The following is a 144,179-nucleotide window of genomic DNA, read 5'->3' on the forward strand; positions in this document are numbered from 1 at the left end:
AACCGCCTAGTGAACAGAGTAGAGATTTCCACTCATTTAGAATTAAAACAGTTGAAAAATTTCCAAATAACTGTGGATAAATACTCTAAAAGGAACATTAACTCTGAGTTCCATCTCCTGCAGGAAGTGTAGAGAATGAGATCCCAGCTGAAGTAAACAGAAATTCAGCACTTGTGGGTTTTCCAGGACATGTTTGTAAACCCACAATGAAGAAGTTATTTTAAGATGGTGTCCCATCCCACCAAGTGAGATTAGAGGTAGTTAACTCTGAATGTGCTGCACATCTGGTCCCATCTTGGTAGCAGAGGGATGACAATCACCCAAGAGGTCTAATTCATTTGCGAATAGTGACTTGACAAAAGTTTGTAACTATATCCTAAAACTTAGCAAGACTTAGCAGAACCCACAACAATATTACTCATATATGCCCAGAAATAAGGCTAGGAAGAGAGAAAGAGAGAGAGAGGAAAAGAAAAGAAGTAGATTAAGATATCAGAAGGAAAGTAAGATATCATTCCACAGGTTGATCGATTCTGTGGCGTCCTCTGCAGTGGGGTGGATTCACTCAAGACTTTGGTAACGCTGTGTAGCACACACACCTGAGTCCCAGGTGAGATGGTTTTATAACCTAGTCCATTGGCATGTGAGGTCCATTGGCTGTTGGTTCGTGGTTTATTCTAGTGGTTGGCTGCCCCCCAGGGTGGTCCATCTTTGATCATCCCAATCAGGCCAGGAGGTTTGACAGCGACACTGTTGATTGTCTATATCTAAAAAATGTATGCCTTCATTTCACAGGACCTTGAAAAAGAAAAGACAGACTGTCTACCTAAACAGCCACCTATCTTTTCTGTCCAAAGTAGTAAAAAACAGATGTTTAAGGCATAACATACACTGTTAATGAGGCTTTTGTTTTGCAAAGGATGGGACAGGTACTTCAAGGCTGTCACAGATGGAAAAAGATGAAGTGATGTTTTGAGGAAATCTGAAATAAAAAGCCATTCCTCTAACTTGATTTATATTTTGAAGAGATCTTTTTAGAAACTTCACTCGTTTAAACACAAATATAAATTAATATTCTAGCAACCAAATCAACTGCATAGTGGTCAAAATATTAGGAATGAAGGCAAGCACAAAAACTATCAAACCACTTACTAAGTTTATAATGGACTGAGTCATTCTACCTATAAGTTTTTTGAGAAAATAATCTCAGCTAAATGAAAACCAGGTCTTATGTAAGAATGTATATAATCACTTGGACTTTTCTTCAAGATGAATATATGAGGAAAGCAGTACAGGCATAGGTACTTTTCTTTTTTTGACGATGAAAGAGTTTTGAAGAAAAGAGCTGTCTTATGCATATATAACTTACGAATTACTACTATGGTTTTATGGAAAACATTCAGTTTGGAGATAGGATAATGGCACATAGGTGAAAAATATCTGTGTTTACATGAACATATTTACAATCCTAAGATGGATTCATAGTAATAATATGCAGTTTCACTCAGTTGTCAGGTGTGTGATTGCAGAGTTTTTCCTTCACAGATTATTCTGTTTTTCATGTTGTACTGAAAGATTAATAACATTGCTTTGTGCTTGTGATGAAAAGTTGACCTACTTTTTAAGCCTACTCTGTGTTATAGTCACATATGTAGAAAGAACTCAACTGTAATCTTTCATAATTAAGAATCATGCTTATGCACAAGATCCAGATTGCCTACAGGACTTAAAAATCAATTATTCTCTTATTAGTTGCACTATACTGATTAAATCTATTAAACAGAAAACAAAATAAACTGCTGAACTGAGCTTTGTGAAATAAACCCAACTTGAGTTAATAATTAATTCTTTGTCTCTGATTTAGTTATGTGTGATCCTATAAACCATTCTCTAAGTTGGAAGTGGAGAAAAAGTTTTATTTAATCTTACCTGATGGTGTAATCAGGATAATAAAATATCTACAGTGGTGTAAAGCTGGCTAACAACTTAAACTATACCTAAGTATGTTACACTTCTAAAATTTATTTGTGTGTATATACATGTAATATATCACAAGAATGCTAAGTTTTTGATTTGAAAACGTATCAAACTTATATGGAAGTATAAATAAAAAATGTGATGCTATGTTTGATCTTCTAAGTTATAAACCCCAATTATATTCTGTAGAGACACCTTGCTACATAGTCACTTCCGGGAACTTACCAAACATTGACTTAAAACTGTTTTAATTTGCTGCTCTGTCAGGTTTTGCTCATACAAAGTTATCAGACATGGTTAGAAAGAGAGATATTTATGTCATCACCTTTGGCACAATAGGTTCTCACACAAACATGTACACTTTCAATCCAGTTACCAGCTTACTACCTCACTGCTCCAGAGGTAGTAAAACTTGTAATTTCAGGTGACATTTAAGTCTCATGTTTATACAACCATTTCTTCATAAGCCAAAATAACATTTTTTTTGTTCAAATATGTTTGCCTGGAATGATGATTCTCTTCTTGATACATTTATGAAAGACACATCCCCTTGAAACAACTAATCTGACTGAAAATGCTGAGCCTTCCTGCTCTGGGACTGCCTTTCACTAAGAACACTTTTCTCTTCATTTGTTAGTTTCAGTACATTTTTCCTGTTGTCACCATTTACTGCAGGGCGACAATAAACCATGGCAAGCTCCTGCCCTCCCCACTAAGGAAAGGGAATAGGAGGAAAATGGAGAGAGACTTGCAAGTTGGAAAAAGTTAAAAATACTTTACTAATGCTAGTAATAAATAGAGAAAATAATACAAAATATACAAAACCAATATTGAATTTCCCGGGGCAGCGCAGCACTGCCCACGGTGGAGCTGGCACTGTTCTGACAGCTGCAGGGCAGGCACCTGGAACTCCTGGGCTGGACTCTGCAACAAACTGGAACTGGATTCAGGGATGCAGGGTCTGGAACCAGGCCTTGGATCTCAGGGATGACAGACAGGGTCCTCTTCAGATGCTGGCCATTGTCAAAGAGAGCGAGACCCTCGTGATCTCCCACTTTTATAGGATGTATGACATATATGGGGTGGAATACTTAGTTGGTCAATTTTAGTCACCTCTTCTGTTTGCCCCTCCTTGCAAATATGTCCCTCTCACTTATGGGATGTGCAAAATTTATCAATAACCATGGCTACCATAGCATTAAGTCTAAACCTGGGTCCCTTCTGCATATAATTGTTACTGCTATTAGCTCCGGAACAAGCAGTGTCTGAAAAAACATGCAGCCAAATTCAGAAAATATATATATACCCAGTTACTTTGAAGAATTTAGCGGAAAGGAAAATTCACTAAAAGAGAAACTGGTCTTGTTTTTAACAAAACCAGGACACCTGTGCATCTGTGACCAGAATTGTATCATAGTTATTTTGTTCAATACCTGCATTACTTACCTACTCTCATTATTTCTTTCTTCATTTATGATGTTTCCTGATGGAAAAACCTTCCTGTTTGTGATCTAGGACCACAGTCACCATTTACTAATTTGCTTTGTTATTGAAACTCAATGATCCACCAAGCTCTCTATAGTCTTCCAGCCTCCTCAGATTATTGCAAAAGCTTTGAAATGTTTAAATGCACAATCTTGCACTTTCCCATTAAGTTTCATCCTTCTTCCTTTTATGTATGTCCTAAAATCAACAGTCTGTCAGTATAGTATCTTGATTTTTCCTTGTGTTGACATTAATTTTCAGTTTCGTGCCAGCAGAAAATGTCCTATGCACAGTCCTAAGTATTACTTCAAGGCTGTGAATAAAACACAAAGTAAGAATAGTTCCATTAGCACTCCTGAAAGAAAATTATATATCCTTTTTGAGTAGGATATTTTCCTGCTCACTTCTGTTGGTTTTGTGAGTCCCTTACCCAGCATTTCCTTTAGGAATTTCCATCATTTGCAGATTTTTGAAGAACTTTCTACAAAACACACCATCAAATGCTTCACTGAAAAAAAGTGCATATTTATCATATTTATTTTGCTTAAAAAAATCACTTTTCTCATAACCCTACCTTTTCTCTTTTAAGAACATGTATTATAATGAAATGGTAATTACGTGACCTCAGAATGGCAGTGGTTCAGAAATCTGCCTCTTTCTTTGCAGAGTAGACAGTATACGAACAATAAGGAAACAACTTAGCTTTAATGTAATTATGAAAAAAAAGCCCTGCATACAGCACATCTTCTGTGAGTTTATGCCTACATTCATTTACCAGACTGCATGATGGTAAAACTCAGTTCAGAGTATAGTTCCAAATACAGACTGCCAACTGCTTCTACATTAGCCCTAGTAGCACTACTCATATGATTTGATCAAGGCTGAATCAGGTATTTGATGTCTATTGTCTTACTTTTTTCACTGCAAGTTGTTAGAACAGTATAGTGATGAAACAGATTCATAAAACAGCTTGAAATGTGTCTAATTTCTACTGTAAGAGCTACTGTATTCAAGTCATTGACTTCATGGTATTACTGCTACGGTTGCCATGTGCCATTACATACTGAACTTTTTTTTATATTTACATGCTGAAATGATCCAGGTCATTATTATGTGGGCAGAATTAACCTAAACATTTCCAAATTTTCACTGAGACTGTTGTCTTAATTTAAATGTTTGTAGGTAGGCAGATATATAGTTCAGTGGTATACTTTCAGGCCTAAAGAAAAGACAATACCTAAGAATTAATAGCACTTGTTCAAATAATTAAAACCTTCTTATAATGCATATCCTCCCTTGTTATTAAAGCTTGCGTTGTTGGTGGCTGAGTTTGGAATTTCTTATTATTATTTTGAAAAGAGTGACAAAACATACCTAAGAAATGTATCTGTGAAAAATGGAGTTGTGATTCGTGCTAAGATGTTTAATGTTTACAGATATAACCAAATGAGGCATGGGCTCTGAACCTGGAAAAAGGTGGTTAAGTTCTATGTAAAAAGTTATGAAACTTGCTTATGAAGTGATATTGACAGAGGGAACTAACATTTTAAGGGTTAACTAAACATATAATGGGTGCCTACTAACAAACTAACACTTTAAGGCTTAGCCACACAATAAATGCTTAGTTTAGAGCTTTATGTTGAGAAGAACAGAACCCCATTGAATGCCAAGATAAGAAGTTTTACTGCACCTAGCTGTAAACTTGAGGAGACAAGATAACGAAGATTTACAGCAAAAGGGGGCGCCAGTCTGGTTTCATTCAACTTGGCAGCTTGGGTGCCAGTCAATTCAACATAATGAGCCAAAGGTAAAAAGTTCACTGTGAGGAAGCTGAAGGAGCCTTCATCCAAAGACCCCCAAAGACCCCTCCTCAAATTCACCAAGTGGCACTGAGCAGGCGCAACAGGGGAGGGTCTATGGAAATGGTTATCCGGAACTCATTTAATCAGAAGCGGGGAAAGGTTATGAATATGTATAGGCATTCCTGCGGTCATTATGAATATGTAACACCTTACTGTATTTAAGCACACTTCTTATTGTTTAAAGGTGTGCGTGTTGGGCGGAGCGAATCCCCCGCGCACCCAGCGTTGTTTTGCTTATGCTCTAATGAACACGTGTTTAAGGAATACAAGGAATTGGATTAAATGTTGTTTATCCATAGGAAAAGCGTAAGTTATTTATTTCATATCTAAGGATTATTTTATGGAGTTACTTAGGTTTTTCATCCTTATAGTTTGGCATTCAGAATGGTGGAATACAAACAATGCAATACAAGAGAAGGCGAGGGTGCTATCTCATCATGCTAGATGCAGCATGTCTCTTGTTCCAGTCAAATAGAGAACAAACATTTAAATATGGAATAGGGTTGACAAAAATTGTCACCTTACCTCCCTGTCAGATACTGAAAAGAATAATGTCTCAAGCATTGTGGCAAAACAAGTTACTCCAGCTGCAGGAGATGGGACATTGTCAGAGACTGAAAAGAATCACACCTCAAACATTGTGGCCTAGTAGCAGGAGATGGGATACTCAGGATAAAATGAATTGCTATTTACATACCAAGAACAAGCTAAGGAGCCACAGACAAAGGCGGGCTTACTGACAATAGGAGGTAGGGGGCATGCCAGAGGGCACATAGCTCCATCTTCTCCCCCAGCATGGCACAAAGGGAAGAACCAGCATGGCACAAAGGGAAGAACTGAGACCCTTCAGGATGGTCTGAAACTTTTCTACCTTTTTGCAATTACACCTCCACAAAAGACAAAAGAAAAAATTATGGAAGCAGGCAACCCAGAGGGCTATAAAAAGGCAGGAACTGGACCAGACACCTGAAGATGCTGCACTGCAGACCACAAACCCCGGCAGACTTCGCACAGGACACCGGAGGCCACACATCCCTGGACCCAGACTGCAAATCCCATAACTGATGCTGTGGAGCTGTAAGGGTGGTGGAATCCCTTCCTTCCTTCCTTCCTTCCTTCCTTCCTTCCTTCCTTCCTTCCTTCCTTCCTTCCTTCCTTCCTTCCTTCCTTCCTTCCTTCCTTCCTTCCTTCCTTCCTTCCTTCCTTCCTTCCTTCCTTCCTTCCTTCCTTCCTTCCTTCCTTCCTTCCTTCCTTCCTTCCTTCCTTCCTTCCTTCCTTCCTTCCTTCCTTCCTTCCTTCCTTCCTTCCTTCCTTCCCTCCCTTCCTTCCCTCCTTCCCTCCTTCCCTCCTTCCCTCCTTCCCTCCTTCCCTCCTTCCCTTCCCTCCTTCCTTCCTTCCTTCCTTCCCTCCTTCCTTCCCTCCTTCCTTCCCTCCTTCCTCCCTCCTTCCTTCCCTCCTTCCTTCCCTCCCTTCCTTCCCTCCCTCCTTCCCTTCCCTCCTTCCTTCCTTCCTTCCTTCCTTCCCTCCTTCCTCTCCTTCCCTCCTTCCTTCCTTCCCCTTCCCTTCCTTCCTTCCTTCCCTTCCCTTCCTTTCTTCCTTCCCTTCCCTTCCCTTCCCTTCCCTTCCCTTCCCTTCCCTTCCCTTCCCTTCCCTTCCCTTCCTTCCCTTCCTTCCTTCCTTCCCTTCCCTTCCCTTCCCTTTCCCTTCCCTTCCCTTCCCTTCCCCTCCCTCCCTTCGTTTCTTTCCTGTATCACTGTTTCTTTTTTTCTCCTTCTGTGAGTAGTGTAATAACATAAAGCTTACAACCCCACATGTGCCGCTAACTCCTTTAGGTAAATCCTTTTGCTGTTAAACTGTTCACCAATTAGGCTTAAGTAATGTAAATCTTCCTGCCACTGAATCATCTGTTAATTGGGCAAGCTGTAAAATAAAAGGTGTTGCTTTTCTTGTTTATGGACCTTAAGTGTTGTGTGTACTGTTTTCCAACCAAGGGAACCCACAAACCTTAGTCACCTCTCCCCCACTCATACCCTCTGGGTGGAATGTGACACTCCTCTAAAGGATAACTATCCAGTTGTGGGTGAAGGGTTTTGTATGTCCAGAAATCTTTCCTACTGCATGACCTTAATATGTTCTGGTGCATTCACCCTCTTTTGTTTTCTTGCTTTAGGATGGCTTTTATTACATGCCCATCTAAGTGTGTGTGCATAAAGAGAAATAAATGTTCATATACAGTGGGTGATATTCTTACCTCTTTGAAGTTGCTACTAATATACTTTTACTTAAATATTGTCATAGTGCCACATGCAGTTGCATTGTGAAACCAGTCACTTCACTAAAAGATTAAAATTTTCTGTCACTGTAAAATGACTTTTTCAGACAGTCACTTTGTGGAATGATGCAAATGTTTAGGCATTTAGTGAAACGACTGGATAACAAGTGCTTTGTTACCTGATTGGACTGCTCCACTCGGTCATTGCATGAAATGCCTAAATATTTTGAGTATTTCATAAAAGTGTTCACATTAGTGAAATCTAGCATGTCGCCTGTATGATGTTCTGCTGCAATACTGCTAAAGAAAGTTAAATATTCCATCAAAAAGGGTACTCTCAGAAGCTTCTTGCAATCAGGATATTAGTTAACAAATGCAACCGTTGCACAAGAAATCTTTTATTACTTTGCTTATCAGTTCTTTTCAGCTCTATTAGACTTAGGATGCTGCTTCTTTTAAGGGATTTTCTTCAATTTTTTTGTCTTCTATGGCAATTTATTTTAGTCTTTTTATCAAGCAATTAAGGAAAATCTTCAGTCCTTCTGGTGGGAGTCTCATCAGCTCGAATGAACTTCAGGCCTCCGTGACACACATAAACCATGGGTACGTTACTCTAAATATCTCTATCAATATTTTAACTTTAGAAATACATTAATGTGAAAGTATGTGCACACATGCCAATAGAAGGGGCAACTCTAACAAGATTTTCTTAGGCTTTAGATGGTAAGATGGTTCCTTTGTCAGTAATGTTTTACAGGTCCAAGAAAGTAAAGATAGAGTTTACACATTCAGCTACGGCTGGTCACAAAATTCTTCTTTTAGCTCTCTGTCGTCAGTAATTTGGGAGAATTTGTCTTTTGTAAACTACCAACTGCAGCTGAATTTAAAACAGAAAATGAAATATTTCAGCTATTTGTCTTTTAAACACTGCTAAGTAATGAAGCAATTGCTATTATCCCAGGTGAATAATGCTGTATCATGTAACACCACTGATGTAATTTCTGTGTGCTACATACTGTATAAGAAAACACGAAAGTATGTCAAATGTCTCTGAGCAATGTGTGACTCTCCACCTATAGCATACAAGCTCTATAGGTATTCCTTTGTCTTATCCCTCTTGGGCTAGAAGATTAATGATATATAGTGTCTTTATAATCCCTGAAAAAGGCTTCCTAAAAGCTCTGCTACATTTTTCTGGCCATTTCTAAAATCTGGCAAACTATTCCACAGACCTTTACATTTATGACTGTAAGATTGCTTTGCAGCAATATTGGTTCTTACTAGCAAAGTAAATTAACAAGAGTGCCTTCTAAAGGTCTTGCAGAGATCCTTTCAGTATACTATCAGAATTGTATGACTATTCATTTTATCTAACTTACTTTGCAAGTAACTGGATTTCACAGAATTTTCCTTTTGTGATTCAGCTCACTATGAAAATTAGAATGATTCGAACTAATTACTGTTTCTTTTATCAAGATAGTTTAAAGAATGGCTTCTTTGGGCAGTTTTAGCTTGATACTACTTTTCTCCTTCAGTTCATTTGCAATCCATTTCGAATTAGATTTCAGATTATGTCTCCAGCTGTATGTATTGTAGGAGAGAGGTCACTGACACTGAAGGGTGGAAGTTGGATTTTTTGTTTTCTAGAAGTGAGACTCATGACAACCAGTGTTACTTTTTAAAAAGCAAGCATAAGTGCATTAGGTCATTGACGGACTTAGTACTTTAGGAAAAGGCAATAAACTGTTCTTAGCACAGTGCTTTTCCTTCTAAAGTGAAAGCACATTAATTGAACAGGCTTGTGTTCTCGCAGGAGCATAAAAGAAAGTCTCCTTCATTGGACACACTCTGCTGCATTTTTAGTGTCTTTCCAAACATTTTAAAAGTATTTCTGTTTTTATTTTTTACAAAATGTACACTTCTTCATAATAACCAACACCAATATTTATATGTACTCTATAGTTCTTTCACATTTCTGTTGCTTTGCAAGCGCTACCCAATTGCATTGAATGAACTTGCGCAGAAAAAAGTAAAGGCATACCTGATAAAGAATGCTTTGTCAGTTGTGTGAGGTCAGTTCCCTTGGTATAAGTTGTTTGAAAACAGAACCCAACTATTTCATAATGGTTGTTAGAAACACAGGGTTTTCCAGTCAGTAAGTCAAACAATAACAGTGTTTCACATTAAGAATAATATACACTAGCCAGAGTGGCTACATGCTGCACCTAGGTGCCACTAGGTACTACTTGGTACACTACTGCTTTAGAATGAGTAAAGAAACTATGTATGTATGTATGTATGTATGTATGTATGTATGTATCTATCTATCTATCTATCTATCTATCTATCTATCTATCTCTATGTATGTATGTATGTATCTATTTATCTCTCTATATAAAATACACTAGAATATAGATACATTCTAATGATTGGATAACTGCTGAGAATCAATTGCTATAGGGACCAACAGTGAAAAAGGTTGCTTATTATCATAGTTCGTAAACAAACAGAATGTTCTTTTCTGATACATTAATAACTGAGTGTAGTGTATACTCCTAATGTTTAAAACATGTTTCTAGCAGCTACTCCCAATTCAGAATTGTAATGCAAGATGACCATAAAATTCCTCCCCAAACTCTAATTAATAAATTAGTTTTTTTATTTCATTATGCCTGTACCATTAACACCATAAAATTGCCATTAAAAAATATTTTTGACTCCAGGGAAATACACTTAAAGAAGCTACTTTAGACTGGAAGCAGAAATTTTGAATACCAAACCTTTTTGCAGGATATTTGTTCATTTGTTTATTTTTTGCATACTTTAAGCATAGCACATACAGAGGAGGAAAGTAAAGTCCACTTACCTTGAGAAGCACTTGAGAAAGGAAAAGGAAATGGATCTTTCTAATTTTTTATGTTTTTCTTTTATACAGTTTCACTTAATCTCTTTTCCTGTAGATAGAACAGCTTCAGTAGACAACATGACTGTATATGTTTATTTTTTTTCTATTTCAGTGTTAAAAATCACTTTTAGAAACACATTTTGAAAGAAAAAGTTCTGTTTCCTGTGTCTATACAAGGGAACAAGTCGCAGAAGATCTGAACACAGCCCTATTTTAAAGCAACACTGTAGCTTTTCTCATTTTGATTGAAATTCCTTAAAGTTTGTCCTCTTCTGTGTGATGATGAAGCTGGAAAAGGTAACAATCCAAATTCATGGGGACGCCTAATACGGTTGCTTCAGCCTGATTTTCCACAAAGAAGCAGCAGCCTTAGTGTTTGTCCTTTGTTTATCCTGAGCTACCCTTATAGCTCTCAGTTAAGAGTTTTTAAATTATTAGTGTAAACTATTAGTGTAAACAGCTTATGCTGACTACATTTTTTGAGGATTTAGCAGTGTGATTAAACTTGTAATTTGTATCTTAGTAGAACAAGAGGAACTAGCTTTTTTGTTACATGCCTATCGAATGGAGTTTAGTTTCCTTGTCCTTACATTTTATACAGTTTTATTTTCTCATCAAAGCTTGTTCTTTATCTCATTCTATTTTCTTGCCAAATACAAACAGTTAAAAGAATATAAATGAGTAAGTTATGCTCTTTTTCTCTGTAGCAAGCTCTACTAGCTGAATTTACCAGTGATGAAAAAGCTATAATTTAAGATACTTCTTCCTGAGAATGAGTCTAGACCATGTATAAAATAGAGAAAAATATGAATATTAATTAACCGCTTAGTCAAGAAGAATTATAGGGAAGCTTTTTACAATTTCTTCAAATCAGATTGCAATGTGCGAGTAAGAAATTACTGACTGGAACAATATAAAACCGGAACCCAAAACATGTAAAAACAGTGTATGAATGCAACATCTTTCTACACAGCTGCCAGGCCAAACATCTTAACCTGGCATATAGGTGTTATTTTTGTTACCAATTGTGGAAGAAAATATGAAGTTGCCTTCATGAATAAAGTCCACTCTTCTTATTTGCAGTAATTTGTACCAGTTTCTAAACAGGAAGTTAAAAGAGCAGTTGAGGGTAAAACACTGAAGCAGCACTAGATCTGAGGCTTTCTACTAGACAGCAATAATGGATCAGAACCAGGTAAATTTTTTGTCTGGATTATTTCAGACAAAATTTCGCACATCCAGGTTCTTGAGAAAACACTTTGCAAATATGGATAGAAGAGATTGGGAAATGCATTTCATGTATTTTGTTATTTATTTGCCCTTTCTCCCAATTTTTACTTTTAGTCTCAAATATTTTCTTGTCTAGGTGGTTAATGAGGTAACACCAAGAACCTTGAGTCAAAGTCAGGTTTTCTGTTGGATATCATCTAGTCTATATTGTTCTTGTTTTTTTTCCCCTGACCAATTTCTATGAGTGATTGCAATTTTAATGAGGTGACATCTGAAGTTTTCTCTGATTTTTACTATAATTCATTATTAAAAACTGCATGCCTGATAGATAAAATAAATAAATAAAATACATTAATGTTGCATCCAGCCTACTCACAAAACATGAATTTGTGTCTTCTTCACATCTATCATTTGCCTTCTGCAGCCAAGCAAGACGTGAAAAATCTGAGATTCTGACACTCCTGATCTGACAGTACCAAGTTGAAAGACAGCAAAGATTTTGGAGAGTCACTATAATATTGATACTATGAAAATTTCCACTGAAATTCACAGATAGCAATTTTATGCAATGCATTAAATTTCTTTCTAATGTGTTAACATAGTCCTATACGTAATGATGTGTCATAACACAGAGGAGGGAACAATTAATTAATTACTGCAAAAAGGATTTTAAGCAATAGGTATAATCACAGATAGGAGAAAGAACAGCTACAGGCAACTCATCACCCATTGCACTGACAAAAGTTATACCAATTTCCTCAAGCACAGAAACTGGTGAGAGCTTTTCCTCTGATTGCTTCTTCTACAGAGATTCCTTCCATTTGTAAGACAATTGAAGAAAAAAAAGATACGGAGTTTACTATCATCTAACCCATGGATCTTCTAATACTGTGCTACACCCATGTGGCTCTGAGACTTGTGCTCAAATACAGATATACATACTGCTCTGATTGCTTTCTAGTCATCATTCTTGTGCAAGTAGAATCCCGTAATTTTTCCCTCCTCGTGTCTTGAATTATAATCTATTTACCTTCCCAGAAACTCAGCACATCTCTTTGAATAAGTCCAGTAAACATGTACTTTGGGTTTATGGTCAGTGTTAAAGCAGACACCTGAAATTATCTTCAGAACTCAGTGTTAGGAATGCATAAGGCATTATGTCCCCACCTCATCCAGTTTACGTGCACAAGCAAACTGTACATATCTTTGTCTTACTAAAATGTGCCACATCTGAAACATTAGGAAGATCTTAAGGTTTCAAATGACTGAGGCCTGTGTTTCAATCACAGTGTTCCTTGAAAGATGCTTGGTCTTTTTGCTGCCAGCTGAACTACTGGTGTTGTCTCTCTGGACTTCTGTAAGGCCTTTGACATAGTGTGCCACAACATTCTTCTCTCTAACTTGTAGAGATATGGATTTGAAGAATGGACGATTTGGTGGATAAGGAAGTGACTGGATGGTTGCATCCAGACAGTAGTGGTTAAAGGCTCTATGTCTGGATGGAGATCAGTGACAAGTGCTGTCTCTTGGGGTCTGTATTGGGACAAATAGTGCTTAATATCTTCATCAATGACATAGACAGTGGAATTGAGTGAGCCCTCAGAAAAATTGCAGGTGACGCCAAGCTGAGTGGTACAGTTAACACTGTGAGGAACAGAATGCTGTCCAGAGGCACCTGGACAAGTTAGAGAAGTGGGTGCATGTGAACCTTATGAGGTTAAACAAGGCCAAGTGGAAGATCCTTCACCTGGGTCAGGGCAACCTCCAGTATCAATACAGGCTGGGGGATGAAGGGATTGAGAGCAGCCCTGCTGAGAAGGACTTGGGGGTACTGGTGCATGAAAAGCTGGACATGAGCTGACAATGTGTACTCACAGCCCAGGAAGCCAACCATATCCTGGGCTGCATCAGGAGAAGTGTGGCCAGCAGGTCACGGGAGGTGATTTAGCCCCTCTACTCTGCTCTGGTGAGACCCCACCTAGAGTACTGTGTCCATCTCTGGATCCCTCACTACAGAAAAGACACAGACTTGTTGGAGTGGGTCCAGAGGAGTGCCACAAAAATGATTGGAGTGCTGGAACACCTATTCTAGTGCTGGAACACCTATTCTATGAGGACAGGCTAAGAGAGTTTGGGTTGTTCAGCCTGGAGAAGATTAAGCTCCAGAGAGAACTGGCCTTCCAGTACTTACAGGGGACTTAAAAAAATGTGGAAAAACCTTTTAATAGGGCCTGTAGTGCTAGGACATAGGGAAATTATAAAACTAAAAGAGGGGAGATTCATACTAGATATAGGGAAGAGCTCTTTCACAATGAAGGTGGTGTAACACTCAAACAGGTTGCCCAGAGAGGTGGTAGATGTCACATCTGTGGAAACATTCAAGGTGAGGCTTGATGGAGCACTGAGCAACCTGATCTGGTAGAAGATGTGTTTGGTCACTGCATGGGGTTTGGACTAGATGATCTTTAAAGGTCCTTTCCAACTTAAACCATTCTGTGATTCTATGACTGATTTCATGAATCTATGATTCTAGGAACTCACTTAAAAGTGAGATTCCTTTCATATTTTCATTTTCTAGAATGGAAAATACAGGCATGTGACTTGAAAGTATCTACTTTGCAGCTACATAACAGCATTATTTTTGTCTATATTGGAAATCACTTATCAAAAGACATTGTGTTGCATTTCTGCTGTCTCCTGAAGCAGCTCTGCTGTTGGAATACATCAACATATACCTATAGCAGTCATTTCAAGAATCCAGTCTCACTGTGCAGCAACAGTTTTAACATGGAGGGCATAAGCAGTACTCAAATTATTCCGATTATTTCACTACTGCATACCTGCCTTCTCTCTCACATTTTCCCAACAACAATGATGTGGAAAAGCTGAATAAAATGCTAGTGGGAAAAATTCAATTTAATTAACTGTCTGTTAGAACTGTGAGATGAGGTGAAATACAATTAAAATTTCAAATTGTGATTCTGATCTAAATCTATGGCTAATAAATAATTTGGAGCAAATAACTCAAATATAGTCAATTCCTTTGGCTTTTAGCTCATAGTATACACTATATTTTATTTTCACTCCAGACTTAGAGCCACTGTAATGACTCTGGAATATTTCTTCATACTTGTCACTACTATAAGGCAATTTCACACTTTCCTGACTCTCTAAGACATGTAATACTTGGAACCGTTAATTGACCAAATCATCAGTAAGAGGGAGAGAAAAAGGGGAACATGAAGTATAATTCTGTCCATGAGTTTGACTTGGAAATGTAGAAATGGTCATTACACAACAGATATTTAGAGGGAACAAAGCTTAAGCCCTTTTCCATTTCAGTAAACTCTTTTAAACTTTCAAACAGACTGCCTAGATTAAGCAATATACAAGCATATTGTTGAAGATTACACATACACTAGGGAAGCTGGTTGGGCCAGACACTGACTTTAATTTGAAGATAAGCCTTTCTTCCCTCATCCAAATGCTTGGTTAAGAAAAGTCAGACACGGCTGTGAAGTACGTTGCCTGTAAAAATCCCAGACCTTTTCCTGGATTTGCCAAGCATAGGCTTCCATCTTCGTTTCTGATGCTGGTGAAAGCTGAAGATGCCCAGTCTTAGATATATATGCTAGATATATAACTAGATATATATGCTAGAAACAAGATCTTAATGATGCATATATTAAAAAAAAAAAATAGACAGAATTTACTGTCTGAAATATGAAACAGGTTACAAAAATAAAAATTCAAATTCTTAGCTGGTGTCACCTGATGGTTAACCCAGATACTTTATGGTGTACGGTGCTAAGTTAATGGGAATTATTTGCTCTACCTTGTAGTATTATGATTGACCCAGTGCATTCTTTGATTAATTTTTTACATTTGTAAAAGTCACCAAGAGTCAGGAAAATCTGTTAGTAAAATCTGTCAGGAAAATCAGTCCTGTTAGTAGACAGACTGTTAAAACTTTTGATGGATTTACTTCATATCACAACCTCCAGTTTCCTCCACTCCAGTTCAAGGGACTGGAGAAAATACATATCTTAAATCTGACTTTCTTTCCAGAATACCAGAAGATCCCCTTCACAGAGAGAAGTGAATCCTTTCCAGTGAAGTCTATGGAAAACAAGGGCATCATGCAGCAAAAGGGACACTTTGCTTAAATAGACAGCTTACGGCTATTTCTATTGATTCTGACAGTTCTTTGTCTTATTACTACTGTAAAACAGAAAAATGGCTATTTTTCACTCAATTTAAAAGAAAACATAAATCCTAATTGTTGTCCTTTTCACAATAATTGTCCTCTTCCTCACTTGATGGAGATAATAAAAAAGAAGAGACCAACACTGAGATCAACTTCTTCCTAGCAACGAAGTTGAAAATGACAGTTATTTTTCAATTTACATGTAGCATCAGAACTTTAGGTGAATGAAGATGGGAAGAAAGAAAACAAATAGAACAGCCAGCCAAAATCAACTCCCAGTTCTTCTCTTAAAACATGTCTTTGAATCCTTCTTCTGATTTTTGCTGAATTGTTAGGAACCGCACAGGGCTACACATGCACAGGGTATGAGTGGTCTCATTAACAACAGTGTTTACAGAAAAAGAGCTCCTTTTATATTGTTTTATGGGTGATCCACAGTATGTTTCATTTTAAAAATGTCTGAAACTACCTAGGATTTGGAGAAAAAAGAGAAAGTGGAAAATTAATATCACAGATTTAATTTGAATAAAACTTGCATTTTACCTTTGGCTCCTGAGATGACTTAGAGTGATTTGCATTCTTCCCTGCCCTTCCTGCCCAAAAGTGTAAAACAATACATCAAAACTTAAAAATATGTCTCCTATTACTTTAAATGAAACTTAATACCACCTTCTCTTGTCATAACAAATGAGGCTTATACTCCAATGGCGGCTACATGGTAATTTTTACTGGAACAGTGGAATTATGATGGGTTATTTTTAACTTTGGTTTCAGCTCTTTGAATTTCATTCTTGATTGTATTGATGGGAAAACTAGATGAAACAACTGTTTTAAGGGAAAACTAGCCAATGGAGCTGATAAAGCTCTCTTACAGGCCCTGTAAAAGTTATAAAAGGCTCAGTTCGGGCATGTTCTGAACCAGCTCAGGTTCATTGTAAGGAAAATAGGTGAGAGCTGAGGTTAGGCATCATATGGTAAGACTGACTTGGAAAGTTTCTAAAGTTTTTAATTTAATTGGAGGTAAGGGAGGTAAGGGAGTAGAGTTGAGCTTAAAATCAGTTATATACCTCACCCTTTTTCTGGAAAATCCTAGTCACAAAAATACGTTTAATCTAATTGCATCGTTGGCACCTTTATATATCTAGTGGTAGTGTGGGAGATGCACAAGGTGAAAGAGTCTAAAAAGGAGAAGCAAAAGATGAAAGAATATACATAAAGAAAAGAAACAGAATCAGAATAAACTGGAAAATGAACAGAGGAAGGATAATACCAAGATAGGAATACAGGTAGCATGGATTCTATTATCTCCACCCTTTAACCTGTATGAAACTAATTTCATACCTAAACATACTTGTCAGAGTTTATGACAAAATCATTTAAAATTGTAAAGCAATCATTCTTCATTCAATCTCTTTTACATGGATCGGTTATTTGAAAACACAATGAGGACCTGTAATTGTGCAGATAATGAAAGTATCTGATCTTTTTTTCTTCTTTGTCTATTTTGGAATTGTTAACATTTTGTACTTTCCACTGCATCACAGACACACCTTTCTTAAAAAATTTCTTCAGAAAATCTAAACCCTTTCAGAGGGGAATAATCCTCTGTTCCCTCCTGGAGAATCCTGGAATGATGTGGTGTTAAACCTGCCTGTGTCTCTTTCCTCTTACTGTGATAGAAACGTTATAATACAAGCAATGAATGAGAAAAACAACATATCAGAAAGAGAATCAGAAGAAAAGAGGGAAACATTGTGTATGCTGGGGTCAAAACACTTAGACAGTTCTGCCCTTCAGGGTTGGGTTAAGAAGTAAAATGCATCCATGTGTTGCTAGCCATTTAAAACAGCCCATCTGAAGCTTAAATATAAGCAGGCAAATAAAATTGTTTATAGTTAATTATTCTGTTTTTATTGGCTTCTCTGGCTGGAGATTAACAAGAGAAAAACATTTCTGAGTTGGCTTAATATAATTACTTGATGGAGCAGGGTTTCAGGGTCTAAAGATTAGAAGATTAACACAAGTAATTTTACTCTCGTAATTAGTTTTGGGTTACAGTCTATCTCTAACAGAGAGAAACTGAAGTGGTTTTGCTTCATATTTAGATCAGCTTGATGTGAATTTGAGTAGCTTTTATGAAAAGGATGGCTATCAGATTTAAATGCATCTATGATCTTGCATAGCTGTCAATCCTTTTAGCATCTCTTTAATTTACAGTCTACGTCTTCTCTTATGTCAACATGTCATCCCCACCAGGTAAGAGTTCTATAGGGTTAACTAATAATACACAAAAGGATTTTTTGAAATAATACTGCAGTGCATGAAAATCCAGCACTGTGTCAGTAGATTATATATTCACCGTGCACCAGTGCATAATTCATAATTGTAATTGGCAACCCAATGAAAGTAAATATCTTAAATTGGCAGTCAGGAACACGTCTGTGTTTCTGGGTAAAATAAATAAGAATCAAAATAGACAACACATTTCAATGTTAACATCCATCAAAATGGGTATTTTTTCCTAGAATAATTGAAATATTGAATTACTACAGGCAGCTACTCAATTTCTGAATACTTTTTGGGGAACTATGCAACCATCACCAGTTCTATGATATACTCTAAGCACTGTAAACAACAAACAGACAAATAAGTCTGACACCTTATTGCATTTTAGGTTTTGTAAATGTCCTCACAGGCTCACATGCAGCAGATTCAACATTTCTGTTTGCTTTGGGGCAATTACTTAGAATTGCTATGCCTAAAACCTTAATAAAATCATTACACTAAGTGGAGAAAATAAAATAAATCTCTACAGTCAAGCAGGGGAGTGTGGATGAGTGACAGACTGAGAAAGAGAAAATAATAAATGTCATTTTCTAGAGGATTAGGACAGGCCAATAAAGAAATAATTGCTCTTAGGCGTTCTTTTAGGGCCAAGGGTAGAGAAAATGTTATGTGCAAACCCTATATACAAAACTGATATGACTGAATGTGGCAGCTGCACTCCTCCCCGCTCTGAGAACTGCTGTGGCAGTTGTACATCCCAGTCTCCTTCAATGGGGCAGTTAATGGCTCTTTTGTGAGATCCCTGAGTCAGTTGGACAGGGTCATTAGGAGAGGAGGGGGGGCACAGAGAAGCCGAGAAGCTTCTGGAATGCCCACAGCCAGATCTGATCAGACTATAAAACGGGGTTCCTGACGAGGATTCCCTTTGTGTGGTCCTCTCAGAGCAGTGGGTCTGTGCCAGAGCCCTTCCCTTAGACTGGGATGCTGTCTAAGGAAACTTCCTAGGACTGGGAGCACCTCACCTCCTTGTTTGGGTGAGTGATACTTTAAGTCCTTGCCGGATCAGGCAAGTGTAAGACCTTGCTGAGCAGGCAAGTGTAGCATTCTGGAGTCAGAGGGCTCTGGCTTTGTTTCTTGTGAGTGCATGCATGCACGCTGTGGATCATCATTATTCTCACTTGCTGCACCCAAATAATTTCCTCAACTGATATTTGAACCTTTATCTTATGTTATTGGAGTGCTAACTAGTTGTATAAACCCTGTTTTGGTTGGTTCATTGGCTGTACTTTTCTAGCCAGAATAAAGTCTGTTTTGGACCTTGTTGTCCACCTAAAACTGACTTTGGGGTCCCTCCATGACACTGGAAAAGTTGCAAATATATCATTAGGAAAACTACCCATTCCACTTATTCTGATAAAACAAATGAACAGTTTGTGCTATATAGCCAGTAGGAGAGTATTAGGCATTCTAGGATATGATTCATGCCGAGTTGATGTAGACACCAAGAAAAGGTCAGATGAATTCCAACTATAAATATGTATTTCTTAATTCATTAAAGCACTTATTTTCTGCCAAACATCCAAAGCTTTCCACTTACATTGCCCACTGCTCTCTTTTTCAAACATGGAAGTCAATGGAATTTATTAACCAGAACCATATTTGGGATCTTAGAGCAAAATGAAGAAGCCTTTCTTAAGGTTTTGCAACATAGGACTCAAAAAATAATTTCATTTGTAGAATCACATATTCCCATAATGACTGAGGAAGGAAGGCACCTCTGGAGATCCTCTGGTCCAATGGGTTCATGAGAGCGGATTGCTTAGGGCCATGCCCAGTTAATTTTTAAATATTTCCAAGAACTGAGAACCTACCACATTTCTGGGCAACCTCTTCCAGTGTTTGATCATCCTCACACTAAGAAAATTCTTTCTTACCTTTACATAGAATTTGCTGTGTTGCAGTTTGTGCCCTCAGCCTCTTGTCCTGTCACAGAGCGCCACTGAGAAGTGTCTAACTGCCTTTTTTACTTCCCTTCTGTCAGGGTTTTATACACATGGATAAGATCTCCCTGAGACTACTCTTCTCCAAGCTGAGCAGTCCCAGCTCTCTCAGCCTCTCACCATATGACAGATCCAGTTTGTTGATGATCTTTATGGCCCTGCACTGGACGTCCTCTAGTATGTCCATGCCTGTCTCATAATCATGAGTACAGAACTGGACACATCATTCCAGATGTGTCTCACCAGTGCTGAGCAGAGGGCAAGGACCATCTACCTTGGCCTGCTGGCAACACTGCCTAAGGAGTCCTTTTCCGTCAAACTTCTTTTCAGCTGGTTAGTCCCCAGGTTATACTGGTGCCTGGGTTTATTTCTTCCAAGGGGGCAGGACTTGACATTTCCCTTTCTTAAGCTTCATAATGTTCTTGTCATCCCATTTCTCCAGCTTGTTGAGGTCCTTCTAGTTGACTGTGCAGTCACCTGGTGTATCAGCTGCTCCTCCTTGTTTTATTTTGTCAATCCTCCTCACTTTCCATGTATCTAGTCTGTACTTAATGAGTTTGTCTGTGAGAATGGTATGGAAGACAGTGTCTAAAGCATTATCAAAGTCAACACAAACAGCATTCACTGCTCTCTCTTCATCTGTCAGTCATCCAGTTGTAGAAAGCTGTCAAGCTGGTCAAGTATGATTTCCCCTTCATAAATCCATGCTGACTGTTCCAAATCACCCTATTGTCCTTCATGTATTTGGTAAGGCTTTACAGAAGGATTTTCTCCACCTGATTCTTAGGGACTGAAGTGTGGTTGACCAGCCTCTATTCTCCCAAGTATTCCTTCTGTCTTCTTGAAAATAGGAATGTAATTTGCTGTCTTTCAGTTCCCACAAACCTCCCACAATCACCATGACATTTCAAAGGTAATTGAGAGTGACCTTGCATTGACACTGGCCAGCTCCCTCTGCAGTTTTGAGTGCATCCCATCAGGTCCAACAGACTTGTGTCTGTCTATTCTGTTCAAATGTTCCCTAAACTTATTCTGCTCTACTGAGGGCAAATCTTTACCTTTGGTCTCTGTGACAACCTTGAAGCGCACTCCCCATCCTTAGCAGAACAAAAGACCTTGTTATGCCTTAAATGTCTGTTTTTTGTTACTGTCCTGGTTTTGTTAAAAACAAGACCAGTTCTCTTTTAGTGATTTTTCTTTCAGCTGAGTTCTTCTAGGTGGCTGTACTTCTCTGAATTTTAGCCTGCATATTTTTCCTAGGATGCTGTACTCGGTGCTGATAAGAAGACCAATGGAATGCTGAAGAAGCTCATGTTTTCATTTATTACTATGGTAGCCAAGAAAGACTGATAAGTTTTCCCACGTTCCATTGTGAGAGGGGTGTGTTTGGGGAGGGGTGGATGGAACAGGTGACTAGAACTGACCAACTGAGGATTAACTGAGTATCCCATCACCATAATCGTCATACCCCCCTATATAAGAGGATGATCATGAGGGTCACTCTCTCTTCAATCATGGCCAGCATCCAGAGAGGACCCTGTCTGTCTGCCTGAGATCTACAGGCCTCAGGCCCTGTAATCCCTGCAACCAGGTTCCGGTTTGCTGTGATGTCCCAACCATGACTTCCAGGGGCCTGAGCTACACCTGCTGGAGCCGCCAGCTCCGCACACCCAGCTCCACCGCTGCTGGAGTGACATCAGCTCCATATTGAGCATTTGAGATTGGTTTTGTATAATTTGTATATATTATCTGTTTATTAGTAGCATTAGTAAAACCCTTTAAAACTCTCCAAGTTGAAGTCTAAGTCCCTCTTCCTTCTCCCTTATATTCCCTATCATCTTTCTGATCTAAAGGAAAGGGGTGGTGGGAAGTGAGGGGGTAACAGGAAGCGTCTGCCATGGTTTATTTCCACCTTGTCTTAAACTGTGACAGTTACTTTGGGAGGAAAATATACATGACACCTCGTCTTATCTTTCCCAAAGTTTTGTGGTCATGGATGTAGACATCTTGTAAGATAAGGGCAATTAACAGTGTTGCTGTAAAAGGTCGCATGGCCTGATTGGGATGATAGAGATGAACCATCTGTCCGACAACCAACTACCAGAAGAAACCACGAACTGACAGCTACCCCTGACGGGTAAACAACTCACTTCTGGCCAGTATCATGAACTTTCCCCTAGTTTGAAGACCCCAGACCCATTTCCAGAAGAGTCTTCCTAATTAGCATGAAGAGCGAGCAGAGGGAGGAGACGAACTGCCCTCTCCTATCTTGCATGTAGATGAACTAGGTTATAAAACAACCTCACGTATGATACAGCTTGGCAGTATGTAAATCTTCAACGCGTCCCCCACTCCAGAGGTTGTCGTGGGACCGATGTACCTGTGGAGTGGTGATATCTTTCTCTCTCTCTCTTTCACTTTCTCTTTCTTATATCTTAGTTTTCCTTCTCGCTCGCTCTCTGTCTTTCTTTTCCTTGAACATATAAAAGAAAGTTCTGCTGCTAAAGTCTTGTTAAGTTTTGCATTACAGTTACTAATTGTTGCCAATCCACTGTTTTTAGAAGGGCTTTTGCCGTCAATGTATTCAAAGTTTTGTGTTATTATAACATACTTTTGCCAGGTCACTAATCGCTGTAATTTGTATATCACCATGTATATCACCATGTGCTTTTAGTAAATTCATAGTTGGACCCCTGGAGTGATTGTCTGTCATTCACTTCGCATTTCTGCACAGAATTACCCGCAGTCAAGTCACACCTGATCTCATCTGTTGAGTCAGGGCACGTGTCACGTTCAAAGTTAACTCATCCCTCATCCCATCTTTTGGGACGGGACAGTCTCGGAGGCCTGGGACTGCTGAAAGCCAAAGGCAAAGAAGATATTCAGTCTTTTCTGTGCCTTTTGTCACCAGGTCTCCTGAGCCATTCAGCAGCAGGCCCGCATTTTCCCTGGCATGTCTTTTTCTGCTGATGTTCTTCTTGTTGATCTCCACATCCCTCGCCTGATTCAACTCCACATAGGTTTGGCCTTCTTAATTGTGTTCCTGAACCCTCTGACAATGCCTCTATTCTTCTCCTGGATCACCTGTCTCAACTTTTGCCTCTCGCACACTTACCCTTTACGTCTGAGTCTTGCCAGGAGTTCTTTGTTCATACATGCAGGACTCTTGCCACCTTTGCTTGACTTCCTACACACTGGAATGGAACCTTCTTGGAAAATGCCACACTTCTGTGTTAATTTTGGAGTTCAGCATACCAACATTTTGCTCTACTTTGGTGGCTCAACCCTTAGACATACTGAGCCTACTTTGTTTGCAACCTTAATTTTACTAGTCCATTGTTCCATCCCTAATTAGCTAAATAAAATTGTAATACTTTAGCTTGGTAATTAGCCTTCGTAAATGAATATTTGCTTGCTCATCTATTTTAATACAATCAATGAAGGCTATGCAGATTTGGTTTGCTGTAACAAATTATAGTATGGTTCAAGAACTATGAGGGCATGGCTAACCTCAAAGATATAATTCCTAAACCGCTCAGATAATTTCCAAATGAGTATTTGTATCTTTTTTGACTATTATGCTTAGGCCAGGCTATGTGAGTTAAGAAGATTTCCCTTGACTTCACTGACATGCAACAATAATAACTCAGACCAACACTTGCCACAGAACTGTAATGAAGGTAATCTATGAGATGGCAGAGCACCCTGCTGTCTATTCTTTCTGTACATCAGGAAGAATCACCTCTGCTTCTGTATGGCAAAGGGGATCACACTTGCCACTGAGACTTGGCAGAAGATCACTGTGGTTGTAAACCATTTTTCTTCACTAAGACATTGAGACTTCTTGGAAAGTATGAGTGAGAAAACTATGGAATATACACATTTGTATTGGTCAGACTAAGTTTGTCAGGCACTCTTGAACTAATTTTTAATCTTCCAGTGTATCATATAGCAATAAACTAATTATTTGGAAAGTGAGATTAGAAAGTGTAACAAAGAAGTCCTGGCCATCACATAGTCCTTAACATCATGACTTGTGTAAGCATACACCTAAATATCCTGATGGAAAGCTTGTCATGGTGGCTGCTGTTCACAAAGCATTTTCAGTGGGATTTTCAAAATGATTTAGCAATCTCAGAAATTATACCAGTATACTATGCTTTGGGAAATTCTTTCCCACATACTATAGTGCAGCTGATCAGGATACATTATCTACATTTTTGTCAAGATGCCAGAAAATAAATAAGTACCTCAGTCCTGGCTTAATAAAATAATAAATGCTCAGAATATATTCTGAGGGCAGATAAATGGAGAAAAAAAAATAAGGTAAGAAATCACCTTCATTTATAAGCATGTCACTACTCCTTTCATGAGGTAGTAAAATACCTTAACTGCCTTAACTCAGGTTAGGACACTAATCTGGCATAAATCCCAGAATTGAATCTGACATTTCTGTGCATATCTTACTGCATATCTAATAATGCACCATTTTAATGAATGCTGCTTTGGTTGTTGAATACAGTAACACAATTTCGGTAAAAACCACTAAATATCTTAATCATAAATGAAACTATAAGAAGTTAGAGTAGCTGCACTGAATGACTCTGGGAACCATTTTCTGAAGCTGAATTGGTGAGTGACATTTAGTTTACACACTGGATAATATAAAAGGTAATGTAATTTTGAAATACAATTGTTAATACAGGGAATAAATAATGTATTATAAATAGGTTAACAAGCCATTCCAGTAATATTTAATATATGCACACTTAAAAGCAGTTAATAATCAGATATTAACATTTAACGATATTGCTGTTTAATGGTGTTTCACTGCCAGAACCTGAAATTATGTCTCCAAACAATGTTACCAACTGTAATCACTACAGTGCTAACAATTAATATTTGAGATTGTCCATGATGGCAAGAAAAAGGCATACATAAATTACTTGCATAATCAAAATCTATCTTAATGTGAAGTTACCATATGAGGAATGTATTTTTTGTATGTGGATGTTTTGAGCGTTGGAGTTCAGCTTAGTAAGGTGGTAGCTGTCAGCAGGGGATTTAAAAAAAAAATCTTAAAATGTTTAATTTTAAAGCTAATCTTACAATGTTAGAATTTTTCTGAGAAGAATGTCAAAGGAAAAGGATTTATATAATCAGTTATTTTGCTGAAACACCTTCAACCTCTGAAACTTCTCAGTGAATAAGAATGAACCAAAAACCAGTACATATAATTATTCATCATGTGTGTGGAGTCATTGTTATTGAAATAATGACTAAAGATAAATAAGATTTTTTTAAATTGTATTTTTTCAAAGCATTGTAAAGATTTCATATCACTAGAGAAAATATTTCTGAGTACCTCTGTTCTGTGAGCAAAATATCCTTTGAATAAGGCTTTGGACAGATGCCCTCTTCCATACTACTGTGACTGTGGAAGAGGCACAGGTAGGAATAGGGGACTTCTTGCCTTGACATCCTGTCAGCTTAATAATTTTGACAATGGTTTCTGCCTCTTTGTCAGACAAAACGTACCAGATTAGCTCAGAACAGTTTAAACAGCAGATCTTTGCTACCTAGCTCATTCTGAAGAGGACAAGGGTAGTGTCAGATGTGTGGCTCTAAAGAGCCATGTGACAGGAATGGCCCAGAAGTAAGTCAGGGAGTCCCTAGGGAGTTTTCTTCTTTTTCATCATCATGACTGAGTCCAGAAATAAACATCTGTCTGCAGTCCAGTTGTGCAATATGGCCTTTGAGAAATGGGGTGGATCTGCTCCAGGTATAAGGGAACTCCAGCCTGGGAAAACCATAGTAGACCGACCCCTCCTTCACCACTTGCACCTGATGTGCAGAATGAGAAAGGAAAAAGGATATTTGAGGAGTGTAAAAGAGATAGTGCAGCAACCTTGTAGCAGTGGTGCCAACTGATCTAAATAGAAGGAAGGTTGAGTCGTTTTCATGCACACCTATTTTCCTCTCTCTACTTCCTTCTGCTCTCTTTCACCTTCAGAGACTATCAGTGCTGAAGGTCAGAAATTCCTATCACAGCAATATGCAGTATTTTTGTGCAGGATGAATTTTCCTATGTCCTGGAAACAGACATCCTTAAGATTCTGGCTTGCCTGCTCTGATTTATCATTGCCTTTCCCTTCAGTTCTGAGTTCATGAGTTACTTACTTTTGAGAATTAAGATCCTGGGCGTGATCTTCTGTCTTTTATTCAGAATTCTTTCACCATGGAGTACCTTTATGCTGCCAGCTTGGATTAACACACAGTGTATCCAAAGCTGTTAAATGTTTTGTGTGAGAGAGCTTAGACAAATGAGTTGTATTTAAAAGAAGGTTACCTTACCTGTACCCCTAAGAATCATCAAGCCAAGTGAGAGAGATAATAAGGATCATTTACTGTTATTTGGTGTCAACAACAAAATATAACAACAAAATATGCTCTGACAGGTCAAGCATGAATGTGAATCTTTGTTTGCAATTTGCATGGCTTTTCTGACATATGAGCAAAGCACAGATACAATCTCTTAGTATTATTTAAACTGCTATTGTATTTTCCAACCTGGTATCAGCAGTATGATGCAAGAAGGCAGGCCAAGACTAATTCCTGAATAATATCATGCTACATTGTTGTAAGCACATTGTAGATAAAGCAGTTAACATGAAACAGCCTGTAACTGTGTGTATGTATTGAAAGTCTACTTAAATCAATGGGAAGGAACTCAATAATCTCAAGGTTCCTGGAAGAGGGATGTTGTCTACAGAAGTACTTTAGTCCCACTTACTTCTAGAAAAGACTAGGGAGTGCTTTAGAAGATTTTACACAGTTCTTAAAACTTCCTTTTCTTCCCTTGATTTCAACTGCAATTTGGCCTTAGAAGCTTTAATCTCATTTTAAAATAAGATTTTCTAATATCACTTGCTTTTCACTCTGTAGTTGATGTTGATGCACTGCTGATTTTCTCTCTCATAGCCTTTTGTTTTTCTTTTCATGTAAATGCTTACATTTTAACGTTTTTCACACTATGTGATTGCAATAACTTAACAAAGTGGCCTATAAATCTCTCATTTTAAATAACATGACTTTTACAAGGTTTATTTGATATTTTAGAATCCTTGAATCAAAGAAGTGTTGGATTGGGAATGGATCTCAGGAAGTCCTAGTCCAACTGCTTGCTCAACACTGAAGTTAGCTCAGGATTTTCTAAAGTCAGACCTCAGAAATCTCCAAGATCCCATTGCATTTGGGTGCATATTGGGTGCATATTTTCTAGTGCTTAATTATTCTAAAAGGAAAAGTTTTCCCTTCATATCCTTTCATTATATAGCCCTTTGTAGGAAAAGAATAAGAGATTGGACAAATAAGATGATGAAATTAATGCAACAAAGATATTGGGTGGCTGTCCTAAAAATATTTGAAATAGTAGGAAGAGAACTTCAGTAGGTTGAATTAAAAACAAAACAAAACAAAACAAAACAAACAAAACATGAGCATAACCTTGTGTACTTGTGCCTGTCTGCATTGAGTCTCCATTTTATAGTGCATCTGGAACCTTTGCACTTTATTCCTCTCCAAACACTAATTTTCACATGCCATGTATTTACCAGCAAAGCTTTTATTGATTCTTTATATTTTATTCTAAGTGGCCTCAAGGTTTCTCCCCACTTACATTTAAAATAGAGGGATGTGTAAAAATTAACTTTTGTATTGATCTCTAAAATCCACCTGTGCCAGCATATTTTCAGACTCCTAGAGACAAATATTGAGTCAATCAGTTTTTGTGCCATAATTTCTGACTATTACATGAATGTCTTTCTGGGTATTCTTCTCCTTATCTTTGTGTCCATCAATTCTCTTTTGTCTTAAGATTGAGTTAGAAGCTTTTTGGGGTGGTGCAAGCTTCTCTTTAAATTTCTAGGCATTATGGAAAATAAGTCTCTGGTCAATGATTGGGTTCTTTAATGGTCAAATAAATAGCACAGAAATGTTCTGGAGAGTTAATTGTATATATTAGTCTAAAAATTAACTTTTTAAACCCAAATGAGAGGTTTCATAAGTCTAATCCATGAAAGTGTTAATGCATAAATATTTTTTTAAAATATTTTGCAACCAGAAAAATAATGCCTTGTCTTGCACCTAAAAGATCAGATTTTTTTTACTATCAGTAATTTTACAGCATGAAACTATAGCTTACTGATTATAAGAATTCTTAAAGATTAGCTTTGGAGTTATAAGGAAATGTTATTTGGAAGAAGCAGAGGATGGCACTGTTGGACTGCAATTATGAGGCAATATAGTCTGCAAATCTTGAATTACAACATTGCACAACCTTACAGAAATTATATCAGAAGTCTTACAAGAAGCACAAGCAGGAAAAAGGTTTACACTGGGTTTTTGATGACTGAAATTTTACTTGACATCTGACAGTCAGGTAGGAACAATGATTCTCTCTCTCTTTTTTTTTTTTTTTTTTTTTTCATGAGATGTGACTGTAAAATAGAGTATAGGAGAGAAGGTAGGTGTAGAAAAACAAACACCATTAAGTAAGTCATATATTTTTTGAAATAAATTACTAGTATAACTGTGAAGGGCCTTTCTGACACTAAGTCCTTAGCTGTGAAATATCTGAGGTACTGAGTATTTGCAAAGACATTGGCTCTCCAATGTAGGCATTACAGTATCCACAGGCTGTTTGGATGAATTTTTCTACAAAGGTTGTGATTCAAATAGGAACCGAGGGTAGACTTGCAAACAGGTAAACCACTTCAGAAAAAATGGACCTTCTTCTCGAAGACATGCCTCTATTCTGTATTTGTACAGGATGTTGCTAGCCTGTTCCTCCAGATTTCACAGAAAAGTCTTTATCTCAAAAAGATATTTAATGTAGTGAGAGGGAGAAGAATCACATTCCAGGAATGTTATTATAAGTCTTTAAAAATGTTGCGCAATTAAATAATTGAATTTTGTTATGCAAGATGCCATCAGTTGTGCAAGCTTCCAAATTTTTCATAAATGAAAGCAGTGTTCAACTTATTCATTTCCCTGTCATCCTAGTTAAGCTTATGAAACAAAAACACAATGGAACCGTTTAGTTAAATAAATGAATTTTCACATCTAATATGATTGCCACAGTGGTCATACCCACTGGTCCATGGAATTATGGGAGACCAGTCCTTTTTTTTTGGTGTGTGGTGGATATGTGCAAGCCATCTTGCAGTTCAACAAGATTTGTTTTCCAGGATTGCTTATGCTGCCAAGCATATTGAGATAAACTTGGAGCTACATGTTAGACTGCTAGTATAATTTGCAAGTAACTATCTGTTAAAAAGTGAAATTGTCAAAAATAAAATAAAAGAGAAGTGGAATTCAGTTGAGACCATGACTTTAATTCTGAGAAACTGGCATGATCATTTTACTGCAATTAGCTTGGCACTCAGAACCCAAACCAGTCCAAACTACTCTTATAATTTTGCATTATAACTACAAACCCCAATTAAATTCCATGTTTGCTTGGGAGCTTTACAAATCCACATGTTCTTTTCACTAAATTTCAGTTCAGTTTCATTGCAATGAAAACTTAGATCAAGTGAATTCTAGATGGTTTTAGTGTTCATAAAAAGTCATTTACTGAGTGTTGAAAGTACCCGTGATTTCTATATGTCAACATTGTATCATTGTTACCTTAGATATTTTTCTGTTTTGGCAGAGATTTTTTTTTTCTTTAGTTTAATCATTGGAAGAAAATGAAATGGGATTTTTACATTCTGAATGCAATCTTTTTCATAGTAGTAATCTCAGTAAGTCTCGCTTTTATCAGCTCCTTGTGAATGATGAATGTTGTGGTTTGCCCTGAAAGCTATTTTGTCAACAGTTGTGTTTTTTGTCTTTCCACAGTGAGAAAGACTGCTGTGATTGAGTTTTGAGGACTGTGTTTTTTTGGCAAATGAAAGTGATTTTACTTTTTACTGGGAATAACTCCTGTAAGAAGGATTTAAATTTTAGGAATCCTTTTTAAATTCTCCTTGGCAAGTGTGCTTTAGTGTTAAAAAACTATTTTAAACTGTTTTGAGTTCTCTATAGTCACATGATATATTGCCTGAAGGTATCTCAGGGATACCTTGCAATTAACTGTTTGCACCAGTTTTATATTAGCATTACCCTGGTGACATTTCTAGTTTCTCATGATTTTCACTTTTTTAAAGTACTTGTGGTGTAAGAAGTGTTAAATTAACTACAATCAAACATAAGAACAAACATGAAATTATTGTGGAAAATACAAAGTGTTTGAGAAGCTGAGCCACGGCAGTAAGAATGCTCAAACTTTTCCATGTGTGTTCCAAAGTTTAAACTTTATACACCTGCCATCTTTCCAGCAAAATCCTAGCAGATAAAATCAGCATAGCAAAAATAGATTCTGGGGTTATGGTGTCTGGAAGATATTGCCCACAGAAGGCTGTGGCAGCAGATAAGTATTTTGTTAGAAGAGTAAACAAATTCTTGGACTACTTTTCCATAAACAGATACAAAAAACACTAAGATGGCATATACCTTTAGCATCCCTAATACAAGTGTTGCTGAGGAGAAGGGATCCCAGGAACAGGCCAGGTTTGAGGGTTTTCTTTAAGCAAAATCTCCGCTGCCACTATCCTAGGCAGAAACTTAGGCTTCGATGGGTTCTTGGTCAGACATAATAGGGCATTATGTTCTTGCAGACTGAGAAGCAGGACAAACTTAGGTTTTCATACCATTAATTGTTTCAGTGAACTATTGGATGTGTTGATTTTAGCATTCAGAGTTTGTGTAGCCTTATAATGAAGCTGTAAGAATATTCAAGATTGCTCTCAAATCTTGTTTTAAGAATATTCAACATCCTCCTAAAGAAATGTTTTTAAATAACAAAATACCTGAAACTTTTTTTTTTTTTTTTAAATGAAGGTTTTCCTTGCTTTATTTTAATTTTTTAATAGAAACATTTGCCTCAGTAAATAGTAGACACACTAGGACAAGTTTGTACAGTTGCTTATTTGTAGGTCTTAAAGTTTCTTCTTCAGGTTAAATGGGTGAGCACAAGTTTTTAAAGTGTATTAGGAAAAACCTGTCTTTTTCAGACTGTTTGTAGTAATTTAAATTCATTACAATCATTACCTTTCTAGATTGCTACTTTTAAGATCAGAAGTGTTATGTCAGAAATGAAAAATTAGATGTTTTTGAAATAACATCCTACAGTCAACACACTTTTTTGATAATATTAAAAGAAACTTCTGGGAGGTATAATAGGCTAAAAGAACCGGAGTCTCTTAATTTGTGGGATTGAGTTCATTCACATCTTGCATTTGAAATTTTAAGCCAGAGAAGGACAGGAGTTCAATGCCAAAATGAAATATTCAGGATGAAACCCCAATTTTACTCTGGCCAGTGACAAAGCTTTTGTTAATTTCTGTGGGGTTTTCCCACTAAATGCACTGTCTGTACAGTATACATACTTGCTTTACTATAAATACTTAATATGTGTGTTTACCACGTATTAAGTCATGTCTGACAAAAGAAAACTTCAGAAAACTTCAGGAAAAAAACTAAAAATTAATTTCAAAAATTTGAAACAACCTCAGTTGACACTTAACATCTTAAAACCTTTCTCCTGCCTTTTGGCCTTTCTGAAAAAACAAGAGAGAAAAGGTGTGCAATGCTTGTGTAGAAACATGAGTGATGCGGAGCTTTCCACATGCACATAGAGAGCAGTGACAGTCCAGTTTTTCTTATGACTGGAGATAGTCAAATACTTCTAAAATAAAAGTTGAGAGCTTTGTCAAGATTTTGGTTTTTTTTCCTTTCCATTTTCCACCCATTTCTACCTCAACTACCACAAGGTTACCTTGTACCTGCTCCTTGCATCTTTCTATAATAGCTTTTGTAGCCTGATTTTGAAAATGTGTGTAGGCACTCACAGTAGTACTTTGGGGTAATTGGTCAATGTAAAAGGCCATCATGGTTTATGGGGCAGCAAATTAATTTTAGAGATAATTAAAGACTATTTTTATCCCATATTATTATTTTTCTTGCTCAAATACTTCACAGCAATAGAGTGGTCCAGGCACTGTTAATGATTTGTATAGTTGTCACCAAAGCAAAAGGAGAGTTATTTTTCTTAAACTATCTGTCTAGTGTTATTTATACAGTAGCACAGTAAGCAATTACTGTATTTTAAAGAGTTCATGTGAGAATAGTTAGACTAACAATAATGTGACAGGCAGTTCTGAATGCCTACGGGGATTAATATTTTTAATATTATTTAAATTGCTATATTTTCTCATGTACAGCTTGCACCTCAGATAACTTTAGTCCCTGTAAAAATCTTGTCACTATGATAGATCCTCAGAAAACTGAGGACATGAGGTCATTTCAACAGTGAGGCATGAGGAAAACAAGCAGCCTGTGAGGGACAGAAAATGGAAGCTATTTGAAAAAACATCATTTTCCTCTTCAGATATACCTGCACATATATAATCTGTACTGGTTTTGAGTCACAGGTTAGGATTTCTTGATTCCATTCCATTCCATTCCATTCCATTCCATTCCATTCCATTCCATTCCATTCCATTCCATTTTTGTTGTTGTTGTTGTTTTGTTATGATAGATGACCCAAAAGCTATGCACAGGAATTCCTGGTAAAACATCCAAAGATAACCCTCATAAAATATTCAGTGTAATATTGTTGAAGACGTACAGTGTGAAACAGTTTCTGAAAAAGTAGATTAAAGTTGCCCAACCCACCTGACCAAGTGACCAAAGTTCTCGTAGATTCTGCAAAAAGCTGAAAAGAGCACACCAAGAAATTTGGCATTTTGATTGCTGTTCCTTTTTCCCTAAACTGATCAAAATTTATACTGTGACTTCAGAATACATTACTTATTAATAGAGCTGGATAGGATTTTTCCATCAATATTAATTCTTCTTTAAAGATAAATTCAGATTTTGTTTTCTTACAGTAAAATGATAAATATCTGTTTTTTCTAAACTTGTTTGAAAATTATCATTAGAAAACTCAGATGAAATGTTCTGTTCCTAGACAAGTTCAATCCAAATCAAAGCAATCTCCATCACGGGAAATGTTATGGTGGTTATTCTTGCTTTACATTTGCTCAATCAATTTCTTTATGTAATTTCTGGTTTTTAGCATCTGAAGAACATTTATCTGGCTGTATGTAACATGAGAAAAAAAAACAAAAAGAAAGAGGTATTCCCATTTTCTTCCAATCTGATTTTAACTCATTAAATTTCTAGCATTGTCTAGCAGCCCTTTAGGTCTTATCACTTTATATGATGATGGCAAAGATGCAAAAATACTCTCCAGGTTGCTCAGTATTTCTTCCAACTAAGAATTTCTCAGAAGCAACATTTTAATGAATTATGTCTCCTAGCTCCCTACAAATAGATATTTTCAGTGGCTTTGCTAAAAGAAACTATTTTTCTTAGTGTTCCGCTGGGTCTTTCCTCATCACAATGACAAAGCAATTTACTGGACAAACAGTACATACTACTTGCTTGAAATATTATACATCAGAATTTTCTGTCCATGAAGACACTTCACTGCAGCTTTAATAAAATACCTGGTTACAGTAGTATTAAATCTGTATTCTGTTGCCATGACTTTGCATTCTTTGCCAAGGGCACTTCAGCTCATTGGTATGAAGACAAAGTAGGTAGGTAATTCTGCGTTCTCCAAGTTGCCTTTGATCTGCTGGCAAGAATGTGTAGTTTGTACATACGGAATATCTGTTTAGTGTTGCAGTCTTGGATAACAATGTATTTTCCACTATATCACATTCTGTCTCCATGCCATTTACTTGAGATACAAAGTATACACCTATTTTTCCCTTCAAAGGTTGCGTTTGCAGACAAGAGAGTCTGTTTCTTTGTGAGCTGTCGAGCTTTCTCTTATAACTTTAACTTATCAGATGAACATGATTGACTATCTTCAAGCCTTGCTGGCACTGAATAAACTGGTGAATGTTGGAATCATTTTTCTCCTAAAAATGGAAAAATCTAAATTATTCCCCTTTATTGAATGTCTAAAATTGCCAATGAGGTAAACAAATTTGTTTTGCAATATGAAATATTATTAATTTAACAAAAACATTCAATGAGATTGTTCTTGATAAACTGAGTATGTAACAAATTGAGTAGAACAAATTTATTTGAACATTTTTTATGGATCTCACTAATTAACTTCAGAACTTAGAACTGTTTTTGGCATGGTAACTTACCTGAATAAATTATATCATTCATTTCCTACCATGCCCATCAAAGTTAGATCTGAGATTTATTAAAATTAATGTAATAATATCTGTATCGGTCAGGAGTTTTTTAACAGATCATAGCATATTCAGCTGTTTAACAGTTAACAGCAATTACTAAAGAGAAACAGGTGTTGAATCATGGCACTTTGTGATTGTGCATGTATTTTAAGAGTTACACTCTTATGTATTTAGATATATTTATGTAAAACCATATAGATATATTTTTCTGTAGTATATAGTGTGTGTATACAGTATATTCTTGGTCTTATAATTACTGATCAAAGGTCTCTCAACATGATTTGCTGCTAAAGCCCTGAAAAACAGCATAGCTGTTTCTAATGTCTGTCAACAGTATTGCTGACACCTGAGACACAGTCCTGGTTGAAGATATTGGAGAGAAAGCTAAATGTTTGGTTGCAAATCCTAAAAACAATGTATATTTGTGGGACAACAGGTCTTTATAGTGATGATGACAGATATCAAATAAAGAATGTTCACTTCCACTTCAAACTCCACAGAACCATAGCTGACAGAGGAAGGATCACAGAATCACAGAATCACAGAATCACAGAATGTTAGGGCTTGGAAGGGACCTCTAAAGATCATCTAGTCCAATCCCCCTGCTGGAGTAGGAACATCTCGATGAGGTTACACAGGAAGGTGTCCAGGCTGGTTTTGAATGTCTCCAGAGTAGGAGACTCCACAACCTCCCTGGGCAGACTGTTCCACTTTTCTGTTATCCACACTGAGAAGAAGTTTCTTCTCAAATTTAACTGGAACCTCTTGAGTTCCAGTTTGAACCCACTACCCCTTGTCCTACCGTTGGTTGTCACCGAGGAGGGCCTGGCTCCATCCTTGTGACACTCACCCTTTATATATTTGTAAACATTAAAGAGGTCACCCCTCAGTCTTCTCTTCTCCAAGCTAAAGAGACCCAGCTCCCTCAGCCTTTCCTCATAAGGGAAATCCCTTAATCATCCTTGTTGCCCTGTGCTGGACTCTCTCCAGCAGTTCCCTGTCCTTCTTGAACTGAGGGGTCCAGAACTGGACACAATATTTCAGATGTGGCCTCACCAGGGCAGAGTAGAGGGGAAGGAGGACCTCTCTCGACCTACTAACCACCCCCCTTCTAATACACCCCAGGATGCCATTGGCCTTCCTGGCCACAAGGGCACAGTGCTGGCTCATGGTCATCCTGCTGTCCACCAGGACCCCCAGGTCCCTTTCCCCTACACTGCTCTCTAATAGGATGTTCCCCAACTTATACTGGAATCTGGTATTCTTCCTACCCAGATGCAATAGTCTACACTTTCCCTTGATATATTTAATGAAATTTTTCCCTGTCCAACTCTCCAGCCTGTCCAGGTCCCGGTGGATGGAAGCACAGCCTTCTGGAAGTTGTGAAAAACAATCAGCTCTTGTTTGCTTACTGGAAAGTCAGTGAGTCCTTCAGCTTTCCCATATAACTATTAGTTTTCAAGTCTTAGTGAGCCATTGGTGTCATGCAAGGTGTGAAGTGTGTCACAGGTGGATTTATAGTGGGCAGGTTCCTGTGGAAAACTGCTTTTATGGAAACAGAAATGTTCAATAACTTAAAGGAAGGTGTATTTGCTGGTCCATTGGCTCTGCTGTCTCCTGAAATGTGAGGCTCCTCTCTTGTACCCAGGCAAGTCATGAACCAGAATTTGGGTCATAAAGGAAAGCTAAGCTTGTATGTACTCTGCAATAAGGTTTTCCTTGTAAGAAGAGAGGAACACATCAGGTCCCTTTACCTAGTGTGTGCTTTACCCAGGTAGCCCCAATGCTGCTGACACTTCAGTACACTCTACCACGTGCTCAAACGTTTGCTTAACCAAGCAGAAATGAGACAGGTGGACAGTAAGTGTGAGTAACATATTTCAGACATAATATACTGGTTTTGACAGATAACTATGCCAGCGTTTTTCCTGGGCTGTGTCTTAGGTCTAATATGTCCCAGGCCTCAGAAATATAACCTATAAACAGTTATGAACAAACAAATACAGATGATAAAATGAAGATTCTGAAAGAGTTAAGTGATGAGGATTTAATTAAGTGATTTAGAAACTAAACATTATGTTTAGCTGGCTGAATGCTTTGAAAGGATCAGTAGTTAGCCAGAGGAAAACAGGTCACTCAGAGAAAATAAACAGATATATTCCCTGAAATCTTTAAGTGAGATTACTGTGGTTGCATAAATATGTGCTGTTCATTTTGTAACCATTTGCTGAAATAGTATGATAAGAAATGGAGAAATTTGGTGTGACCCAAAACCTTCATTCTTTTGGTAATAGTCATTATTGTGAGGAATTATCTGTGAAAGTTCTTGTGTCCTAGGAAATGATTATAGCCTGCAGAAAGATTAGGGATGAAATGGATGAGATACTTGTGGGTACTTGGAAATGCCTGTGGAACTGAGGAAAAGCCAAGAAGATTTTATTTTGGAAGCTGTGGGCTACATATCTGAAGAAGTGAGTTGAAGCCAATGGAGTGTACTCTGAGCTTCCCTGCACACTGAGAAAATAACAGCAGACTCTTCCCTGTGATGGAAGTCTGGCATGTCACTGCAACACTTTATTCTCTCTGGAAAAACAGGCATGATAGCGATGTTGCCTCAGCAGTGTGGATATGTATGCAGAGCTTAAGGCTTGAGTTTGGGAAACATACCGAGATAACAAATCTTTCCAGAACAAGACAGGGCAATATGGATGGAAACCCCTTTCTTGTCAACATCTATTTCTGATGTTTCTCTCCAGTTTCTGGTACCGTGGCTAAAATCAACTCTGTAAATGTCAGCGGAATCCAGCTGGATTCCCAGAAGTGTAACTAAGATTAGAATTAACAAATGTTGTCTACATCTATAGCTATCTGCACCTATATATCTGAAGCTTGATGGCATTTCCTAGATAAATTTATCTCTAAATTTATTTGTAATGGGACTATGTACCTAGAATCATGACTTCTTAAAGAATCCAATGAATTGCGGTGAGTCTTAGCTGCAGTTTATTTGGCTCATGCTGTTCACTAGTGATGGTGTTTAGTCAATGGCTAAGTAAAGCTGCTTCCTCAGGTGCTGTAAATCAGCCCAGCTTCACTGACATTAATAGATCTTTGCCAATTTACATCAGATAGGAGTGTTTCTTCCTCTTTCTTCCCAAAATTTATTAGGATTATGGAGATGATCTGTAGCCCCAGTGGAAAATGCATCATTTATATATGCTAGGTCTCATGCACAGTGTGATTACTGTGCTCTTCAAATCTTTACAGACATTTTATGATATATGTGATGACTAAGTAGTGGAAGTCAACAGAAAGAGGAGTAGGCATGGCATATGGAATTTGTTTTTTGGTACTTTATCTTCCTCCTGTCCACCCCTGCCCCCCAGCTTTAAGATGAGTGTTAAAATTATACTTAAAAATTATTTTATTGAGTTATTTATATTTTAACTCATCTTTACACCTAGGTTTCCTTCTTTTATGCTAATATTTGCATTGTCAAGCTACTTGTATAATTTTGAAGGTCTGAACGTTCTCTCCTCATAGCTTATACATATGCTGCCTACTGAGGACTGAGGAACTAAAGGCAACTACTGAGCCTACATTTCACACAAAGCTGCTGACCGTGGTCTGTAAAGGTTTTATGTCTGTGAATTAGAGTAAAAATAAAGTAAAAACTAACATTAAGAAAACCAGAGCCCTGTAAATCTAGAAAAAAAAGACATTTTTTGTGGCTGTAGTAAGCTCCAAAGACGACTTCTTCAAATAAATTCAGTATTTCTTATTTATTTCTCTGTGCTTTAGTATCAGAGAAATCAAATTCATGAAACAGAGACAAGGAATGCAAATAGCAAATAAAAACAAATTTAATTTAAAAGGCCACTAGATTACCCATGCCTAATTCTCTCTTTCCCCTCTGTGGCTTAAAAATAGAAAATCAACACAGTGGAAAAAATAATAAAAACTATGAGGTCTGTATCAGGTCTTTTTCACCTAGGTATCTTTGAGTTACTTTCTCTTGGTTTGCTATAGAGATTGAAATTTATAATAGTTATATTTACTTCGCTGTTTTCACATCATCACTAAGGATGTCAACTGTGGAAGTAGTACCTGCCATCTGACTACCAACACAGAATCAAATTTCAGATTTTACTATCAAACTTTCTAGAAGGCTGATGGCACAGATACCTTTCCAGAGACTTGTGATCATAAGGATATAACTTTTTAGAAGGATGTGGAGGTCTTGAAGGACTATGGTACTAGTACTGACCCTAAGAAGAGCGACAGACTGTGCCTTTGCCCTCTGGGAGACTTTGGCATATCCTCTTAGCACACCACTGATGGTCATAGCAGGAATGCAAAGTGGGCACAGGTATCTTAAATACCTGGGTGGTGGAGTGAATGCCAAGTGTGACTAAATATGATGAGCATGAATACTTTTAAATAGCTGGTTATGACAAAACAATGCTATACGAAACATCAGGAAATGACATGGGAGGAGATGAGAAGGTGCACTAGTGCCCGAGTCAATGCTGCTGTCGAGGAATAGCAAGACCCTCTTGGCATGCCAGCCCTGATACAGCTATACACTGGCCCATGGCTCTCCATGGGACAAGCAGATGTCAGAAAAAGGAGCATTACTATTCAAGCAAATAACATACTTGTCTTTTGGCAGCATTTAGCCTCAGCTAAAATCAAGAACCACAGTGCTGTGCACTTTACCAATACATACAGAGACAGTCCACCCCTGAAGACCTTGTAATACAAATAGACAGCTCAGCCAAACAGTAGGAGGAAGAACTCCTCCTGAGTTGTACACACCAGATTATATTGCTTGTTAATTACATTAAATTCTATTCTGGGGTTTGGAAATGGAAAACCACTTGCTTTGTTTCACCCAAGGTTCACCCCTCCTTTTGGAAATAATTTCATCCCACAATGGTAGACAGATGTTAATATGCTAAGTTGTTGAGCAACTCTGGTAACTCTGTGGGAGGAGAGCAGGACTCTGTTTCGTTGTTCATTAATAACAGAGACACATGCCTGACTTTTTAATGACCTCAGTGTTACTGTCTACTCCTCCCTATATACATGTCTCCTATCTGACCTTCACTGATATTGATTCCAGTTAGAACTCATGGTAAAGGTAATTTATATCACTGTAGATATATGCATTTTTCTATTAATTTTTTAGCTCAAATGCAAAAACAGATGACATCAAATGCAACAAAAAATGAGCCAGTCATTATAAATTAAGTTTTATTTTGATGCTCACAGAATTTGTCCTAATTCTAGAAAAAAAAGACAACAAAAATGATGAAAGTTTATCTGCATGCAGTGCATGTTCTCTTGCTAATCTCTGGTTTAGTAACTAGGCTATTTGCTTATGTATCATTATTACTGCTTCTCTGAATGCATTTATGGCTCAAGATTTGCTCTCTAAAAACCAAGACTTTATTGGAAAATTTAACATACAATCATAGATCCATTTTGGTGGGAAAAGACCCTGAAGATCATAAAGTCCAACTGTTAACCTAACACTGACAATAAACCATGTCCCTAGGAAACTCATCTATATGTTTTTTAAATAACTACAGTGATGGTGATTCAACCACTTCCCTGGGCAGCCTGTTCCAATGCATGACAAGCCTTTCAGTGAATAATTTTTTCCTAATATCCAATCGAAGCCTCCCCCGGTGCAACTTGAGGCCTTTTCCTCTCTTTCCTGGGAGAAGAAAACAACACCCTCCATGCTACAACCTCCTTTCAGGTAGTTGCAGAGAGCTATAAGATCTCCCCTCAGCCTCCTTTTCTCCAGGCTGAACAGCCCCAGTTTCCTCAGCTACTTCTCATAAGACTTGTGCTCCAGACCCTTCACCAGATTTGTTGCCCTTCTCTGAACTCTCTCCAGCACCTCAAAGTCTTATAATGAGGGGTACAAAACTGAACACAGTATTTGAGGTGTGGCCTCACCAGTGTCAAGTACAGGCAGACGATCACTTTCCTAGTCCTGCTGGCCATACTATTTCTGATACAAGTCAGGATGCTGTTGGCATTCTTGTTCACCTTGACACACTGGTAGCTCATATTCAGCCAGCTGTTGACCAACACCACCAGGCTTTTTTCCACCACACAGCTTTCTAGCCACTTGTCTCCCAGACTGTAGCATTGCATGGGGTTATAGTGACCCAAGTGCAGGACCTGGCACTTGGCCTTGTTGACCACCAAGCAGGTAGGCTGCCAGTGGAAGGAAAGCTCTTCTGAGATTTCCTGTGTACAGAGCAAACACAGTATAATGGCATGCACGGATTCATTCTTTGGGCCAATGCTCCTCACTGAGGTGTAGCAAAGAAGGCTGGTACAAGACAGCTGAATGTGTCCGTCAGAGTCTGAGGGTTTTGCAGACTTTCGGATCACATGAGGCAACAAACCCTGTGCATAGTACATGCCAGTAATGTGTTCAATTTTGACACATATGTATTAAAATCACTAAGCAGTTGCTGTCTTTTTGTGGCAGTAGTAACCAGAAACAATGGAGTGCCATATGTCAGCTTAATTTAAGAAATTACATTATGGTTTATCCCCAGTCTAGGGTGAGGTAAGTCACATAGAAAGAAAAATATCAAAGGAGTTTTGGCAGATGCTTCAAAGTCCTAAAGAACTGCTTTTTAAAATACTTTAAAAGGATAATGTAGTGGAGGGCACATTATTTTGACAGGACAGGGATGAGTGCTCATTTATCTCCTGCTGAGCTTATTGCCCTTACTTACCAGCTGTTCCTGAGTATGTCTCTATAGGAGATATACATATAATATATATACATACACACAAGCATGCACACACACACAGACACACGTATATATGGATATTATAGAACTGCTTGCACCAGTTATAAATGTTGACTGGAATTTCTAAAGCTGAATTCTGGTATGGTCTTTCTTAATTTACAGGCAAAAAATTCTGATGTTCAGAATAATTCTAAGCCCTGCGTGATACCACTTCAAACTCTACAAATTGCTCTATAACCTCTGTCATTAAAGAGGTGCAGGGTGATTGAAAACCATTTTGGCTGTTGTTGCTATTTATTCATAGAGTAATAGAAGCTAGAATACTACTGGAGCAGAACTTATGGTACAAGGTGCTGTATAGAGACAGGGCACAAAGATAGTTTTCTGTTTTGTACGTATCCACTGTACTTGATACACATTTTTCTTCCCTCTTTGCACCTTACCTACAGGTGAATGTGGGTCTAGCTTTTGCCTTACAGGGAAGTGAACACTGTCTTCTATCTCCTGAGGCCTGAGACTCAATAAAAAACAGATAGCCTCATGGATCTAGAAGACCCAATCACACTAACATAAATATATACTTATCAGTTCTGCTAATTAAATTCTTCATTGTAACAAAGGTGCTCCCAATGCAGATGAAAATTCTTATTCTACATATATATGTGTTTCTGAAAAGGCACAAATGTTCTAGGAAAAGTTTTTCTGAGAAAATAATATCGTTCATGTTTGCCTTCCTTGCATAGTACATATTTTCCTTTTTCCTCTTATTTTGGATAATGATTTTATCTTCCTCTTCCCATTTTGTTTTATGCTGTTAGAGAATCAGAATTTATTTCACCTGTATGATCACTGTGACAGATTATTTCTTTCTCTGTTTTATGATGTCCTTGTTTACTTCTGTGGCAATGTTCTAATAATACATATATAATAAGTACTTATAATAAATTTGAAATAGGTAAGTCCTTCTGGGCACTAACTAGGTCAAATAAAACAATGTTTCTGTGCAGGTGTCCACAATAATGTGCATGGAATAAGATGGACAAAATTTAGGAGGCCTGCCAGCTACATCCGTGGCTAGACATTTTTCTGTAACACTGTATTTCTCAAACTGTCACACCCCTAAGAAAGAATGATTCAGAAAGAAAAAAACTCCCACTCCTACACTAGTATACTGGTGAATTTGTCGGAAAGTTGCAGCATCTCTGCTGGTTGGAGGTGTTGGAATATAAAACCATTAAAAATGCTTTTCTCTTTTTACAATAGAACTGCTGTGACTGACCTTTCCCTGACCAGCTCTCAAGCTCAAAAAGATTAAGTCTGAAATGTGAAATTTAGCATGAAAAGAACTGTGGACCTCACTGAGAACTAAGTGGATGGCCTAATCATAATGGAAATCAGCTTTGATTTGACTGCGTTAAGGGTATCTGAAAAATCATCTTTCAAGGCAAAAATTCTTTTAAAGCTGTAGACTATGTACCTACAGATGACTGATTGCACATACTGTTCTAATATATTAGTTTTGCAGTAAACTGATCAGATCCTGGGGGAAACTGGATTTGGGCATGGATCCAACCAGACTGTATTGCATTTTCAGTTCAGTTCAGTTCAGTTCCTGCCCTCATGTTATTTTTCAGCTGAAATATAAGATCTCGTTTTTAAGCAATGTGTTTTCTCCTAGCCACCCCTTCCAAATTAGCCCTCTGAAGCTGCAGCTGGCCTGAGAGTAACAAAGGCTTCTGCCTACATCGACAGAGACCTTTGGATGGACAACTGTCCCATGTGTGTCTGGCTGTGGGATGCTCTAAAGCAGGTGCCACTCGTACAGTCAGAGCTCATCACAGCATGGAACTAAGCAAGAAAAGAATGACACGAAGCAGGAGGAGGAGGAGAAGGGTACTGGTCTTTGTTTTTGAGCGACCAAAGGATATGAGTTTTTTCCACACTCCTGTTGTCTTGGAGAGAGAAGTCCTTGCAACCACTTGTTGAAATAAAAAGTGCTTCACTTCATTGCCTTTCTACTAGTCCAATTAATGGGATGAGGGAAGGTGGTAAGAGTTTTACTTTGATGTATAAATACAAATTTTGCTTTGAGATTTTGTTGCCACCTCAGCAGAATTTCCCAGATGTGCCAAACATGTAGTTCACAAAAATAAGACATGTTAGTCATTATGGTTGATTGAAGAGCTAAGATCTTGTATTTTTTAAGAAACAGAATAATCTGGTATCAGGACAATCGTAACACATTTTTTTAAATGTAAACACCATGTACTGTTTTCAAGAGTCTGAAAGTTATACACTGAATCTTAAAGAGGGAATTTCTTGAAAGTTCAAAGCAAAATACTCTGTGAAAGATAGATATGCCTATACCTTAGCTAAATAGAATAGAATTAGATAAATATCAGTCTTGTGTATCTGTTATGCATGTGCCTACCTACACTACCATATCAAGATAACTTTGCATTGAATATGATGTGAAAGCAGAACTGTTTTGAAATACAAAGGTTTTCAAGGTTTTTCACAGAGAAAAACAGCTTTTCTTTTTTCCATTTATTTATTTATTTATTTATTTATTTATTTATTTATGAAGGAGATATCAAACTGCATTACTACAGGTTAAATATTTAATAAAACTGTATTTATGGCACTGAAGGAATATCTACTGGACTGAATTTGTGACTTTCCTTATATTCAGCAGCCCTATAATCACTCCAGTTAAACAGTTCCCTTGACTTGTTCAATTAGTTTTTCCCAGTGGACTGTCTCATATTTTTGTGGCTTCCTAATTAAACAGAAAAAGCTTTTGCTTGCATTTATCTAAAGGGTGTATTGCTATAAACTAACAAGGAAATCATGCATATGGAGTTCACAGAATTGGGCCATCTTTTGCTGAGGAAACAAACAAAGTTTAGTTAACAACTTTGGTCATCTCCAAAATAATCCTCAGGGGATACACAAAATCTGAAGGTTTCAATAGAAAATCTTTTGTACTTTTCTCTCTTGCTTATGTAAACAGATAAAACAAGGAGCAACAAAAAAAATCAACAGGGATTGAACAATGAAAACCAGCCCATACTTGTCATCATGGTACAGGATGGGATGGTCCAGAAAGAACATATTTATTTATTTATATTTAATGCCTTCTTAGTGAGGTAACATGATTTTTTTCACTGTGAGTGCATGGGTAAGAAAATAAATGAAAAATTGTTCCCATACTGGGTTGAAACTTCGTTTTTCCCACACTATCTCAGGAATTCTTCTAGCGCTCTGTCAGTAGTTTCATAGGTTTTCATTTTCTGATATACAAAGACTGATGGAGTCCCTGAAGGCGGAAAAGGAATAGAGACAGCTAATTTGATCTGGTTCTCTGGTGAACTTTGGAAGTCTTTGCAGCACTCATCTTGTTTGTGCAAAATGTATGAGTGAGGACTGAGTTATTATAGTTCACAGCCCGAGCTGAAACAGTTACTCCAAAAGAAAAAGAGCTTTCCTGGTTAGCTTCTACACTATATCTCCTCCACTGAGAAGAGGCAATTTAGGAGTGTATACAAAATTGTGTCTTCACTGCTTGTGTTGATTTTTTCCACATCAACACACACTGAAATCTAATTTAATGAGGTTTTATAAGGGTGTTGGGATTTTTTTTTTTTTTTTTGTAGTTAATCACAGCTAAATTTCAAGTCCAATTTCAAGTCTTTTTTTTTTTTTTTTTTTTTTTTTTTTGGTTCATGGCTTTACAATCCTTGTTTTCTCCAGCTATATCTGGTAGGTATAATCTGCTAGAAGTACACTGGACTTCCCATCTCCCAGTAGTAAATGAAAATAACAAAGAAAAATCTACTTGTGCTCCCCGCTCTTCAGTATTCATGCTCCATTGCTAACTACTAAGAGCTGACTGCACTGATTCCATCAGCCTGGTTCACAGCCTGTGAAGGGCAAAACTAGATAGTCCTCAAAATGCACATGAATGAGTAAAAGGAACATTTCTAAAGGAACAGAAATTAATTTCAGGTAGATTCAGGATACTTTAATGCCTGTCATCTGAATTTTTAATGAGCATTTTGAACTTGCTCATCTGAGTTTATTGTCTGCACACACCTTAAGAAGGCTTTAGCCTGCTGTCTATGCAAAATATGTGTGTATGTCTTGTAGGAAGCAAAGTACTCATAAGAACTTTGCTTAGACATTAGAATTGAATTATGTTCCCTGGAGGCATAACAAACAATATCTCTTTAAGTTCCCCAGAAGCAGAGGGAGCTTGGATCAAGACAGATTAGATTTCCCTTTTCCCATTAACTCATGCAAAGTCCCCTGTACCTTTACTTCAGTTACCCCTAATCAGAATGTCTCTTTTCATTTGAATAAGATGTTGCTTACCTATTATAAAAAAAGTACAGATCACTTCTTAATTATACTTTCCCACCTGTGATCTTGGGGAAAAAATGGAAGTTTGTTTTCCGACCTTGGTTATGAAACAGTCAATTGGATACTTTGATTTTTGGGAAATATGGTGACTAAACAGAGCAATGCAATCCTTTGTCAAGTTTTTGGAACAGATACAGAACACTGAAAGCCTGAAGTGTATGTTTATCCTAAGTAATTTCTATGATGACATCAGTTGATATTACATATTTAAACTCAACTTGAAACAAAAAAAGGAACAAACCAATTTTTTTTTCTAATTATGAACAGAAAAAGATGTCGCTTTACATGTTTGACATTATCAGAGAGAATATTATTTGTTATTGTATAACTAATGTGCACAGAACACATCATGACTAATAGACTAGTAGAAAAGGACATTGGGTCAGAAAAACAACAAAAGAAATCTGAGACGAATGCAGCCCACAAGAAATTGCGTATGGAAGCTCTGTACTTTCAAAATTTGAAGAATCACAAGACAAAGGTAATACAAAAATAAGGAGGTGAATTGTATGAGCTGGAATGACAGAGGCCAGAGTGATACCTGCAAGGATTAGGGGAAGGAAGATTGTGGAAGTGGCTTAGGTGAAAACTATGTAACATTGAGATAAGAATAAAAACACGGAGACACAGGACACAGAATTCTACCTATCTATTTATTATCCTGTATATTTATAGAAACTTTATTGAAGTTAGAAAGAAAGTCTCCTGATTTGCCACACAATCATTGTTTATTACTCTCTAAAAGATCAAAGTGACAAAGAAAGGAATTAATGTGGGCTTTTTTGTGGTTTCTGTCAAGTAACAGTTCCAAACCACTACAGAAAAGGGACACTTGGTATATGTTTAAAATAAGGTGCTCAGGCCATGGAGGTAAATGAGCTGCAACAGGATGGAAGTAAAATGACATCTACATTAGCTAGTAGTGCAGATTGACAGGACTGTATCTGCAGAGAAGCAGATGGCACTAAGGAGCTGACATTCACATCTAAGAACTTAGAAGGATTATTATTTCAGGTGATATCTAGACTGATCCCACAGATTCAATGCCGAGAACCGGTTAGAGAGCATGCAGTACATAGAATTCACATTAAGAAATAATTTGCATATATACACGGTCCTCCTAACAGGTCAGTATAAAACCCTGAGAAGACCCTTCTCTCCCTTTACCAGTCTTACAGTTTCATACAAGTGGGTTCTCTCATAAGATATACTCCAAGCTTCAGGCCTGCCACGGAGCTGGTCCATTAACAAGCAGTTTGTTGTTAAATATTTCATTGTTATGAGCTCATACTTAAACCTAAAGAACAATATGTGGAAGAATGGAGTGTTAAAGATTTTATTACCCATAAAACAACATGAAAGTAACTTTCAGAAAGCTGCAGAAGGATTCTGGAGAAGGATGACTTTGTTTGCATTTTATTACTTCTTGGTGAATATTTTCTGTTTACTGTCTCCCTACAGTAATGCACAGGATGACTGTTAAGTCTAATGTGCAAATAAATTGATTGGAAACTCTGAAGCTTGTTAGGCAACTGTCTCCATTACTTTTGGGGTGGTGTTTCTACAAATGTAAGCAGAGCATTACTGAAAAGATCCAGTTTGTGAACCTCTACTCAACCTTGGGTTATTTATTACTCAAGGAATAAAATTTTGCACAGGCAAAATAACCCACAATGACTATTGTGGTAATGCACTTTTATCCAGAAATCAACACAGCTCTACAGATGGATGTGTTTTCCAGGGAGAAGAAGCTAGGAAAGAAATAATGTAGTTTATTAATTTTACATCATTCTTCAGTTTGAAGTGCTGGTTTCAAGCTGGTCTTTCACAGAGGAAGTAGCTACAATTCAGTCACTTAAACATTTTCCCCTTTTGGCAAAACACATGGCATGGCCTGACTGCCTTTTAACAGGCTGAACTGAATGTACAAATTACTGCAGTTAATTATTTATGATGGCTTTATTCTGTCCTATATCTAATTACTATTCACCCTTTCTAAAGCTGAAACCTCTTTTTACATTCATCTGCTTCAACTCTTTATGTTGGACTTGAAAAGCATATCTATCAAACTACTAGATCATAGATATTATTAGTTATGTTATCTGCAATGAGAAGTAAACCACTCCGATAGATACAGTGTTCTAAGTATAAAAGAACAAGATTCTACCTTAGTTTGGACTGTATAGTATAATTTTTGAGATTTTGTCTTTGGTGATAAGTATTTTCTGACATTGCAAATACATGAAATCCTTTCCACTTGAGCGAATACTGCAGAAATACATCCAAACAATTATATTTAAAATGGCAGTATAATTTCACAAGAACTGAAGACCTTGGCAGAATTGGAGAGCAGCAACTAACTCAGGGCTTAAATGTACTTCACAGTCATTGTACTGTGGTTAGAATCACTAGGTAGTGATGTAAGCAATACTTTCCCTTCGTGACACGAAAATTGAATTTATTGTTGAGGCACATGTCATTCACACATTAGATACAGAGTTGCAGTCATAGGAACATGATATAGTCTGCTCTTCTAGCAATTAGTGCACTGCATTAGCACTTTCTTATGTTTCTGAGGTCTGGACACACTAATATTGGGCCTACAGATTTTCTGAATGATGAGCTCAACTGAGGAAAATACTAAAAGGATTTAAACAAAGTTGAAGATGAAGAATGTTGACAAGATGCTCAAAACGGAGGCAGGGACAATGGCAGTACTTCAGGAAGAGGTCTACTGATGTAATCTAAGAACTGAGAAAATGGAAACCAGTTAAAAAAGCCCTGTAACTAAAATGGGAAATGAATGGGCTAAAGCTTACATATTATAAATTAGGCCTAATTTTATTTTTTGAAAAAGTGAGCTCAGGAGTAATGTGGAAAAGGATTATGTTTCATTTGAAATGTGATTCTTTTTGCTTTTCTGTCTCTGTTCTTTATCTGTGTAAGATTTTTGACTGACAGTGAGACCAATAGTATCTTAAAATAGTTTGGGCTGGAAGCGATCTGAAAGACCATGTTGTTCTAATCCTCCTGCCATAGGCAGTGTCACCTTCCACTAGACCAGGTTGCTCAAAGCCCCATCCAAACTAACCTTGAACATGCCCAAGGATGGGGCACCCACAGCTTCTCTGGGCAGCCTGTTCCTGTGCCTCATCACCCTCATGCTGGAGAATTTCTTTCCTATATCCAATCCAAATCTACCTGCTTTCAGTTTAAAGCCATTACCCCTTGTCCTATTCCTACATGCCCTTAGAAAAAGTCCCTCTCCAGCTTTCTTGTAGGTCCCCTTTATGTACTGAAAGGCTGCTATAAGGCCTTCCTGGAGCCTTCTTTTCTGCAGGCTGAACAGCCTGAACTCTCTCAGCTTGCATTCACAGGAGAGGTCCTCCAGCTCTCTCATCATCTTCATGGCCCTCCTCTAGCCTTGTGTTAACAGACCCATGTCTTTCGTATGTTGTGGGCCCCAGAGCTGAATGCAGTATTCTAGGTGGAGTCTCACGAGAGCGGAGTAGAGGGGGAGAATCACCTCCCGTGACATACTGGTCACACTTATTTTGATGCAGCCCAGGATACAGTTGGCTTTCTGGGCCGGGAGTGCCCATTTCTGGCTCATGTTGAGCTTCTTGTCAACGAAGACCCACATGTCCTTCTCATCAGGACTGCTCTCGATCCATTCTCTGCCCAGCCTGTATTTATGCTTGGGATTGCTCTGACCCTTGTGCAGTAGCTACAGCTGATCTTGCTGAACTTCATGAGGTTTGCACAGGCCCACCTCTCCAGTCTGTCAAGGTAGCTCTGGCACCCCTTCCCTCCGGCGTGTTGACCACACACCACAGCCTGGTGTCATTGGCAAACTTGCTGAGAGTGCACTCAATGTCACTGTCCTTGTTGCTGACAAAGATGTTAAATGGCACCAGTTCCAATACTGACCCATGAGGAATGCCACCCATCACTGGTCTCTGCTTGGACATTGAGCTGTTGACTGAAACTGTTCTAGTGAGACCATCCAGCCAATTACTTATCCACTGAGTGGTTCATCTGTTGAATCCATGTTGCTCCAATTTAGAGACAAGGATGTCATATTGGACACTGTCAAATGCTTTGCACAAGTCCAGGTAGGTGACGTCAGTTGCTCTTCCATTGTCCACCAACATTGTAATCCTCTCATAGAAGGCCACCACATGATTCGCCCTTAGTAAACCCATGTTGGCTGTCACCAGTCACCTCCTTATTTTCCACGTGCCTTAGCATAGTTTCCAGGAGGATCTGATCCATGATTTTGCCAGGCACAGAGGTGAGACTGAATGGCCTGTAGTTCCCCAGGTCTTTCTTTTTTTCCCTTTTAGAAAATGGGGGTTATGGTTCTTTTTTTTCTAGTCATTGGCAACTTCACCAGATTGTCATGACTTTTCAAATATGATGGATAGTGGCTTAGCAGCTTCATTCACTGGTTCCCTTGGGGCCCTCAGATGCATTTGATCAGGTCCCATGACTTGTGCACCTTCAGGTTCCTTAGATAGTCTCAAAATTGATTTCCTCCTACAGTGGGTGGTTCTTCATTCTCTGAGTCCCTGACTTTGCCTTCTGTAACTTGGGTGGTGTGGCTAGAGCACTTGCCGTTGAAGACTGAGGCAAAAAAGTCATTGAGTACCTCACCCTTCTCCATATCTTGGGTAACTAGGTCTCCTGTGTCATTATGGAGACGACCCACATTTTCTCTAGTCTTCCTTTTACCACTCACATTGCTATAGAAGATTTTCTTATTGCCCTTGACATCCCTGGCCAGATTTAGCTCTCTCAGGACTCTAGTTTTCCTAACCTGATCCCTGGCTGCTTTAACAATTTCTCTGTATTTGTCCCAGGCTACCTGTCCTTGCTTCCACTCTCTGTAGGCTTCCTTTCTGTGTTTGAGTTTGTTCAGGAGCTCCTTGTTCATCTATGCAGGCCTACTGGAACTTTTGCCTGACTTGCTCTTTGTTGGGATTCATCACTCCTGAGCTTGGAGGAGGTGATCCTTGAATATTAACCAGCTTTGTTAACCCTTCTTCTCTCCAGAGCTTTATCCCATGGTACTCTACCAAACAGATAACTGAAGAGGCCAAAGTCTTCTGTCCTGTAGTCCAGGATAGTGAGCTTGCTCGGTGCCTTCCTTGCTGCCCTAAGGATCTTGAACTCCACCATTTCATGGTCCCTGCAACCAAGGCTGCCCTTGGGCTTCACATTCCCCAACAGCCCCTTGTTGTTGGTGAGAACAAAGTTCAGCATAGCACCTTTCCTCAGTGGCTCCTCTGTTACCTGGAGAAGAAAAATATCATTAATGCCTTCCACGAACCTCTTGGATTGCTTCTACCCTCTGTATTGTCCCTCCAGCAGATATTGAGGTGGTCGAAGTCCTCATGAGGACCAGGGTTTTTGAATGTGAGGCTGCTCCTCTCTGTCTATAGAGGGTCTCATCTTCTCAGTCTTCCCAGTTGGGTGGCCTGTAGCAGACCTCCACTATAATGTCACCTGTTCCTGCCCCTCCTTTAATCCTCAGTCAGCTCCTCATCCATCCTTATGCAGAGCTCCATGTATTCCAGCTGGTCATTGACATAGAGGGACACATGCCCCTTCCACCTTTTCTCCCCCTTAAAGAGCCAGTATCCTTCCATTCCAACACTCTAGTCACAGGAACCATCCCACCACGTCTCCATGATGCCCATAAGATCATAGCCCTGCAGGAGTTTACACTTCTCTCACTCCTTTTGTTTATTTCCCATGCTACGTGTGTTTGCATACAGGCATCTAAGTGGGGTGCCTGATGAAGTTGACTTACTGGCTGAAATTCCTTTGTGCTGCTGTTTAGGTGCTCTCCTTCTGACCTCTGATGTTTCTCCAGGCCCTTGGCATCTATTGCTGTCACTGGCATCAAACTGGTAGGAGTGGGACGGATTGAGGTTCCTCTCCCCTGGTAACTTGAGTTTGAAGCCCTCTTCAGCAGCTTGGCAAGCCTAGGACTGAAGATGCTTTTCCCCTTCTCTGACGATAGTTCTGTACAACATCAATGTGATGAGATGAAACTGTCCATCCAGCTCTGTCCAGTCTGAAATTGTACCTCAGCTATAAGCACTGCCACAAAGAGCTATAACAATGTCAAATCCTTGCCAGAAGCTTACTTATAATTACACAGGCCTATGCATTAACATGGACCAGTGCATAGACTTTCTCATCACTCAGTTGTGTGCACCATAAACTCTTAAATTGCTTGTTTTGCTGATAGCTGCAGCTATGGAGAATATTTTTTTTTTCTGATATATAAGGTTTTAGAGGGTTTTATTAGCATGTTGAAATGAAAACAAAGTTGGTGTGAATACCTTTGATTTGAAACCAGGACCTGAAAGTAGAAAGACTTCAGTGTCCTGTCAAATATATGTATTCAGATCAGGCTTGTCATGTGGTTACCATGCATGAAGGAGGCTTAATGTGTAGGTAGGAAGGTGTCAACACTGGAAAGACGATATGCCCTTTAAGAAGAAAGAAAGAAAGAAAAACTATCCATCATTATTCTGTCTCCCACATTAAAGAGCAGTACACTTGGCTTGTGACTTGTTTGATTTGGGCAAGTTGAGGAGCGACTGTTTTAATCACTGACATGAGGTATAAAATACTTACATCTTGTTATGTTCTGCTACAGTTGTGTACAAGGCATACTCACTAGCAAACACTTCTAAAGTCCTTGTGTTTGTCTTCTATTGTCACCTTGATTCCTTAAAACTAAAGTTCTTGTAATGGAAAGGAGAGACTATGACCACCCGGTGACATGCAATTCTCAGACTTGGGAAGATAGTCAGGATGCAGAGCAAAGGCTGTTGCTACAGACTTGTCAGCTCAAAGTATTTTTGTGACTGAATGCCTTCCTGTCTTCCACCTGAGAACTGTCAGAAAGGGCTGCACTTTTGCCAACTTTTATTTTCTAATGTCTTAAAATTTGTGTCAAAATCAGGAATATTTCTGCCAGTTTCTTACAGATCACTTCAAATTTCAACAGGTCTAACCTTCTTTATGATGAAGCAAGCTCTCTACAGAGTAAGAGATGGAAACTGAATGTAATGAGTCCAGAAAAAGTTGTTTATGACTGTCCTGAAAACATACTCTTTTTGAATTTAATAATCTTGTTTAATCATCTTTGCTTGTTTTTTTCTTGATACATATATTTTTTTCAATTTTTGTAATGGATTTTCTGACCTCGCAATCAAAGCCATGAAACACAGTTAACTTTGTTGTACGTGACAAGTTAATGTTAATATTTTGAAACCTATGGGCTTAATGTTTCCATTGAAATGAATACAGTCTGTTCTCTCTGAAAAAGATATATATATGTAATATCTGGAAAAAGATTCTGTGACTCTTACTGTACAGATCAAATTCTAACTTTCACATTTGATACTAAAATATACCGTAGAGAGTGCCCTTTTCTAATTTGTAGAAAAAAAATTCAATGTATTTATCTCAAGCTTAGCTACTTCAGTGAAGGAACAGATTGATTTGTGACAACACTAAGTACTGAACTGATATACCCCAAATCAACCACTGCAAACCTCTGGGAGGTTGCCAATGAAAGCCACATGTCTTTGCTTGTGGGAAGGATGACTGAATGTCATTGCCACACCAGTCAATATGTGTTAAGTAGAGCTACCAAATCATAATATTAAAAACATTCCATCCTGTTGGCATTCAGCACCTGGCTATACCATCAGAAAACTTTAGTATTCATACATGTGCAGGCACAATGGAATTTTTCTAAGTTACGTGAAATGTCTGACTCATTTATCACTTGTTCTTAAACGTAAATGAAAAAAAAAACATTGGAAGTATGGCTTAGGTTTTGGACAGTAACTGTAAGTACTTATAGATACATTGACCTGCTATGAATTCAACCTGCTGCTCTTTGTCATACAAAGGCTGATCAGTGAAAGCCTCAATGTATAATACCTCTTCAGGGCTGAAGATCTTTGAGAGATTCAGACAGATGAGTGAGACCATGGCAGTCTTCCCAGGGCCTGCTGTGTGTTTGTGGCCCCTTCTTGGTGAGCAGCAGAGAAAGGATGCAGAATACTCATTCTTTTTTTTTTTATGTCATGGAAACCAAAGAATCCTTGTCCCAGAGTGACCCTAAGTTGTAGTGCGGCATTGCAGAGCTCAGAAGCATAGGAATCTATATGACTTCCGTGCAGGGAAGCACAGAGAAAAGTAGTCAAAAATGACATCCAAATGGGCTCTCCTGATCTAGTTCTATGCATTAAAGACTTCATACCTCTGAAAGACAGAGTTATTTACTAAACAATTTTATTTGCTTTCTTAATGATACTGAATCATAAAAGATCCACAGGGATAAGGCACAAAAAGCTGGCATATTAGTGTCTTGAAAGTAAAGCAACCACAGGGAAAAGTATCTCAGAAAGAAAAGTCCTGCATTTCTCCTCCCTTCTTTACACTGAAAGTATAAAGAAATAAATAGAACACAACAGAATGGAGTACAACAAAACATATTTATTCTAAATATAGGAGAGGAAGCTAAGATATGTCAAAACCAATAGTATACTCTGTAATACTTGCAGAGCTACTGTCAGGAAACCTTCCAGAAAACCATTTTCAAAACTTCAGAAATGCACTTTGCGAGAACTGAAGGGTTACAACAACATTCACAAAGATTAAGATATGGAGACATCTGTGTTTTGAACTGATTATACCTAGGTAACTCAGCCTGTAATTTTCTACCTGCAAAAGACTGTGATAATAATTCATAGTTGGTCCTAAAATATCAGGACAAAACAAAAAAGAATTGGAGGTTGAGATAGAAAGATAACAGTAAATAGTAAGGCAGAACATAGATAAATAAAGGCAAAGAACATTGCAAGAATAACGGACAAAAAGGACAGTTAATTGCAAATAAAAGAGTGATCAGTCTTTTACAGGTTTTAGAGCATAAAAAATATGGAATGCAAAATTTGAATGTAGAGAAAATAACTACTTGTTCCATTGATGAATTATGAGAAACCGCAAAGACAAACAAAATCTTACTCTTTCTACAGACTAGTAATGGATCAGAATCCTTATTATATAATCCTTTAGATTTCATAAAGTAATGTGACTACAGGAAATATGAATACTACAGTCTGCGATTGTCATATATAGAATCTTGCAATCCTACATAAGTAAAAGTGAGGGAACAGAGGAACAGAGGAACCAACAACAGAGTTGTGTAAATTATGAAAGAAGAATATACAAAGGGATGTGAATGTATCCCAGATATTCAAGTGTGACTGTATCCTAGACAAAAACAGACAGCTTGCAAAGTCTGCAATTTACCACTATATTAGTATGGAGAAATCAGCAGAGAAAACACAATGGTAGTGACATTAGAAGTCTCCTCTGATGAGAAAAAGCAGGGCAGGCTGGTTTGGGAACATAGGACCTGCCATAGCAAATTAAATTGGTAAATAATTTGTTCTGTTATTCTGTCTTTGACAGGGTGCAGCTACCACTACTTCAGAGAATAAAGAAAAATATTCAAATGCATACAACTCTGGAATGAGCATCTCATTGGTGAAGTTTTTTCTCTATCTCTGTTGATCAGAGGTTGGTTTGTCACCCAGGGACCTAATCTTATGACAGCACTCCAGGAAACACTTCTAAATATAACAGCAAACACTGGAATTTACTCACATCCATATTTTTAACTGTGTGTATAGAAGTGCCCATCAAAATTAAAACAGTTACAGAGCTGAAAGGGAGAGATTGTACCCCAGGCATCAAAATGTTTTATTATGCCTTTAAGGAGGGCTGAGAAGTTGTGGTAACACTCCCTGTTCTTCAGTCTGTTGATTCATATGTGGAATTTCTATGTTGGACCAGAAATATGCACAGTTTAATTAGCTATGTAAAATAAACAAATCTTCTTCTTTGACACATGGTTACTGAAGAACAAAGAGTTTCAGAAATGGAATTCTAAAAAACACTCCAAACCCGTAAATAAGTCTTACTGATTTGCTGTGATTACCAGAGTTAAGAACACATAGACTATTTACATGTCTTCTCTGCCCTTAACTTTCCAGTTTGTTTATTCTGAGCCTTAGGGATTTTACACTTAACTTACTTCCCCAAAAGATTTAAGTGGGTATTTTCAAACTCTGGTGGCTGTATCCAAGCTGTCAGTCATTTGAAATTCACTTGCTTACCATTCCTAGTCCTCTTCCATCCTACACATAAGGTGGTTTTATATTTGCTATGTTCTCAGCCAGGCAGACAGAACAGGCAAATAGAACACTTTTTTGGTGTGTGTGTGTGAAGGTTTTTTTTGTCTTCTTGTTGTTGTTGTTGTTTTTTTTTTTTTTTTTTTTTTTTTTTAAAGTCCTACGTACCTTGACAGCTCAACACAGAACAATTCAGAGATCCTAAGCAGGTGCTGAAGGAGCTGCTGGTGGCATCAGTATGTCTGGGTTGGCACAAAGGTGTCCTCATCTAATCAGCTACCCTGAGATCGAGGGCTAAGTATCCTTGAAGCAGCACTTCAGTAAAGCAGACTTTTTTATTCCAGGACCTGTGTAGGGAGTGGATATTGTCCTTGTCTGGGCTGAGGAGCCATCACCTTGGCAATTCAGAAAAAATGGGGCCTCAAATACTCTGGAAGTGTAATCAGCATCAAACCAGCATACTCTGGCACAGAATATGATTGGAAAGTGCAAACCCATGAATGTGTATCCTCCTATTGCTCTTGACTTACTTAAATATACACATTAATCCTGCAGTAGATCTCAAATAGTGTATTAGACACAAATGTAAACATCTTCTTAGTAGACTGTGTGAACATCAAGAAGCTAATGAATACTAAGAAGGAAAATGGCAACGTAGAAAAGATTTTGTTTCCTACACTGCCTGAATCATGGTAAGCTCGAGATGTTTTTTGTCACCAAATGTAGGTGATTATACTTGGAAAGGTCTTTGCATTTGCTCTGTAGAGAAGCCACAGTGGATTTAGGAGAATTTGTTAGAGATCTTGTTATCGGTGTTGGTACTTGAGAATTTCTTAAAAAAGTCTTCACATTTTCACTAGACCAATAAAAGTTCATGAGGATCATGCAAAGAAGAAAGGTCTGAACAGCACGTTTTTTCTTGAAATCATGCAGTAGGCCATGGAAAAATATAAACAGAAAACAGCAAATGTAGGAAAAAGACTCTTCTAATGCTGTCTGCCTATTCCAGTATCCATCTGCTAATAACAGATGTCAAATGAAGATTTAAAACCCAAAGTATAGAGAGTTGTGCCCTCACTACTCTCCTAAACACACAATCATCAGTAAAGAAATCTTCTGAACCAAAAAGTATATTTAAACCATGATCTTTAATAATGTTTATTGCAACTGAGAATATGTATATTTTACCTACTCTGTTTCTTGGCTTCTACTGTCTTGTATGTTGAGTGGAAACCTGCTTTCTCTGTTAGGTTTAAATTCACTTGCTATTAATTTTATTAGACACCTTTGCTTTTATGAGGAAGAACATCAGCTGAACTTTTAGTGAACTTCTCTACCTCAGTTTTCAACATTTACCTCTGCAGAGAAATAGCATGAAACAAGTAAATGACCTCATCAGTACTACTATTGTCTAATTGTCCAGATAAGCTGTGGATGTCCTGTCCCTGGAAGTGTTCAAGATCAGGCTGGATGGGGCTTTGAGTAACCCTGTCTAGTAGGTGTCCCTGCCCATGGCAGAAGGGGTTGGAAATAAGTGGTCTTTAAGGTCCCGTCCAGCCCAAACCATTACATGTTCCTGTTATTCTTCCAGCTTCCACTGTAGCTGTACTACCAGTCCCTAGAGCGCTAGTGTCTATATAAATAATACATTCCTTCACTTACAACTTTTCAGTTGTGGCCTTTTGTGAATGGAGCATATATAGAGTATATATATTTTTTAATTATAATTTTGTTTTCTTGTTATCCTTTTTATTAGTATGCTTTCATCTTATGTGCTCCCTGGAACATTTTCAGATGTTTTAAAGTATTTGATTTGCTACTCTGTTATCCTGTTTCTTTGTTTTCCTAGCTCTGTGGAGTGAAACTTAACCTCAGCATCAGTGTAATTCACATCAGGCTTTCAAACATATCTCAGCTTCATAAAACAAGAATTAATGAAAATGAATATTACTCTAGGAACCAGCAAACAGACCAGAATTCATATTAGAATTTAGATTGGTGACAGAATATGACTGTGGAGTGGAAAAATCTCAGAATAATGTCTTATGGGGAAAACAAATTCTACAGGAGCTTATTATGTTTTACCCATGGTCCTTCCACTGATCTTCTGAGCATACGGAGATTGTTGGCAAATTACTTCAGAAGCAGCTGAAGCAACCACCATGAAGGAACTTGGGAAGATGTCAAGGGGCACTACATGAATGCAGAGAGCAAAGCTAAATGGAGTAAAGGTGCAGGGAGCTACAGATGTGATTGAAGTCCTATTGTTCACAGCAAAATTCATTTTAGCCATATCTGAGGCTATAATAATACTAGGACTTCTGTAGGTTTTCAGATATATTAAGTTGATGCAAAAGGAATTGCGTTTTTTGCATTGTTGAAATTTTCTGTCATTAAAGCTAATCCTCTTACAACTACATGAGATGTTGCCGAAGAACTCAACTTCAACCTTTATATGGTCATTCAGCAGTTGAAGCAAATTAGAAAGGTGAAAACACTTGGTAAATGGTTGCCTCATGAGCTGATCGAAAAGCCAAGAAATTGTTGCTTTGAATTGTTGTCTTCTCTTATTCTATGCAAAAACAATTAACCATTTCTCAATTGGATTGTAATATGTGGTGAAATGTGGATTTTATATGACAACTGGTGAAGATCAGCTCAGTGGCTGGACTGAGAAGAACCTCCAAAGCACTTCTGAAAGGGAAACTTGCAACAAAAAAACCACATGGTCACTGTTTGGTGGTCTGCTGTTGACCTGATACACTCCAGCTTTCTGAATCCCAGCAAAACCATTACATCTGAGAAGTATGCTCAACAAATTGATGTGATGCACTGAAAACTGCAACACCTGCAGCCAGCATTGTCAACAGAAAGGGTCCAATTCTTCTCCACAACAACACCTGACCACACATAGCACAAACAACACTTCAAAAGTTGAACGAATTGGGCTACAAAGTTTTGCCTCATTCGCCATATTCACCTGGCCTCTTGCCAATGACTGTCACTTCTTCAAGCGTCCTGACAACTTTTTGCAGGGAAAACGTTCCCACAACCAACAGGATGCAGAAAATGCTTTCCAAGAGTTTGTAGAATCCTGAAGCATGGATTTTTACACTGCAGGAATTAAAAAAACCCTTATCTCTCATTGGCGAAAATGTGTTGACTGTAAAGGTTCTTGTGTTGGTTAATAAAGATGTGTTTGAGCCTAGTTATAATGATTCAAAATTCACAGTCCAAATCTGCAATTACTTTTGCACCAACCTAATATTAGAAACAACATTGAAAAATCTAAGCATCAAACAAGTGAAAAATATTTCTTTTTTCTAAGTTTTGCTCAAATCTGCCAGTTGAAGGATCAATATCTTTGGTAATGATCACACTGTAAAGGCTTCAAAGAGGATGCAGGAAAAGAAATTTCAATGTGTGCAGTTTGTAACGCAAAACACTGTATCAATGCTAACATCTCATAAGAGATGAGAATGATGGGAATGTCATGTTTTGAAATGTAGACACAGATGGGGAACTCCTCTAACATAGTCAGAGGTTAAGAATCTTTTTATTACAAAAGCCTCTGAAAAAGCCCATCATCTCAGGGCTTACGGAAAAGTTGGATTTCAGTCTTTTATTTTCAGGTGAAGAAGGACCTTCGCCAATGACAAGAGACAGAAGTTAGCTTGGTCTGTTCATGCATGGAGTGAGAGCATGGTGTTTTTTTCTAAAACCTAAAATCTTTCATTGCCTCACAAGTGGATAGACTATTATATTTTTCTCTGCATAAGCTTTTATACAAATGTCTGGGTTCTTCTTACTATCTCCAACTTGGAAAGTTTCAGAACTGTTCTTGATGTCATACACAAAGAGCATGAACCACTGTTAAGCTGTGGACAAAGACACATTACTTGGGTCTCTTAAGTCTGAAGGATAGACTTTCTGTTTTAAGAACAAGATAATATCTACAGTGGCAACTTGTCACCTGTTTAAGTCTTTCTATGACTCTATGCTTCTCTTTATGGATAATCTCCTCCCTTTAACCCATTTGTTTCAAAAATCTGTTTTTTTTTCCTGGATAAGTACATCTAGGAAGACTTTTTTCCCCCTCTTACGAGATATATGTATTTTTTTAATCTCTTTGTTCACACAATATATTTACAAAAAAAAAAAAAAAAAGATAAATGAATAGGTACAGTCTGCAAAGAGGATGACTGTAGAAAACAGCTGCATTTAATCAAGATAAATTTAAAAAATAATTAAATAAATAATAATAATAAAAAAATGACCAAACTTGTTTCATGTATTCATGAAGTGGTTGTCCTCTCTGGAACACAGACCTTTATCTTCCCTTGAAATCTGACCTGCTAATAGTTTCAGAGTCCAGTAGTAAGACATTTCACCTGGCTTAAAGTGGGAGATGATTCTAGCTGATTTCACAGTAAGATCAAGGTTGAATTAGGGACAAACATCTGGTCACAGTCATCACAGATGAGGGATGGAGAGGGCTTTCTACCCCTAGCAGCTTTACAGGCTGCCTTGCTAAGAAGACAGCCTAGGCTGAAGTTTTTATTTGGTTGCTAAACTCCTAAGAAAGCTGAAACAGGAAAGATGAGTGTGAATGAAAGTATGATGACTCACCTCTAATCTCTCTGGTTTGTAATTAACAGCATTTAAAAATATGAATGAGTACAGTTATGTCTTTGCACAATGTAGTCTAGTCTTCTTGTCTTGGTCTCTGCCAGTCCAGTTCAAGAAGCATTAAGAGCTTTACCTTGATAATCAGGTTTGGCATATTGATGTGCAATACCTCTTTTTTCCTTTGCTTGACTGACACCCTTTGCCTCCGTAACAGGCTGTGTAGTGCATAGTATATATACAAAAGCAGGGAAAAAAACTGAAATATTGGACTATGTGTGGAAAAGCTTGAGAAACAGCACATCATAGGTTACATAGGCTATTTATGAACTCTCTTAAGAGCACAATTAATGATGTTTCTCTGGAGCATTAGAGCCTTTATAAAAAAAGTTAGGATAAAACTTGTTATATAGTATAGTTCCCAGTATGTGCCTTATTGTAAGTGCTGGCAAGTCAGGGGTGTGCTGTGAAAGTTACATGCTTATGCCTTTAGGACAAGGTTATGGAGTTTTACAATGTAAATTAGTCTATTGAATTCAGACAAAGAAACACTGCCCACATGTGCAGAGGAGGTTCTCCTTCAGTAGAGCTGTGTGAAGACAAGCATATGCTAAGAGAAGTCCAGAAAACAAAAAAGTATTAATTTACATGAACACAAAGAAAAAGAAAAGTATTTACATAATTTCCATATTTACAATAATTCCATATTTCATAAATACATGAAAGTATTTAACTAAAGATATGGTACATTTACGCACTCTTTGTTCCAGGTTCTGTAATTGAAAAATAATGGAAAAAAATATTTTTCTTTCCTTTTTGGAATTTAATGAGCTCTACTCACAAGCAGAAACATTAAATTCTAATAAAATATTTCTCAGTTTCAAAATACTGGTAAGTTACTTACACAATCGTGTACATTTGTCAAACGAGAAAGAGCAGTTTGACGCAGCGAAGAAAAGAGCATTCCTCTGAGCTCTCCATAGCAAATTTGAGAGCTGAGAAACCTGGGTAGCTTAGATAACATTTAAACAGACATCAAAACATGAAGTTCCTCCTTTGAACCAAACCCTGCTACCTCAGTTTCAGAAGTGCTTATGACACCTACAAGAATCTGCAGTGAAAGACTGAATGACAAGGAAGAAGAAGTACAGCTGAAATGCTGGGTTTTTTTTTAAGCAAGGGTTTGCTGCAAAGTACAGTTCCTGAGAGCAACAACAACAAAGACCCCACAGCTTTTGTTTGTGTGATAAATACAAACTAGAAATGTTCTTTACTTTCAGGGAGTTGTCACAAGATAAACTGCTCCCACTCATGTCAGCTGCAAAGTCACTTAGTCACTTTACCTTTTGATAAACTATGCATTTTGGTTGAGCCAGAATGAGCACTAGATCAAGGAAACTTACCTGTTAATTTAAGAATGAAGACTGTAGGCACATTCCTAAGATCACTGTTGTTTTTCAAGTTGTCTGAATTTACTAAAATCAATCTCTACATTAATATCAGGCAGAAGTATCCACCACTTGAGCTCAGAGCTAGAACTATTGAATTCCACAGTGTATAAAGTGAATTACATTATTTTTTCCATTTTATTTGGAATAAATTTCTCTCAGGAAGGCTGTGTCTGTTGTGTCAAATTTCTCATCTTGAAAACAATACCCAAACATCAATTGTGAAAGAATTCATGTAAACATTCTGCTTTGACAATTTTTAAAATTAAATGTCTCCAGTTCTACAGTGGAAGGAGTTTTAAAAACCCACAAACAAAGTGAAACACTCAATGATGGAAATAAGCACTGTGTCTAGATGTTTTTTTAACATCTCCAAGGATCGAGACTCCACAACCTCCCTGGGACTCCTGTGCTGGTGCTTAGTCACCCTCACAGCCAAAAAGTGTTTCCTGAGATTCAGATGGATCCTCCTGTGTTTTGGTTTGTGTCCATTGCCTCTGGTCCTGTCACTGAGAATCAGTGAAAGGAGCCCGACGCTTTCCACCCTCCCTTCAGGTATTTATGTGCATTAATAAGGTCTCCCCTGAGCCTTTTCTTCTCTACGGTGAATGGTCCCAGCTGTCTCAACTTTTCTTCATAGGAGGGATTCTCTAGTCCCTTAATTCTTTATGGCCCTTTGTTGAGCTTGCTCCATAGCTCCATATCTCATACTGGGGAGCCCAGACCTGGGTAACACTGTGCCTAAAGCAGCACAAGACACCATTTGCCTTCTTTTCTGCAGAGACACTTGTCTGTCTCATGTTCAACTTTTTGTCCACCAGGATCCCCAGGTTTTCTCCTGCCAAGCTGCTTTGCAGCTGGGCAGCCCCCAGTGTATACAGGTGCCTAGGGTTCTTTGCCAGGTGTGTTCAGATCTGTTGAAAATTTAGTAAGTTGACGATATTACTAATATTTGACGTGGAAGAAAGGGGATTTCTGAGTGATTTTATTCTTTCATTCTCAGAAATGGTCATTGTTATTATATTTTCTGTTAAATTTTGACTTAACTCTGGGATGTATATCAGGCTCAAGAAGAAGAGCTCTACTATTCAGCGAAAAAGCACTCATCAGCTGCAGTTGTTCTACTTGCCAGTCAGTCATTGTGACAAGGACATTTTTACTCCTGTTTAGAGCTATTCCTTCCTACTGGGCTGATGATGACACTCACATCTATGCTGAATATCAGGTTATTCTGTCCTGTTTCCAATGGGGTACAAGTGGAGACATACTTGGCTGGGCTGCCATATATGTTATTAGGACACCGGCTGGCATGAGGTCTAGCTGAGGTGATGCAAGGTTAACCTTAGTTTTCTAACATATAAGCACAGACTGAGATTGAGTTTGATTTTTGAACAAGTGATTTACTAAGAACACGTAAAGGTTCTGGATAATCTGGAAATTAATCCAGATGGCTAAAGTAATGACTTTTTTCCCCCCTCAGCTTCAATTTTGCATTATTAGTGCAATCGAAAGAGTTGTTATGTCTGTATGCTGATCTTCCTCCTTACACTTCAGGGCTCATTTCGTTGTGTTTTACTTTCCTTGTGTTGTTATTTATATGTTTAGAAAAAGAAATCACAACATATTTTAAACAATATAAAACTCCATTTTTCTCACTCTGAACAAAGGTAAATGTGGATGAAAAACCTTTGTAACATTTCTCTTTTCCCCAAAGATTTTGCTTACAAGTGGCTTTTTACCACTGTTTTATTTTTCAAAAGCAGGTATTGTAACTGCTTAATTCTGAGATGAGTTTTCTTCCTCTTCACTGCTTTGAGGAGTTGAAATAGAAAAAGAGGAGCTCTCATGATGTTTGGAGATATTAAACTCATGTTGGAGGAAGGGCTACGCACAGCTCAAGATGTTATCCTACAACGTGAGATGTCTACGGGATAGGCAACAGTCACACTAAAAATCACACAGCCATAAAATTAATAAATTGATGATGGCTAGAATAAAGCTCTTCTACATGCCTCACACGTGTGATTAATGAAAACTTCTGAAATTTGGATTAGACCATCAGAAAACACTTAACACATCAGTGTGTTATGATACAAAACACCATCAATAAGTATTTTATGCAATCTCAGGTTATCAATTGTCAGGGTGTGATTTTAACCCCTTCATCCCCCATTCTAATATCAACTGTAAGTATAGCATATATTTCATTTAGGTCTAGGGAGAAAGAAAATAAATGTTTGAAGGCCACTTCCCTGCATCAAATTTCTTTGTGCTTTTCCATTATGTCAGTATAATTATTTACACTTTCTACAAAATGCATGTAAAATGCTGTCACATCTGAATTCTCTACCGCCCATGACTCAGCATCCTTTTCCTCTGAATTTGTGTTTGTGTGTAAAAGTCATGTAGCACCCTTCTGGACAGAGCTGTACTCCTCTTTTTTTCCTCATAATCCAATCTGTTCAGAGTTGTGGGGCAAGAAGATTCTCTGACTGATGGCATGGATTAAGAAAAAGGTTTAAAGGCTTGCCAAGGACAGGCACGAATTGCACACACAATGCAAGGACATGGAAGAATCACGCTCAGCTGTCAAAAGAGAAACGGATTCCAGTGTTTTGCCCCAAATACAGTAATGAAACTGAAGTAGTACATCCTTGCCTAAGTGCTTTTGTACATTGAAAACCAGCTTTGATAGAGACGCATTCACCTCCTTAGTTCTCCATTAGTCCTCAGATAATCTCTGCAGCCTCTCACAGTTACAAACTTGCAACTAGTCCTGTTGTTTATCAACTTCACATTGAATCGTAGAACATCTTGAATTGGAAGACACCCAAAAGGATCATTGAGTCCAACATCTGTCCCTGCATATGACAACCCCACAGTTCACTTGATGTGATATCCTAGACCATGTGTCTGAGGGTGTTGTCCAGTCTCTTCTTGAACACTGTCAGGCTTGGGGCCGTGACACCTCCCTGGGGAGCCTGTTCCAGTGCTCCACCACCCTCTGGGTGAAGAATCTTTTCCTGATGTGATGGAAAGAACATGTGAACATATAATCAAGATATAATCAGGATATAATTAGAATATAATATAATCAGGATATAATAATATAATAAATTAATTTGGCACATATAATCAGGATATAATCTTCTTAAAGTGAAAAACCCTGAGTGAAAGCAGAAAGCTCTGGGCTAGCACATGTGATCTTAAAATTGGCTATATTCACCTCTAGTGAAAGCAGTATGCTCTTCTCAGCACAAAATGTCAATGTTTGTTTATGTTCCAACAATCAATATATCGTTGTCACTGCTGAAGTCTTGAGACAGACAGCTAAAGACCTATTTCACCAATGTGTTGGAAGATTCTTAAAAGGATCTAGAAAGAGAAGGAAAAGTTTAGATAAGTTTGGAGGCAGGAGGACAGTGGATATTATGTCTCTGCTATTCTGTGCCTGGGGTTTGTTCTCTAGAAGAGCTGGGACTGCTTATTCTTGATTAACTGGGGTCAGGGAATAGGTAATAAACGGAGGTTGTATTCTTTGCAGTGTTAACCAGTCACCTTTTGTAGAGGTAGTAATAAAAAAATGAGTATAGAAAATTTGTGAATTATTCTATAGTTTGCAGGAAAAATTAAATATGCACACCAAGCCATTCCTTACCTGTTGGCAGGACTCCCTCCTGAAACCAGTGTTTCTCTGTGGTTTCTTGGGAATATGTGTCAGCAGCCATCGATTATTGTGTTTTTCATCACAGTTTTACCTGTGACAGGGACAAGTGGCTGGACAGAACCTACCAGGCCACTCAGACTCCTTCCTTTGCCAAGATAGTTCAACATAACCTTAATCGTGAATGTGTTTCCTTCCCTTCCCTTTCCTGGTGACTACAGTTGGGGCGATCTGCAGGGGACAATTGCAGACTGATCAGGCACAGGACATGGTGCAGCCACAACCACAGCACCGCTGCTGTGCAGCTCTGACAGAGGCCAGCATGGGACCCTCAGCTTGTGAGCAGCTTCCCAGGGAAGAAGGAGCAGGTCCTGTTCGTGGCTTTCTTTAGAGGAGCTCTTGTCTGCACGGGAGCTGTCCTTGGGCTCAGTCTGCTAAACTAGAAGCTGGAGGGTGCTGGGGGCTGTGACATATACTTACAACCTAAATTTATTCATATACAGTTATACTTGTGTGTTCTCAAGTCAGCACTGTTTTTCAGCTTACTCAGGCCTTTTTTTTTTTTTTTTTTTTTTTTCTGGTTAGCTACCCCATCAGCTATATTTGTAGAGCATAATAATATTCCCAATTACCTTATTTTACTAGACTGCACACTGCAGATTTTTTTAAGTCTCCTTTCATACAAAAAGTTGTCCATTTCTTGAATTTTCCTAGCAGCTGCTCTGTGTAGCTGTTGCAGTATGAGGTCATTTTTTCATGTGGGTGAATAAATTGAACACAGTACTCCATCCTCAGTATTGTCCTCCTTACACTGGAAATACATCCCTGACTTCTAGGGTCTGGAAGTAAATAGCTGTGTCTGCTGACTGCAGATTATATTGAACAGTACAGTATAGCTCAGACTCAAAATATGTTCATAAAATAAAATAATAAATTAATTTGGCACTGAGTAAAGTGGAAGGTTTGTCAGCTTCCTATTCTTCTAGGATATTTACATGTTTTAATCATACAATCAGTAAGAAAGATTTTCATAATTTGTGGTAGGTAAGTTTTACCTGTTTTCCTCCAGCCATCTCAAAGATGCTTTTAATTGACACAATATTGGATTTGCTGCACTATGTTTAGGTTTAGTTGATCTGATGGGACCATTCGGAAACTGTTTTGCAAGAAACTTCTCATAGTGATGTGTTATTTGAATATCCAGTGGGACAAACAAGTAGATTCCGCACATATCTTATGTAAGAGGTCATTTTCTCTAATATTCAAATGAGACCAGTGAATTAAATAAATAATTTTTTTCTCCAAAGCATTATGGATGTTTTTCACATTGTCCACTTTCTTTAGGCTTATAATTATTCTTTTCAGTATCTGTATCCCAAACATTTTCTAACAAAGTACAAACATCAACCTAGTAGTGCATAGCAATGTGTGCTATGCACACCACCATTCTTGTATGACAGCTATTATATATATATATGTATGTATACAAAACAGTTATTTGTGAAAAAGTGCAGCAAGTTAAGTAACATTTCATCATATGTATGATACTGAAAGGAGAAAACAGAGAACTAAAGCATCAACACAAGTTAACACGTTGTTGATGTAGAGAGAAATTGAGAATTCAGATCAAGCCTCAAGCATATTTCAAAGGAAAAAGTAAGCAAAACTGAGTATAAAGGAAAGTCAGAAATGTCTTGTACTACTTCATCTCTGAGAGAAACATAGAGATGGAAAAAAAAAAAGAAAAACAAAAGACCTGGAACAGGTTTGAAATAGGAAGAAAGCTTAAACTAGATAGAAGCAAGTGTGGAGGAGTTACAGTGGAATAAAAAAATGATGACACTCTATCAAAGGAAAATGGAAGCATAATCTAAGGCAAGTTTTCCTTTAGAATGAAACAGATGACTGCTACTCTGTGCAGCTAATTTATATTTCAGTTACTCCAAAACACTAGAAGTTTTATCTGAGCAAAATCAGAGGGTTTTTGTTCATTATTAAAGTTCATGGTCTCTGTTTTTTTGTCTGCACCAGACTAAGTCCTCTCAATGGTATGCAGTCATGGGCTGTGCTCCTGGAAGAAAACGCATGTATTACTGATTTGTGTTTGTTCTGCTAAAAAACACTGAAAAAGATAGAGAAGAATGGATTAGTCATGCTGATTTAAAAATTATTTCATATGATGTAATGTTGTGGACTACTGATTGGGCTACTCCAGGACAGCAGTGGTTGCACTTGTAGAGCTAAGTCCCTGGGAGATTATTTTTCCCTCTTTTGTGTCTGTCTTGGTTATCTGTAGTATATTTTGGGTAATATGTTTGTGTTATGTCAAGTCAGTGGAAGGGAAAATAGAAATAGGTGAAGGAACTATTGCATATGCATTTTAAATAAGTGCCCAAGAGGTGTTCCTTTACATAACATATGTATCTGCCTCGAATTTCCAGCAATGAGTACTGCTAACTAATGCATTTATTTGATGTCTACAATACTTAGAGAAGGATCTCTCCATAAAGGTGTGTGCTGGTTTGACTGAAAGTGAGTTAATTTTCTTAATGCACTCAGAAAATTTTCTGCAGCTAGCACGGTCATTGTTTTCCTTTAGTTTGAGAACAAGTAGATAACACCCCAGGATAGAACTAATGTTTTTCTTCAAGTAACTTTCCAGTGTTTTTTACTTGGAACAAAGAGAATCCAAGAACTTACTGTTCTCTTAGATGTTTTCTGGGATACCAAGGTCTTTCTGGACTCTATTTGCAGGTGCGAGGCAGCTGGGAAGGAGGACATAGATGGGGCAGACCCTGACTGTCATCCAGACTGATCAGTGAGAGTATTTTACACCATTAGCACCATGCTTTGTATTTAAGGAGAGTTGGGTTTTCCAGCTTGGGGAGACCTGTTCTGGTTCTGCTCCATTTTGGTGGAGTTCTGTTCAGGAGTTCCTTTAGTTTGGCTGTTTGCCATCCTGCACTGCATCTCCAGTGACCTCTGGGCCTTTCTGCCTTTTTCCCTCTTCCCCGGGTTCAGCTGTTTTGGACCAGAGTGCTATCTCTCTTCTCAGGACTGGCTGCTCAGTGCAGATGGAGTTTGCAAGGAATTGCACTGAATAGCTTTTATTTTATATTCTATTTTTATTTTATATATGTTACTATTATTATTAGTAGTAGTATATCAATATTGTTTTGTTATTTTATTAAACTAGTTCTATCTCATTCTATGACTTTCTCCCTTCTGCTTCAATTCTCCCCCCTACCTGGAGGTGGGGTGGTCAGAATGAGTGAGCAGCTGTTGTGGTTTTGATTGCTAGCTGGGGTTAAACATTGAAAAAGTGAGACTTACTACTGCTCTTGAGAGGTAAAGTGTACCACAAGGGCCACCACTTGCATACTTCACAGCTAGCTTTTAGCAAGACAGGGACTTTGGAGGACTTTGCTCATCACGCCTACTGCAGGGACATGCTGCTTGTCACCATGGCAAGCAATGTGAAGAAATAGTCCCCCTACAAACACTGTGCTTCTTAAAAAAGTTGTCTCTGTGCATGAAGGTGATGTTGCCTCACCTTTTTGTCATCCTTGTTCTGATGGCGTAATTGAAATAGTGGCAGATATTTATGAGAAAGAAATGTTAGTTTCCAGATCTTCTTCTGGAAAGAAATATAGAGGCAGAGTGACAATCTGAAAATGGTGAGATGGAAGAGATCATTCTGGGAAACAGATGTTGCAAAGTAATTGAATTTGATGGTGAGTGTGAAGGAAGAGAGGTGTATTGCACTGATCCATATTTTTTAATATATACCATTACATTTTCATGGTATTTTGTTTTATTCTCTATTATTTAATTTCCTTTCTGTTAGTTAACCAGAAGACTGAAATGCATAATTATCTTTAAAGACTGAGTTCTCAAAATCCTATTTAATAGGCAACTACCAGTAGAGGTAGACTGAAGTCTGTTGAAATCTCAAATGCTCTAAATGTCTATGTACTTACAAGTCTAATTCTAAGCATGCAGAGTTTTTAATCCTTGGCAGTGCAGAGAAGCTTGGTACTGAATAAATACCTTTGTGCTATGGCTAGATTAATGGCATATCAGTGTTCCAGGTTTAGACATTCACAAAACACAAGGCTGGGAATGACCATTATGACTGTCAGACTGTCTCCATAACTCTGATCACATTTTATGCAGTATTTTCTAATTCTGAATAAATACCTTTTCACTGAAGTAGAAGTTGAAGAGGGTTTGGTTAATGTTAAAAGAAAATCCACCATGTAGCTTGTCCTAACAGTTCATTGCTCCACTGACAAACATTTCCTTTCATTTTATAGTTTTAGACACTGTGTCTTCTTATTTTGATGAATTACTTAGTAAGACCTGGATCTAAAACTTCGAACATCTATTAAAGATCAAGGTTCAAAAAAGAGCAGGCTATACATCGTAAGGAGAAAATACAGAGCTCTAAATATTGCTTTCTATCATCAGCCCACCCTGAAACTGTTGTATTTGGTCTTCATGAAATTTGAGAATTGTCTTAGAATAGTTTAAGCCTGTTTCAGAAAATCCTGAGCTCATCATTGCATCTGGTAGGCATTTTAAATCTGCTAACTTTTCATCTATGATTAACGGGTATGTTATTTCAAATTCGATGTGTAGTTCACACAAAGCACAACTGAGTGACTTCAGCATGAACAAGAAAATGTTTAATAAAACATAAGAGTCAGCTTCAGCTTTACAGTTCTAACTATCCTTAGCAATTTTTCCCCCATTGATTTGGATTCTCCCTGGCTTCCAAACTTTCTTTCTTTATTTTTTTTTTTTTTTCCTTCCTGTAACAAGGTCTTTTACTATCTTATAAAGTAGATTAGATCTTTACACTAGTTTCATTTGATGTCCTTATGGGAGTCCTCTTGATTGTTAGAATAGAAGTTCCTTATAGATTTCCAGTATCTGTGACAGTCTAACAAGTGTTCTCCATTCTTCTATGAATATCAGATTTCATTGAATTTATTTGAAATATAAAATAGAAAATTTATATCCCTGTTAGCTTTTAATCTCTCTGGAGAAACCGTCTACAACAATTTTACTTGCAATAAAGGTGGTAACACATTAAGTAGAATTTAGATGGGAGCTATTGATTAATTTCATAGAATCATAGAATAGCAGAATAACTCAAGTTGAAAGGGACCCATAAGGATCACCTAGTCCAAGAACATTAAATAGGAAACAAAAATAAAGGTTGAAACAGCTGACAGACATTTACAGGAGTGGATATTGTAGCTCCTGCCTGAGCCAGCAGTTCAGAGACTTGCTCAGTCTCTCACCATGTCAATACCTGGCAACTTGGACTAGGTTCAATATGAACCAAATGAATAGGGAACAGACACTGTGTACTGACTGACCTTTCAAGAATCACAGCCAACAGACCTCAAAGAAACTATGTTATTCTTTTCAGCACTACTGAAGCTGTACCTCGTTTACTGCATCCAGTTTTAGGCAGCCAGTCCCAGAAGGTCTGTGGGTGGAGATGGACTTGAGCACTGGGCACATGGCCTGTGTGAGGCTGAGTGAACTGAGCTTCCCCAGTCTTGTGACAGAGGCAAAGGGGGGCAGTTTAAGAACTCCGTACACCTATTCAAAGGGAATGGAGGCAAAGACCATAGATGGTAAAACAAGTAGCAGCCACAAGCTTGTCCAGTTTCTAGCTGGATGTTAGGAGAAGCCATGTCACTGGGAGGGTGATGCAGCACAGGGACAGGTTTCCCAGAGCAGTGGTGCAATCTCTGCCCTTCAGAGTGTTCAAGACTGAGCCAGACAAAGCCACGACAGAGCTGTTCTGGTTTTGGCAGCGCTGCTGCTTTGGGCAGGAGACAGATCTGGGTGAATACTAGAGATGCCTTCTAGCCAGCATCCCTGTGACTTCTGACTATATGATTTTGCTGAAAGTCAGAATGGAACATGTCAGATTAACTTAAATCTCATGGACTGGGTATTCTTCAGAAAACAGAAATATATGGATTTCCTCTCCTCAAGGAAGAGATTACAGGCAGGACTTTGCATTCTTCGATAATGGCTGGTTTTATAAGACACCAGTCCAGACAGTGATATGTGGGAAAGGTTTATCTCACAGGGGCAAAAGGATGCTGGGACAGGAATTCACAGGACTCATTTGGAGAGCTTTAAATTAGACTTGAAGAGGAATGGGACTGTAGCTGGGCTTGCACCAGTGGGGCAACACTCTAGAATTGGTCAAGACCAGGAGGCCCCCCATACCCCTAGGGTGAAATTAGAGTGCTCAGCTTGCTCCCTGAAATGCCTGTACACCAATGCGCGCAGCATGGGGAATAAGCAGGAGTTAGAAACGTGTGTTTGGTCAGGAGATTATGATCTAGTCACAATTACAGAGACATGGTGGGACAGCTCATATGACTGGAATGTGGTCACAGAATCACAGAATGTTAGGAATTGGAAGGGACCTCAAAAGATCATCTAGTCCAATCCCCCCACCGGAGCAGGAACATCCAGATGATGTTACACAGGAAGGTGTCCAGGTGGGTTTTGAATGTCTCCAGAGATGGATGGCTATGTCCTTCTCAGGAAAGACAGGCCAGCAAGGTGAGGTAGTGGAATTGCTCTGTACATGAGAGAGAGCAACTACAATATATTCGAAGACTGTCCAGGCGCAGATGAGGAGTGAATTGAGAGTCCATGGGTGAGAATTAAGGGGCAGGCTGGCAGGGGTGATACTGTGGTGGGTATCTATTACAAGCAACCAGATCAGGGTGAGGAAGTTGATGAGACCTTCTACAGGCAGCTGAGAGCAGCCTTGCAGTTACAGGCCCTGGTTGTCCTGGGGGATTTTACCTACCTGCCTTAATTGATGAGGACTGGGTTAGGGAGCAATTAAGCAATCTGGACATCCATAAATCCATGGGGCCAGATGGGGTGCACCCGTGGGTGCTGAAGGAGCTGGCTGAAGTCATCACTAGGCCACTCTCCATCATCTTTGCCAAGTCTTGGGAAACATGAAAGGTGCCTGAGGACTGGAGGAAAGCAAATGTCACTCCAGTCTTCAAAAAGGGCAAGAAGGAGGTCCCAGGTAACTATAGACCGGTCAGCCTCACCTCCATCCCTGGAAAGGTGATAGAATAACTTATTCTTGGTGCCATCTCAAGGCATATCAAGGATAAGAGGGTCATTAGGGGCAATCAACGTGGCTTCACCAAGGGGAAGTCATGCTTCACCAACCTCATAGCTTTTTATGAGAAAATATAACCAGGTGGATAGATAATGGCAGAACAGTGGATGTGGTCTATCTTGATTTTAGTAAAGCATTTGACACAGTCTCCCACAGCATCCTTGCAGCTAAATTGAGGAAGTGCGGTCTGGATGATTGAGTAGTGAGGTAGACTGTTAACTGGCAGAAGAAAAGAAGCCAGAGAGTTGCGGTCAATGGGGTGGAGTCTAGTTAGAGGCCTGTGTCTAGCGGAGTCCCTCAAGGGTTGGTACTGGGACCAGTACTATTCAATATATTCGTCAATGACTTGGATGAGGGAATAGAGTGCACTGTCAGCAAGTTTGCTGATGACACCAAACTGGGAGGAGTGGCTGACATACCAGCAGGCTGTGCTGCCATCCAGCGAGACCTGGACAGGCTGGAGAGATGGGCGGGGAAAAATTTAATGAAATATAAAAAGGGTAAGTGTAGAGTCTTGAATCTGGGCAAGAAAACCCCAGGTTCCAGTATAAGTTGGGGAATGGCCTGTTGGAGAGCAGTGTAGGGGAAAGGGACCTGGGGGTCCTGGTGGACAGCAGGATGACCATGAGCCAGCACTGTGCCCTTGTGGCCAGGAAGGCCAATGGCATCCTGGGGTGTATTAGAAGGAGGGTGGTGAGTAGGTTGAGAGAGGTTCTCCTTCCCCTCTACTCTGCCCTGGTGAGGCCACATCTGGAATATTGTGTCCAGTTCTGGACCCCTCAGTTCAAGAAGGACAGGGAACTGCTGGAGAGTCCACCCCAGAGCCACGAAGATGATTGAGGGAGTGGAGCATCTCCCTTATGAGGAAAGGCTGCGGGAGCTGGATCTCTTTAGCTTGGAGAAGAGGAGACTGAGGGGTGATCACATTAATGTTTATAAATATGTAAAGGGTGAGTGTCACGAGAATGGAGCCAGGCTCTTCTCAGTGACAACCAATGATAGGACAAGGGGTAGTTGGTTCAAACTGGAACTCAAGAGGTCCCACTTAAATATGAGAAGAAACTTCTTCTCAGTGAGGGTGACAGAACACTGGAACAGTCTGCTCAGGGGGGTTGTGGAGTCTCCTTCTCTGGAGACATTCAAAACCCACCTGGACACATTCCTGTGTAGCCTCATCTAGGTGTTCCTGCATTAGTGGAGAGATTGGACTAGATGAGGTCCCTTCCAATACCTAACATTCTGTGATTCTGTGATTCTGTGATTATGTGATTTAAATTTGACTCTCAAAACTTTGTATGAAGAGGAGCACCTTTACCATTTCCTGATGGGATTTGTGAAAGACACCTTCTGTTTCAGCCCTTACTTTGTCTAAAATTTCTGAAAAGATAGATATTGTTTGGCTATGAATAAAATGGTATGGTTATCTTTTGAAATATATGGTGAGAGAGGGAAAGGAGGAAGATATTTTTGCCCAGATGTACTCACAGCAGTGATAATTGTAGATGAATGCAAATCAAGTGTTTCCTCTGTACTTTTATGCTTCAGCAGAGGAGAAAAATGAAACTTTTTTTCTTGTCTATAATTTTAAGAAATTCTCATAAAATTCCAAAGTGTCTTGATATACTTATTGTATCTTATTATATATTTCCTAAATATTTTTAGTTTCAATCTTTTTGTAACATCGTTAAAAAGGGACTGGACTAGAAAGAAATCTTTCATAGTGTGGTGGGTTTTTTTATTATTTGTTGGTTTTTTTTTTTGTTTTCCTATGTGATCTCATCTTTACAAAGTGTAGATGTAAATAATTTTTGGAAGAAGTCTCATTATTTTGAATACACAGCAATTGCTATCACTAATGGTCCTAGACAAAGACATGAAAGTTAGTCATTTCAATACTATGTAATTTCCTTATTTCACATTTTCTGCTTTGAAAGTAGATGAGAGCTGTGGAAGACATAGAACTTCTACAAGCACCAAGATTAATTTCAGCACTGTAGGGCTTGAAGGATACAGTAAAACTGTGAAGTCCAAAGCTGCTGTTGCTGCATACCCTAGTTCAAAGCTCTTCCTTACTGGGTGATTTTTTTTCTAATGATCATAACGCAGTCCTACCATGCAGTGCCAGCCTATATCTTACCTCTGCCTGGCAGCTGTGAGCAGAGCTTGTCCCAGGCTCTGCTCCTGGCTTCAACCATAGTATCATTCTTGCCATAATGTGCCCATGTGAACTGCCCTTGTATTTGCAGAGTACAATAAGACACTAGACTGCAGACTCTGCTGTCTCAGAGCATTAGCACAGGCATCACTGAAGAGTAACACTAACCCTGAACCAAGTCCCCATACATCTCCCCTGGATCAAACCTGAATGTAGACTTTTATCTCCCTCAGCCTTTTTGTCTACACTGTAAGCCTTTGTATATGCCAGCCAAGAGATGATTTCTCAGTGAAATCTCATTTTTTTGCCTTGAAAGTAAGCCAGAGTCTCTTGAGGATGTGAAAAAATTGGTTAGGGCATAGGATTATGAAAAGGAAAATGTTTTGTGTCATTTTTTTTGGTTGTGTGTTTTTTTCTATTTTATTTTATTTTATTTTATTTTATTTTATTTTATTTTATTTTATTTTATTTTATTTTATTTTATTTTATTTTATTTTTTTTTTTTTTTTTATTTTTTTTTTTTTAAATTTTTTTATTTTTAAATTGAGTAGTCCCAGAAGACCCAAAAGGCTAGCACGTGAGATGTTTCTGCCTGGGTCAAATTGATGAGCTTTGGGTTTGGGGAAATGTGAATTTCTGAAATATAGTTTAAATTTAGGCAGGAAAAATCCTGAGCGAAACATGAATTTAAGTGCAGTTCTTCAACCCTTCGATAATCTAATACTCAGCTTTTCCCAAGAACACTCATTACTAGAAAGACAAAGTGTTTTTAACAGTAGAAAATTTTGGATATCTTTTTCATATCCAAAGAAACACCTACTACAATTAATATTGTTTAGAGTAAACTATATTTTTGTTGTTTATTGCTAGCAAGGCCATGATTAAGACATTTTCTTTCCAGTTCTAATAATCCAAATTACTCAATTAAACCATCATAACATGAAGTATAATTGGCCCAAAGTAACTTTATATAGCTCTATAATTCAAGCAATACAAAATACACCAATTAATTATTTTAGAACTGTTTATGAGCTCTAAAATCCACAAGTATTTTCATAGATATGTATTCCTTCTGATGCTGGAGTGCCTCCATGCATTGCTCATAAAAGCTCTCAATGCAGGTCCTCATAATTAGGTTACTAAAATACCTTCTCTCCACATTCTCATAAAATCCAGTTTACACACAGCCAGATGATAAAAGCTACTAGGCTGTTGGGTAAACTACCCTTTGCAGAGAGCAAAACAGAAGCCAGCAGAGCAGGAGTGATTATCCACCACTGCACAGGGGACATAAATAGTGCATGGGATGGTTGGACCCCTGAAGTTTGACTAGCAGACAGAAGAGTCGGCCATGGATCATAGCTGATGTACACTGAGGTTGGACATAGAGGGTGTTCAGACAGAAAGAGGCTGCAAGGAGGTGAGTTAAGCAGATACACAGCTTTCCTAGCAGGAGAAGAGTCTCCATATTCTTAAACACTGACTAAATTACAGAAGCCTTGTCCAGGAAAAAGGGCCCTCCCCTGAGACCCTGTGAGCATCTATGGATCTCAGTGATTCTAGACTGTCCCGCATACTGGTGGTGAATGGCTGATATAGGCTTTGACTCCTAGAAGACCACTGGTGAGTAACCTGAGAGAGAAACAACCCTATGTCAGTGAATGCAAACTCTACCCACCCAATGAAGCTTAGAATAGATCTTGGGTATCTACAATGTCTTTGAGTTGTGGCTTCTTCCAGGTAAAACAATGCATATGGTAGGGTATATGTTTGCCTTCTATCTGTGATTCACATGCTTTTCTTTTTCCTACCTTTCTCCTTTTATGATTTCTTCACTCTTGGCTAAAACTTCTGCTGATCTATGGCTGTAATTTAATTTCTGTGTTGTTGCAGATCCTAGATGTTTTCAAGTTATTTACATATCTAACAATCAGGTAGATTTACTTTTTGTAAGGAATTTGCTCTAATTTATAACCTGCACTCACCTTGGCTGTTGTTTGTAGTGAAAGCACAATGATGTTTAAAGGACATTTCAAAGTCCTTGTAAAGTTTCCCGGACCACAGGAGCTTTATAGATTTATAGGATTTCCTATCTGCAGTAACATTCTTTTACAATTATATGCCACTAAAACAATACCATTTCTATACATGTGTTTGCATTTAAATTAATCTCTTTTCAGTGCTATTTTAATATTCCATTAATTTAATGCATTATAATGACAAAATTCTTGGAGAAGATATAAAATTATTTGATATGATATTGATTACTTCCTGCACAAATGTCTATTATCAGAATCTTTTTAGACTTAACAACAGAGCAGCCAGAAAGACTTGTGTCTACTTGTCTTATCAAAGACATGAATTTTATTAATGCATTGAGTTCCTGACTGTCAGTGACACTTGGCTGAGCAGATAGGCACGGAGACTGGCATAGAAGTTCAACAACAGATACAGGAAAAATTTGGTTTGACTTGTCTCATTGGTATCTATCAATCTACAAGCAATGCAATCCACACAGTGTTTTCTTTGAAAGAGCATAAACAATCCTGGATCTCATGGAGGAAACACACATTCAAGACATAGGTCAGGGAAAATCTTACCCGTCTGAGATTTATTTCCATCTCAACTTTGCTTGTGTCAGCAAACTGTGCATCAAGGTTGCCTCATAGTCAGAAATTTTAAGGGAGCCTAGATTTTAGCTTTGTAATACTAAAAATCAATATTGTCAAGGACAAAATAGGAATCTTTTCCAAAACAGTGAGAGTAAACCTAATAATGAAGAGTCATTCTTGGTTTTAGTCCTTTGAATTAATGAAATTTATAATTATTTTTGTCTCTTTTTATTAGTGTTAACAGGAATATCTCATACTGATGTCTGGAAAACACTAAGAACTGAAGTTTGACAGCATAAAGATCCACCTGGGAACAGCATGAAGGATCTTCTTCCTTGTCACTGACACCAATGGGACTTTGTGTACAGGTAATATTCTCAGGTGGTGTAAAACAGGGAGTTTTGGTGTTTACATGACTCTGTCACATGGAGAAAAATTGCTTCATTAGTTGTTAAAACAGGACTTGGGATAGAAGTTCTGCAGAGCACACCAGGAACACAGTGGAGAGTGCACAGTGTAGCCCAGATGTCTCTGGAGTTCCTGGCAAAAAAAAAAAAAAAAAAAGTATTCATTTTTTTCCATAGATCAATTTTTTTTGTTCTGTTTTGTTTTCCTCTTTAAGCATATTCTGAAGTTCTTGGTTTATGAGGAACAGGACTACCTTTGTTCACTTTAAATAATACCACAGCAAGATTTTGTTTGAAATGCAGTGAGATGGAAAGTCCTCTGAGGTCACTGAAATGTATAATACCATAAATACAGCACTAGCAAGTATACCTATGATTAATAAAGTGAATATATATATTTATTTATTAGAAATTACTATCAGCAATCAATAATATAGTATCGATCAATAGCATAGCTGCAGTCAATAATAGAAGCAATCAATTGTACAGCAACAACCAATTGTATGGCAACAATTAATATAATGGCAACAATCAATATAATAGCAACAATCAAGTAGGTATATATTATTACAGATTACTACAAATTTGTATTTACTGAAACAACTTATCCACCATACAACAGCAGATATTCTTATGATATATTACTTAAATGGATACATAGTAATGATATAAAGTGAATTAGAGAAATTTCAGAAGAGGCCAAACCATCCCAGAGGGGAAGACAAATTGATCCCAGAGTGTGATTCAGTCCTCCCAGAGGTGGAAGGATAAATTGAACTGACCCTAAAAGTGGGCCCAAAGGGGGACCAATAAGACAGCAGACAGAGTCTCACTTCAGAGATTATCTCTGTCACGGCACCTGGAGTCAGATGGGCATGTCTGATGAGAGTCCAAGACTTCATAGGAAGTTCATGCTGAGAGTTACGTTTATTTAGGAAAGAAAATGAAAACCCATTTTCAGGCCCATTTTATTTTCCCAGACTCTTTCCACTTTTCAAATGATGAGTTGCCATTACAGTCCCTTGGTTTTGTGCTTATCTGTGGCATCTGAAGAGGTCTTTGGTTTCTAGGTACCCCAGGTGTACTTCAGAGAGGCCAGTTGCAATTTTCAAGGATGTTTCTAGTTTCCAGGTCTAGTTCCCAGGCTCACATCTCCAGACTGCTAGGCAGTTTCTCTGTCAGTGTTTTTCGGAGGACATTTTCTTCTACTCAGTTTTCCATTTCTAACTAGGCCACCTGTATGGCTGCTCACATCACTCTGCAAAGGTGTAAATCCAAGTAGACACAGTGAAGGCAGCTCCACAGATGAAAATTATTGTAAGGGCATTTATTTTGTGGTGGACTTTGTCAAATACAAACATGTCTTGAAACTATGATCTTAATAGCACAGGGGCACTGTTGAGTGTTCCTTAACTGTATGAGGTTATGATGCAATCATGGAATATTTCCTCGAATGATAATAATTTAATGATTTGGTAAATTTTAAGAAGTACACATTATTCCCATGTTGGCTGTTGACTTTCAGAGCTATAAAGTTAGAGCTATGTAATAGCTATAGAGCTATTACATTACTTCCTTTTCTCATATTGAACAATAAGAAGATCTTGGAGGTTAACTAAGAGGTTAATAAGAGGTTAATAAGAGGTTAATAAGAATAACCTGACTTGGCACTTTTAAATATGCCAATATATGGTCCTACTACACTTTAAGGCAGAGACTTAATCTTTGCCAGTGTCAGAATGTCTGAAACTCTTATTTGCTAAAAGCACTGCCTAATGTTGATCTTAGGCAAATACTTTTCTAACAATTTTGTATCCTCACCCTTTACTTTCTCTTTGTTACAAAATGAAGTCATTACTGATTATCAGAAGAAAATTTGGAAGCATGCACAGTTCTTGGAGAGATATCGATAAGTAGTGATGCTTTATTATTTCCCATTAAGTTTTTTTTTCAGAAGGTTAGGATTGTTTGTCTAGGACATAGGTTGAGGAGACTTTAGTGATTTTAGGACATATAGTTGTCAGTTGTGTTAATAATGTCTTGTTTGACTTTGGAGATTATCACAGACCATGACAGTTTCACAATGTGAACCATAATACTGGTCAATGTGAACTTTATCTAAATGGCCATAGTTAAAAATGAACAGGAAAAGAGTCAGTAAAAGAACTCTAAAGTACTTGGTTTCTACTAACACACATTGGTTTTACCTTAAAAACAAAATAGAAAAAAAAAATAGAATACATTCAAAACTATATGTTCTAAATATAATTGTCATTGAATATGACATTGCATATGTCACTTTTTATACTGTTGGTGACTGCAATACAGCAACCAAATCCTTGGAATAATAAAAATTAGAAGAAATTTAGAAGGAGCAGTGTGACATGAACTGATTTATAACAGCAAAATATCTGTTCAATAGATGTGATCATCTCACCAGGTGTGTTCAGTATTGCTTTTTATACCTGATTTATTCAGTGTTATGCTTTGTTACATATAATTGTTTCAAGGGACCGGATATATTTGGTTTAGTCTTTAAGAAAATGCATTGAATTCTGTATGTAAAACCCTAGCCATTTAGGTACAGTCCTGAGCAGTCATTACACAAAAGTATTTTTAAATTCATTGAAAATCAACGAGGTAAAACAGCTTTGCAGGAGAAGCAGAGCAAAAGTTGTGACGGAGCCATGATATGCCTGTAGGTACAAAATACATTTTTATATATATAAGCACATTTATACTTATACATACATACAAATATAAATATTTACACACAAAGTAATGTTACTACAAAAAAGGATATAATGGTCCTGCTCTCTACCCTATGAATTTTCATTGTAGACAGGGAAAAGTACTCCTTTTAAAAGATGTTCAATTAATGAATCTGCTTTTTACAGTGTGGACCAAAAAGCACAGTGGAAATTTTGTTGTCAACATGAATGATAGAAATGAAATCTTTTAAAATATTGTTAGGATATTAGTAAGTAGCTTGATGAATAATGTAATTAATATTAAGTATGCAGTTTAATTACTCAGTTAAAGTCATAATTGAGTGGTGGTGTGAGCTCTTTACAAAGTCATCCAGCTTAGCAGTCTAATTGTTGAAAAGGCTGCTCTGAAGGCATTCAAGAGACACTTGATTCTGGTTTTGAATCAAAAAACATCGAAGGAAAGCAGGAAATGCTCAGGGAACCTTGTCTTGAAATGACAAAATCTGACACTTTGTATGAATCTCCAAACTCACAGTAATTAAATTTCTCATTTACATTTTATTTTTTAGTTCAGTAATACCCAGACTAGGGATATAACCTATAGGAATAAATGTGGTTTTCTGTTGCACAATTGGCAGAATGAGTTACATTACATAAACTTCTACAACCTTTACTTGTTTACTAAATATTTTTAAAATGCTCCTAACCGATGTCTTTGCTGATGGATAAGAAGCTACAGAGATAAGGTGAAATAGTGCTGATATATACATATATATTATATATATATATATATATGCGTACGCACACACACACTTATTAATTCAGTGGATCACAAGGTATTTAAAAAAATAGGTTGTATTTTCATTTTATGGATGGAAAAAAATCATGTGATACTTTTGCTAGTTAATTAAAATAGAGTCAGGAAAAATGAGGGACGCTTGGCCCTCAAATCACAAATAGACCAGAGTGAACCACAATAGACCAAAGTGGACCAGATAAATAATTTTTGAGGATACTAAGCACTTGATCCAAAGCCCATTGAACTCAGTGGGAGACTTCCTGTCAACTTCAGTAAGCTTTGGCTGAAGCTAAAAATATTTTCCTAGTATCTTCAAAGTAGAAGCTACAAATTTAATTAACAATAAAGGGAGAAAGTTGTAGTTACTTTAGTTCTTTCCAAAAAACCCCACTGGTTATCTCTGTATATAAATACATATTTTCTTGTTGTTGTACTAAAATTCTGGACACAAATGTAGGACTATTCAAAAATTTGTGTTAATTACACTTCATAAAAACCAATAATAACAGCACTTAGTTCAGTGTTAAATAGCTCTGAACATGATGATTGTCAAATATTTACAGTATTCAGGCATAAAATCAACAATTTGTGCTTCCTTTTATTTTCCACAGCAGGACATCATTGTTAATATTATTTTGTTTTGCATTATCTGGAATAGCATTAAGCCATCAATTGCTTTCTTAATTTTTATGCTTATTCTGGGTCAGTTTGAGTTAAAGGTGACATTGTAAGGTAAAAACTGAAATTAGAGAGACCACTTTTTGGACCTTACTCCTATTAGCTGCAGTGGGAACTGCATTAATTATTACCACCTAGTTTCAGAAAACTTTGTAGGGAAAAAATAATTTTCCGCCTTGCCACACTATTTGACATACTGGAGTAGAGTCCCTTCTCCAGGTTGTTTCCTATTCTTTAACACAGTCTGTAGAATGAAGGGGTAATTTACCGACAGCAGCTGCTGCCTCTCAGCTACCCAGGGAATCATGCTGGGGCTGCAGGAAAAGCTGGTGCCTGTGTGCTGGGAGGCTGTGGGACAGGAGGCTCATTGCTGCCTGGCTCTTGCACCTTTGGCTGGAGACCCTGAGTGTCAGTGCAAGATGAGACAGGGAGCAGTGGAGGCTTAAGGTATTAAGTTTGTGGTGGAAAAGGTAACTGGAAATGCTGTTTGCATGGATAGGTGTGAGGAGAGAAAGGCAATGATGGTTGGGGAAGAAAGGACCTTGCTCCTCGTCTTCTTCTTCTGGAGATACAATGGTGCTTAAGGAGAGGGGAGATTGTGAGTCTGCAGCTGCATGTCTGGAGGGGGCTGACAAAATCTGAGAAAGAAGGAGAAGTAGTTATGCCATTTCCCTTAACTTGTCTAAATCTTAGCTACCTTATCTACGCTAATATTTATGATGTCCCTGTAGTCAGCGGAGAGGCATGAGGCTTATGTCATCCTTTGATCTACATCTAAACAATATAGGATAAATGTTCCCATTTTCTGCAAGAAAGGACTGATTGAGCATGACACACCCTACATTTTGAAGCAGGCATCCTACACAGTCTTTGGCACAGAGCTAAGCTATCTGTCTTGGTGTACATGAACACCATAAGTCACCCTAATGTCTGTGGTGCACCCAGCTCAACATGCCTGTCAGCAGTAGTGATTAATCTATAACAGCAATGATTTATGTTCCTAGGCCTTTCTGCAAATTATATGAAAGTAGGATACAGAATAAACTTTGGGCAGAGAGTTAAACTATATTTTGCCAAGATAGAGCTGCCTGGAAACTGAAATTAAGGAAACAATAAAAACAAGAGAGTACTTTTCAACCTTGCTTCTCTAAGGTTTAAATTCCTTCTTGAGAGCTGGATGCAAGAATCTTCTACTTTGATGACACAGACATGAAATCTTCTGGGGAGAGAAAAGGCTTATCCTGAAGCAAGGAATTATTTCATATCCTACAGAAACCATTTCACTGTGTTTAACAGAGCATGTTGTTCTAGGAAGTAATAGACATGATTTGACATTTCTGCTCTGACACTCCTGTACATTACACACATTTGCAAAAATGTTACTGTAAACTATACAAAAAACAGTCCAGGGAGCAGAGGTTGGAGCCAAGAACATATTTCTTCCTTTCTTTTAGTCTAATGAAACTTGAATTCTTCTCTATAGACTGTATCCCCACACCATGGGTAAGCAATTTAGTGAAAGATGTGCAGGTGTGGAAAAAAAGACCACCACTACTCCTCTCAACCTTAAAAGAAATCCAGGAGCAGCCCTAGCTTTTATAAAAAAGCTGATGTGGTGCCCAGGTGACATGTTACAGAACACGTACCAAACCGTGGTATGACAAAAGTCCTTCCACTGGGAAATCTGGGTGGAAATGCATTTACTTTCAAGTAGGCATTGAACTACTCAACAATAATCTCAGCTGAGCTGCTTGTGTAGAAGCCCAGAAGCAGAGCCACTGCAGAGTAGATAACTTTACAGGAAAAGACCCCAAACAATAGCTTCCAGCTTATTGATTTTCGGTGTCTCCAGAGGTGGAACGCATTTGTAAAGTAGTTTTAGGATTGCATTAGTTTGTGTGAGTACCTAAATTCCACCCACATTATTCTTTTATTTGACTCTAAAGTATCTGCTTAATTTCAAATGTGGACTGAAGACAGAAATCATTGAAGTCATATATCACACTTGAGTTCAATAGAGCCTGAACACTTGTAGAAACAGCAAAAATAATTCATCTGAAAATGAACTAGACAAGTATTTAGTGGGGAAAAAAAAGATAAACAATGGTCTAGCATGTTAATGTAATAATAAAGGGATACAGGTTTCTTCCTTTTGAACTGTGTCAGCTCTTAACACAATATAATGCATTTAAATAAGACAGAGATAAATAGCATCTTCTTATAGGCAATAGATAATACTACCCTGCTTCTGATGCAACAGCATAAGTGAACAGATTTCAAAAACAAATTTATAAAACTGACGATAAATATACTAGCAAACTGAATAACATGCAATACAGGAAAAGAAATGAAACCATATACAGTGCTGTTTGTGTGTCACATTATGGTGAAAATAAGCAAGAATTGATGAGCTTTTATATTGCTGAAGATAGTGATTTCCAGAATTATGGGTAAAGTTAGCCCAGAGTCTAAAAGGAAACATATTTACATATTATACTCAGAGAATTGTTTTTTTTTTTGTTTTTTTTTTTTTTTTTAGTATTCAGAGTCAGTCTCTCTAATGAACAATTAAATGTGGGTGATTTATGACCTTTCCATGAAGTCATAGTTACTCTTTTTTTTTTTTTTCCCTCTCAGAAAATAATTGTTAAGATGAGTTTTCAGCTTTAAAAAATGGGTACAAATTGCTGTTAACAGTGCAGCACCCAAAACTGGAGTGGTAGTAACCAATGTACATTACAAGGTGGTATATGATTAAAAGTTCGATGTGCCTGCAATGTGGAAGGTAGTAAGAACTGACCTGTTTCACCCCCTTCCTGTATCTTTGTATGAGCAATCACAACAGGGAAGAAAATCCCAATTTTATCCCATACTAGTTTGAACATTAAGTTCCAGTACTTATATGGAAGGTGGACAGAGAAGTATAAAACATACAGAATAACTTACATACTTCTAAACTGTTGTCTCTTTGATTCATACCCTCTTAAACCACTGTCTAGTCATTTTTGTTTAAATTGTATTATCCTTTTGTTACAGGAAATAACTTGGATGTGATTTATCATCAAGCTAGTTGCAAGTATTTTCCTGAAAAAACATTTATTTTGAGTGACTAACGATGCTTTGTAAAACTTAATTTCAACAGCCCAGTAACTTAGAAGAAAATATTATTCCTTAACAGGTGGAAATAATAATATTAAAGACTAAAACATTTAGTCTCTTCTGTTTTAGGTGTCAATTTGACTTTTGGCATAGCACAAAACTATCCCACTCTCTTTAACAATTAGTTTGAATGAAATTTTCTTTTAAATATGGACTGTATTTGATGCAGTTCATGACAGTTACTAAATAATGGTTTAATAATAAAATCACTAAGCCATTAAACTAGTGCACCTGTCACTAGCAAGTCTATTCACTGTTGCTAGTGGCTATGAGTTTGTGTTCACTCCACTGCTTTTCCAGCTACCTGTCCCTTTTCTACTTCATGCTAATTCTCTGCTCTGTTGTGGCTGCTAAAGGCTGTATTTCAGGTGGTGTACATTTGGATTATACAGGGTTTCAAGAAATAATATCACTTTTATCTCAACCGAGTTATTAGTAGTGACTGTGGGTTTCAAGAAGCTGAAATGGTATTTCGTTTCCACTGAGGTGCTTCCAATTAAGCAGCTTCTAAATATGATAAGCATGATTTACACTGGAAAAATGTCAATCACATTTCAGTATGGAAAAATATATTGAAATTTAACATATATTCTCTGGCCAAATGTATTATTATTATGGCCTTATGCAATATCATGGTTTTACACAACTGTATGTTGTCTAGAACATGACCAGTAAATCTCTGGTTTTGATATTAAAAAATGTAGTGTTGATAGACATTAACAGTGCAGAATTTCAGTGTTTGGGGAAAACATAAAGGCATGGAGTGCCTTTCCTCTCAAATGTAATGATTTGAAATCCTGTGCACAGGTTGACAGCGGGAAGGGCCAAGTGCCATTATAAAGTTATGACTGCTTAGTACCCCTCTTGAAATGATTACAGTGGGTTCAAAGCAGGCACAGCATTCACATCTCAATTAACTGGTACTAGCAGAAATAAGATAGAATGACCTTTTTCAAAAAGACAAATAGGTCATTTTGAATATACATAGCTATTTCAGGATTTAATGAGGACTGCTTTCACACACTCCCAGTGGGTGAGGGAAGATGACAATTTGTATGGGGCTGCTTTGTGTAACAATGCTCTTAGACACTCACTGTTGCATTGGAAGAATATTATCAACATGGGAGATACAGGATGGTCTCCAAGTCTGAGAGCATTTGACCCAAAAGTTGCTCTTTAAGGGGAAATATATCTCCTTATACCCTCTCTAAGCAACAGACTGCAAGTCAGCCAGCTGATGTGGCCTTGATGTGGCAGATGCTAGAAGGCATGTTCCTAACAGGAAAAGCTGCCTAGGAAGGAAACTTCCAAATCTAACCCTAACCTTAACACTAACCCAGAGCTGAGGGAGTACTTATACTTAGCAGGGGTGGGGCTGGTATCAAGGAAAGTGAAGACAAAGTGAGGGGCTGCAAACAGTGGATGTGATTATGGGTCAGGCAAACACAGCTGGGATGCCTGAGATCAGGCAGATTTATGTCTCTGCTAAACAATGTGAGTAAAGGGGCACAAGCCTGCTGAGGAGCGGCTGAGGGAACTGAGGTTGTTTAGCCTCCTTAGAAAAGGAGGCTGAGGGGTGACCTTCTTTCTCTCTACAACTACACAAAAGGAGGTTGTAGCATGGAGGGTGTTGGTCTCTTCTCCCAAGTAGCAAGTGATAGGACAAGAAGTAATGTCCTCAAGCTGTGCCAGGGAAGGTTTAGATTGCATATTAGGAAAAAGTTCTTCACAGAAAGGATTGTCAGGCATTGGAACAGGCTGCCCAGGGAAGTGGTGAAGTCACCATCCCCAGAAGTGTTTAAAAGGCATTTAGATGAGTTTCTTAGGGACATGGGTTAGTGCTAGAGTTAGGTTAGGTTATGGTTGGACTCGATGATATTGACGATGTCTTCCAACCAAAATGATTTTATGATTCTGTCTGTGGTTTGTGTGAATCTTTTTGAATTACACATCAGCAGGGCTTTTGTTCCATGTGTATTGAGCACACAGAATAACCCTTTCCCTTGGACACTCTTGAGATTCACAGTAACGTGCTGACATCCAATAAATATTACCTCTGCCTCACCTGAGATGGTTCTTAGTGTGTAGTGCTACTACTTGTAAGGAAGAAAGAGAAAAAGGAGCATTCCCCATTACCATCCCTTCCACATTCCTGGTAGGAAGCTGTGCCAAGTAGCACCACTGAACATCAGAGAGCTCACTGCTCTTTGTGCCATTGATAGCAGAGCCATGCAGTGGGAGACTGGATAGTACATGGCAACAAAGAGAAGAACACAGCTGCTGATAGTGCTGTTTATATCCAGCTTTGACATCACTTGATTCTGTAAACTTTACAAATGTGATGTTACCTCCAAATAATCCTATTAAACTTCATCAGTGCCAGTGTCATTTCAGGACTGTCAAACCTGACATGGAACCATAATGTATTCAACCTAAAACCTGTTCAATAGGACCACCCTCTCCTACCCCTGTGTTCTCACTGTTTACCCATGTACAACAAACTTTCCTGTCTGTGGTGCACTCAGCAATGACTTAGTTCAGATTCAGTTTGGTGTCAGAAGTGGGATGGCGGGCATTGTCACTGATTATGGAGGCATGGTGTGATTCCTGGTCCTGAATTCTCAGAGGAATGGGCTTGTGTTAATTGGAATGATTGGAAAGTTGTGGGAGAACAGCTAACAGTGGCAAAGGGCCAGATAAAGGATGGAAAGGGGATTATTTGCAAAATGTTATGTACTTGCTTAGAAACTGCTTGTGAGGAGTGGAAAACCGTGAATAAGGAAAAACAAGATCTGAGGGAAGTAACAGCAAAAAGGCTGCTGAATTGTTATCGTCCTTGAAAATTCAGCAGCTGCAGAAACAGCTACAAGAAGAAAGGGATAAGAAAATTAGAGGAAAAAATTGAAATGATGCTTATGGGAACTCCTTACCTCCCTGATATTCTACAGATTAAGAAACTAATTGTGTCCCCTGAAGAATGGGATGGAAATTTATGGGGTGAACCTGATGATGGTGATCTAAGGGAGGATGATTCCTTGCCTTTTTTGGATTCCCCTGAATATCGAGCCAGACCTATTGTTAATACAGAAGCATCCAGCGGGCCCCAGGGTGGTGCACCACAATGCCATGTGTGGATTACTTCCTGGGATCCAGTGTGATTGGCAAATTTACAGGAAAAGTACAGTAGAAACTGAAGTGAAACTGAAACAGAGTATTTGTGGTGAGTCTGTCTAACCAGTGGTGACCGAATAATGCTTAATGGAACAGAATCTAATGGCTCTGGGGTCCAGGAGTTTTCTTGAATATGGGACTTAACCCGACTGATGAGGGCCACTCTATTACCAGCCGAGTAGCTTATTGGGCTGGTGGAACAGATGTTATGGAACAAGGTGAACACTCTATGATCCTCATAAAATCTATTGATGACATCCAGACAGTTATTACAAAAGCTGCCTACATACAAGCGATGTATGAGAGGGGAGTACATGAAACCCCAATACCTGCCACAGTTGATTATGTAAGGCTACAACCACTGATAAGAGGGGCCTGGGCAATTCTTAAACCCCACCTGGTTGCAAAACGAGATTAAATCAGGAGAGGCACACACTACAGTGATGGATTAGGTCCCAATGCCATCTGCCCAATCCCCACATGGGCTGAATTAATGCATGACATTATAACTTATGAACATGAGATGGGGTGGGATATCTCAGCAGCAGAGAGATCAGAACAAAAATCTGCTCATTGAGTAAGACCAGTAAAATGAACAAACCCACAGGGGACAGAAATTGAATCAAGGCAAAATATACTTAAAGACTTTCAAGCAGAGTCCTGGAAGTGGAGAAATAGACTGTGGAGAAAGATGTTGGCACTAGGCATTCCTAAAGCTGCAATCCAGAGACAGTCTTCCAGTATTATTTTGGGTCTCATTGAATTATTCCTGAAGTGAGATAGTAATGAGAAAAAGGAACATCTCTCAACTGCTCCACTGCCTGCTCAGAGGAGTGTTAACCTTTTTCTCCCTCTGAGGGAGGAATTGCAGGACATGTGTCCAAAAAAGAAGAAAAAGCCAAATGAGTATCAAGAGGTAGATGATGGTGACCCATACTTTTTAATTCCAGATGTCCCCCGAGGACAACTGGTGAAATTTTTAATAGACACAGGGGCACTGACACAGCAAGAAACTGAAGTGGCTGCTGGATTTCTGAAAATGCATTTGCAAGACCAAGGCTGGACAATTAATCTGACTAAAATGCAGGGTCCTAGTGCTACTGTAGTATTTTTAGGAACAGTTTGGCGTGGACAGCTTAGAGAAACACCAGATAAGGTACAGCGCATGGTCCAGCAGTTTTCTCTACCAGCTGTGGTAAAACAATTACATGCCTCTTTAGGATTTTTAGGGCATTGGAGAACTTTTATCCCCACATCTTCTGTGGAAGAGGATTCCCCTTGTGAAGGGTTAATAGAAGAAAACAATAAGGTTGATACACTTGAATCACAAAACAACAGGCAAGCAAATGTTATGACCTCTGCTGAGCTCCAAGCTCAAGCTATAAATATATATGTAGTTTGTGGACATGAATCAGCTTATACTGCACACACATGGGACATCGCTCACATTCAAACCCCTTTGCTGTTAAATACTTGTAAAACATGCTCACATCATTGTGCTACTTGTACACAGTCACATTTAAGGGCATTATGTAGGCCATGTGGAAAGATAAAACATGGCCAGTGGGCCTTGAATACCTGTCAGGTTGATTGTGTGAGCCCTCTGCCCCAGTCTAGAGGGTGGCAGTATGTATACGCTGCTGTGGATACAGTGTCAGGACTAACTACAGAAGAAATGGAATTATTTACACCAATGGATTGTGAAGTGGGACTGCAGCCTACTGATCTAGATGTCCATCCTTTGCTAACGTTAGATTCTCATTTTCTTGTGTTTCAGGCATCTTCAATAAATACCTGTATTTTATCAAGAGACAATATTGGAACAGTGTTATTGGTGTCAAGAATGCAACACTGCATTGAAGTTTTATCTGAAAAGGCACAAGCTGCAGTTCTGCAAAATGTGTGGGTAATTGTCTCACATCAGATTATCAGACCCAGACTAACATCAGCTGCAAGAGCTGGAGCAACGTGTGTATATTACTGGAAGTTGACGGCTCTCCTGTTTTCCTGCCCTATCACAGGCTGGCTTGTTGTACTTTGTGATCTTGTACTACAAGCATATGCTCTGGATATGTTTCCACAAGACCAATATGTAAATATTTAGATTCGGTTTGCCTCTACTGTAACTAACTCATTTGCCTTTTGTATTAAGGAAAGACCAACAGCTGCAGATCTTTTGAGAATTTGTTTTACCAACACGACAAACCTGGTAGCTGTATTACTGAATTATACTATGCTAAGGGATTTTGAAATAATTTTTTTTTATTATTGTTTTTCCTGAGTAGGTAATGGTTGAAAAAACTGCTTCAATTTTAAAAACATCTGTTGCTTCAACATAATTGATGAATCAGCCAACATGAAAGACAACATTTAACATCTCCAAGACTTCTTGCATCAAATGGAGCAATCTACTGATGATGCCTGGATGAATGATTCATTCAACAAAATGAATGGAACACCTGATTCAAAACATCATTGTACAGATATGTTTATTTCTTTTCCTAAATGTGTTTATTATGTATCTCTATAAATCGCTCCGTGTTACATCTCACAAGCACAAGCGAACATCTCTGTCTTTGCTGGCACCAGCAGCAGCAGTTTCTCAAGTGATGGGGGTGGAATATATGGGAATGGTGCAAGAATGGCAAGGAGGAACATTGTAAGTACACTCAAGCGACTGTAGTTGGGATGTAGAAAAGCACATGAACCACAAGTAGAACCTCTGTGTTTATATAATAGGCCTGTGAATAATCATAAAGACACCTTACAATATATCTTTAAGATTCCTACAGAGAAAGATAAAAGCAATGCAAAAAATGCAGAATTAGTGCACAACAGATTTTCCCATATTTCTAATGGCATAATCTGTCTGGCAGACCCTGCCAAGACCAGTCTATTTCATCTTTTTGTCTTGCAGCTTCCTGTAAGATGAAAGTACAATATATCATCCTATTGCTGCTGAAGGTACATCAAGTCCTGTTGGGACTGGAGTGGAAGACCCTAATTGGATGGTCACAAACCACAACAGGAACTTTGAAAGTGATGCTTCATCCAGTCGTAATTCTGTTAATTCTAACATTATTGTGCTTTTTACTTGCAATCATTTTATGTATAAAAGCCCGGTACACATAAAAGCAAAGGATCTCGATTTGTTGTGAGAAACACCCTGATAATACAGGTTATAGTAATGTTCTATATTACTGAAGCTATTTGTTTAAACATAAGTTCACATGCATGCTAACACTGTATATAAATATTAGTATTTAAACCAAATAGTTTATCAAACAATTGGACTCTTACCACTAAACTACAACATGCCACGTATTTATGACACAGAGGCAAGAGGTAACCGTACTACCACTCTATGAGAGAATGAAGTGGGTTGACTGTGGTCAAGGGGGTGAAGTGTGGCGGATGCACTTGGTACCTGCCCCCCGCCCCCCCCCCGCCCCTCCGCCAAACCAGCAGCAGTTTGGTCCAGGTTCCAGAGGAGGCAAGGGCCTGAGCTACAGCCAGGCCAAGAACTCCTCCCAGGAGACGCACAAGGAAGCAAAATTGAATGCCAGTGGCTTGTGGGCACAGGGAGACTTGTGCAGACTTTTCCTACTGTATGCAACTGACAACGAGTCAACCACTTCATTCTATAAATTCAACAGCCTGGATGAGCCCACTTTGAGCCCTCACTGCTAAATAAGAGAGCTGTATGGCAGTGGTTTTGCTACTCACAGGTCAGTGGATGAGCCCAATTCAAGTTCAATGTTGATCATTTAGCTTAAGTAGATGCACACCAAATGTAACGGACTATTTAGAAATATAAAGTTGTATGATTTTTAGTACACTCTTTGATTCATGTTACTTGGTAGACCAGTTTTGCTAAAATTTTAAGCTCTAAGGTCCTGCTTGTATTTACCAAAAACAACTGCAGACTACACTAAACGCCTGCAAGATAAAGTCTAGCTTGCATTTTGCTAGAAAAAATGGAATGACTGGGAAAACAACAATCCAAGGCTAACACGGAGACATTACAGATATCTGCAAAGTGGGATCTATTTTGCACTTCAATGAGAAGAAAGGAAATGACACCTTCAAGCATATGGACCAAAACCGATGTCTACAACTGAAAAAAACAAAGGCCCACATGGAGTCAAGGAAAAAGTGTCCAATGGGGAGCAAAGGACCTGTTGGTCCTTTGCTATTGGACTGGATCTTGGTGTGAATGGCCTGTAAATATATAAAAGTTTGTAGTTTTCTATGGTTGGGTGGACCTCTGCACAGGTACCCAGCTTGACCCAGCCCTTCTGCTATTCTACTCCATTAAATTTTTTATTTTCTGAGAATCTTGTCTCCTGAAAGTCTGCTCTGCATATGGTCATAAGGCCTTGACTGAAAGTTTGCTGCTGGAGTTCTAAAATACAGACTCCAGAGCGAGCAGTTACCAGAGAAAGAGGAATTGTGACATTCTGCACCACGACGGATATGGCCTTACCTGAAAGTTTGTCTCTGGAGCTCCAAGACACAGCCCCTGGATTGAACAGTTATCATGAAGGGAAGACACCTGAAAGTTTGCTTCGTGAATGGATACAGACACCTGGAGAGAAGCTAAGCAGCATTCGCTTTGGCATATTTCCCCCACGCAGTAAATAATAGAGTGAACCTGCCACTGAACTCTTTTAAGTCGCACTTTTCTTTAAGAAATCTAAACATTGTTCTGCAGCAAGCAGAACCCTGAATTACTCCCCTGCGACAATGTGGTACTAAAATTAATCTGAGAGAACTTTAAACTGTGTTTGACTAGCTTTCTGTCTCACCCTCCCAATTCTTTTTATTAAAATCTGTAATGTAGTTGGTGCTATACACTTGTTTCTGAAGTAACTCCAAAGAAGATATTTGATGTGTTATACATAACAATTCTGGCATAGTTCTTTTCTACAAAAGCCCTCTCTTAAAAGTGTGTGGTCCATTTTTGCTTCAGGTTTATGTTCTTGTTTAAGAACATAAGTAGATTTGGGATTAACAATTTTCTGAGAAAAAATATTGAAAATCTTTTAGGAAAACAAATAAAAATAAAGAGGTTTTGCCTGCTGTGCTGTTTAATGTATGACAGGATAACATAACTTTTAAAATTTTGCTGCTGGTCACATGATGCTCAGCAGATCAGCTGTGTTAATTCCCCTCCACAGAATTCATACTTTCTCCCAGATTCTTTTAGGCTTTATCAACAGTTCCCTATTTCGTGTGAATGTCCTTTCTCTGCTCCTTTGATTCTTCTCCCTTTTCTTATATTCCACTTACCTGTGTCTTCCCCTCCATTACCTTTTTACCTTTTCAATTGCCTTTAAGTACTGTGCCTGGGTTGGGGCTTTTTTTTTTCTCTTTTTATTTTTTTTTTCTTTTTTTCTTTCCTGTGGCCTTAAAATATTGCATTCCCTGCACATATTTATCTTGAATTATCTGAGAGATCATCCTCCTAGTTGCAATCCAGTGCTATGTTGCAAAAGAATTTTTTTTCATCCGTACATCATGTTATAGCATGTATGATTCCTATGTGAAAATTGTTCCCAGTTCCCCATAATTTCTGATTTTCATTCCCTGCTATTTTTCAAGATGAAGGAAAAAAAAGAATAGTAATAGATGGTCTTTAAAACATGTCTTCATTTTTGTTTGCTGTCCCACTTGTGATTTTTTTCTTACATAATTTTCTTACTCTCTTCTTCCATTGCTGTCCTTCAACTTTTAAAACCAAAATAGCTACAATATTTCGTGATAACACTATTGCTGTTCGGGACGAGCCAGTTTAGTACATATATTTAATCCCAACAATGTTTTAAATTGATCAGACTGACTTTTCATAGTCTCCAAAGGAAAAATCATTGTTGTTTTCAAAATCAGAAAAGCAGCTGAATGTATCAGGTTTTCAGAAGAATGCTATATGTAACATCTATATGTCACACATGAATTCACTCAGTTTAGACCTTTTTAAAATTCAATTGTCCACTAAAATCACTATATGCTCCCTATTTTCCTCATCTTTTTTTAAAAAAAATGTCTAAAACTAAACACAATTCTCTATATAAGGTGTATGTCATTTCAAATTCAAGAGAATGATTTCTCATCAGGTTTCTCATGTTGTTTTCGAGACAGATTCCTAATTCTTTTGTAAGCAATACTGCTTTTGTCCAGTAATCACTCGGGCAGTTAATATTCACTCAATAGATGGTCAATTCTTCCTCCAAGACAGTAGCATCTGACCAGTGAACTGCCACATTATTGTTAGGATTTCTTATTTATCAGAACCATGTTCAAGTTATCTCAGTAGTTCTGTTTTTACAGCTGCAATAATTTATGACTGAAAGTATCATGCAGATGCTGTAAATCTGATACACTTAGTATATGCAATCCTTTGATTTGTTTTAACCATATCCCACATCCACCAGTGTGTTTTTAAAGATTCTAATGAAAATACGGAAGAAGGACTCCATGGTTCGTTCAGGGATCCTGGCCACCCACTTGTTGAGGCTGAGTAACTAGGTGAACCTTAACCTTTTCAGTGGCACTCCTCTGTTTCCCACTGATGGAAATGGAAGCTTGAGGAGACGTGTGAGGGCTCAGGTAACATCCCTGGAGAGAGTTAGACATTTCTGCAGCACACAGCTGCAAGCAGGAGAGACTTTAAAAATTCTGCATTCTAGAAACAGATCAGAGGATGAGGAACTGACACCAAATCCCAAGGAATTGTCAAGGGTATTTTTCTATGCTCTGATGTTTTTGGTTAGGTTAATGTCCATATTATTCCACCTGTGATCCACTTCCCTTGTAGTGTTAATCTTATCTGGACTGGATTTAGATTAGTGAAGATGAGAATGAGAGAAGAATAAAATCAATCAAGATTTTAGAAAAAGGACAAAGAAATACCTGGATACAGGGGTGGCTTAGACAGCTAGTTTTGAAAGAGAATTTGAAAAGGTGATGTTCAAGCAGTGGCATTGCTGGCTGTCAGGACTGTTCTCAGCCTTTGTTCTTTTGTGCTTTCAGTGACCTGGTGAAGGCCTAGAGCTCTATTAAGACATATCAGCATATGGCTCTGCTGAGCTCAAACCATGTCTCTCTTGTGGTACACAGCCTCATAAAGTCACAGTCATGTATTACTGCAAGTGCTCAGGAGGGATAGTTAATCTCACTTCTTTAACTGCTGAAGAGGCACTAATGGGAAATTGATAAGAAGCTTAATGTTATTAAACACCTGTGAGAAACCATTTAAGGCAGAAGAGAGTTCTGCATCACTGAGGACATAACCCTGCATCCACACTACTTTTAGGGAAAAAAAGCAAAGGAATTAAGGGTCATATTTTAATAACTGTTGTATACTTTATTTCATCTCATAGCAATCCCAGAAAATTACACAACAAACAGATAATCATGAAATAATTATAAAAACTGAAGGTGAAATGGACAAGTTCCATGGTCTGCTTGACAACTATATTTTGTTCATTCAAATTTACAATTTGCTGAATCAGAAACTTTAGGAAAGGTAGCTGATGGCTAAAACAAGGGAAAGAAAGTGAGAGTTCTTCTGTTCCATTGTAAACTATGTTACTGGTTAATCATGTAGTAGTAAATCATTTCAGGTGCGAGGGTCAGCTTCAGAGTAAGCTGCAAAGGGTTGAAAGCAGACAGGCAGCTGTTGAGAGCTTTCACTTACATTCTGAATGACAACAGCATCAGCCAGCTCATATATAGGAGCCACAAGATTGTATGATAATACAGAATTATGCCCATGCTAATGTGAACACTGGAAAGACAAAGCTTAATACTGTGAGCACAGTGGAATCTTGCAACCTCCCAGTGAGCTCTAGATCAAGGATAGCTTGAAGCATTGGCAGAGATACCAAGAATACACTGAATCATGTTTAGCCTCCAGTTTTGAGTGAATAAATCCTTTAATGGGTCTGGTGTTGAGTGCCACTTCCTAGTAATCCCTTAATGACAATGTATTATGAACCATTTGCTTGAAGGAAGGTAAATGATGTCACCTAATTTGCAATTTAAAAGAGAAGCTATTTAAATATTTTAAATGTTTTTCAGCTTTTCTAAATATAGCTCTTTTCTTCAGAGTGTATCCCCTTGCTCGTGTGATACTGCATCAATGACCAACAGGCACTGCCAAACTAAGGTTTCTTGGTGGAAAGGAGAGGGAACTGCTAACAAATTTTGTCTATGAGGTTTCCCAGACTTTGGGGACTCCTCTAGTTGTTAAGGTCATTGGTTATAAACATCTGTTTTCGTAAACTCCCTCTTTTCTTTGTGTGTTCCACTGCCAGCAAGGAATGAGTAGGTAGAGAGTTGAGGTATAAAAATTTTGTGTTTTTCTCAGTGGGATACAGAACAGTCAAAGCATAGAATGATTGTAAATGGATCTAAATTAGAAAGTAAATGTTCAATGAATAAAGCTTAATAATAATATGATCTAGAAAATCAGAAGTTTTAGCAGAACCTGTAACTTACCAAATTAATTAGATTTAGTGCATCCACACAGTGAAAAGCAGAAATTTATTAACACCAAGGATGTTGTTGTTTACCAAGAGAAATCTTGATGAAAGAAAAAAAGGCACGGCCTCTCCATCAGCGACACTTTTTTTTTTAACAATATAATTGTGTTAAAGGCAGTGGGTGGGCAGCGCATTGGAGGGCTCCTGTTTCCTTTGTTTGAGTAGGTGCACTCTGGCAGCAAGGTAACGCTGCATTTGTGTTTGCAACCACAGAGTATGTTGAGCCAGGGAAAGCAGAGAAACACCCATACAAACTGTGACAGTCAAATATTCTTGGTTCTACAGCGTATTTTGTTTTGATGAATCATTTCCTGATTTTTCTCACCCATATCTATTGGAGCTTTATTTGTGAATGGGTTGCAGCTGGATACTCAGAATATGCAGGACTCGAGCAGAAGTTTCTTGGGGCGAAAATTTCTTCAGGTTTTGGCTCAGCCTTTACTGACCCTACACATACAGAAAATAAACAGAAAACAGGCAGCTTTTGACATGCTTTGTGGTCACAACAGTGAAAACATCCTTAAATGACAGTTGTTTTAGAGGCCATATATCTTCTGAAATTTACTGTTGTTTGTCACAAATTATTATTATTATTATTATTATTATTATTATTATTATTATTATTATTATTATTTATTTTATTTTTTTTTTTTTTTTTTTTAAGGGTGTGCTGTAGCTACAAAGGGGGCTGAGCTCTGCTGTAACTGAGGATCTGGTATGAACTATAGCGAACATATTGATGTATGATGCTTTTATTCTACAAAAAATAGAAGTAATGAACAAAATAGTTGTACAAAGTAAGATATTTTTCCTCGTAAATTCTGATTCTTGAGAGGACTATTGATTTCCTGTAACCTCTGCTTCATGCCTTTTGAAATACAGAAAAAAACACTCTATAAAAATTAGCAACAATTGTTGCAGGCTGCAGCTGTAACTTTCTATCATATCTCTTTCCCCTCTGATACATTCCTGTTTTACAGAAAGTTCTGTACCGAGACACAAAAGCCAGTGTTTAGGTAACTTATAATATTTTTAAGCGCTATCTGGAGGACAAAAGGGCACATTGTGGTTTGCGTAAAGTAAGTAATGTCATCACATGTTTTATGGACTGGTTTTATGATATGCTGTATATAGTCTTGCACCAAGAGCACAAATACCATGAATTCAGCTGAGATAGCAAACTTTCAAAGCCAGGAAAGAGCTAAGGCTGAGCTGTCACTCATCTCTGCTATCTTCATATTCATGACTGATGAGACCTAGAAGGGTATGAAGTATTAATAACATCTTTCACCACTGGAATTTGAAGGAAAAAGTATGATTTTGGCCTTCATGGAAGTGTGCACATCCAGCTTTAAAAAGTGAGATTTGGACAGGAAGATGAGTCTAATTCAGTTCTTACCTGTCCTGGCAGTCTCATGGCTTGTGTGTGTCTGTTTGTAAACTTGTGTACAGGTAACTCTAGTATTGGACAAACCTTAAATGAAATTTATTATTTTCTCAAAGCAAAATGAAGCTTTTCATTTTTTTTTCCCAGTTTAAGTCTGTTTGTGCTGGCACAGCAGTGATGCTAGGTGGGAAATCTCCATTAATAGTATGTATGCTGAGGGCATTTGCTGGGTTATCGGTGCACTCATACAGCTGCCACAGCAGTGCAACTGGTTCATGAACAGACTGCGTTGCATCCTTAAAGCTTTGATAAATCATATAGCTTGCATTTTGAGAAAATTAAGCAGTTTCATGTCAAATTAACAAATACAGTGTCAACAGGAAGAACTAGAGAAATTAAGGCTTTCATTTCCGGTTATGTTTCTCTGCAGTGGATATATTGGAGTGGAGGAGGAATTAACCTGTTTTTGGGGAGGCTTTGTGTTTTTGTCAGAAAGATAGGATAAAATGTTGATATGAGCAAGAGGAAGGATGGGGACAAATTTTCAGTGATTAGGGAAAAAGAAAAAATATGTAAAAGAAGAATAATAATGGAATGATAGCCATTAGAGACAGGCAACAAAACTTCGATTCTCACATCTGAATTTCCTTTGGCTATTAATTTCCTTCCCAGTTCTTAACTTAAAGTTCTCAATTTTAAAGGACAAAGTGGGATTTTTTTTTTCAGTCCATTTGACTGTGAGACACTTGGTAAAGAAAAATCTCCATTATGCTTTGAGTCTCTTCAGTTAGTTCTGTACAGCGAAGAAAAAAAAAACGTGAACACACCCACACCCACACCCCCTAATGCTTCTCAGCTTTTCTGCATTGGCATTTTTTCTTCCCTTGCTTCTCTCAGTGAAAACTTTCATGTCTTAGAGTTGGTTAGCTTACAGATGAACACTTGAAAATATCTCTAAAAAAGCAAATGGTGTTTGTGAAAAGCTCAGTTCCTTGAAAAGAGAATGAACCCCTTTTCCAAATCACAAAATCAATTCCCTTAAAAACAAAACAAAACCAAAACCCAAACTAAAAACAACAACCCACTAACCAACCAATCCCCAAAACAACCCTCACGCCATGAACACCTCAGCACTTGTCAAAGAAACCTTGGCAGAATTTTTGAATTTTGGTCTCTACTCCCTGACAGTTTTTGTGAGTTTATAAGACTTGGCATCCTGACTTGTGTTTGGTTATTTTTTGTTGTTGTTTTTTGTTTTTCTTTACTGTTATTTCTAAATATTCCAAGTATATTTTTAAATTTTATTTGACATATACATCCTTCCACTTGTCAAAACCTGATGTATAGATAGTCTGGCATGATAAAGGCCAGAGGAAAAAGCACATCTAAAAGATAAACATGCATTAAGCTTAAAAGTAAGCTCTACTAGAAACTATTTTTTTTTTTTTCCCAGAAACTTCTGAATCATGTAATCATGTTTCTTCTGAGGTTTTCATCAACAAGAGTTTGGAAATGCTAATGAGGAAGGAATAGGTTTAAGATTAAAGTGTTGTGTGCTTGAGGATGAGCATACAGATTTTATCAGTAGTTTTGTTGTTACATGTTCAGTCTTCACAGGGCTTTCTAAAGGACTGCAATGGTGCAGATGCCAAAATTAAGCCTGCTGAAATTGTTTTTTTCCTTCTCTATCTGTGGAAATGCAATTAAATAGAACAATAAAAAAAAAATACTATTCTTTAAAAGTTCTTTCATTCCAATTTGCAGTTTCTACTTCATTCCACAAAACTCTTTACTTTTCTGATTCAATGCATGGTCAAAAGAAGACAATAACAAGAACAACTCTGAAAAGTGCCTTTGGCATCACAAAAACTTAAGCACTGTAGACAGTACTGGTTCCCTGAAGTGCTGCATACCAAAATGAATCCATAAAGCAGAATGGGAATGATATGCAAATTGGAAAAATCAGTAGCAGTTATGCTTACATAGTACTAAAGATAAACGAACTGTCTTGTTTGTATTCTACAGCAATAGGTTTAACTGAAAACATTTTTGTGTGTGTCTCTGAATAAAACATTTCCTAACAGCACAAGTGGCTAACTTACAACGGAAAACCTGTTGAATTTCAGTGTTGTCCCAGGTCTGGGAAGCACAGAGTAAACTAAAGTTAGAAGACGTTCTCACAGACTACAAATGTATCTTACAGCAGGTGGCTCTTTGGTGTTGAATTTTGAGTATATGTGAATTTATATATGTGAATATGTAATAAAAAAAATTTTAGAAAAATATGCAAAATAATAATACAAGTGACAATGTCACTCTTCAGGTTTTGTATCACTGAATTTGCTGTGATATGGTCAAAATCTAAGAATGACTGAAACTCTTTTGGCCTGAATCATTACTATCTTTTGACACATTTTTTGAAGTACGTATTCAAGGAAGTACTGTACATTTAGACAAGTGTTTAAGCACAATTTAATTATTAGCAGAACTGGGTTAAAATTTCAAGTGTTTAGAGTTGTACTGCTTTCTGCAAGGAGCTAGAGAAACAGTATATTGCTTGAGGCATCAGAAACAAATAGTGGTCCTAAATATGATGACAGTAATTTTGTCTTGTGTTGATATCTATACTCTTTTGTGGAAAAGGTTCACAAACAATGCAGAAAGGAAGGACTGACTGTCTCTGAAGGGCTGGTACTCTGTGGAACAAGTATGACTTCAGTGCCAGAGTTCTAGTGAGGTGAATTTTTTGAAAAGAGTCAAAGATAGCATATGGACAGAAAGAGGCATGTATAAAAAGAAATAAAAGAAAGTCAAAGGTTCAAATTAAATCAGCTTTTAAAGATAACACATTTCTAATGAATATGAAATAAATTGATTTGGAGAAAAAAAAAAAAAAGAAAGACTTTTTAATGTTGTAGAAAGTTTGGGTCAAGTTTTGTTTATCCTGACACTGTTTTTTCAGACTTGTGTGAGTACATTATAGACTTTGCATAGTTTCGTCTTTTCCCAGGAATTTCACCTGTGATCAGAATGCTCAGTCACAAAAAGTTGTAGAGTGTTTTTTTAATATAGCTTGCCACTTTGGTCTTAGAAGTACATAATGATATTATAGCTGTTTCACTTTCAGCATGTAAATAATTTCATAACTAGTCACTCTTCTTTTTAGAACTACGTAATGATTTCACTTAGCGTTTCACAAAGCGTGGAGAATTGTAAGCTCTAAAACAAAGATGTTGTATTCAGAATGTTACGCTCTGGAAGCCGAACTGTTTAATAATGTACTGCCTTAAAAACAGAAACAAACAATAAAAAGTATAACTGCACCAAATTCTTGAGCATGGCTCAGAACTACAGCTATAATAGCCAAATTTTTAATTGATATATGCCTATAACTCCAATGATTTGGTGTGCTTGCCTAAGTAAAACAGCTTATGCAGTAGACATATATTTGTTTGGTGTTTTAAAATTATAATATAAAATAAATAAGTAAAGACATACCTAGATTTTGTATTAATGAACAACTGTTCTGGGAAAGTTAATTCCTAATATTTTTTATGGCAAGAAAGTAACTTAAACTCTATCATTAATATCATTAAGTGGAAAGTACTAAACAATTTTTTAAGTTTTAAAACCACAAATTATGTCTTCTACCAAAAAAAAAGTGTCATTCAAGAAGTGTTATTCACTTTTTTACCTTTAGTGATTAGTGGTTTGGACATTAAATTTTTCAGTTTTTCTCATATATAGATCTCTAATTCTTTTGAAATGCTATTGGGATAGTATATCCTAATTTTTGGTTTTGCATCATTATGGTATTTCTAATTAAAAATGTAATGGTACTTGTTAGTCATTTAACATAATGACTGATTTTTCATATTCTTGTTTGCTTTTGATAAAAACTTAATACTGATAGGAAATGTCGCATTCATTAAAAACACCTCAGCATTCTACATACAAAATTGCCTGCAAAGTAAAAAAGTATGTGTAGAACTATTGGAAAAATAAAAGAACTATACACAATGAAATAATAAACCAAACATCCTTGATTACACAACTCCCTTCTTCATAGGCTGCGGGCTCCTTGTTATTCTTCAAAAAAACCCAGGGATCTTAGGAGACTGTTTACATAATTACACTTTTAATTATGACTTTATTAGTTAGATATTTCCATATGTCCATTTCTGTACTTCAGCTGTTTGTTAACTCACAGAATGCTAGAGTTTTGATCTATGTTGGAGCGGTAAAGGACTCAGCAAAAAATTTGATTCAATGTGAATCACGCTAAAGCCATTTATTACAGAAACATATATATATGCAACTATATTCTAATCACGCTCCAAGCATGGATTCGCTAAATGAGTATCATGGGCTGTCCATGCACTGGAGTCTCACTGATGATACGTCCGATGATTCACGCCACGCCAGGACCCCGCTGATTGAGGAACGCCCCTCTTTCTCACAGCAGATTCTGTTCTCAGCTTCTTGAAGCGGCCTTGAGATTCCTTTGAGCCTGACTAATTCAGCAACAGATCTTTATCTATCAAAACCCCTCCACAGATCTATGCTAAAGCTTTTCACTATTGAGAGAAAGATAGTGGCAGCAAGTGTGACTTTATACTGCTGTAAATCTCTTAAACAATTAAAAGAAAATTACCCAGAGGAATCAAGGGACTGCTCATATGCTTAGCAGAGTAAAGGATGAGATCTTCATTAATTCTAGTCAAGAAAGCAAAAGCCTTAGCTGGAGACTACAATATGAAAGTTCATGAGTTATTATTTATCTTATATTGTAGAATGAATATTAGCTATGTAAACAGTCTCATAGTCTCAGATTCCTGAGTCAAAGTTTATGAAAGAGAATATATTCAGTCTACCTCTTCTGTGTACCCTTCACAACTTTTCTGTCACTCACTGTATCCTGTGATACAATCCGTACTTAATCCATCACAGTTAGGACAAGGTGGATTTGTTTAAGGAAGCAGGTAGGCAGACACAAGAAACTAGATATCAGATTGCATGTTGCGTCAGACTGTTACCCAGCTATTGGCTGGAAATAGTACAAAGTAACTAGCAGTAAAGTTGACAATGATCAGTGTAAAATCTGTCACACGATAACTGTAAAATCTATCATTAGGCATTATATGACACCATTTGGTTAAATTGCTCTCTACCTTGTCACGTCAAGACCTGGATGAATGACTCAGTGGCTGTGGGCTGGTGTGATTCATCCCATTCAGACCTGCATGGTATGTTGCAGACTTCAGTCTTGTGACAGAAGGCAGCCAGGGCTTCATTCATCTATCTGCAAACAACAAGCCATGCCAGGAATTTGTCAAGGTGAAACATTAGTTTTTAATAGAACAACTGAAATTGGAGCTAACAGTTCTTTCTGCTTATTTCAGTTCTCACCACTGAAGAAAGATTAATACAGGACCTCATTTATGCCTTCCTAGACTTGATGTGAAACATCCTTTATTGGCCTTGTTACAGTACACGTACCAGGAGGGCCAAAGCCTCCTAGTTCACTTTCTTCAGACTTTCTAACAGATCCTATACACTGACTTTAAGAGATTACGAAAGATCAGGCCCAATATGGATCTATTTTGTAAACACCTATGAATCTACAGCACCCCAATACTCCCAGAGGCTGGTATATTTGTACATACATGAGTTCAGAACCTCCTACATACTGAACTGGATTTGCCAGTCCCAACTATGTAATACCCATTTTGCTGGAGAAGAAGTGTCAATGGCTAACTTTACCTTTCTCTTGGGTGTGGGAGCCTGAAAATCCATTCTCATTTTCATCTTGTCTGTCATTTGGTGGCTGTAGTTAAACTGGTCAGCTAGTCCAGGTTTGAGTGCTGATAGACATGCAGACAACATCCGTATGTACTTATTCTGACTGGCTGGTACCTAATTTTGCAGACTACAGTAATGTGTCCTACCAAAGCATGAGTGCTTAGCTGTGCAGAAGATTCTAGCAATTATAGGTTATGACAGCAGATCTTCTCAGTGGAGGTGGCAAAGATCACATCAAAGTAGGCTGCACAGAGGATACTGAATTCAGAGCAAAGCCTACCCCTGCTTGTGTAGCACTCATGGACAAATCTGAAGAAAAACCAAACTTCAAACTCCAGTACAAACACTCTGGCTAAGAGTTTTACACCTTCTAGCACGTTGGTGCAAGACTGTGAATGATTTTTTTCTCAAAGCTAATGACTGCCACAAAATTCAACACTCTCTGGTCCCAGAATAAAGTACTACTGTTTGACCTTGACTTCTCTGTTGTAAATACATTGCAAACTGTAGATTAAAAATTAATAGTACTTTTCCACAGCACAAAACATCTTAACCATCCAAGCTGTCATTATGTACATGCTGTTGTCCTAAGAGAATACACAAGTGTCATATGAGTTATGCAGTCAGGTGTAAGCATCTCCACCAGAAGGAGAAAGATGCACAATCACTTTCTGTCATTCCCTAGTGTGTCTGCTGGCCAGGCCTTGTTTCTGTCATCATTTGACATTGAAGTGTTATCTCACTCATAAACAGAGTACTTATAAATGTCTATATATAGAGTAAGAGCTCTTCTGGGGATGAACTTTTCTTCTGTACCTTTTCACACCAGGGCCCCAGTCCTGAGATGTTCTTAACTGTCTGAGAGCCCGCAGAGGTGTGGCAGCATGGGACCACAGGGAAGTAGTGAATATAAGAAGTACCTAGTCTGTTGAACAAAAGCAAATTTGAGCTTTAGGTTACAATTACAAATTACTAGCATGCAGATTAAGCCTTCCTAGCTCTTACTCACTAAATAAAACAAACATGCATTTTTATAAATCAGTTAGTCTGACAGTTGTGCCTTACTGGTAACTAAAAGAAGCTAAATGCAGTTACAATGGGACCTGATAAGTCTCACTTCCAAAATATATTACATTCTGAAATAGCTTGTATTAAACTAAACAATGAGGAACTTAATTACTTTAAAGCCTGTTGATCCATTATGAGACAATAGCTTTTTAAAATGATATTTGGCAGCTGACTCATCTCAGGACTCAGCCAGTGCCTTACATAACATAATGCTGTGACTGAGACACAGCATAAATCATGCAGCACTGAATATCTGGGAGAAATACGTCCTCAATTGTAAACAACAACATGTTGCGTAGAGAAAAATCAATATCAAACCAAGTATCAGTTTCCTATTCACAGATAATAGAACACCACATGCACAATTACATTTTACATTGTTGCTCACAAATTTCCTTTCTATTTTTTATATTTGGATTTTTTTCCAACCCTGCCACCACTCATAAACAAAACAGCTGCGTAGGCAGGCAGTTTTCACTTACCAAATTAGACATGAACCCCTAATATTGTTTCACCTGCTCTTATAATTAGACCCAGGAGATAAGAAAGACAGCTGTTCTCCATTGCTATCATTGTGTCATTTTATTTGTATTAAAACTGAAAAAATCTTACAGTTGCAGGGTATTGTTCTGTAGAAAGAGTTGGCAGAGTCAATAAGGTTTGACACAGACTGACCCTCTTCCCTGCTGTGCCTTGACATTTCAGCACATATGATATTACTCCATACTTATTACAATTTAAAATGTATGTGGAGTGTGCCTCTTGCTCGGCTTGAAACTAAATCGGTTTGAAATATGTGGACAGATCCCAGAATAAGCGGGTCAGTTCATTTTATCTTCAGTTCTTAGGCTGTGTACCATAAATGAATCTTATGCCACGGTGTTTCTTACATGAAAAGAAATGAGAAGAGATGAATAATTTTTTGCTGACACCTGAGGAATGTGCTGTGAGAAAGCCTGAATCTCTGGCTTTACTTGCTGGAGCTGTGTTTTCATGTTAGCTGTAGGCTTGGGCTTGTATTGAAGCCTAAAATCCCTAATCATCCTCATTTAGTATCCCTGCATAAACCCAGGGGTGCACTACCTACCACCGCGTTGTGGACAGTAAACAGTCTGCTACTGATCCATATGTACTGTGCCTAATATAAAGGAATCTACATCTGCACTGAAATCTCCAGGACCTGCTGTGATAGAAATGCATATCAAATTAAATAGAACAGGTGATATTATGGGCAACAGTTTGGTACAATTCCACAAATGAATTTTCTGTCATCATCTGTATTATATGATTCAATTTTCAATAACCTCCACCGTATTTCACTTATTTTGTCTTCTTGCTTATGGCAAATTCACATGGAAAATTAAGGAAATGCTGTGTTGGCTAAATCATCTCCTGTTTCTCTGCTTTAAAGTGACATACATTTTCTGCTAAAACTGTAATGACTCATTAACAGACTGAGAGGTGCACTGATGGTGAAAACAAACATGTTCATAATGCATAAAGTTGACAAAATTCCTCTCTAAACCAGGCCATTTCTGGGACTATATTAACTGTCATTTAAAAAAAAAAAAATTAACTGTCATTAAAAAGATTTGACAAGTCTACATTTGAGACGTTTTGGTGATTTCTCGTATTGGCACATGAATGCCTATAGTTTTTGATTTATGCCCTGAGGTTGAACAATCCCTCAAAATACTAAAGTAATAAAATCTAAGTATGGTAATTTACTGAAGTCTGTGTTTGAAACTGTGTAGGACACCAATGTAAAAGAGCCATAAATTAATTTACTATAACATGTTTTTACACTACATTGGCAGTAATGATGGTTTTAAAATGAAGTTAACACTAATGATTCCAAATGATCCAGAAGTGTAATCAATGTTATTGTTATGCTTTATTCTGTTAAGACAGGAAAAATTTTTGTAATGCATTTTACTTCACATAAGTTTCTCATGGTGGCTGTGTTTTCAAGGTAACTGTTTACTTATCAGTATGCATTGAGGCACAAATCTTAAAAAGGCAGAGCACAAAAATGTCTCACTAAGGTCAATGATGAAGGTGGGCAGTTCAGTTCTGTGGGAATGTCCCAAATGTGCAACTCTTTCACTGACTTGTGCTGGTGAAAATCCATGTGGAAAGGTATTAAAAGTGGAAGTAGTGCCAAGTAACTTTCTGATGTAGCAGACGTTGAAGACTCAAGTTCAACAAGCTCTGTCTTGGTGTATTTAAGATACACAGGGATGCACATAGGCTGACAGGGTTCTTTCACAGAAAGATCCTGACACAGAGCGCAGAAGAAGTGGGTCTATAAGCATCCTTAGCTTGGACTGTAATTACAGGAGTTTAGCTGTGCAGCCCTAAGCTTCAGGCCTTCTATGCCCAGTGATGGGATACATACAGCTGGTTCAGAAAATAGGCTACACTTCATCTGCTCCATGGCTTTTAATCCCAGGGAGAGTGGGGACATAGCCTGAATCCGAACAAAAGCATGCTGTCAAGGTTATAGAATGTTCCTGGGAAAAAAAGGAATATATGTATGCTGGAAATAAAGTTATTGTGACATTTACAGAATTGTATGCCTACAGAGGCTCACAACATGCAGTAAAGAAGTGGGACTTTGAATGCTGTGGAAGGGAAAGTAGATGCTGTAAACAGGAAAAATAAGACATGATGCAAGGAAGAATGCAGGAGGAATTTGTTATTGTTAAAAGTCAAGCAAAAATGCTGGAATGTGTAGTGAATACATTAAAACATTTTGAAGAAAACAATTTTATGTTTAAAAAACTGAAAAAAAAAAGCAGCATAACTGTCTAGATGTGGGAGAAATCTCAGATTTTTTAGAAAAGAAAAATGTCTTCTACTAGACCAACTGCTGGAAAAGAAAACTGGGTTTTGGAGACATGAGGTCTTCAACAAAGCAAAGTTTTGAAGTTTTTACTATATATATATATATATATATATATATTTTTTTTTTTTGAAGAGAACCATTATCTATTGTTTTTCCATGTACAATAAAAATGGATGATAAATATCTGCTCAGTGAGTATCAAAGGAAATTTAAGTCAGTTAATAGGAAAAAACAAATGTTTAATTCTCAGACAAGAGAAGCACTAGAACTGAAACAATGACATCGTGAATTTGGAGTCTTTTAAAAATAGAGTAGACAAACATATAGAACACATATCCAAGACAAATTAGTCAGTCTTTCAAGGTCCATTCTAGTCCTATTAGGAAATTTGCTTAGCAGTATGGTTGAATTCTGATTTTCAAAGCCATGTTCTCATGAGAGTTTCCTTATTCTTGTTTCACCTTTTGAACTAATAGCTGCTATGTGCTGATTTCTGGGATTTCTACTGCTGTCTATTAACAGGAAATGAAATGTGGTTTAAATGTAAGAGAAGCTGAACTGAAGTCCAGTCCACAGGCATCTCATTCCACTGCGTACACGCAGATGTAATAACTCTCTTCTTGCTGTAAGGTGTCATGTTTATCAGTCTGTGGAGATATGTTCATTCTTTTTTAACAAGGGTAAGATGATTTTAGGGTAACTAAATAATAGCTTATTCTTTTTCTTCCCTCAAAGGTAAAGGCAGGTGAGGGGACGATTCAGAAACACTCATAAAATAAGGAAAACTGCAAGGTACTTTTGGACTATAAGAAATCCATTCATTATCTTGCAATTCTTGGACACAGATTAATGTTGTTCAGTGAACCACAAAACTGTGATATTTTCCAAATAGTTCTTAGATTTGTCTTGCACATCTAGCTACATCTGCAGAGCTCCAGCCATGTCTGTACACATCACTGATTTTGCAGGTTTTCACATCAGTTGTGAGTTTTGAAATAGCTGCATATGATCAAGTAGCAAGTATACAGGGACTTCAGTGTTCTCACTTCAGCACACATAGACACAAACCTAAATTTCTTTGGTAAATTTTTAATGCTGTAATCTACATGCAACAATTGGAGCACTGTTAAATTATTTAAAATTGTTTCCACAAACAAGTGAAACTTTTATAATTACGTGACAAAATCAAATGTATTAAGTGATAGTAGTGTTCTTGCTGGGTATGCTGATTCTCAGGTAAAACACAGTATTTTGCAAAGGAGAGAACAAAGGGACCTGTACCACCAACTTTCCAGGATTTAAAAAAAGCAACAACAAAGAAGTGAGCCTGGCATCTTTGTGGGGAGGAAAGATCAACTCTTTACATCAAGTGAACTAGTACAGAATATTCCAGAAGATGTATCATGAAAGAAAAGCCAAAGTAAGAGTCGAAAAGTAAACCTGTTTTGTTTTATTTCTTAGGCTGAATGCTTCTTTGCTCACTGGGGTGGAATGAAATGCCTGAAGGTATCTCTTTTAGTGCTTGAAGAACAGCTTCTCCATTATTTCAAGACTCCACTCACCAGTTTAATTTTGTTATTTTAAAATCACAGAATGTCTCTATCCTGCACTACAGATATCCTGACCAATTATAAAAAGCAATCCCTAGTTATTGCAGAAAAACATCTGACACAACAAACTGCACATATATATGTGTAAGAAAAAGAAACAACACGAAACTATTTTTTTGCTCACAAATGTGCCTAGCTAAATAAAGTATTATAACTTACATCTTAAGCACTAAACTTCACTTTAGATTAGGAGGTACCCAGGACATCACAGAAATATGTGTTTGCAGCAGAATCTTCCCTTTGATTGGTGTCCTTCATTCCTTCCAGCTTCAATGCAGGACATGTCATGGGAGACCTCACTCCTATGAGAGCATGCCAGGGGTCTAGCCTAGACACCTCAAGTGCAAGCCAGACTTCATTGAGGAAATGTCTTCTTACCTCCACCATATGCAAATCAAATAAAGCAGACAGGATCACTGCTGATATTCAGTTGTCAAACGGCATTCTGTGATTAGGATCTGTAGATCACGCACAGGACTGGACACACTGATCATCAAGGTGAGTGTGTTTTTAATCAACTTTTCCAATGAGAATAATAATAATAAAAAAATCCTAGTTTCAGTGTCAGAGTCAATTAAAGAATAGTTTTGTACTACATGCATCCAAGTCACCCAAGATTATAATCTGATTACAGTATTTTGTATGGTACCTCTTTCTTCGTGGCTGATTAAAAAACTGATAACTCATCCACATGCATTAGATAGCCAAACTGTGTGCTTAAATTTCAGGAACCCTGTTGAGATGTGCATGCACTGGTTTTGCACATACCTGTCCCAATTCCTGCTTTGGTGAGTGATGGTGGTACTGCTCTGGAGACTCTGTTCCTAGAGACTACTTGTCTGAGATACTAAATGATAGCAAGGTTAGATTGGAGCCACCTGGGATTCCTGGTGTGGAGACAGATGTCCTAGCTTTCTGCTTGGATGGAGAGAGATAGGGAGATGGTCTGTGTTATGTGATGGGGAGATGTTGCATTGGATGTACATATCCTCCTTCACATTCCCCTGCCATCATTTCTCTGGTTGCATCCAGTCCTGAAGCTTCATCAGTATAACCAGATGAAAACTCCTGTTCCAACTATGGAAAGAAATCTCATGTCTATATAGAATAAAATTTAACTCCTTGTCATTTTACAATACCTGTCGTTTAAGAACCTACTTTGCATATTTTGAATAACAGCATGGCAGTTTAGTAGTTTATTGTTGTTTCAGGTCATAAAGCATAATTTAAAAGGGAAATTTTATTGGGAATATTAAAGCTCAACAAATTTTTCACTGGGGAAAGAGTAGATTTTAATTTCAATTAGCCATTAACAATGCTGGTATCAGCATTTTATTCACTGTAGGTTATTTTGAAGTTTCTTGCTTATTAGCCTGTGACTGTAATCTCTCCAAGCAAAATCTATTTGCTTATGTCAGTTTTACTGTAATTTTTACCTTTTATGAGATAAAACAGTGTTATATCAAAGGCTATTAGGAATTCTCTTTTCCCACTCTGCAAACCCAGAGAATTTGATACTGTTCTGCAGTACTGCTAGAACAATGCTCCAGAGAGGCAAGAGGTGGCTTTGAGTCAATCGTGCTAATTGTTTCTGTATTTTGCTAAGCTACTGCTATCTTCCGTTGCAATTAACATGACATCTGGCAAAGCACAGGGCTGGAACATTGATTATTCTAATGTTTCTCATTAGTAATCATTAATAACAAATGAATAATTCAACCGATTATCAATTAACCTCTAGCTAAGGTTTCTGACACTATTTTTCCTCTGTAGAGACTCACAGCGTGTACTGTTTAACTCGCTCTGATGTTCACTTCATCTCTCTTGGAAAATCAAATTGTATTTAATTTTACTCTGAATCAGTATAACGTGTACCCTGTGTTTCAGAAGCACAACAGTCAATATGCTCTATTCATTTATGCTGTGTTTGTATTCTATTTACATATAACCATTGTGTGACTTCTCAACCCTGAGTGCTTACTCATACGAGGATATAAAGCTGTAGTAGAGCGGGCATGGATACATAGACCAGAAATACATTGAGACAGGGTAACGGATAATGTCAGTGGTTATGTACCATAGTCTAAGTGCTGCCTCCCAGGACAAAAGAAGATTAGGAAGGAATATTTATTTCTTAACTGTTAACACCTTCCCTGGGAAACTTTGTATCTGGTGGAATACTGCTATGGCTTTGTGCTTGTTGTGTGGCTTAGTCAAACACATTTTGCTTAACAAAATAACTCAGTTCCCTATAATTTCCTGTTCTCATACGTGTATAGCAATTAAGACTAGAGAAATATCATGGTGGTACAAACTGCTTATTTTTTAGGAGAAAAATGTAACCAGAGTACATCTGCAAGGGCTAAATACAGTGGAAGGGAAAAAAATGGGAAAACTCATTTTTGATTTAACTTTGCTGCCTCTTATCACAAGTTAACAGTAGTAGAAGCAGTAGAAGAATAAATAAAAAAATGGGAGTGTCAGCACAAACTCTCACCATATTAGATAATAAAAACAAGAAGCAGAGATACTCTTGACTGCTACATCTTCCATTAATGCTATGAACATGTGTGTAACCACTCGCGTTTTTATGCATGGTTTCCTGGATAGACTTAAGAGCTTATACTTCCTGGAGTAAAGAACAGTATTTCATAACACACATATGCCAAGCTGTCTACACTATCAGACCCCAGTTTCATTTATTTCTTGTGTTGAAGATGATCTTCAGGAGTGGTAATGGCCACCTGGGGAGACAGATGTGGAATGGAAGAAAGCACTCACTGTACCAGTGAACACCTGGGATGCATCAGAGGAGCTTCAGCACAGATTTGCCTTCTGTCAACCTGAGACCAAGCTCTGTGAGCATAACTGTGGCACAAGGAAATGACTGCTATAAGCTATACCCTGTTCCTCTTGCCCTAAGGGATCATAGGAGTTCAGAGTATTCCCAAGTATGCCCTCCACGTTAGTTCAGAAAGGATTCATGACATAGAAGCAGCTTTTCTAATGTTGGTCCACTACCTACCTCTTACACCAAATGATTAACTTGGACCTAGATATTATGGCTTTTGAGCAGTTTTGTCCAGATTGTCCAAATCTGGATAGAAATGACTGTGCCCCATTTTAAAACAGTGTTAACAGCTATAAAACATACAAAGCAGATGATCTGGCATGCTGCTTTTATTCATATGTCTCTGCTCAGCCAGCTTGTAGTCATTTTGATTCATTGCTTTCAGTAAACTTCAGTATTTCAAACTTTGTAGTCACTCCAGGAATGCAACTCAGATTGCCTTCTGTTGTGTATTTAATCTGAAAGGCTTAACAGGATGCCATGCATCATCATGATGACATGAGACCCTCTGGAAATGTAAAGTGATGTGTTTTGCTTGCAGACATGGTTAAAGAGACTATAACTGTCAGATGAAGCACAAAAAGGAGGAAGATAAGAGCGGTCACCCTGCCCATCTCTACAAATGATGTTTAAATGGAAAAAAATATTGGTGGTCTCGTGAAAGGAATTCCGTTATTCCTGTGTACCTTGCCTGATGGGTCAAGTGGCTTGTGTTGAGGCAGAACTGAGAATATGTTGAGAACACTGTAGCATATGATTTATTTTTCTCTTTTCTTACCCCTCCCTGCCCCCTCTTCCTCTCTCTCATGCACACACACTTTCTCCTTTAACTTCCAATTCCTGGTCTAGGTCAGCTTATGAGAGAGACTTGTTCCTCCATTTAGTTTCTTCCTGCTATTACACCTATTTTATCCTTGTTGTGCAGCTTGGGATAGGAAAAGGGAGAATTAGCACAGGTCCTATCAATGTAGAAATATTAATTCTGAGTTGATGCAAAACCCCAGGCTCATCAAGAAGAACAGTAAACATAACTTCCTGCCAGAAGCTGAAACCTCAACTTCTAGCTGAAGAAAAGGTTAAGTAAATAACTACCATTCCATGACTCAAAATTAAGAGCAAAATGGCTGTTACTGATATGCTTTTATGAAGGTGTTGGATGCAAGTTACTAGTCATATTCCTGAACTGGACAAGAAATTGATATCTTCTGCGTACCTTATTGTAAACCTTAGGGAGTAATTTTTGAATGATGGTAACAGTCGAGAGGTGTGAAACCAGAAAACTTATGTAAGATTATCTTTCTGAGAACACTGATACAAAGCTTTAGTATGTGTATTGTGTGTCGCATATAATTCCAAAATTAAAGTAACATAAAACTTGATTAAGTCTTTTGGCTTCACACTGTTGCAGAAGATGAAGGTACCATTTAAAGCTTCAAGTGTCCCATTGTACTGGCTCTGTAAAGGAAAAAGTATTTTGGAAATTATGTAGAAGTGTATAACAGAGGGTCGCATCCTACTTAATGATTCTTCAGCTTCAGTGACCAGATATTTACTTTGCTCCTGGACTTTCACACTGGAGATGGGAAGCAGGTTCAGTCTTATGTGCTTGGATCTGGAGGGAGATATTCAGCTGCTGTCTGTGCTGTCACCAACAGCTGTACTGAACTGGTACAGTCTGCTTGTAGGGTAGTAGAATATTCATTTTTAGTCTTTGCTTTCCTACCTTCTACTTCTAGATGGTTTTGTTTTATTTTATATTCAATGACTATACTATAAATCAGGATCTTAAATCCACCCTGTATCTTTAGTCCAGTACATCCTGGCCTGTGTTCGGTCAAAAGGGGCAGCTAGTGCTGTCTTTAATGCTTTCTAGAAAGGTTGGGTAACATACGAATTTTCTTATTACAATGCTTTAAAACAACAGTAAAGAAGAAAAAGTAATGTTGTCTTTTCTTTTTTTTCCTTTGTCACTTCAAATAGTTTTTTTGTTGTTCTTCTGCAATAACAATGACCATAGGATTATGTAAACTGAATTCCTCACCCTTTGAGATTTTTTACCTTTGTTCAACTCTTTCATACAGCAGCAGAGAGGTATTACCACTGTTACTATCTCGTACCTGTTCATTTCATTTGAATGAACATTGCACAACTGCATAACGTATTTTCTTTTGTTTGGACTCTATCAAGGGTTAGGGGACATGAAGAACCTTTTCTTTTTTGTAGGTTCCCTTTAATACTCACAGATCTTCTGTTAAAATAATATCTAGAACAACAGTTGCATTTTTTCAGAACATTTCACAGCATGATATATTTAACAAAGTCACATTGTTAATGCTATAAAGGCACAAACTTCAGACAGAAGTTTTAGTCTGAGAAGAGCAATGTGAAAGAATGGTGTGCCTTCCTGAGGCATGGCATCAGAAATATGATGTGAAAACAGGGCATTCAAACTTCATTAGATATTTTTAGTCATTACATAGATTATTGAAGATTAATGAAGAAATTCAAAAGAGCAGACCTTATATAGTCATACGTGGAAGGAAAAATCATAGGTAATTGTGGCCTTCTTTTATCTAGCGCCTCATTATACATGTAAATTCTTCATTTAGACTAGACAAAGTAGGTCTACAGAGGACTAAATAATTGAAAGGTTATGCAGTCTATGAATTTGGTCTAGTGAGTAACATTTAACTTCTCCTCTCCCTTCTGCCACTTCCTTTTCTCCAAGTCATGCATTTCCAAAGGGTTGAGTTTTACCATTTATAACATTCAAATTGCATCTGTTTCCCACTATGAAACTGATCTAACAAATATCCTTTCTTTCAACATACCTTAATGTACGATCATAAGTGCCCCGCAGCACAGAGTGTGTGCCATGCTTAGTAATCATTGATATTGTAATGGCACACAGGTAGTTCATCATTGTGCTGTGGTGGGAACTAACAAATCTATGCTAGGCATCAGCACAGTGTATCTTGTTCCTGGGCCACGCCTGGTCTTGTGGAGTGCCAGTCAATTATAGAGCTTTGTAAATGGATGCTGCAAGGGAAGGCAGGTCTTCCTGAATTTCATTGGGGTCTATATCTTTTCCCTCCCACCAAACCCTCCTATCCACGTGAATAAAATGAGAACAGGTGGTGATATGGAACTTAAGGCTATAAAGTGCAAAAATAAAATAACTAAAACCCCACACAAAATGAGGAAGGGAAAAATAGTATATAATCCAGTTTGTCTGGCAGTGCATATTCAGCCTTGTTTGAAGTCTTACTTTTACGAGGACCAAAATTCAGTGCAGATGACTTTCACTGCTTTTATTTCAATGAGACAGATCTACAGTGAGCTCAGTGCTGCAGAATCAAGTGTTTGAGGAAGCAGCAAAACAATGAAATTATTATGGTGGGCAAAGGTGTCCCTTCCAGATTCCTGTCCATTAGGAGTAAAACCCACACAGATAATTCTAGTAGCAATACTCTTGATACACAATTGGGAATTGACTATGGAAGGATTTGTAGTTATTGCCTGTAATTTCCTTGTTGAATTGCTCAGTTCCATTTCCCACTGATGCCAGCTGCTATAATGCTTATCAAGTTACTACGATATTGATGCCAAACATTTGTAATGCCTTGTTGTTTGTTTCATAGCTTTATTAATATTTATATACTAACTGTACTTAAGCTTATCAGCCATATATTAACACCAGTCAAGTGTAATCATACAACAAAGATTCAGTTAATCCTGGGAAAACAAACAAACAAACAAACAATAAAGAAACCAGCAAAAGACCCATATACCTAGCGAAATAGTGGTAGGAATTAAGAATAACAAAGACAAAACAAAAAATTAAGTCTTCCTTTGAAATAAAAGATGAAGACTTCAGAACAGCAAAATTAGGACCTTCCATTAAAAATCTGCAATAACTAGTCAGTATTTGCCAGAAGATATTCTACTTATGCTAACTATTTCCTATTCTGTATGTAAGGGTAGTTATGTATGGTAATGTCAGTAAATTTGTCTTTTGACGATTAAGAGGAACCATATTTTGTGTATCCATAACATGATGAGTAATTCTGACATAAATCAATTAGAACACTGTAATAGTTCATCACACTGATTAATCACCTGCAATATTATGCAGAAAGTGATCCATTTCTCAATTATTTGATTCTATCAATATAATTATTGAAAGCTCAGAGAAACCAGGTCAATCTGACAGCTTATTTGAGTATAAAAATAAGAAGAGGAAGACTCACAGTTTATGCTGAAATTCCTAGTGTTCCACATAATTAAGACGGTAAAAGTAGCTACTGTGCAAACAAGGTGAAGCAGACAAAAATGGAGGAATTGTATTTTTTCCAGGTTGTATGTGACAACCTCGAAGTGTGTGTCCCCCCATCCTTTACAAAACAAAGGACTCATTAATGATATATGCTATGCCTTCAACAGCAGTTTTTTGCAACTTTGGACAGGAAAAGATAGGTGCTGTGAAGGCAGTCACTCTGTCTTTTCACTTCAAGGTCTCTGCAGAACAAAGGCATCAATTTTTGAGATAAAGACAATTAACAGTGTTGCTTCCATGAGGCCTACCACGGTTTCAGTCCTCATTCCTGGTTAGTTTGGATGACCAAGATGGGTCATATAGTGGACAATGAACCACTAGGAGAAATCAAGAACCATCAGCCACCCCTATTGGACAAAACAACTCACTTCTGGCCAGCATGGCAACCATTCCTCTAATTTTTCAACCTCATTTCTAGAACAATCTCCTTAATTAGCATGAAGAATGAGCAGAGGGAAGAGGCAAGCTGCCCCTTTCCTATCTTGGATGCAAATGGACTGGGTTATAAAACTTTCTTGATGGGGACACTGGGCAGCGTGTGTGTGCACGTGTGTGTGTTTGCGTGTGCTGTTCGGCATTAATGAAGTTTCATCGCGCCCACCACTAAGACAGCTACAGAGAAGGTCACTGGAACAGTGACTTTTAGATTGGTGAGATCTTTCTTTTGATATCTTAGTTTATTTCTCTCCTTTTCCTCTCTCTGTCTTTCTCCTTCTCTTTTTCTAACTTTATTCTGGGCGCACAAGAGTAATACCTTGTGAGATTTATTGTTAAAGTCTTGCTAAGTTTTATGATATAGTTACAAACTTTTGCCAAACCACTATTTGCTGTAATTCCACTGAGTGGTTTTTAGTAAATTTGTGATTTAATTGAATCTCTCAAGTAATTGTCCTTACTTTTGGGTTATCGCGCAGAGTTAACCCTTTAGCCCTCACCCCACTGAGATGGGATGAGACAGTTGTAGTGTCAGAATATTTTCAAAACAGCAGCTATGATTTTATCCTGAGATGATCATGCACACAATGTTACAGCTCAACACCCATTTGAGACAATGAACAGTGAAGTTGAAGCATCTCGCCAAACTCTCTTGCAGGGCAAAGCATTCCCCGGGATCTGTGCTTTAGAAGAAGGTCTCCAGAAACCAGTTAGTCTACTTTTCTTATGTGCATAATATTCAGGCAAGGTGATACCCTCCCTCTTACAAAGCACCTTCTGGAAGGCATACTGACTGTAAATAAAGAGAATATTAAGATAATATTAATAGCAGACATTTTTGTTGTAAGTTCTTTATTCCTATGTTACCTACACTCCAAATTTTGGGTGTTATGTAAAATCTTTCAGTGTTTGAAGTTTTAAAAGATGAAACAGATGTCTTGTCTCAAGGGAGGATAAAAAGAGAGTCAGTTCTCTGTTGAGCAGGCAGTTTCACCCCAGACTGTGAGCCAATATTGCTGGAAAAAAAACCTGCGGTCTCTCATTGCTACACACCCTTGTTTTTCATGAATCTGAATAGAAAAACATATTCTAAAATGTTCTCAAACATAACTTTGACTACTGCATTTATCACTTAATACTTGTGAAAACACATTTGCATGAGCTAAGTGCCACTGTGGCTTAATTTGAATAAATCTTCAGTAGTGCCTAAAGTTCATATGTGCCACCCTCACAGCAATACTTTCCATGTGGTAAGAACAAACATAATAAATTGAAGAAAGACCTGACTATTTTAGAAAGGCATTTTCAAATTTTGTGATAGCATGTGTTGCTAAGGAAACCTCATCTTTTTTCTGAGCCTGGTCAGGGAGAATGGATGTCAAATAATGTAGATTAGTACATAAAATTTACTTACCACTAAAAGTAGGATGTGGAACAAATGTAAAAAAATACAATAAGACTTATCAGATGTATTTGTGATACAAATTACAAACAACAACAATATACCAGTAAACAACATAAACCATCTAATTCATGAGACATTAATAGCAAGCTGACATCACATTAATTGTATTCTAATCCAGCTTGTTTGAAATAATAGATGTAATATGCCATAGTGCAGTGCAGATTAAACTGGTTTTGTCTTCTGTATCCAGAATACCAAGTGGAAGAATCATTATTCTGTTGCAGCATGCCAGCTTCTATTTATGGACTGTCATTTTATTTTCCTAACAATTCATTGAAAGATGTGTCATAAGAGACCCTCCCAGATGCATATTCCTTCTTTCAAAAAGTGTATTATCTTTTCCAAGGTATTGTTTCAAAAGATGTAGAGTGGTCTTGAACAAAGTAACATATAAAACAATATTATATAATTTAAACATTTTTGCCTCAGCTAGTAGTCAACCCCAGTGCTGGCAGCCCATGAATTTTATCTGTTGACTTCAGTGGACACTTAGTCCTTATAAATTCTAAATTTGTATTGCAGGTTTTGTAGAAAATGTATTTATATACTAAGAATGAAATACTGTAGTTATCTTCGAATTTTAGGTTGGCTCTTGTAAAAATATTTTTCCTGTATGAAATACTAAAACTTAATAATACAGTGCAACATGTGGGCCATATGTATTTTATAGGAAGTTATCTAAAACACATCATCATAATAGACTGATGGATTTCTTTTGCACATCAATTCTTGAGACAGTAAGAAGAGACATCCTGTACTTTAGCCCCTGCTGTGTCTTTTTCAAGACTAATTATGTGTTCAGATCCGACTTTGCAGAAATAATTAGATCCCTCCTACATTGCATTTTTTCAAAATTGCATACTCAATAATTTTTTAAAATCACTTGAAATATTTGATAAAATGTGTGCTTCTGCCACAAGATTTCAAAGTAATGAGAAAAATATAATTTAAGTCTTCATGGCATGCATCATAAAACTTAACTTTCAGAACAAACCTTAAAAAAAAAAGAGGGTTGAGGTACTCATGGTAACTCCATTGAAATAAGCCTTTAAAAAAACAGAGAAGGAATAGAGAGCACAATGTAACTCCTCTAGAAATACATACATTTTTTTTTTACTATGACTAGTAAAACAGGGTTGTGCTCTTTTTATAAACCTCATGGATGGTCTTTGTCACATTGTACCTAGATTGATCTTTCTACTCAGCAGAGTAGCCAAAAGGTTAGTTTATCTTTGGTGTTTGAAAACACCAGGACAGCATATGACTGAAGTAGTCACTCTTGGTCCTTTACCCTGAAGAGAATAAACAAAAGGACAAAAGCCAACAATTGCTGATCCCTGTCTGCTGAAATTGTGGGCTGCTGCTGCTTTGTATTACAGGCAGCATCAGTAAAAAAGCTATAATTTGTTTCAAGTGAGAATGAGGCAAGGGTAAAATCTACATTAATGCTTTTCTTAGTGGAAAATTAACTACATAGTAGAAATTCTTACTGAACCCACTACACCGTATTCATTACCATGGTGTTTGTGCCAAACAGAACTAGAATTTTGTATTACGGTACTGTAAAAACTCATGGAAAATCTTAAGATACAGAGTTATTATTTACATAAAAAACCAGGCACCACCTGTGCAAGCACACATACACACACAGACATATATACACACACTTAGGACTACTGACAGAGTGTAAGAAAGAATTCCAGGCAGTGGTAGAAGTGATGGAGATAGCAGAGGACAGGTAAGAAAGCTAGAAATTATTTAGATAGCCTTATTAATTAGCTGTTATAATTCTTGGCTCTAGCAAAATCACAGATAGTCTTATTGGTGCCAAGTTTGAGCTACCTTCTGGCACTCTACAGAGACAGGTGTTTCTGACAGCTTCTCAAGTAGCAGATGAGTATTTGCAGGTTGGACAACAATGTCTTGTGCAAGCATAATTGTCTGTGATCACAAAACGTGATGAGCCTCCCCCGCCCACCTGCCCCTTCCCATTTTAAAAGCAACTGAAAGATATTATCTTGCATGAACCATCTTAAGAGTCAAAGAGAATTTTGTCCCAGTGTGGTGACATGCTACTGGCTCTGGAGTACCAGCTGGCTTTGATGCTAATGATCAGCATGGCTGGGCCTGAAGATAGAGCTAGCTTGGATTAGAAATTAAAATTTAAGTATTATTGGGGCAAAAATTGCAACATATACTTTTAAATTTCTATGAGACATTTCCCATTCCTCTCAGTCTTACAGGTTCCAGAATTTTGGAAAAAAATAGCAAGTTCAGAACACCAGTTTCTTTTACAAAACAGTGCATTTCAGCCATAATTTGCCTGGTCTTTTTTCTTTTAATACACTTTTATGAAATAACTTTAAATAGTGTGTTAGGTCAAGTTATGTGAATCAAGAAAGAACAAGCCTCTGTCTTGAAAGTTATCTACCAGTGAAAGTTTCTGACCTAACGTAGCTTAGGTACTATGATTTTTGTCAGATTTTGTTGTTTTTCTAAAGCTGAAGCTAGTTCTTACATGCTTTGTCACAAAATACATGACATTGCTGACTAGCTTCCTAGCACTCCTCTCCCCAGTGTAATTGTCCATTTTGTTGCCTCCAGGAACCACCTATGGCCAGTGGCAGGAAAAGGGTATGCCTCCAGGGCATGGCCTTTTCATTTCCATTTGGGTTCTGAAACATACATTGAAGGAGTAAATTCATTCACCAAAACCAGTCTCAATTTCTCAGCCAAGCAAATATACTCGACCTCTGCGAAACAGCCTTTATTTCCCTGTCCTATATGGCTCACAGTTCACATACACATTAAAATAAAAGTCCCCATTAAGAACTGTGTTTCATACCGCTCTATGTTTTGTCTGGTTTTGCAGTTTACCCTCTCTCACACACACATAAATGCACAAAAAGAGCTCTGTTCACAAAAATAAACCAGACTCACTCCTCTAGGTCTTCTAAATCTAGACCTCTAGACCTTCTAAAACATTTAACACTTGGCCTTTTGCAGCCTGAGTAAATGCTATTAAAGACCTCCATTGAATCTTGGGTCTTCCTTTTTTTTTTTTCTTTTTCACAGTATCACAGTATGTTTGGGATTGGAAGGGACCTCAAAAGATCATCTAGTCCAATCCCCCTGCTGGAGCAGGAACACCTAGGTGAGGTCGCACAGGAACATGTCCAGGCGGGTTTTGAATGTCTCCAGAGAAGGAGACTCCACAACTTCCCTGGGCAGCCTGTCCCAGTGCTCTGTCACCCTTACTGAGAAGAAGTTTCTTCTCAAATTTAAGTGGAACCTCTTGTGTTCCAGCTTGATCCCATTACCCCTTGTCCTATCATTGTTTGCCACCGAGAAGAGCCTGGCTCCATCCCCATGGCACTCACCCTTTATATATTTATAAACATTAATAAGGTCCCCCCTTAGTCTCCTCTTCTCCAAACTAATGTGAGCTTTTACACATAACTACTCTATGAGAAGGTCTGGTGTGAAAAGAGACAAGAGAGCTCTTGGAATAGGAAGGTAATTCAGACTCCATGAAGGTCACAGGGAAGGAGGAGATGGAGTTCGAGCTGACAGAGGCTAAAACTAGGAGCAGGAAGAACTCCAGAACCTCTTCCCCCACCTTCCTAAGGCAGGAAGCTTGGCTATTGTTTTTACTTTGCATCCAGTAAATATGTATATCTACAGTAGGTATTCTCTAGCAGGTCTAGTCTTTGATTATTTCTAAAAGAAACAGAACAAAGATTAACAAGGCCCTGCCACAAAGTTGGAGCAAAATATATTAGTGCAATGAAACTGATTATAGCTAGTGTAATTTATGATGCTTGTAAAGCCCTAATTCAGAGCAGTTTTCTGTAGTGTAGACTACACGAGACAATTACATGGAAAAGCTAGTAGGGTCTAACAAGAAGACAGAAAAAAAAAAGAACACTAAATAGCAGAAAAAATGCTAACACAACAAATGCTTAACAGAAAAACATCCCTCCAAAACACATGCATTAGCCATCTTAACCCCTTCATATAACAAGCTTATATTTCCTGTGAAGTGGTAATATACCCCCCAAATACCTGTGATTGAAATGGGCGTGGTGGCACATGAAATTAATTTTTAAAAGGTAGAGAGAAAGACTGGAGGAAGCTGTTCAGAAAAGCATGCTTGGTTACAGAAAGATTAAAAAACTGAAAGAACAAACTAAATTATTGACTTTGTTTTTATGAGCTTTTTTTTTTTTTATGAAAGAATAACATTGTGAGCAACATGTAGATTTTCTTATGTAAGTAGGAAATGAGGAATTCAAAAGTGTTTGGGAGGTGAGTATCAGAAGTGGTACTGCTTTCAGGCAACACAAAGCAGAAAAAGACTGGAGTGCTTACTCATGCTTTACTTGTTGAGTAGCTCCCAATAGCACATTAGTTTATCAGAGATGTTGCTCCTTCTTTCAACTTCGACTGATTTTTTAAAAGGTAAAATCCCCCCTTGGAAATGGAAAACACTGTGGGAAATAAAAATAGAAAGAGAAACAGCACTTCAGACATATTGCTGCAGCTATAAATTTGTGTTCTTGATATTTATACTATTGCACAGTTCACTATTAGCCTTCTGAAATTGGCACTTCAGGGATCTCTCAGGCAATTATTCTCTGAATATTGCTAAAGGCAAAGTGAGTACATCTTCAATAAAAATACATCTGGCTACTCTTTAGGTCAGCATTTTTTATGCCATCAAAAAGAGTAGTAATCCATTTTGATAGAAGGGAAGGATTATCTGTGTTTCTCCTACAGGCAAAAAATAGGCAAAATTTTTTAGCTCATGTGATTTGTGCACAAGATTGTCATTAGAGCATGATTTACACAAGTTTTAGAGGTTCTTGAAAAGCCTTTATATTGAAGTAGATGTTACAGAAGAATTAGTAAATTGCATCTTTTTGTCAGATTTGTTTAACTTATTCACAGAAACTGGAGTTTCCCTCCAGTGTCCCAGCAAAGAGCTGTTATATTTGTCTGTAATTTCTTGTTGTGAATGGAAGATGAAAGCGAATGGGTCCCACTGGAGATACTGTGTGATATACCACTTCAGGGAAGGTTAGGAGATGCAATGTGGGAAAAAAAAAAAGAAAAAAGAAAAGAAAAAGGTCTTGCTGTAGAGTAGCTGATGCATGTGATGCATTATAGTGGAAGAACATAATTTTAGATTTATTTAGATGAAGCAAAGAAAGCCCCTGTGGTCAAGGTGTGACAATTGTTCTTGCACAAGTGCCACTTCTGCTGTATGTTACCAAAATCACACAGATGGGTACGTGCCCCTGAGAGCTCGATTGATGATGGTGGACAAGTTTGGTGAGGACCTTGTTTCAGATGTGAATTTCAATGAGCTGTTAAGACCTCAGGGAAGGAAGAGAAGGACTTAGTGAGATGTCATATCATACATGCAATACTTAAATTGGTGAAGCATTGTATGCTTTGGTAATTTATATTTTTTTGACAGAAGTGGAAAGGTAATGGTACTCCCATGTGAAGAGCAGGAGTAGGTAATCTCTAAGATAACTCTAAGCCAGAGCCAATGCTACTATTGTAAAGTACAAGAATGTTTCACAAAGTCTGCACTCTCTTTGGCTGTCTACAGAGTCTTCCTCTGTTATGAGAATCCCATATATTTTTAACCTAATATTACTATTCTAATATTAATTTTTTCTCTGAATTCCATTATGCCATTGATCGATGTTGCAAATAGACTAGAGCAATGAAGCTTATTTTCACTGCAGGTTGTATTAAGTTTTTATAACCCAACATAACAGATTTATTTTATACCTGCATATGATTTAACATTAGCTGTTAATGTTATATAGAAATTTTACTTTTATTAGAGCAACAACAATTTTAAAACACATATTTGCATAGTTAGTGTATCTTACAGTGTGAGTCGAGATGTATCTACTATGTCACACAATAACACAGTCTTTTATAGTTCATTAAAATATACTCTGGAAATTATGACTCATCTACTTCATATGAAACAGAATTTATTTTCAAAACTTGGTCCAGCTTGATTATACACGGAACAAGCACAAAATACAAAGGATGTAAGTTTTTAAAAGTAAGAGCTGCTTGTTTCACAGACTATTTGGCATGCTTCACTGAACCTTTTAAAATGACAGAAGACAAATACATGAGAAAAGCAGAATATTTTGTATTTCCCTAATTGCATTTCTAGTCTAGTGTGAAACATGCTTTCTCATAGTTGGTGTGTATGTGACAGCTGGGGATGGGATTTATATAAATTCTGAAATGTAGTCAATTTTAATTTTTTAATCTTGACAAGGAAAGATAATGCGCATGAATAAAATTACTCTGTTTTACTTGTGAGGCTTAGATCATATATCAAGGTGCAATAAATAACACTTGAGTGAATCAATGAAAAATACAAAAAAACCCACCCAACCCTCAAACAACCAAAGAGAAATCTTTTTTTTTTTTTTTAATTATTTTTCCTGGTCTGTTCCCTTTTTTGGAAGGAGTCTGGAATTCATGACTGGAGAAAGTATTAGAAATTTAAGTTTTAAATACAATATCAATGAATTTAAGTGGTTGCACAGCTCTCCAAGTTCCTTTCCTGATGGAATCTCTGTTTGTATACAATAGACTCACACGGGGTATGAATGGTTTTCTGGGCTGCAAGCATACACTGCTAGCCTGTACCAAACTTTTCAGCCACCAGTATCTCAAAGACCTTCTCTGCAGGGCTGATCTCAATCAATTCATCACCCAGTCAGTACTGATATTGGACCTTGCACTTGGCCCTCTTGAACTTAATGAGGTTCACATGGGGCCACTCCTTAAGCCTTTCAAGGTCCCTCTGGCTGGTATCCCTTCTCTCAAGCATATCAGCAGCACTCCTCAGCTAGGTGCCATCTAAAAATTCCCTGAAGGTACACTCAATACTGCTATCTATGCCATTAATGAAGATATTAAACAGTAGTGGTCCCAGTATGGACCTTTGAGGAACACTACTCATTACTAGTTTCCATTTAGATACCAAACTATTGATTGTAACTCTTTGGACATGACCATCCAGACAATTCCTTATCCATCTAATAGTCACAGAATTACAGAATGATTAGGATTGGAAGGGACGTCTGGAGATCATCTAGCCCAACCCACCTGCTAAAACAGGTACCCCTAGAATAGATTGCACAGGAATGCATCCAGGTGGGTTTTTAATGTCTCCAGAGAAGGACACTCCACAACCTCTCTGGGCAGCCTGTTTCAGTGCTCTGTCACCCTCAAACTAAATAAGTTGTTCCTCATATTCAGGTGGAACCTCCTGTGTTTCAGTCTGTGCTCATTGCTCCTCATCCTATTGTTGGGTACCACCAAAAAGAGTCTAGTCTCGTCCTCTTGACATCCACCCTCGAGATATTTATAAACATTGATAAGATCCCCTCTAAGCCTTCTCTTCTCCAGACTGAACAGACCCAGATCTCTCAGTCTCTCCTCATAAGAAATATGCTCCAGACCCCTCATCATCTTTGTAGCTCCCCCCTATACTCCCTCCAGTAATTCCTTGTCATTCTTAAACTGAGGAGCCCCAAACTGGACACAGTACTCCAGATACAGCCTCTCCAGGGCAGAGTAGAGGGGGAGGAGAACCTCCCTTGACCTGCTGGTCACACTCTTCTTAATGCTTCCCAGGATACCGTTAGCCTCCTTGGCCACAAGGGCACATTGTTGACTCATGGTCAACCTCCTGTTGACCAGAACTCCCAAGTCCTTCTCTCCAGTGCTGTTTTCCAGAAGGTACACCCCTAACCTGTATTGGTGCCTGGTGTTATTTCTCCCCAAGTGAAGGACCCTTCACTTGCCCTTGTTGTATTTCATTAGGTTCTTCCCTGTCCAGTCCTCCAGCCTGTCCAGGTGTCACTGAATGGCAGCACAGTCTTCTGGTGTGTCAGCCCTTCCTCCCAGTTTGGTATCATCAGCAAACTTGCTGAGGGTGCACTCAGTCTCTTCATTCAGGTCACTGATGAACAGGTTGAACAGGACTGGGTCTAATACTGACTCCTGGGGAATCCCACTAACTACATGCCTCCAACCAGACTCTGCATTGTTGATCACAATCCTCTGAGCTCTGCTATCCAGCCAGTTCTCGATCCATCTCACTATGCATTCATCCAGCCTGCACTTCCTGAGCTTCTATATGAGGAAATTGTGAGAGATGGTATCAAAAGCCTTGCTGAAGTCAAGGCAGACAAAATCCACTGCTCTTCATTCATCTACCCAGCCAGTCATACCATCATAGAAGGCTATCACGTAGGTCTAGCATGATTTCCCTTTGGCAAACCCATACTGACTACTCCTGATAACTTTGTTTTCCTCCAGATGCTTGGAGATGACATCCAGAATATGTTGTTTCATCACCTTTCCAGGGATGGAGGTGAGGCTGACTGGCCTGTAGTTTCCTGGATTGTTGTCTAGCCCTTTTTGAAGACTGGAGTGACATTGGCTTTCTTCCAGTCCTCAGGAACCTCTCCTGTTCTCCAAGACCTTTCAAAGATGATGGACAGTGGCTTAGCAATAACATCTGCCAACTCTCTCAGGACTTGTGGATACATCCATCCATCAAATCCTTATTTTCCTAATTTAGAGGCAAGAATGCTGGGGGAGGAGGGGGCAAGGCATGTATCAAAGGCCTTATAGAATCATAGAATGGTTTGGGGTAGAAGGGACCTTTAAAGGTTCTCTAGTCCAAGCTCTCTGCCATGGGCAGGAGCATCTTTCACCTGGATCAGAAGTGCAGGTAGATGATATGATCACTAAGATTCTGCAACTACTGGTTGACCAATACAAAGGTGGCAGAGAACTCTTCTCAAAATGGAGATTAGCATATGCTCAGTTCATGATATTTGAGAGTTGCACAAGTGTGTCTTAATTTGTAATTATTATCTACTTCTAAACAATTTAAGAAAATAATGCATTTCTCTTTAGTTAAACATTTCATCGACCTCTATTGCCATAATGTTGAAATGTCAGGTATATAAATTAGAGAAAACTTGAAATTCAGAAAAAAATAATTAATCTTCAGTAAATTTGGATATGTAAGTATGAAATTATTTGGAATATTGATTGAGAGATTTCTTTTTTATTTTCTGCTTATAACGAAGACTCCATGTAACAGAGGTATTCATAAAGTTTTGCGATCCTTAAAGCTAATTGTGGAAGGACCAAAAACGTCTGTTTGCCAACCACTATAAATTCCAAAACCTTGTAGAATTTAGTGTTATAAAGTATTGTCATATAAGATTTAAAACTGTTTCTATATTTCTTTGCATCCAAAGTATCTGAGGTTATATGAACTAGGAAAATGATGACTTAAAAATTAACAATGTTATCAAAACATTTCGCCCTGTTTCTTCTCCTTCAAGTAAACTTGTACATGGCAACACACATTAGGATTTGGCCATGGTCCCTGTAAAATCGTTCAACATGAAGATCAGAAAGATCAGAGCGGTGGATGTGGTCTACCTTGACTTCAGTAAAGCCTTTGACACAGTCTCCCACAGCATCCTCACAGCTAAGTTGAGGAGGTGTGGTCTAGACAATAGAGTAGTGAGGTGGGTTGCAAACTGGCTTAGGGAGAGAAGCCAGAGAGTGGTAGTCAATGGTGCGGAGTCTAGTTGGAGGCCAGTATCTAGTGGAGTGCCTCAGGGGTCAGTGTTGGGGCCAATATTATTCAATATATTCATTAACGATTTGGACGAGGGAATAGAGTGTACTATCAGCAAGTTTGCTGATGACACTAAGCTGGGAGGAGTGGCTGACACGCCAGAAGGCTGTGCTGCCATCCAGCGGGACCTGGACAGGCTGGAGAGTTGGGCAGGGAATAACCTAATGAAATTTAACAAGGGAAAGTGTAGAGTCCTGCATCTGGGCAGGAACAACCCCAGGTTCCAGTATAGGTTGGGAGATTACATATTAGAGAGCAGCGTAGGGGAAAGGGACCTGGGGGTCCTGGTGGACAACAGGATGACCATGAGCCAGCACTGGGCCCTTGTGGCCAGGAAGGCCAATGGCATCCTGGGATGTATTAGAAGCGGGGTGGTTAGTAGATCGAGAGAGGTCCTCCTTCCCCTCTACTCCGCCCTGGTGAGACCACATCTGGAATATTGTGTCCAGTTCTGGGCCCCTCAGTTCAAGAAGGACAGGGAACTGCTGGAGAGAGTCCAGCGTAGGGCAACGAAGATGATTAAGGGAGTGGAGCACCTCCCTTATGAAGAAAGCCTGAGGGAGCTGGGTCTCTTTAGTCTGGAGAAGAGGAGACTAAGGGGGGACCTTATTAATGTTTATAAATATATAAAGGGTGAGTGCCATGAGGATGGAGCCAGGCTCTTCTCGGTGGCAAACAACGATAGGACAAGGGGTAATGGGATCAAGCTGGAACACAAGAGGTTCCACTTAAATTTGAGAAGAAACTTCTTCTCAGTAAGGGTGACAGAGCACTGGAACAGGCTGCCCAGGGAAGTTGTGGAGTCTCCTTCTCTGGAGACATTCAAAACCCGCCTGGACATGTTCCTGTGCGACCTCACCTAGGTGTTCCTGCTCCAGCAGGGGGATTGGACTAGATGATCTTTTGAGGTCCCTTCCAATCCCAAACATACTGTGATACTGTGTAACTCAGATTCTATTCTTTTCTAGGTACAACTCAAAAGGAAAGATACATTCTTATTTTAAAGATAATAAGTCCATTTAGCAATGTTACTGTACAAATTTCCTTCCTAAATCAGTTTTAGTGATCTAGAATAATAGTTATCTGACAATTATACCTCTCCATCTCAAATATGTCAAAGGTTCTAACAGTTCAGTATTCTTAGCTTATCCTTATGACTGGGAGTAGAAATGTCATATAGCTTAGATCAGATTATTCATGAGAAGGAGAGATGAAATTCCTTTGGATGAAGAACAGGACTCTGAAGTATTAATATACTGCAGTTCTTAGAGTGTTGCATCATTGTAACTCCCAGACCTACAGGACATGTCAGATGACTGAAGGCATCTGTGTTAGCTCTTTGGGTGTCGGTGTCTGTGTACGGCAAATTTAATTTTTAGTATTAAATACATGGTTTGCTAATGCAGTCTTTTCAAAGTGCTTTGCACAATGGAAAAGGGTATTTTGATCAGTTGTTAATGATAAATGAACTGTTCATAGCTGATAAGATTTATGGTGTCTGGCAGATTGAAACTTATATTAGATGTTGAATACAATTTTGACCTTGCCTTTTCAGCATCATAAACTGAGAATACTTAAATGTCAACTTATACTTAAGTATTTGTATGAAAATTTAGACTGCTTGCTTCATGCTTATTTTACTTGGGAACAAATTCTTTGCTGTGGAGCTTGAGCAATCAGCCAACAATACATAGAAACTTCTTATAAACCAGCTATAAAAAATTAGCTTTGGAATAGTAATGGACTTCTGGACTTTTAAACAAGGTTATACCTAGAGAAGTAGCCGTCAGCAGGCCCTTCAAGTCAGTGGTCATTGTGTCTCCTTGTAGGAGCACACAGAGTTGGTTGCAATTCCAAACTGAGATCACATGAATTAAACTTGATTGATAATGTTACTATTGACCTTTTATATCAAAGTATTCTATGGGAGAAGACAACATAAAGAACATAAGGTACATGGAGCCTCTTAAAAGGCTGGGTAAAACTGAAATGACCTGTCCTAGATTTTGCTCTTAAAGAAACTAGTAGGAGGAACAAAATGCCTTTTTGTTTTCTTGACTGGCAAGAGCAAAGTTCATTTTTGTGGTGGTGGCAGAGAGGAGCTCTGTGGCAGAGTGAGAGCAGACCAGGGGGACTGTGAGTAGAGATCAGTCTCTCTCTCTGTCTTAAATTCTGTAAACTTCCCACTCTAAGAACTTCAGTTCTTTTCTGTTGCTCCGAAATACAGGACTTTCCTGAAACATCACCCAGAAGAACTGGACCTGTTTCCCCCATTCCCCAGACTGGTGATGGGCTTGCTGCCAGAAGAATGGAGAGATGTGAGGAAGGTTGATTAAGCCTGGGTGTTAAAATGGCAACAGCAGCAGCTAAGGCTGTCTGGGGACTCTGTCTGCCCATGCTGTCCATGCCCAACCTCACTTCTACCCACACATCTACAGGCTTGTGTAAATATATGTTTGTCTGTGGGTAGCACTAACTACTTCTGCAGTATGCCCTAATTCAGAAGACTGAAGTAAGAACTAACAGCTGCACAAGTTGCTTCTGTTTTGTTGGGTTTTTTTTTTTGTTTGTTTCTTCCCCCGTGTAATTTATTTATTTATTTATTTAATCTGAAGTGTAGAAAAGGACACCTCCATTTTTGTATTAAACCTCTTATTCACATATCCTTTAGAAAGAATTTTCTTTACAGAAGATCTAAATTTGGCCTTTGACAAGTGGCGTATCATGTTCACTCGTGGTTCTGAAACAGCTAAAATAAACACTTTCTCTAAAACCACCATCCAGGTGATAACAGGGAAACTATTATTTCTCCTAAAGATACTGAATTTACTGAATCAAAAATACAGGGAAGGTAGCAAAAGGTGAAGAATGGCACTAAAAATAAAGATTCTCAGATTTAGGTTAAGGTCAGGAATAATCCTTTTCAAGTATTTTGTCCTATTCTGCTGCTTTTCTTAAACTTTTTGTCATCCGAGGCAGAGGTCTGGTGGAGGGCAGTGGACAATTTGGACTGATGTTGAATAGGTCACCTTTCAGCAGGAGGCTGTGGATTTATCTTTCTAAATAACTATTTTGGTATTTTTGTATATGCTTAAAAAATTGCAAAGTGTAGATTTTAAAACAGTCAATGGATAAAAAAGTTAAATAAGCACTGATTCTCGTGTATCCAAACTCTGGAGAGTTTCTAGAGATAAGTCCCAAAAGAAGGGTCTTAGATGGGCTGTGAAGATTATCCATTTGCTAGAAATTTGAGGCAAGACAGGCCTTGTTAGGAAGGGTAAGATGACAAAAAGAAAGGTGCTAAGTGACTTACTAAGGCAGAACTACTGAAACAGTACTTTCAAATATACCAGAGTATATTTAGCAGTGCTTAGTATTTTCAAGTTCATGATTTATTGGATGAACCATAGTCGATGACATTTGTGCAGCTCAATAGCTGTTCAAATAATGGAAAGAATAGCAGCAGTTTTGTCTAGTAATTCAATGATAGATTCAGTTTGGTGTTGAAGCAGCTTTAAGGCTGAGCAATAATGGAAGGGGCATGGGTGAACCTGGAATAGCAGTGAAAGAGGCAGTGATATTAAAAATACAACATTGGATTTGACTGCAATATCATGTAGAAAGATTACCCTGGAGGACTGATAATCTATAAAAAAAGGCAACTGCAGACATAAAAATCATGCGTAGGTTGTATCAGTGCAAATATATTTTAAAGCTTTCTTCAATGTGAAAACATTTCTAGAAAGATGGATGGATAAAGACCAGAGTGTTCAGCCCTGATAGGAAAGCCACTGGTGCTTGCTCATTGAAGAGGCAAATTTGAAAGTGTTGCCCCTGAAGAGAATTACATGTAAATGTAGCGTGTTCTCTGCTAACTTTAATCTGACAAATCAGAACTGGGTCTCTGTGCTAGATTACTTACTTTGAAGTTTCTTTCCCCCAAAGCCACTTTCTTAGTTTTTAGCTATTAGAAACATCTCTCTCCCTCTCTCTCTTCTTTTTTTTTTTTTTTTTTTTTTTTCCCCTTAAGAGGCAAAGATGTTGCAGCACGTGAGACTGTCTCTAATTAAGGTTTTACTTATTCCAAAAATTCTAGTTAGTTACATAGAAAAATCATGACACTTTTTCCTCTAGTTATCAATTGACCATTTCATGAAGGAACGGATGTCAGTTTTAGGAATGGAACTTTGAATAACTAGACAGCAATGACAATGTGAAAAATCGCCATATTAACTAGCCTGAAAACAATAGCAACCCAAGTAGTGCACAGCTTGTATACAGGTTTAGTGACAGTCATAATTTTGTCATACAGTCCACACAGACTGACCCACACTGATCTTCTTTATGGTACACTGCTTTTAATGTATAATACCTCTGAAGGTTTTGGTTACTGATCTCCGGAGGGTGGGAGACTTTCTCTATATGCAATTTCATGCCAGGGGTTTGATAAGTATAATGCTTCCCTAGTGCTTGCACTAGGAAAAAAAAGCGGGGAGGCATTGTTTTTAATGAGCTCATTAGGTATGAACTCATGAGAATATATCCTACTGATTCCTTGCAATAAAATTTAAAGTTTGGTTTTCAGATCTGTACAAGGAAATATAATACCATTGTGACTCACAGCAATTGGCCTTGGTGCAGTGAATGGAAACTTGGATTGTGGAGCTATAATTGTTGAAGATTTTTTTTCACTGAGGTTCCCTCTTCAGGAGGTACCAAGCTCAAGCTGCTCTATGCTGTACCTTGCAAAAAAATTATTTATTTTTGTGGAATTTCTAGAATCCAGGCCTGCGTCTCTGCTGCAAGAAATCTGGGGAAAAGAAACTTCCCTAACATAGACTATATGTCAAAGAGACTGATAATATCTTTGCTGCATTTATGGTCCTCTTGGACTTCCCTTTGTTAGACACTTCCAATGCAATTCTAACTAATCCTTGATGGAGAAAACCTAGGCATATGCTTAACCTCACTACTACAATACCGCCACTGAGATCAGGGCAAGTCTTCAAGTACCTAAAATCTGCTGCACCATATCATAAAAAGACAAATAAAGCTTCAAATGCCTGTGGATGCTGGTTTTCCTGTGCTATTTTTTAAGGCACATCATACTTTGTTTTAGATGACTAAATGCAAACCCAAAAGATGTAGTTGGCTAATACATAATCACAGTATTTTAAAATGAAACTGTTGTATCACATTTTTATGTGTTTCACGTTATGATTGTTCATAAATAAATTATTATAAACCTGGATCATCAAACCAAGCTTTTCAATAAAAATCCCCCAGATTAAAAGACGGACAAAAATTAATATCGAGAGACTGGAACCCTTGCCCCAGGAAAATGTATTATTGAAAAAAATTCTTTGGATCAGATCTTAAAGTGAACAGGAATTGCCCTCCACAAACCATTTTATTCCTTATTGACTATTTAAATCTCCATGCAACGTTTTAGAATTCACTAAAAATATTAATCCATAGCAGGGATGTTAATGTATGCTCACTATGTGGCATGCTATATGCCAAAAAAGGTCTCCTAAAGCTGGTATTTTCCTCTCTCTCTTTTTTCTTTTTTATTTAATGAGGATTTTATCATGTGGTACCAGATTTTGTCATTCATAGTTAGATTTGCTATTCCGCTAACTGTTGAATAGTTAGTTTTTGAAGGCTATCTAATGCTTCCCATCAGCTAATGATTTTTTAATTTGTGTATGATATTTGTAAGTTACGAATATAGCCCAAATTCACTGAATCAAGTATCAAATGGCCTGGACTTTTTTTTTTTTTTTTTTCTGGTCACTTGCATAAAGATTTTAAAGCTGCAGACCCAATTTTTCAAAATTAAACTTTTAAAAAGGCAATTATTAAACCACAACCATGCAGTTTAGGAAACACCTGAAATACTGACAGTACTCAGTGTAAGCAGCAGGGCTTGTGAAAGCACACTGAAACTGGAAGAAAAAGTCACATATTACAGTTGACATAATACATAGTTGTTTCTGCAATACTCATTATGTTTTTGAAAATTAAATGGTGGTGTTTATGATTCCCTATGTTTATATATTGTCATGCTCTACAGCTTTGTCATTGTAGCTGCAAAGGCTAGTTATATGGTTTCTGGTCATTTAGGAACTATATTCCAGTTATATCAAAATAGAGATCTCTAGCTTTTCCTAAAACTTCTACAATTCAGAAACAACTGAAAACTTCCAACAGGGGAGAATACTCAACAAAATATTTCACGGTAAGAATACATTTAGGATGCAATATCTTCTCATTGGAATAACAAATTAATAGTTTCTGAAAATTAGCACTCTACAAGGCATATTCAGCAAATGCTCTCTTACAGTAGAATATTTGAAATCATGTTATGTGTACTATATTCATATTAACTTCCAATTAAATTAGTACCACATAATGAAAATCAAAGTAAAATAAGTAAATATTAGACATTTTAAGTAGAGTACTCTAATATTTTTTGTCATTAATTTTAATTCAAGTTGGTATTTTCTAGACTTGGGTCATTCGATGAACTATTTTCCTTTAAAATTTATGAGGTGCCATTCTACTTTCTTTCTTCTTCCTCTCCTCCTGCTCCATGTAGTGTAATTATTCAGGTTCCTTCCAAATTCACAGAATATTTCAGAGATTACTGCAAGGACATGTAGCTAAGGCAGCTGTTACATATAATGTGGCTGAAGCTGAACTCTGGCATATTTTAAGAACCTATACAACTGTGTTGACCTGTTTTGCCCAATTAACTTGGAAAAAAAGTTAAAATAGTGTAAAAAGTAGGCTGCTGACATGTGACTGTTCCATTTGTACAAGGCATTCACTGTAAACCATGTGAACTGCCTTTTCCAAAGAAACTTTACTTCAGGAACTGCAAAAAATAGGAACTGTAAAAAACAGGAACTGTTATTAAAAGGTTAATTGTTACTCACTCACCTGAGCAGCAGAGTGTTGTACAGCCTCTTGGAGATGAGCTTTGATTCCGCAAGGTGCAAGGTTATTTTATGTGTGAATAGGACAGGATCTGTGAAATAACCCCCTGCATTTACAAAAGGCAGATTTTTCTACATACAGGCTCTTTTACTAACAATGAACTTGAGGCAATAGGAATAAAGAATGCATAAAAAAATCAAAATAGCACATATATTCCAGACTAAAAAAAAAAAATCTAAACACTCTGGAGTACATGAAAGGTAACTTTTAAAGGAAATTGTTTAAATGTGTTTCTTTGACAGTGTTGTTTGCCTCCTGCACTAAGCTGATGTTCGTTTTGTTATCTTTTACGAAAGAATGATCTTTTCATGCTGCTTGTTACCACTAGAAATGTACATAGTTACTTGAAGTAGTTTTAATCTTATCCAAAAAAAGAATAATTGGCACCCTGGAATCAACTGCCTATATTTCACCAAAGCTGCTTTATGTCATGTTAGAAGTCAATACTCTGTGCAATTGCTTACATTCCTCGTACTGCACGGCTTTTCACTTAATGTCATGAGACCTAGTTCCAGGTAAAATCAGTCAGCAGAAGAAGCAAGTTGAGATAATCTTTGGCATAGATCTATAACCTTAATGTCATGTAAATAACAGCAGAATGGTAATCATCCTCACCTACTTAAACCAGGCAGAGAGATATTTGACTAGATAGGTGCCCAACCATGATTCAGGCTGACTTCAGGCAAGTAGAGACCTCTTTCTCTAACAGACATTTTTGTAGTTAAAAGCTCCCTATGAACAGAGGATCCCATAGATTTAATGTGAGTTTCTGCACCACGTATAAAGCATTTTTGTTGTCTTCTGTTGTTTGAAGAGTTTCTACAAACAAGAGGTGTCAATATTTAAAGATTTTTTTTTTTTTTTTTTTAATTATTATTATTTCTTAAGCATCCTGGCTTGGCAGGAGGTCCACAAGTTAGCCCAAGCCCATGGGATGCTCTTCTTCAGTCCACCATGGGCTCCTTGGAAGAAGCCAGGAGACTGTGGCTGCTGCTGGGGATGGCAACTCCTACCACCATTTGCTGCCCTGGATCCCCGGATGCTGCTGCCTAGAGGCCAGCTGCAGGAGAAGGTGTGGGGCAATAAGGGTAGTCCAGTGACCTGGCTGCAGCCCCACAGCTGTCAGGGCTGGCCCATTCGCTCTGCATTGGGCAGGAGTACTGGAGTGAACTTCTGCAGTTGTAATGATAGTACCCTTGATGCTTTAAATAAAATTGTTTTCTCTTCAGGCAGTGTCACTTCCTTACTGCTTTTCTTGCCTACGCTCTGTCGAGATGTTGAATCATCATCTCTTTTATATGAAAGTGATAGGTGTCCTTCAACAAATATCTCCATCTAGGAATATCCCTTTCTGTGAAAAATGCTTTGGACCTGGGCTTCTCTCCAGAAATCTTAAAGCAGTCTTGTTCCCATCAGTAGATAGGTTTAGTTTAACTTTTGTTGAATTATTACACCATAATATACTAAGTTTTAGCGTGGCTGCAGTTATTTTTGCTCTTTGTATTTTCTTTCTTGGTTTGGACAATGTGATTTTGCTAATATTCCATATAAACTCTGAGAAAGATTTCTCTGTTTTTTTCCGTATCACTGTTGCCCTTTCTGTATTGAACCCTTAGCACATTTTTGTACATCTGGCTGCTATCTCCCTCTTATTTATAATAAAGGGAAAGTCAAAAGGTTGTGACTATCATGCCAGTTCATAACCATCAGGCCGAGAATCCATACAACAAGGTCATTTAGAAAGAGAATATTTTCTCTGTGCTTTCTGGCATGAAACATTTACATAAGCGGCCCCAAAGTGGCTTCCCTGGCAGCCACAGTGCATTGCAAACTAATGCCTAATTTTTGTCCAATGTCATTCCTAGGTCCCCTTGAATCCAGTCACTTTGAAAACTTCTAAGTCCAAAGTATTTAGGATGATTTTTCAGTATGCATAGATCAGCAGTTTCTGTGCTGTGGTACAATATGTGGCTGTTTCTTTCTTATCTGCAATAAAATATAACAATAGAGTCGCATCAGTGGAATACATTCACATCACATTGATTAGCTCACATTTAGCCAAAGAGAGTATAATTCAAAAAAGAATAATGTACTTCGTTTCAGTAATATCTCCTTCTCCATTTGTGAGTTTTCATTGTCTGTTGCAACTCCTGTTAATTTAGTACCATTTTAAATTTCACTAATGTGAAGTTAAATCTTTCTGGTGCCTTACTTTTATTTTTCATTTCTCCTCTGGGAGAAGAATTAGGCTGTAAAACATAATGGATAACTACATTTTTAACTAAGAATTGTCCCGAGGAATTTTGCCGTTTCACCAAAGAAAAGAGACTTCAGTGAAATGTGATTTGATTTCACCCTTGTAATCAGTTGCAAAACATTTGCAGGAAGGAAAGGGGTTTGTGATATTATTAATATCACACAGATGAGGACTTTCATTCTTCACAGTTAATATCCATGATGTATAACAACACTGAGTTGAAAGAAAGGAGAGTGAGCTAGTACAAACCAATGCCACTTGGATGGTGTGCACAGCATCATGTAGTGATATAAGGTGGTTCTCACAGAGCAGGCTTGTGTGTCTACACAGCCATCACATAAGAGATAAGCAATCCCACTCTGCTTGTTTATGTGAAAGAAATCACTACCGGGTCTGGACACAGTAAACACAGTACTCACAGCCTTCAGTAATAGTGGTGGAAGAAGGAAAACAGGACAGAAGATCATGGAAGTATTTGAAGAATACTCAGATTTTCCCTGATCCTTTTCAATGTGTGCTTCTTTATAGATAACAAGTGTGGCATGTAAACAAATTGATTATGTGAATTGTCATCTTTACTAAACACAGGAACCAAAGATAAAGTTCTAACTTTCTGCTGAATACACTGAATAGCATTGCCATGGGACATAAATACAAAATATTTTTACTTTGACAGTACAAAATATACTAATTTTCAGCCTATACCTAACTGCATCTTTCTTGACATGATTACTAGAGCCCATCTGGTATCAGTCATGTGATTCAGTGACTATCTGTAATCAAGCATGCATATTCACACCTCCCAGCAAATTAAGAATGTACTGTTAGGAAGTGATTAAGAAACTAATTGGGTCATTACCCAGGAGGAAAAGCCTGTGATACTTATCAACAGATTTTCATTTTTGTGACAAGCTCTTAGCTTTGTCTGTAGTTTCCAGTTACAGCTGGTATACCAAATAAAATTCAACTATAATGTGATGGTTGCAACCCTTCAACCCCATCTCCGAGGCCACTCTACCACTTGGATAGTACAATGATCAGACATGATTTAGGGAGAATTCCTACTGTGGGGTGTGGTGAGATGGGATGCTGGGGCACCTTCCCCATTTCCCATAGCTCCTGCTGAGAACAGTTCCCCATTGTGTGAGTACAGTGAAGCTGGGAAAACTAAGGCACTAGTGTGGTGAGTCAAGACATGAAGATACACCCATTGTACTCTTGGAACTTCTGCCATAAGGGAATTGGCCCCCTTTCTGCCTTTGAATCCAATCAGGCCTCATCGACTTGCAGGGATTTACCTTGAGTAGCAAATCCGGTACAAATTCTGGATTGGTTGAGAGTTTATCATTCTTGCACCCATGGTTTTCTAGCCCATGGTTATGGGGTCCCCAAGTCCATAATTGATGTTGAAGACTGAGACAAAGAAAGCATTAAACGTCTCAGCTTTGTCTGTGTCCTTGTTCCCTAAGAGTTGATGGGGCCTAGTGGGATTCATCCAAAGGTGCTTAGAGACCTGACTGATGTCAAAGCGAGACCTCTCTCCATGATTTTTCAATGCTCTTGGGAATCTGGAGAGGTCCTGGATGACTGGAAGTTGGCAAATGTTTTCCTAATCTAGAAGAAGGGCAACAAGGATGACCTTGACAACTACAGGCTTGTCAGCCTCGCTTCTGTTCCTGGCAAAATCATGGAGAAGATTGTTCTAGGAGTTATTGAAAAACATCTAAACATTGGTCCCAGCCAGCACGGGTTCATGAGGGGAAAGTCTTGCTTGTCAAACTTAATTTCATTCTACGACAAGGTTACACACCTAGTTGACTAAGGAAAGCCTGTCAGTATGATCTTTTTGGATTTCATCAAATCCTTTGATACTGGCTCTCACAGTATCCTCCTGGACAAGATGACCAGCATCCAGCTGGGTAAACACACAATGCAGTGGGTGAGCAATTGGCTGACGAGCTGGGCTCAAAGGATTCTAAGAAGATGTGCCAGGGGAGGTTTAGGTTGGACATTTCAAAACTGTTCTTCACCCAGAGCGTGGTGGAGCACTGGAACAGACAGACAGCCTGACAGTGTTCAAAAAGAGACTGGGCAACACCCTCAGACACATGGTGTGAACTGTGGAGGGACAGGAGTTGGATTCGGTGATCCTTGTGGGTCCCTTCCAACTCAGGACATTCTATGATTCTTTGCAGCATCTGGAGAGTTCTGGATACTGCCAGGATATTACCTCATCCTAAGACTGGCTATGGTGGAAACAGTCAACTAAAGCAAACAATCTCATGACCCTGTAAATAGTGATGCTACAGTGAGGCCCTTTGAGCTCTCCTGGATCATAGCAGGCTGTGACTCAGTATCTCCTTCTGAGGTGGGACACCCCTCAGGGAGACCTCCTGATTGACTCATGCCACGAAGCTGTGGGCAAGAACAGATTTCTCTAGTTTCAGTGAATCACCTGCTGAGGAATGCCAATACATTAATGTGTGCAATTCACTTAACTCAAAAGGGATATTTTATAGGTATACCTCCACATACATTCCACACACATATGTGCAAAGCTATAGTTTAGTGTGTGTGAATATATTCAAATATCCATGGATGAATGTGCGCAAGTATGTATGTGTTTATATGTATGTTGTATATGTAAGCTTTTAATCAGATACCTCTATGTGTCTATATAGAAATAATTTAAATATCTCTTTTGTAAGTACAGTGTTACACTTGACATCATCAAATCTGGAATCAAGTTGCTGTTTTAATTATAACAAATTCCATTGGATTGTTTTAAATAATTTTGTTACTCAGATGTTGATTAAAGGTTATTGGAAATCACATATTAATCTTGTGATCTACCTTAATAAATCCTAAATTGTTGCTAAAACAAAGCTGTGTAAATGTCCATTCTGTGACAACAGGAAATGACTGATAAAGTTATATTCTACCTCTCCCCTCTCTGAATTCCTGATTGGACTCTTGGAGTCCGAAAGAAATTGTTAATTACATTTTTTTGAGATATATTTTGAAAGTACCACTATACTAGATCTTTCAGTGATGAGCTTTTGGTTACCATCTTCACGCTTTCTTACAGCTGAGGCATATAATTTTGGACATGCTGCAGGACAATCACATCCTGCATCCACAGCAGAGGTCATAACTGCAAGTTATCTACATATTACTGAGTCTATTTTTCAGATGCTTGTATTTGGTCATTTGCACAGAGAAGTTCCTAATTATTTTGGTTCATGCCTTTGAACATACAGACTTCTTCAGGCAAAATTACTTCTCATGCCAAACAGGCTTTCCCCCTTATTCTCTTATTCTGAGAAATCTCTGCTTTCATGCTGAAACTGCAAATGCTTATTTTATGTCCATAATCATATATTGATCTGTTTTAATGGAAATCCCAGGACATTCAGTTAATCAATTTATTTTCCTGGCTATGAATTTGATTAGTTGTATGGTAGCTTAAAATGGCTTTGCCAACTCTGACTCCACCTTATTCAAACAAAGATTCTTCAGTAGGGGCTGCTGTCTTTTAGGTTTTCCCCTCTTGGATGGTCTGTTTCATAAAGGCTCTCATTTATATTGCACAGTTTTAAAGATTTGTCACATAGATGCTGCCTTGAACACCCTACTTCCTGCTGCACAAGGAGCATGGGAAATTGTACATATTTTGAACATATTAGGATGAGCTTTTCAAGTGTTTCCTGAATTTCCCCTTTGCTGTGCAGGCAGCTGTGTAACTTACGTATATATATTTTTAACAGACAAGTGGAGCCTGGTTTTCCAAACAGCTAATGTTAAGCATTATCAAACAGTATCAAACCAGAGCCATGTAATCCATTTCCCACACAGTAAGGTAAATGTTAAGTTAAAACAAGTCTCTTGAACTAACAGGGCAAAAAGTACTTGGTAGAGGCTGCAACATCATGATGATCTAAGATGATCTAAAAGAAGTTGTTTTATTGTGTTTTTTTTCTTCTTTTTTTTTTTTTTTTTATCCTCATGTCTTTGAGTATTGCACCAAAGGGATTAATTTGCTGAGGAATTATTAAGTGCTCTGCCTGCATACAAAGTCTTTTTAAATTACACTGTGCCAAATAGTACTAAAATAATTGGATAGCTGACGATGTCATTCGCTGCAATAAATTTACATAGAGAGTATTTGATCTAATTTAATATTGGGCATCAGGTCAAAAACATTTATTCAGCATCCCACTGATTTACAGTGATAGAAATCTAAAAATATAAATATATTAAAATGGAATCTAGTGATATGGGAATGTAGATGTATATATCTGTTTATTTTATCTTGATTATATGATGCCATAATCAAATTTGAGATACTAATTATGAACTGAACTAGTAAAATGAATTTCGATGTTACATCTATTCTGATTCTCCTAGTTGGAGTTCATCTAGGAAACTGCTGTGTACTACTTCAGAAATACTGTGATGGAACTGCAATTCCTACTTGGTTGCTAAGAATTTAAATGTTTGTTCTGACACCTTATTTGTGTGGGAAAGCTGAGGAAGAGAAATTGCTTCGAAGTAACAAACAACTTGGTTTGGGGTTATTCTAGAATACAGGTTTTCAACTGAAGCTATGGAACAGCTTCTGGAGATGTATGATACCACATTTTAGAACAATTAGGATGACATGTTGTGATTCCTTACTTACAGAGAAATGACAGACTATTGTTGTGTAAATTAGAAGTTATAAATCCACACATCACAAACTGACGTTTGTATATATATATATATATATATATATATATATATGAAGTGATCTTGGCTGTGTTTACAGGGACACACCATAAAGCTTACTTTTTTGGGGGGAGTGTTACCTTTAGGTTCATGCTGTACAGCTCATTATGCATTCAAATTCTTTGCATGACATGAGATTTTCCTAGCATTTACATCAATTTTTGAGTTAGTTGATGTTTACTGTGTTATAAAAAACAAAGTGACTGGTCTGTCCTTTGATACAAGAAATGAGTTTTGTGGATCCCACTGCTTTTCCTATCCATGTCATGCAGTGATTTTCTAAAGAAAGAAAAATATCTTTATATAACATCCATCCTTCTGTACTTTTCCTTGTTTTGCACCTACTAGTATTTACTTTTGTTCCCACTGGGTATTATCAGAATGAATAAAACAATGGGTTCCCACATGGTTAATCACTGTTCATTTTACCCTCACATTCAGGGGCCAGGAGAGAGGCTGCTCGCACAGTGAGCAATTGTTGCATTTCTGCCTGTGTTAGCTGGGAGCTGAGTTTTGGAAACTGGTGTGGGGCTGTAACAAGAATGTCTGGCCTGCCGTTGGAGCGGGTAAAGGCAGGATGCTGTGTCAACAGCTGGTGCTCTTTTGCTGATGGTAAAATATCTCATTAATACAAATGCTATTCTTGATAGAAAACAATTTTGGGTGCTCATTCATTAATTCCATCAGTGTGTAGTTCTTCTCTATTCCTTAAAAAAGGCTTTTTCCTTGTAACCTGTGGATTTTCCTCTATTCATGCATTAACAACTACTGAAGATCAGTTATTCTGAGTGAAGTGAGCTGATATGATGCAGGAATATCCAGCCATAAGGATCTGTGCAGTGGTCCAAGAATGCCTCCTCATCTGTTTAAGGTCATCCACCAGGAAAGGATAGGAACAAAATCTGAATTTGTTTCATATATTTTGTGCTCAGTGTTCTGGTGCTATTGATTTTGGTCAGTATGCTGCAAATTGAATGTTTGCTACACAGGACATAGCTTCTTGTCAGGTTCTATTACAGTGAGAAGTGGATAGTTACACCATTCATGGCTTGGCAGAAAAGGCACAGCATAACCAATAACTCCCCAAACAAGGTGCTATGCTTGGTAAATTCCCGGCTAAACTAAGTTTGAATACAACCAAAAATGCTCTCCATCAAAGTATTTTAGCTATATAATGGATGTGTGCAATCAAGCATAACCCATCTGATGGGAAGGACCACAGATGCCCTTCTCAGCCAGATCTATTGGATAAAAAGAGTGGGCATGCACTGCAGTGAGTCCCTTGTCCCACCTAAATAATGCACGCTGTTATAGGACTTCATGTCACAATGAATAAAAGTCACAAGACCTAAGTGCTGAACTGTGTACACAGTCTCAAAAAGAGATAAGGGAATCTCAGCTGTTACTGTAAAAGAATTAGCCTGATGTAACTGTCAGTCACATAGGCTAAAATGGGATTAAATTAGTTTCTTGCTAATTATCTTGTG

The 144,179-nt window shown here is 37.9% G+C and overlaps 1 long non-coding RNA gene across 1 annotated transcript; it reads left to right on the top strand.

Annotated features, from left to right (window-relative positions):
* The first annotated feature begins 7,967 nt into the window (after positions 1–7,967).
* Positions 7,968–90,487, top strand: LOC309447012. The gene is made up of 3 exons (XR_014185542.1): positions 7,968–8,199; positions 77,911–78,043; positions 90,378–90,487. It is a non-coding gene; the product is annotated as an uncharacterized lncRNA (long non-coding RNA).
* The last annotated feature ends 53,692 nt before the right edge of the window (positions 90,488–144,179 follow it).

Source organism: Streptopelia decaocto, assembly GCF_964273445.1.
Source record: "Streptopelia decaocto genome assembly, chromosome: 1".
Taxonomy (NCBI): Eukaryota; Metazoa; Chordata; class Aves; order Columbiformes; family Columbidae; genus Streptopelia; species Streptopelia decaocto.